Source organism: Pistacia vera, unplaced genomic scaffold, assembly GCF_008641045.1.
Source record: "Pistacia vera cultivar Batoury unplaced genomic scaffold, PisVer_v2 Contig317, whole genome shotgun sequence".
Classification (NCBI taxonomy): domain Eukaryota; kingdom Viridiplantae; phylum Streptophyta; class Magnoliopsida; order Sapindales; family Anacardiaceae; genus Pistacia; species Pistacia vera.
This window is the reverse complement of record NW_022196132.1, coordinates 1,591,149-1,735,327: the sequence shown is the minus strand read 5'-3', so window position 1 is coordinate 1,735,327 and position 144,179 is coordinate 1,591,149. Positions and strand designations below refer to the sequence as shown.

Here is a 144,179-nt window from a genome sequence, read left to right as displayed (position 1 = left end):
TATATGTTTGCAGAAACATAAATAAAGGATTAACAAGAGAGGTTTTTATAGTGGTTCGGATGCTTAAAGCAAATCCTACATCCACTGTTATTTTATTATTCTCTGACTATTTCCATGATATTGCCTGTAAGGCATACAAAGATGGAGAAATACTTTGTTTGCAGAGAGAAATAATGAAGCTCAAATGTTTGCCTAGCTCTCATCTGTCCAGTCTCCTCTTTTACGAAGAGGGGTGTCAATTTATACACCTTTGAGGTCAATGTAATGAGTGTTTTTGCAAGTTGTCTTGACACATGGAGAGCTCTCATTCATCCTTATCTTAAAATGAGACGGGGTTGGTATAAAAGATCTTTGAGGCGGGATGGGCTTGACAACTAGTACACTTTGTCTTCTAGGCACTTGTTGAGCTAACATCAGTGTGGCTTTTTAGGCACAACAAAACCCCCCAGTTTTTGGAGTGCGTAATTGCTCTTCAAAAACTCATGTCTTAGATCTGAATGGCTGTCGCACTAAGGCCGTAGTCTCGAACTGAAGAGCTGGAACTATGTCTGGCGCTATCGAGTGCTGAGAGTTAGGACTGCGATCTAAGAGCTTGGCGCGATCTGAAGCTAAGCGCGATCTGATAAGTAACATGAAATGTCCAGTAGATGAATTCCTGGAGGGAGCTAACGTTAGAAGCCCAAACGCACGACTTAAAGGCCTTAAACAAATTAGCCAACTTAAAACAGCATAATTTTTTATCCGGGAGGAGTTTTGGAGCCCGTAAGATATCCACGGAAATCTTGTTCCAAGCTCTACATCGTGGCAACAAGGGAACCTAGTTGGGGCCATTTTCAGGGCCAAAATCCACCGTTTCGGCATGTTTTCAAGGCTGTTTTGAGTTTTCTATGCTTTTTTCTGACGCTGCCAGATGGTCACGATCTGATCACCGAGAACTGATTGCAATCTCAGAGCTGAGAACACGACCTGAGGCTGTTCGCAATCTCAAAGCTAAGAGTTGATCGCGATTTGAGAGCTATGAGTTGATTGCGATCTGATAGGAGCTCAACATGAGAGTTTGAGGCGTCTGATCTAAACGATCTGATGCACCCGATCTCAAGCAAACGAGCAAGCTTATGAGCTGATCAGAGAACATAAGGAGCTCGATTTGAGAACATAAGGAGCTCGATCTGAGAGCATAAATCGCTCAATCTGAGATCATAAGGAGTTCGATCTGAGAGCATAAAAAGCTCGATCTAAGATCATAACAAGCTTAATCTAAGAGCATAAAGAGCTCGATCTGAGATCATAAGGAGCTCGATCTAAGATCATAAAGAGCTCGATCTCAGAGCATAAAGAGCTCGATCTGAGATCATAACGAGCTTGATCTGAGATCATAACGAGCTTGATCAGAGAGCATAAAGAGATCGATCTAAGAGCATAAAGAGCTCAAATTGAGATCATAAGGAGCTCGATCTAAGATCATGAGGAGCTTGATCTGAAAGTAGAGGTGGAAAATTTGGGCCGGGTTAGGCGGGTCAACCCTAAACCGGCCCGGGGAAATGAGGGTTAAGCCCGGACCGGTCCGAGTTGACCCTAACCCGGAAGCAACCCCCGGGCAGGTCGGGTTGCACAATGGCAACCCGCAACCCGCTAGGTTGGTTGTGTGCAACCCGGCGGGTTGGCCGAAAAAAATTAAAAAAATAAAAATTTTTATTTTATTTTTCAAATTACCCCTTTACCCTTGAAATATAGCCGTTTTATAGCCGTTGGAAGGGTCTTTTTCGTTATTTCTCTTTCCCATTTTTTCCTATAAATTGGCCCTAAGTTCTCACATTTTTCTCACAACTCAAATTCTCTCATTCTCTCATATTCTCTAATCTCTAATCTCTCAATTATTCATTTATTAGTTTTTGCAATTTGCTCATATTTTAATTTTTATTAGTTTTTGCAATTTTTAATTCATATTTCCAATTTTCCAAATTCCAATTTCCATACTCCAATAAGTCTAATTTTTCTTATATTATAATTTTATTGTATCAAAATTGAATTAATATTTGAAATGTTAACAAACAAAAAAATTGAATTGAATTATTGATATTTGAAAAGTTAATTAAAAACAATTATATTTATAATTGTTTATTTGAAAAGTTAAATAAAAAAACAAAAAAAATAGGAAAATCGGGCTAACCCGGCCCGGCCCGCCACCTAACCCGACGGGTTAGGGCTAGCGGGCCGGGCTGGGCCAGCCATTTTGGAGAAAATGGCGAGCCTAACCCAGCCTGCCTTTGTTGGCGGGCGAGTTAGGCCCGACCCGCCAAACAAAGTAACCCGCCGCGGGCCGGGTCAGGTCAGGCCAGGCGGGTTACTTTTCCACCTTTATCTAAAAGCATAAAGTGCTCGATCTGAGATCATAACGAGCTCGATCTGAGAGCACAAAGAGCTTGATCTCAGATCATAACGAGCTCGATCTGAGAGCATAAAGAGCTCGATCTCAGATCATAAGGAGCTCGATCTGAGAGCATAAAGAGCTCGATCTAAGATCATAAGGAGCTCGATCAGAAATCACGAAGCTTCATCTGAGAACAGAAGAAGTTCGATCAGAAAGCGCGAAGCTTGATCTGAGAACTCGAGATTAGTGATCTAAGCGGTCGGAAGTGTGTTTGGTCGCTCCAAAGCGCGATCTAAATTATCTAACACAAGCGTGTGATCTCAACAATCTTGAACGTGTAATCTGAGCATGCGATCTGTGATCTGGACACGTGATTTCAGAACTCTGATGTATGCGATCAGCAATCTGGCCACTCCATCTGAGAGCTCTGATGCGTGTGATCTACAATCTGACCATGCAATCTGAGAGCTATATTGCGTGCAATCTGCGATCTGACCACGCCATCTAAGAGCTCTGATGCGTGTGATCTGCGATTTGACCACGCCATCTGAGAGCTCTGATGCATGTGATCTGCGATCTGACCATGCCATCTGAGAGCTACGCTGCGTGCAATCTGCGATCTAACCATGCCATCTGAGAGCTAGAGATTTGAGCAATCTGAGCACGTGATCTCAGCGATCTTGAACGCGCGATTTGAGTGTGCGATCTGTGATCTAGACACACTATTTGAGAGCTCTGATGTATGCGATCTGATCACATCATCTGAGAGTTTTGATGCGTGTGATCAACAATCTGAACATGCCATCTGAGAGCTAGAGATTTGAGCAATTTGAGCAGGTGATCTCAGCGATCTTGAACGCGTGATCTGAGCGTGCGATCTGTGATCTGGACACACGATTTGAGAGATCTGATGCATGCGATCTGATCACGCCATCTGAGAGCTTGGACGTAGGTTCAAGACTTGCATGGGCCACCAAATTGTTAATGCTTGATTTTGACACCAACTATTCGCAGGTGCAAAGTGCTATGAGAGTCTTAGAAATTACACATGAGAGATTCATGAAATTTGAATATGGTGCTGAGATTATATATGTTTGCAGAAACATAAATAAAGGACTGACAAGAAAGGTTTTTATAGTGGTTCAGATGCTTAAAGCAAATCCTACATCCACTGTTATTTTATTATTCTCTGACTATTTCCATGATATTACCTATAAGGCGTACAAAGATGGAGAAATACTTTGTTTACAGAGAGAAATAATGAAGCTCAAATGTTTGCCTAGCTCTCATTTGTCCAGTCTCCTCTTTTACGAAGAGAGGTGTCAATTTATACACCTTTGAGGTCAATGTAATGAGTGTTTTTGCAAGTTATTTTGACACATGGAGAGCTCTCATTCATCATTATTTTAAAATGCGATAGGGTTGGTATGAAATATCTTTGAGGTGCTATGGACTTGATAGCTAGTACACTTTGTCTTTTAGGCACTTGTTGAGCTAACATAGTGTGACTTTTTAGGCACAACAGTATTAGTTAGTCAGTTAAGCCGAGTTGGTTAAATAGCTACATCTAAGTTGTAAAATAGCATTTTGTTTATTAGTTAGATTAGGATTAGCGGGCAGTAAGTAGCTATTTTTTCTTGTATAAAAGATGTACTCCATTTTTCTTCATTAATAAAATAAGAACTCACTTTACCAAATTGCATTTTACTCTGTTCACAACTGATCGTTAATTCTGTTCTAGGGGGATTTATTTCGCTGTCTAATAACAAATTGAACTATAAGCCCTTGCTACTGAGGATCCTACAAGACTTGAGTTCGATTCCGCCAAATTTAAAGTGCGCCATGAATTTGTTATAAGATCTCTTTACGAAAATCTCCAGAGATGGGAATGGCAATTCAGAAAGATGAGGAACCTGTTGGTCAAGAAGAAGGCCAAGCGAGCACTGGTGTCTCGAAAGTACTTTCCGAGCGTTGATGCGAATGGAAGATTTATGAACGGCAGCAAGGAAGAGAGGGGGATTGAGAAGGAAGTGTTGGGTGTTTTAGCAGATGAAGATCAGCGAGAGTGTCCAGTGTGCATGGAGGGTTTTGAGGAGTTCTTTTGTGAGAAGATGAATGATTGGGTGTATCGACTTGGATGCAACCAAGAGATCGAGGAGACCTCTATATAAGTCTTTGATCGGTGGGATTGTGCATGCTAAGTGTGTATATACAAAACAAGAAATCAAATCTTTGTTGGTTTCTAAGGGACAGAAAATCGTCTCAAATTGTTGACATTTTTTTAGGTTTTGTAGATTCCCATTTGAAGTTTTTGTATGACTTTACATATTAATTTGTTAATCAATGAGAAGTACAACAATTCATCATGTTTTTTTCTCTTTAATGTCTTATATTACTTGTACATCTTGTGAATGTGAATTGAGTGTATTCAATAAAGGACACACAACTCATTTAATTTGACAGTTTGTGAATTAATCCTGGACAGTCTTGATTCAAAATTTGAGTTCATGTATGCCATCTTTAATACATGAGTTTGCATGTTATAAATAGGCTGAACGACATACACCCACCCAAGGTTTGAAGTAATGACAATGTGGTACCCAAATACTTTGAAAAAGACAAACAAATATTTTCCGTCATTCTCTGTTAGAAATTTCAGTCTATTAAAGGGTAATATAGTTATTGTATGTAGAGCAGCCAAATTTGAAATTTTAATTAACTTTGTCGATTAATGGAAGAAGCTTCTCTTGGAAGATTCCTTCGGGGCTTGACATGTGTCCTTAACAATTGACATTGAGTGAAAAAAGAAGAATAAATGAAAGTCTATTGGCTTTTCGTGGCTGTTTGTTGTGGCTTTTTCTACAGGCACTTATGTAGTATTACAGCCTTCTTCAAGTCTTGCCATTGTCGCTTGTGTAGTTGGGTTGAGCTTCTTCTTCTTTCTTTTTGCCATTGTAGCGCAAGATAGGAAGTCTTGCCATTGTCGCTTGTGTAGTGTTTTGTCTAGAGTTTGATGCAAATGGGTGGTTTTTTTGTTTGCTGCAGCAGCAGGTTAACTTGTGGTATGAATACTTGGGCATAGTGTTTTTTGTGTAGCACTTGTTGTCTTTGGGTAGTATATGTTTTGGCAATATTTGATTTTGACTGTTGGGTATGTGTTTGATAATGATTTTCTTTGTCATTTTGATTTGGTTTTGGCTATAAGAAATGGTTGTTTGTTTATGGTGTAGCATCTCTTTGTCTATCTGCACTTTTCCAGTCATCAGATTCGTGAAGCCACAAATACCATGTTGTTCAAGATTTTCAAAAAGGATTATGCCACACTTCAAGACTTACGCAACTTTTTGGAGATGCTAATAGAAGCATCTTGTAAATTGCTTCAGCCACAAATTAAACATTTTAGTTGTGCTGCATTTTTTGTATACCTTCAGTTTGAACTTTTGCTATCAATACAAGGACAAATCTTTGCTGACTTAATTTTGAAAAATATTGTAGTACTTTTGTGTACACCAAGATGTTGGATAATCTATCATATAGTAAACCTATGTAATTAAGGGTGAGTAAACTTCATTTTGTAGTTGAAACAAAAGTTTTTCCAAGTTACAATTTTTTGCATCTCAATCCGTTACAGACAATGTTTGCTTTGAAGAAATTCATAGGCAATCTGTATTAATGAAAGACTTCATTTTTCTCATTACCCTTGAGCCAGTGAGTTTAACAATGAAAGAATGATGGCATGTAAATCCTTATTTTCACTATGGTGGTCAACAATGAGTTAAAGAATGATGGTCAAGTATCATGCCTAACCATAAACAAACCAACACCAACAGACCATTGTGAAACAGAGAAGGTTACATAAACTTCAGAACACATTTGAATTAAGCAACCGAGGGCATTGAATTTTACAAAAATTCCTACAAGAATTATGTTACTACTAGTAAAACTTCACTTGATAAAAGTTCATCTAGAAAAAACCGTTACAAAAGTCCATAATTAACAAACTTAAGAACAAGCTACATTCCAGGTAAAATCTAAAAAGCTCAGCTCTGCTCCTTATTTTCCAGGGCCTCCTCTGCAACAGCAGCCATCAACTCATCAAACTTTTGTGATTTCCCAGAGAACACACAATATTTAGATCACGTCCGATAGTTTGATTACACCAACCTAAGAATAAAATCTTCAGAATCCACAAAATCTTTTTTCTCCTCTTCTTCCTCAATTGCTTCCTCCTCGCTGTCACTGCAGATCAGTGCTTCACCACCATTTTGGTCATAATATATCCTCCTTCGACCCACCACTGACTGATCCTCTGTTATTTTCTACAGATATTGTTTGAACCCAGATTGATGAAAGCAAAAGACTCACTTGATAGCTACTCAGTCAGAAGGAAGTTATCTGCGGAAAATAATTTAGACAGGTAGATGATTAAACATAATTACTAAAACACTCTTTAAATTTAAATTATAGGATTTTTGGGGTTTCATACAGTTTTTCCATTAGTCAGAGCACACTTAAAGCTATATGACTGACTATGAGAGTGTTTCACATCACATCTGGTACCCGACTTTCCTCCTACAGTCCTCCATCCATTAGTTTTTCTTTTTCTTTACCTTCATCATGAAAGGAGAAACTTCCACTTCTTACTTTCTGTGATGCAGAGACTGGCAAGATGCTAGAAACAGCTTGTGAAGTATCCTTGCCCTGATTTGACCCAAGGGGAGACCTGAGATGGCACTAGCACAACAGAAACTACACTATGCTCCCCAACTCGGGTTTCATGGTCTGGATGAGCCATTGCTAGGAGTAACTAATGAAATAGAGCATCAGGAAAAGCCTGAAATAGAAATCAAAGAAATATCCTTGTGGTTTTCTTTGACGCCAATATGCAAAACCAACAGAAAGAGCAGCAAATAGTAAAGCAGGGTGGTTAGTTTTAGGGTTTGGTTTGTCGGCGTGTTAATGGATTTTGTAATGAAATCTTATCAATTAATGAAGATTTCAGAACGGAGAAGAAGAAGGAAAAAGAAAAAGAGCAATTTTGTCCATCTATTTCATCAAATAGAGACCAATGGAGAAGAAAAAAATAAGGAGCAAAAAAGAATGATGGAGAAGAAGAAATGGAAACCAGAATGACGGAGAAGAAAAAAAAATAACAAAGAAGAAAAAAATAAGAAGCAAAAAAGAATGATGGAGAAGAAGAAATTGAAACCAGAACGACAGAGAAGAAAAAAAAATTATTAATTGCCATGGAAAAATTTTAAAGGCATTTCAGTCTTTTAAGCAGTGTTACCTCTTAATAAACGGAAATCCTTAATAGAGAATGGCAAAAAATACTAGTTTGTCTTTTCCAAACTATCAGGGTACCACATTGTCTTTACTTCAAATCTTGGGTGGGTGGGTGTCGTTCACCCTTATAAATATAAGTTTTAATAATACTCTAGCCATGGACAGACTCCGTAAGTGACGAGTGGAGGCTGGTGACCTCATTCAAAAAAAGAAATTTCATTAATTATGCATAGTTTTCTACTTTGATTAGATTGTATTTTTGTTTTATATTAAATTATTTATAATCCCATTAATTTTGTTTTCCTAGAATCAATAGTAAATTACTTTATTTGCCCCCTCTAAAATTAATTCTTGTAATGTACTTGAAAAAATTATCTTTTACGTGTTCCATAGCATTTTGATTTTATGGACCTGGAATTAATTCGCCTTCTTCATCTTGATGCAAATTATTCATGCACAAATTCTCTTTTGATTTTGTTAGTCATCATGGCTTTCTAGTTATATAAATCACACATTGACCCAAGATGCGTTGTTATTTTGAAACTTTGAGGCCTGATATGAGTTTCAAGGGATACAAAGAGAGAGCAATGCCCTTTATAATAAAANAAAACTTTTTGAGCACCAATTTGTCTTAACAGCAAACTTTAGGTAGATGTAAGTTGTTCCTCCTATATTGCATAAGCATATGTAGCTTTAGGGGCAGGGTCTATGCTAGTTAGTAGAACCAACAAGACTTTGATATATAGAGCAATCGAAACCACGTGAATATTTAGGATGAAAATGAAATTGCATTCGATTTGAAGTGTTACAAATGTATATTGTTTTGAGTCAAGAATTTAATCAATTTCCATACTGTTGTGTGGTACACTTTTCAAGACTTAGATTTGTGCCACCTGTCCAGCTACCACTCCAAGATCCAATGACTAGGTTTGCTCCATGTGTCGCCTCCCTAACAAAAGGCTTCTCCAGCAAGATTGACTGTCTCAAGTATGGGGGTTGATTGTCTTAAGCATGGGAGCCTAGTGCAGATCCAGATTAAGGAGAATTATACATGTAAATCACCTCGTAAACACCAACTCTCAACCATTGTCAGACAGAAGTATAAAAGGGGGAGCAGTCTCCATTTCAAGGGATCGACACACATACACACAAGAACAGGCAGTCAACTTTGAGAGAGAAATGAGAGAATACAAAGGGAACGACTCCATTTCATGTTTATCTATCATCATTTCTCTTTGTAAATAGCTCGGTTGTAAAGCTAATACAAAGCAATAAAATAGCAGTGGACATAGGCTTAATTCTAACATGTCAAACCACTTTAAAAACTTTTCCTTGTTTTCCTCAATTTTGGTATGTTCATCCCACCATTGCTGGTTATTCATAGAGATGCACATATCTTATCCAATCCCATCAAGGTTGGCTGGGTATCCTAGTTGTTGCGGATTTACGTAACATATTTTGGTGCTAAAAGGAGGGCACGACTTAAACACTTTGTAACCATTTTGGTTAACAACCACAACCACCTCACAATAGCCATGACACATACCAGAAGCCAAGTCGCTGACAATTGAAGGGTGCAACGATGAAGGGATTTGATGGGTTTTGGTGTAGGGGTTACAAGGAAGAGGTTGGAGGTGATTTTGGTGAAAAATCAGTTGGAACAAGTCTAAAAACGCCGGTGGCTGGGTGGGGAATAAAAAGGGATGGGTAGGATAGTAATAGCACAAGTTAGAATTCAAAATTAACTAATGGTGTTAGTTTAAGGATGTGACTCTGAAATAAATGCAACCAGGGGTATAAACTTAAGATTTCGTTAACGCTCGGGTGGGAACATGTCATTTGCTCTTCTATTTATTTATAATACTTTCATTCCATTAATTTCCTTTCATCGTACTTTCATTCTATTAATTTTTAATCCATAAACCCAACATAGTATACTAGTTAATAAAGAATGCCACGACTTTAATTTACAAAATATAGTTACTGTAAACTTAAGGAAAATGCTACACCCACAACTTCTTCTCACAAACTACCTTTTATAACCTCGACGTGGTAACTCACAATTAATCAATTTGTAATAGGTCCCACCTAATAAATTGCGACTGACCAATTGCGAGTTACCACGTCGGGGTTGTGAAAAAAAATTTATGAGAAAAAGTTATGGGTGTAATATTAGTCGTAAACTTAATCTCCTTTTACCAGGTAAGAATCATGAAAAAAAAAAAAATTTCACCCTTGGTCAATGCGATTCAAGTCAAAGAATCAAAAATGAGGATACTGCCAAAATCTCAGAAATTTGCCAAGGGTAAGTTGGAGGAGGATAAAAAAATGAAAAAGGGCATTTCTGAAATACATTGAAAAATATAATTATATAATAAATTTAAGATAAAAATGAAAGAAAATTAAATTAAATTAAAAAAGAATTGTATCAGGACTGTATCAACTAAAAGTTTCCTTTTCCTAAACATAAGAGGAATCCCAGTTCCAGTTTCTGTTGAAACAACTCCTCATTCCTATTCAACTGGGTTTCCTTATTCTTCACCNTATAAGAAAGCTTGCTTTATACTATTCAAAAATAATTTTTTTTAAATAAATTACTCAAAAATAATTGTTTTTATTTCCCTTATTTTAAGAAGAAATTTTATTTAAAATTCATATAAACTATATTACAATATATATTTCTCTCAAAGTTTTCATATAATTAATTTTATTATTTTATTAAACTTTTAAACGAAAATCTTAATTAATTATATCTGTGATATAAATATCCAATAATGTTTCTATGTTACCAAGCATAATACTAGTAACATTACTTGAATTATTTGATGTTGTCAATACGGCAATATGTAAGGTTGCAATCTCATTTCGAGCAATATTACAGTTGTTGAAGAATGTGCATCAAATTCATGCACTGAATGATATGGTGTAATCCTGTTTTCTTAAAAAAGAAATTCAAAATTAATCGACAATCAGATTGATGTCACGTCATTCGGTGTATGAATTCGATGTACATTCTTCGATAATTATACTATTTTCCTTTCGTATTAGTGTTAACAAATAATTGGTAAATATTTCAATTTTGATGTCGTAATCAATAAAAAATTAATGATTGATTACGAGAAATAATTGGTAAATACCAAATCGATATTAATGATTGAGCAAGAGATAGTACTACTGTAATATTATTAGACTGCGCACGTAATTGTTATAGTTTAAAAAATAATCAATTAAGTTTTAAGATATAGTAATAAATATTTGAAATATTATTGTTAGGTAGAATTGAGGTAAATTTTGAAAATTAAAAATAGTTAAATAATTTATGATAGGATTTTGAGAATATGGAAAAAAAATATGTATTTTAATTTGAAATACGAATAGGATAGGGAAACAAACATGTATTTTAGTTATTTAGAGTAGTATTTTTAAAATATTATTGTTATGTAGAGTTTGGCAGTTATTACGAGATAGGATTTGAAAATAAAAAATTGTTGAATAATTTGGAGTAGTATTTTGAGAATAGGGAAACAAATGTGTATTTTGATTTAGAATACAAATGGAATATTTAAACAAGAGTAATGCTATGGACATCAATATTTTACACCGATTTTTTTTACCGAAGAATGTGGCAACCAATCAGATGTGACTACAATAGAGTCTTTGTGAATGAACGATCGTCCAACATTTATGAACACCCGCTCATATTTAATGGACTCCCTTTCATATTATATGGATGGGTGTCCATTTGCTATGGACAGGCGTCCATCCCATCCAAAAAAAAAAAAAATAATGGATGTCCATCCATCTTATATGGATGGGTGTTTATTTATATGGACGCCCGTGCAACAAAATTTTAAAAATTTTATTTTTTAAAAAACAAAAGTAGTGGGTGGGCGTCCCTCTTAGATGGACGCCCGTCCATTAGATAAGGAAGCAAAGCCAGCTCCTCGTCTTCTTCTTTCATCACCATCTCAATTGTTTCCTTCTATGACTTCTTCTTATTTTTTATTTTAACAAGTTTGCGGATGATATAAAAAACTGGAGACCAAGAAAAAGAGTGTAGTATTGTCATGAGTATCTCATGTTTCTCCCTTTCTGTGGGATATTGCAATTTTAATAAAATAGGCTCCGTTTGGATCAAAATTTAGGGGTTTTGGGAAAAGTTTTTTGAAAAAAGTTAAAAAAAAGTTGAATTGGGCGGGTATTACGATGTAGAATTTATAAATTAATAAAATACCCTATATATTTATTTTTTTACAAAATACCCCCTATAATAAAACATTAAAAGTTAACAAAAATACCCCTAACCCACCCTCAAACACCCCCAGTCGGCCACCACCACCGGAGGTGGCCGAAGTCACCTTATGGGCGCATGACCGGCTGGATCTTGCTGGTCATGCGCCGATATGGCCTTTTCCGGCCAGATCCAGGGTGGATCTGGCCGGCAAAGGCCAGATCTGGCCGTCAACCGCCAGTTCTGGCCGTATTTGCTCTCAACGACGACCAACAAACGGTCGTCGTTGACCATCAACGACCGTTTGTTGGCCGTCGTGACCGACTGTTACGGCCAAAGATCTGGCCATCAACGGCCAGATCTTTGGCCTTAGATCTGGCCTTTTCCGGCCAGATCCACCAGATCCATCGTGGATCTGGCCAGAAAAGGCTAGATCGGCGCACTACCGGCCAGATTCAGCTGGTAGTGCGCCATCCTACCAGATTCCGGCCATTTTCCGGTGGTGGTGGACGGAATCTGGTAAATATGGATTATTGGGGTGTTTTTGTAATTTTAAAAAAAATATTTAGGGGTATTTAATTAAATTATCAAATTTAAGGGGTTTAAAAAAAGTTGAATAATATTGGGAGTAGTATTCCTAAAAATCTGAGTTTTTGGGTATTTTACTGTTTAATTTTTTTGGGAATACTAAAAGTAGTATTCCCAAAACTGAAACAAACGCAGACATAATTTCTTCTATTTGGTTCATGTCAACTTCTGTCTGCTTGTATGTTTCCTTTTAAGCTTTGCTCCACCCTGATACAAGGTAATTATTAGTCTGTTGTTTGTGTTGCAGATCTGAGGATGAGGAGCATAAATCAGAACCTACAAAGGTTGATTCTCAAGAAAATGGGGTTGCCACCTCTTTAGAAGAGGTTTCTCGGAATCACTCCAATGGTAGACCTGAGATCTTGAGAGAAGGCTCTGAAGCTCCAAAAGAGAAATTTTTACCTGAGGGTTCACAAGGTAGCTTAGAAAATGGAAAAAATGTGAGTAATGGTAATGTTGACTTCAATGAGCATGGAGGAGAAACAACTATGGAGAAGGCACTAGAAAATCAAGTGCAACTGATTGGAAAATATGAAGAAATGGAAAAGGCTCAAAGAGAATGGGAAAATATGAAGAAACAGATGCTATTAAATAGGGAAATGGAGGGCGTCCATCTAAGACGACGCCCGTCTATTACTTTTTTTTTTTTTCAATTTAAATAATGAAATATGGACGTTCGTCCATTCAGTAGAGACGCTCATTCATAATATATGAATGGAAGTCCATGATTTTTGTTTTCAAATTTTTTAATTTAAATTATAAACGAGCGTCCATTATATGGACTCCAATATAATGGACGCTCGTTTATAATTTAAATTAAAAAATTTGAAAACAAAAATCATAGACTTCCGTTCATATGTTATGGACGAGAGTCCATTTAAAATGAACGGTCGTCCAATAACAATTGACGGTCGTCCATATTGGATGGATGACGTTTATTCGCGAAATATTTGTTAACAATGCGTTGCTCATCTGATTCAGTGGACACGTTGTTTGGTATAAAACGTTGATGTCCGTAGCATTTTTCTTTAAACAAACGCACCCAAAAGTATTTGATAAACAACTTTTAAAACTAATTAAGTTTAAAATTGATTATTCATAGTCCGTTTTATAAAATCAGCTTTTAAAATCATTTTATTTTCAAAGCTGATTTTGTATGTGTATATGATAAATATACCCATATAATTCCTTGAATTATAAAGTTAACTTAAATAAACATTTGATTTATTAAATAAATAATTTAATAATTTATCTATAAATAAATAAAAATTGAAATACCGGTGCCACCACCAATGGTAGTCAACCACCAGTCAACAATAACCAACAAGGGCACGTTGGTGCCACATTCGATCCTATCAAGATTGGAATCTTTCGATATGACGGAATTCGATTAAATAACCGGATTCCAACGTCTCTTTTGGCCACAGAAGGCGATCGAATATTCCTTTGCCTTCTACGGCCAAAATAGACATTAGAATCTAGCGATATAAAGAGGATGGCACAAATATATCATCTTTGATTAGAGGTGGGCAGGGACCAGTCGCTCATGGGTTTAGGACCGATCCCAGGCCTGTGAGAAAAATGAGGACCCAGACCGATCCTAAGGATCGGTCTATGGGCCCAGGATCGGTCCTAGGGGCCTGGACAATTTTTTTCCTCTGATCTTTTTTTATATTTTGGGGGCGAAACAAAATTTTGTAGGGGGTTTTTAGTATTTTTCAGGGGTAGATTAGTAAGTTTCTAAAAAAATAATTAATTTAAAAAAAATAATAAATTAATATTTAATTTTTAACATAAATTCACGTTTCACACATTCACGCTTCACAAATAAACAATTAAATAATTTTTTTAATTAAATTATTCATTTTCATCGTCAACAATATTTACATCATTCAAATCTCTATTCCTAAAGAGTTCGAGTAGTTCGAGATCTTCAAGGTGCTATTGTAGTCTTCTTTCTGCATGAGTCCAATCCCGTAAACACGTTATCACTTCAATCATCTCATCGGTTAAAGAATATCTTCTATCTTCAACAATCCGACCACTCGTTGAGAATGTTGACTCGGATGCAATTGTAAAAATCGGCACAGATAAAATGTCACGTGCCATTTGGGCTACAATGGAGAATCGACTTTCATGTTGGTTCCACCACTGAAGAATATCTATATCATGTTGCTCCTTCATCGTCATAAAGGACATGTCCACTTGTAGGTATCGATTCAGCTCATTTGGTCCATGTATGTATGAGCTGGAGTTGCTACTTTCCCCACGTTCCACATACGTCCACTTGCTTGATCCTTGACGGAGGGCTGCATTAAGGTTCGGATCCTCTCTCCTGAACGTTCCACTTCCATTGTACATGTTCTCATATAAAGAAAAAAGACTATACAATTTTTGTTTAAAGTCAGTCAAATAAGACGTATAATCATATCCTAAATGCTGGCCTATCTCAGTAATTATACAGTTAACTACGTGTAATTTAAACCTAGGATTTAGAACAAGGCTTAATCCATATAAGAATGGAATATCTAACCAATATCTCTTATATTTTTCTTTCATCTTTAAAACAATTTCACTTAAAATGTTATTATATCTATATTGAGCAAAAGTTTTAGCAATTTGAAGTAAAATATCTGACACTAAATTAGTAGTTGGATAATAAATATCACTTAATGTATTAGTAGCATCATAAAAATTTTGAAGAAATGAATAAAAAAGTTCACAAACCACCAATCATCATAGCTGACAACTTCCTCTAGACGGTTCTTCTGGTTGAAGAAATCTGTATTGGCAAAGCTTTTTCCAACATCAAGTAGGTGGAGTTCCAACGGATATGCATGTCTGCACATAAATTCAAAGGTTGAATTGGTGGGTCCTCTTGCTTACAATATTTGACGTACTCTTGCCATCTTTTATTGCTACCGCCGACGATAAATCCGATAGCTCTGCGTACCCTCTCCATCTTCGAATGTATAACATCTAAACCTGCTTTAATTATCAAATTGATGATATGGCAAGCACATCTCTGGTGAAAAAATTTGCCTTCACCACACGGATCCAATCTCTTTTCAAATAAGAGATTGTCGCGGTGTTAGCAGTTGCATTATCAAGCGTTAGCGCTACAACTCTATCAGTTAATAAATATTCTTGCGAAACTTCAAGAATTGTAAAATAAATAGTTTCAGCACTATGTTTTTCATATAATGGTTTAAAACTTATTAATTTTTGTTGTAAACCCCAATTATGATCTTAGAAATGTTATGTGACAGTTAAAAAATCGGTTTTTGATCTACAAGCCCATATGTCTGATGTAAGTGCAATAGATATATTCCTAAAATTTTGAAATTCGTTTTTAAGTTTATTTTTTATTTTGTTATAAAGTTTTAGTATATCTCTTCTACTTGTACTTTTACTAACAGGGGTATATGCTGGATAAAATACAGTTTTAACCATATGAATAAAAAAAAGATTTTCAGATAAACAAATAGGAGAGTTCGTAGCAACTATATATCTTGCTATTTCCTCTTGTGCAACATGTGTATTGTATTACCATATTGAGATAGTTGAGAATTGTGGATTAAAATTAAGTTGAGTTTGAATTTGTCTACCTGATCCGCTTGAAGATGCATCGGGCAACTACATTATTTGGGGGTGCTTTTTCTCCACGTGTTGTCGCATCATCGAAGTCCCCTGCTCAGTGCCAATAATGGTTCCCATAAATTACATATCCCACATGATTCTTTCCCCTCCCCATTTGTCTTTGGCCGTTTTGATTTGGTGAAGTATCGTCATACATCGAACACGATCCTTTTTGACAGTCGAGGGGGTTGGGCTATGCCCTAGCTTGCATGTGTTTGGCTACACCTCGTCCTCACCGAATGTGATTATGGAATTACAGCTGCTTCCTCTGGAGGAAATGGTGAAAATGGATTGAAGTCTTTCATTTCTTCGGTGAATGGAATGTAAAACTCATTTGGGGAAGTCATTATAAATTTATGATAAAATAATAAATAATTAAAATGAAAAGAAATTAAATGATAACATGAAATTATGATGATATTAAAAAATAGAAAAAAATTGAATAATATAAAATTATAAATAAATAATATGGATAAATTATAAATATAAATATAAATATAAATTGAATGAGAAATTGATTGGAGATTTGGAGTAGAGAGATTGAGAGAATGAGAAATTAATTGGTGTGAAAAAAGTGAAAAATTTTTGGGATATTTATAGTGTAGGTTTTTTTTTTAGTGGGGGGGAGCGGAGGAAGGAAAAAAAAAAAAAAAAGGTTCCAATGGTTAAAAAGAATATATATAACCGTTTGGCTGCTACATTTTTTTCTTTTTTTTTTTTTATAAATTTTCATTTTAACCTTCATAATTTATGTTTATTTTAAAATTGATATGAATTTTATGTAATAGTGTAGAAAACTACATTGAAAAAATCCAAAAAAATTTGACCCCAAGCTCGGGCCTTGGAGGAGGGCCCAATGGAGGGCCCAAACCCTCCTCCTTAGGCCTGGTCTTATTTTGAGAGTAGACCTTTTAAGACTAATCCTCTCAAGAATCGGTCTTAGGACCGACTTTTGGGGCTGGGCTTTTGGGCCAAGTCCCAAATGCCCACTTCTATCTTTGATCATTGGTCAATTGTTGTTGACCAATCGTTGATCAGCATCGACTGGTCAACAAATTTTTTATTGTTTTGTTGAATTTATAATATTTATTAAATGCTTATAAATAATAAAATACAAAATCAGAATAATGAATATATTTTAAAAAATAAAAATTTCTTTTTAATCATTTTATACATGACAATAATTTCAAAATTAATTCACCAAATACATAATCATAGATTTTGAAAATCAAAATAGCATTTATTTACCAACACTTTCCAAATTATTTTGAAAGTTGGGGAAAAATTGATTAAATTATAAATGTTTATCATCCATTCATATCATCAAATTGAATTTAAATAAATTTAATTTGGATCCAAACAAAACCAATATAAAAATTAAGAACAATCTTATTAAATTAAATTACCAACATTATTCCAAATGTACTTCTCCAAACAAACGCAAAATATTAGGACAGTCCCTTATAGTTCAACATCTTTACAATAACAACCCTAAACAAAAATTAAAGAACATCTTCATGACATCAAACCTGAGCCTTCAATGCCTTCTTCAACTCCTCGTTCACATCTCCCTCCATCGCCGCCGATCTTTTCTCGTTACTCCGGCGACCCGAATTCAAATCCCGGGTCGGATTCTGGTTCTTGTTTACGATTTCTTGTCGAAGATCTTCGACAGCTTTCTTTAAGAAACCATTCTCGGTTTGCAAAATCTCCAACTGTCGTTTAACGTTAAAACACAGCTCGGACATATTAGCGTTACCCGCCAGGCCCAGTTCCTGGCCCATTAGCAGTTGTTTTTTGTTATCTTTGTTTTTTTCTTTCGAATCTGCGCCGTCCACGTGTTCAATCCCGATCTTGTTCATAACCAGAAACGGAATCCTCTTAAAATTGATCCCAGCCGTTGGTTCGGCACTCGTATCCGCAGGAACCCTAACTCCCCATCGGATGTTCACGACGGCACGTGACTTCACCGGCAAAGCAGTCCTCGCCGCCATCTCGACACCGGATAAAATCCCGGCGAAATCAGCCGCGGATTTCGACGGCGAAAGGGTGAGCTTCTTCAACATCGGAGACTCCACGACCTCAATCGACGAATCATCCTCCCCTGAAACGGCGCCGTTCTGCGGCTTGAACACAGACGACTGAGACTTCTTAATCGAGAAGTCACCGAACTGCGGCTTGAAGTGAAGCATGAAGCTAGGGTTTCCACGGCCGAGCAAATTGAACTCGGCGCTCATCAACATAGAGCTCGAGATCGGCGAACCGAATGGTCCAGTTCCGGTTTTAACCACCAACGAGAAGGGGTTCCACGTGTCGTTAGGACGGTAAGCAATCTTGACGGACGGTCCAGATTCGAAGAAAGTGGAGAGATTGAGAGTGAGCTCCTTGGACTCGCCGGCGATGATGCCGGATTGAAACGGCAAGCCCAAGATTGAGAGAGGGACTTTGGCTCGCAGAAGGGGCTTCTGGTCTTCGCGAAATTTCAGAGAGGCTTTCATGTTGAGGAAATTTATGAAATTTTGATGGGGAAGATGAAGAAGGGGGAATTTCTTATATGGGGTTTTGCGGGATTTTGAAAATGGAGAAGGTGAAGAAGTGAAGCGGAGATTCCGCCATTTTTTGGATTGATTTTGGAGGCGTCGGGGGTTTCAGTTTTCGGTCAGTATGTGTCTTGATTGGGGATGCGATTGATATGACTTAACAGCCCGTGGGGGTGTGATTGTAATATTTAAAATTTTGAGTTTTCTAAATTTTCTCAAAATTTTATTTATTAAATGGGAGTATTTTTTTTAATAACGCAACTTTGTAATATAAAGCTTTGTATAATTGTATTTAACAGCCAATATGGGCCGTTTGTTTAATTATTTTTCTCTATCCTATTAATACTAGAGTAATACTACAGTCACCGACGGTAGTGCACCGAATGACGTAACAAAATCCTGACCGTTGATTAATATTAAGTTAAAATTAATTAACGGTTAGGATTTTACTACGTCATTCGGTGCACAAATTTGGTGCACTATCGTCGGTGGTTATATTATTTTCCTTAATACTATTTTCAAAATACACGTTTGTTTTCCTATTCTGAAAATACTAATATATTTTATTCAATTTGTAAACCTCTTAAGTTTAGTAATTTAACTAAATACCCCCTAACAAAGTTTAAAAATTGATAAAAACACCCTCACCCACCCACATTTACCAGATTCTGACCGCCACCGTCGGAAGGTGGTTAAAATCTGGTATAATGACGTACTATCGGTTGGATCTGGCTGGTAGTGCACCGATATATCATTTACGTACCAAATCTATTATGGATCTGGCCGGAAAAAGCCAGATCTATGGCCAAAGATCTGGCTGTTGACGGTCAGATCTTTGATCGTAGCTGGTCTTCAATGATGGCCAAGACATGGCCGTCGTTGACCATCAACCAATGCCATATTTTTTGCCGTCGTTGACTACCAAACATGGCCAGATCTGGCCTTTTCTAACCAGATCCACAATGGATTTGGCTGAAAAAGGTCATCTCGATACACAACTGGCCATATCCAATCAGTCGTGTATCATAAAGCTAAATTCCGGTTATGGTGGTCGGAATCTAGCAACTATATGTGGTGGGGGTATTTTTATTATTTTACAAAAATTTTATATATTGGGGTATTAAGTAAATTAGCAAATCTATGAGGTTTTTTGTTAATTTTTAAATTCTACCTTGTAATAATCACTCAACTGTACCTACCAATAATATTTAAAAAATACTACTCAAAATAATAAAATAAATACATTCATGAGATTTTTGAGATTATAATGTTAATTATAGTAATTTTTTTTATTTCAAAGTTTAAAAGACTTTATTAGAGTTGATATTACTATTTTCAGTTAATTAGTAATTTTTTTTTATGTAATTAGGTATAATACTTGTATAAATTTATGAAATCATGTTGACTTGGGATTATTTATATTTCATAAAATAAGGTTGGTTGAGCCTGGGTTTAAATGTAACTTTTGGGAAAATAAAGGGTAGAGTTTGAAAGAATGGACGAGCTGGTGAAAGGTGGCGAAATAAGAGCCATTTAAATAATTTCTGAAATTTGAAATTTAAAAAAGTTTGGAAATTTTATTGCTGACTCATCACTGGCGCGCTTGCTTTTTTGTCTCCACGTCATGCACAGTGCAGTTGGTTTGTTAGATTTCACTGTTTTGCTAGCTTCTCTTGACTTATTTGAGTCAAGTTCAGAATACACGTGTCATTAAAAGGAAATAATTTTTCCATAACGAATAGGCATGACAATGGGGCGGGGTAGGGCGAGTATCTCATTCACTGTATCCATCCCCACCCTCAAAATCACTCTCCACCCTTGCCCCATCCCCATTACGAAGATGACAAGAATTTCCTTTCCCTACCCTAAAGGAGAATGTTAGAGGTTTGTCTCTGTCCTATTATTTTATATAAACATAAATTAATTTGAGCATTATCAAACACAATAGTTAATTCTCGTTCACGTGATAAACACTTAAATTAATCGTTTAAACATAATTAATTATACATAAATATAGGTTAGGGTTTGTTCTTGTTCAATTGTTTAGGGTAAGGGAAATTGGAAAAATATGGATTTATATAGGTAGGATAATTGTATAATTAGATGAAATATAGGGGTATTAGTGAAATATATATATAATTTTTAATTTTATATATTATATATGGGGCAGGGCGGGGGAAAGGCATCACCCACCCCCGTCCCATCCCCGAGGACGGGGATTAAAACACCTCCCACCCCCGCACCTATCCCCAAAAAAACCGAGGCTTCCCTGCCCCATATGGGAAGGGACGGGTCCCCGAAATCACAAGAAACATTACAATGCCTAATAACGAACGCATGTATAATTGACCAATTATAATGTATTTGAATGTCACCGTAATAATATGATATATTGTAATTAATCAAATGTACATAGGAGAAAATATTAATGTGAGATGTATCATGTTACCAAATTATGGTAAGTGCATATATTACTAATTAACATTATACATTATAATTGATGAATGTGTATGCGAGACGTTTACATGAAACGGTTTACCAACTTATGATACGTTACATGTATTAGCGCGATAATTAGTAATTGGATATAATAGAAAAGTAAAAATTAGGCCCAGTATATTATATGAATTTTAAAACATTATAACTCTTATAAAATTATATATAATCCTCTAAAAACTGATCCAACCACCATCTGTCAAGAGAAATTAAAAAAAAAAAAATCTTGTGCGTGTTTGGCTAACTATTTTTATCAGTATTTTAGACCGGATTTTTGAAATGCTGTTTGTTTTATTATTTGAAGAATTCTACCCTGATAAATAGATTCCTGACACTATCCTGACATTCTGACCGTTACAGTTTATTTTTTCTTTTTTTTTTTTCACTGCATCCTCACTGTTTGACCATTCACTTTCTCAGTATCACTGCCTCCTCACTACCAGCTTCGTGCTTCAGTTCTCAATTCACATAACCGTTTTCAGTGCTTCACTTTCTCAATATCCATCACCACCATTTCAGTTTCTGATAAATACATTACTGGTTCGTGCTTCACTTCCAGTTTGCATTACCACCATCTCCCTTTCTAGTTTCCAGTACCAGCACCGTGAACCCCCAATGCCCTCTGTCACAAACCCACATTCTAACCCAACGTGAACCACCGTCAACCCGAAAACCACCCACCCGAGCCTCCACGCACCACCACGACACGAGCTCTACCCCAACCCAGCCCACCCGAGCCACCACGCACCTGATCTACCCACACAAGCCCACCGAGCCACCACGACCCGAGATCTACCCAACCCAGCCCACCCGAGCTACCACGCACCACCAAGACCCCAACCCAGCCCACCCGAGCCACACGCAACCACCCCGAGCCACATGCACCCGATCTACCCCACACAAGCCCACCCAAGCCCCCACGCACCACCACGACCCCAACCCAGCCCACCCGAGCCACCACGCAGCCACCCCGAGCCACCCCACCCGATCTACCCACACAAGCACCCGAGCCACCACGACCCGAGATCTACCCCAACCCAGCACACCGATCCACCACGCACCACCACGACCCCACCCAGCCCACCCGAGCCACCACGCACAACCACGACCCCCACCCAGCCACCCGAGCCACACGAGCACCTCGAGCCACCACGCACCCGATCTCCCCACACAAGCCCACCCGAGCCACACGACCCGAGATCTACCCCAACCCAGCCCACCCGATCCACCACGCACCAACACGACCCCAACCCAGCCCACCTGAGCCACCACGCACCACCACGACCCCAACCCAGCCCACCCGAGCCACCACGACACACCCGAGCCACCACGATCTCCATCAAACCCACCCAATCTCCATCAAACCCACCTCATATCTGCGTAAAGACACCCACCGTCACTGCATTTTGACACTGATTTTTTTTCTTGAAATGAACATTCTTTGTTTTGTGGAAAATGTGTCCACTAATAAAACAAACCCAAACCCACCTTATAGATTAAAGCAATTGGGTTTTTCGGCTTTTTTTTTTATGTTTTATTGGGTTTTTTTCGGCCATTCTTGTTTTATTTGGGATTTTGTTTTAATCAGTTTTTATTTTATTAGCAATTGGCATATAATTGTTTTAATTGGGTTTTTTTTATTCGGCAATTGGCACAGAATGTTTAATTGGGTTTTTGTTTTGTTTGACAGCTTTTTAATCTCGTGTACACATGGATCCATTTAATTGTATTTGGATGTTTATCTGACTCGAGAAGGGAAAGAGACCCACGACGTATCAAATCAAGTTTGTAAGTTTCCGTTACCTATTTGTTTTCAAGACACCGAGCCGCATTTTTTTCAATTTTTTTTTGGAATAATGTGATTAGTACTGTTTTTTTCTTTTCATTAATCTTTTAATTTGGACTTTATAATGCGTTTTGTATTTGGTTAACTGAAATATTTATTCCGGTTTCATAATTGATTTATTTGTTCTTAGATTTGACATCGTTCTTTAATCGTACCCAGAAATTACGCTCATATGCATAGATGTCAGCATAATTTATCTCGACGTGCAGGATTGATTATTACTTGCAACAGAGGCGAAAGTTTCGACGTTTTTCCCGAGGGGAGTGTCATACAACTGTTGGTCGACAGTGTCTGTATCTTCCCCTGCATTGACGTTTCAAGCAGTGTCGGATCGAACGAGGTATACTTTTATATGTGTTTAGTTGATTATGTAACAGTCAGTATTATATTGTAATGTGCTTGGTGATTCGTATGGTGCCCCAGTGTTGGTGTCCTGACCGTACTGTCCTTAGATAGGTGATTCTGTGGCTTGGTCTGCTGAGATGACCCACAGATTTCTGGTCCTGTTATCTGAGCGGGCCAAAACTTCACATGGTACTGCAATAAAAACAGCTGATTACCAAGAAAGTTGGACGACATATCATCATTGGCTGGCAGGAGAATAACGTGAGCAATTAGCCTCTAAGTTCTTTCGCCTGCGAAAACTTTATCAAGCATGGCGAAAATTGCTGCAACACACAGGTTCGGGTGGGATCAGAAGTCACAAAGTCCAATGTGTCCCGTTGAGGTTTGGCAAGAATATGTCAAGGTAAATATATTTTTTAACTATTATTATTCAACGTCATTGTAAATATACGCATTTTTTCGAACTGCTAAATATTAATATATTATTTGTTTAACTTATCAGCAAACCCACTGGCGCAACAATTACCACAAGGGACTTCCCCACAAGGAACTTTATGAAATAATATTTGAGAAGCAATTGCCACTGGAAGATAGCACACATCTACATCCCAACAGGTGGAGCCCTCCAGTTATTCCAATCCCGGCTCGGTTCCTATGGATGATAGCGACTTTGAACCTGATCCTGACGTGACAGGGGAAAAACCACAACACAAAACATCTGGTCATGGAGGAGCGAGAAATCGGAGGCATAGAAGGGGGCCCGGACATACAATTCGGATGCCATTTTTAGCTTGACGGATGAGCTTGCGGAAAAGCGGACAATGGGATCCAGGGCTTCGATCGTATTGGAGATGAGAGGGAAGAAGCGAACACCAGTGCTCCATCTGATCCTTTCTCCATGAGCAATTGTATGACATCATGACGGCCATGCAAGTACCGACACAGTTTTATCTGCCGGCTGTCACGTACTTATATGAAAATCCAGGGTGGCGGGAGATTTGTGAAACTCCCACTGGACGAAAAGGCTAACTGGATTCACAAAACTTTTTCAAATAATTAGTAGATGACACTAATTTCATAATTGTTGGCAACATTTTGTATGCGTCAGTGGGCAGTTGTCATTACAATTACAATTTATAACGCTACTGTATGAACTTATTTATGTGATATTGTAATGTGTAAACACTGTTTTAGATTGTCATTACAATTAAATATTGACTGTTATTTTTTCAAAGTACAAAAACTGCTAATTGTTGATAAATGTTTTGCAAATGGTAGGTTTAAATGGCGTCGTCTAGCCGTACAGGAAGAAGACAACGTGTACAGATGAGAGGGACGAAGAAGAAATACTGACAGATATAGCCATTGCACTATGCGGTGTTGCCGTTAGAAGCAAGTCGACCTCAACCACGACATACATCTGTATTAACTGGTCATCAGTACATGTTGGAAGTACTCAACGGTCATCCTGACAGGATCTATGACAAGTGCCTCATGGACAGAGACTGTTTACATTGTTATGGAATTTTTGTCCGATCAAGGCAAATTGCAACCAACCAGGAGGACGAGTTAGAAGAAACAGTTATGATATTTCTAACAATCGTTGGAAAAAATGAGACAATCAGAACGATGATGGAGGATTCCAACATTCGGTGAGACGATCTCTAGACATGTTAACGTAGTTTGCGATGCTATATGTGAGTTGAAGACAGAGTTTATCAGACCACTGACTTCAATGATGTTCTATGGGAAATATCAGCCAACAGAAAATATACCCTTTCTTTAAGGTACTGGTCATTATGTTGGTATTAGTAGATAGTTAAGTTCATTGGTTATTAATTTGTTTAGTAGGTAATATTAGTGAAATGACTCATTTTCATGATAGGACCGTATTGGAGCCATAGATGGCACACATGTATACGCTTCGGTTCCACGTGAATTTGCCATTAGGTACCGGAATCGCAAAGGATCGAGTCACAGAATACAATGGCTATATGCGACTTAACATGATGTTCACTTATGTCGTTACTGGATGGGAAGGATCAGCGCATGATTCAAGAGTTTTAAATTCAATTATTGATGATCCTAATTTTGGATTCCCATATCCTCCACCAGGTATAAGTATTTTCTTGACGTATACAGCGTATTACATCCACAGTTGAGGCCCTGTAATTCAAATAAAATGTCTGATATTATTACAGGGAAATACTATTTGGTTGATGCGGGTTATGCAAATGGGATGGGTTCCTCGCCCCTCATAGGCAAGTGGCTACCATATTTCTGATCACCGCCGTAACCGAAGGGGGCCACAAGAGTTGTTTAATTACAGACATGCTTCACTCTGCAATGTTATCGAGAGAACCTTTGGTGTTTTGAAAAAACGGTTCCGTATTCTAAATGGAATGAACAATTTCCGTTGGACAAACAAGGGAAGATTGTCATGGCATGTTGTGTACTTCATAATTTATAAGAATGTACAATATGGACGACCGTATTTCGAACAAACCAATAATAGTCAGGGATGAGCAAGCATATTGTGATCATCAAAACGGGGCAGAATATGGCCGAAATGGAGAAGGATCGAGTCAACCGCAACAAGGTATTTAGAAAACATGTGACTGTACGGGATAACATAACGAATGCACTGTGGGTAGCACAGTGGACCATGTCATAGTTGTTAATGGAGATACGTGTAATAATGATTGTAAGGGTTGATAATTAGTATTTTTGTCATAATGTATTAATGTGATGTTTTAAACAGTTGGATTACTACTTGAAATTAATATGGGTTTTTGTTTTTAAATATAGGGTAACAAAATTACCAAAAAATATTTAGTATTATTAAAATGTGAGGGATAAGTTATTATATATATATACATTATTTTAACAAAATACAATAAATAATTATATTAATAATCATTTATAACAAATTATTAATCAAATATTAACACAAATATCAAGGTCAAAATACTCTACCAAACACATATTTTGAAAATCATATTCTGTAATCATAACCTATCCAACTATCCAATACTATCCTCAAAATCCTACCCAAAATACTAAACCAAACGCACCCCTTATTATTTTCACCAAACCCATGGTTTAGGCCTCGATAAGTTTGGCTCATAGCTAGAGTATTAAAAACCTCGGGTTTTTACATACCTAAGTCGAATGTTAAATGAAATAGTCCACTAGATTATTATGGCAATATAGTCATATTGTGCCTTGCATCATGATACATCAGTTGTACTAACATAATATACATAATTAGCGAGTGTACATGCAGACATATATGAGACAGTCCACAAAATTGTCACGTTCATAGGGATTGTCTAATTAAAATTAATCACGTATTTACAAATATGTAATATTTTTTCTTTTGCATCAAATAACTACGCCGATATAAAGTTTGTAAATAACCATAACAATAGTGGGTGGATTTATAAAAATAACTACTTACGTGATTAATTTAATATGATGATTTTATCACGTCAACAAAATATCGTCTCATATAACGTGTTATTATTTTTATTAATGTGTCTTTAATTCAAAATTATGATATAACTGATGAAAAAAAAATGTGTTATTAATGTAAATTCAATATCCCTATCTTAACAAAATTTAATGTTTAATTTGAATTTTGAACGTAGAATCAAGCAAACCAACCAATTATTTTACTACTGTTGATGTATGATTTTGACACCAACGATCTCGCACATGCAAAGTACTAAGAGGGTCTTAGAAATTACACGCGATTAATATAAGATTTGGGTTAAGGTCACAATTGCATGCAAAGACTGAATAATAAATGAGACAATGAGAATTTTTATATTGGTTCGGATGCTTAAAGTGATTCCTACATCCATTGTTTTCTTTTATATGAGTGTTCTTGGTGATTAGCCAAGTTACAAGAGGTCGCAAATAACGAACATAATTACAATAGCTTAGTATTCAGAGAGAATATTAAGCCAGTCTCTTTCTCGTAGGTTGTCTTTGCTATTTGTTTTGTTGAATTTAGAGAGCCTGATCATTCATCCTAGTTTTGCGAGGGGAAGTCTTCTATTTATAGCCGTTGAGCTCAAGGTAATGATTACAAGTCTGCAAGTGGGTATGTGTCGTGCAAGTCCTTCCTTGCGTTCTATTGGTTGATAACTTAGGAAATATCTTTAAATTATATGGGACTTGGACAGGTTTGCGGATCACATTCATTCACAGACAAAACTTGAGTCTGCTGGGTTGGTGACAACCATATTCTCTCTGTCTTGGGCGACGTGGCAGATTCTAGGCTACGTAAAGCCATCCTGAACTATGATTGGTACTTGCTGATATAAGCTTACGCCAATCCTAATTTTTTTGGCATAAAAGAAGCTCCCAAATTCTTGAGATTCAAGAGATTGGATCTTGAAAACTTCATGATTATACCGTAACTTGACTTGACTTCAGAAATGTTTGCTTGAGTTGAGTGCTGAGGTGTAATCACATTATTGCAAACGATTTGAAGTCGATTGTTTGATCTAACTTTTGAAGTGTTGTCTTAATTTGATTTGCGAACTGGAGGCAGGTTGTGAGCTATGACTTGAGAGTAACACAGGTGACTTGACGTGATCGTTTACTGAGATCTATCGACCTGAGCTTGACTTGTCTTGAGTCATCGGGAGATGTTTTGAACTCTAACTATCATTCAAGACCTGAAAACACTTAGAATATTTCGTGGCTGAAAATTCTGGATCTTCTTGTTTGGTGTTCATGTTTGACATGTTGAATAATGTCTCTTTTGAATGACCTCTTCAAATGTTATTTGTTGCACTTGACAACTGACTCGGTCAATAAAGTAATCTTTATCTGACAGACGTGTCTCTACGTGCAATAAGTGTCAGCCATGAGCATTAAATGCAAGCCATGTTGAAATGACATTCCCTTTTGGTGCATTAAATGCAAATGAGGGCGCATTTTAATGCGAAAGAGATAATCACGCTGGCGATTCACGTTCTTGATAAAGGGTAACATTGGTTGGTTTTTGCGAGGCGTGGGAGTTACTCTTCCCATGGATCGATGACATGTGGTTGCGATCTACGACTAAGAATGAATTCCTGCCCAAACGTTGCTTATAAAGGAGCCGTAGCGTCGTCTTTCTCACTATAAATCCTAACTTTGCCCTAGCTTTTTAGAAAACTAAAATTTTTCAGAGAGAAAGTAACATTTTCTTACTCCAAAAAATTTGTTCTTCCTTCACCAGTTCATGCGAACCCAACGCTACAACAGAGCACCTATTTCAGGCAACCAAGAGGTAAAGAAACTTCTTCTCTTTTTTCATATTACTGCAAAAAAATTCTTTTTTACAGTCATGGTGGTTATGGGTATCTAGTAGGTCTAGAAAGGAGCACTTCTGGGTAATGTTCGAAAGAAACACTTGAAGGCTTAAAACTTAGGGTAAAGAGTCCTGAACGACTGTTTTTAGGAGTTTTAGGGTTTAGAAGCTTGACGGCCATGGTAGAAACCATAGAGATATCCTCCATTTTGTCTGAGTCATCATATGAGGTAGATTTTTCAGGGTTTGAGTCTCCCCTAAATGTTGTACCTTTATAGACTCTAGGACCAACGGAGATCCCTGAAATGAGAAGAGCTGGCGAAGAAAGCTCACACCCACCAGGTACCTTTGCAGGTCCCGAGAATGTGATAAGGTCCACTACCACTATGGACGAAATCAAAAAGGCATTAGAGCAATATGCGATTGAAGTGGACGTGTACTGAAAGAAGACATACATCGCCTATGATCCTTTCGAGGGAATGGCTATGATCTCGGAAGCTATTTTCAAACGCGGAGTGGGAATTGTAAGTAATCGATGAACGATGGCAGCGGAAAAAAAAAAAAAATATATATATATATATATATATATATTACATGCTTAAATTGAAATAATGAAAATCCATACAAGGATTTGATTACACTTGCGATTAGAGGCTATCGATTCGAGAATGAAATCGAACTCACGTCGTCCACACAAAGACAATACGACAATGACCAAGAATTAATTTTGCTAGAATTAATTCTTGGCTTTAAGGAAACAAGAATTCGGAAGATTGATGTAGAGAAGAGAAGAGAAAAATTTCTCTTCAAAAGGCTATCCCACGGCTCAAATGAATTAGGTTGAATAAAAACCTAATTTTGCTTCATTTATATAATGAGGCAAATGTCCCTTCCACCCCTCAAATTTAGCAACAACCCAAACTTAGGTAGAATTACTATTAACCCTTATTTAATTATTTAGTTAAATATTAATATTAACTCTAATAATTAAATTTATAATTTTGCTAAATTACTCCAATAATAAAATTGGACATAGGCTACAACCTCAGTGAATTTAATTACACAACAAAATTATCAATATACCCATTCATCTAAAAGACGAATATACCCTTCTAAAATTTACCATCCTTAAACTATCTTCTAAGTGTGTGATCCATAGGCTCCTTATCATATCGACAGTGGTAGTATCATGATTGGCACCAATCAATCGTCTCACTACACACAAACCAAGATTGGTCCCTAGCAAGACATCATGGCCACTCGATAGATTCGGATTCAGCGAAATAGCAACCTATCAACGATATGGTTATCATGCAATCAAATCCTTTCATCATCTGTTATCTCATCAAGGCTGAGGTACATAAATAGTGCCAACCTTAGTTATCCTCAATATCTTTGTATTCAATTACTAGACCAATGACCAGAATAATAAATTGAATTGAGCAACAATCAATCTCACTGTGGCCGCAACTTTAGTTATTGCCATTTACTGAATTGCACTGTGAGATAACTTATCTTGTACCTGAGAGTGATGAATCTTTTGTCGATCCATCATAGTCTTGATACACTCCTCAATGTAGCCAATCATTATCGTATTGATAGCTCTAAATAAAAACTACGTTGGGCTAGTGTCAAACTAAACCAATCGGTACACAAGATGCCCCAGTGATCTCAAGTCTAAGGATCACATGTACCACCATTCGTTAGAGGATTTATTCAATATACACTAGGGTTACCGTCCATATGGAATCCTCTGGTGGGTCTGTCCAATGAACTTGCCTACAGTAAGCACCCATGTATTGCACCAGGTTGTCGGCAAACAACCTTGACAAGTGAGATCAGTCACTGCCTTTTGACAAGGTCATTCAACACTATGATAGCCTTATCATGTTATCTGTGTCCTTGATAAGAATAATAACGGGGCTACAGACGTTTCTAGAATGGCCACCATGTGTGATCATATGGTTCTCACTATCAAGATTTGAAATACTTGATACCCTTGTCACGGTTCTACCATTCTAAGGACATATATCAATACATACAATTATGATTTACATGATCTAGTAGAAAACACATTTTATTGATTAATAAACATTATTACAAAGAGTCAATTCTACAATAATTGATTGGCTCTAGGACACCTACTCTAACAAAAATACCCCTCCACCCTACATCAAGTCGATTCTCGACCATTTCTAGGTCGCACCATTCCAGCTAATGCCAAACGCATATATGATAGCTGTTGCTATGTATATATTGTTCTGCGAACATGAGCTCGGGGAGCCAACGGCGCTGGAGCACGCTTGCGTCTATATCTTGAAGAAAAGTAAAAGTAAGGACTTGTATTACCTCTCTAAGCGACCAACAATCAAGGTGGAATATTTGGTTATTTTAGCAACGTGGGAACTTACAAAACCAAATATTTTTTCTTTAAGTATGATGATATCTGTAAATTTTAGGAACCGAGTAGGTTTTTCCCTTCAATTTTCATGTCGTTTATCCTTTTTTACTTAATTCTTTCTCAAAGTATAAGCTAACGAACTCTTTTCTATGCAGAAAACAAAATGACCAAATTGCAGCTGTTGACTGATCGTAGCCACATTCAAGCATTTGGCCAATTTCCCAACAGAGGTCACGACGTGAACTGCTTGTGACGACTGAAAATCTTCGGAAGTACGGATTCTTCCCTCTAGAAGCATACTTAGACGATTCAGCTCATAAGTTTTTCTCAAACTGAAAAACCCAAGTCTTTTGCATACTTAGACTCTTTTCGTTGATCATGTTTGCATGCCATGCAGTCGAAGAAATCGAAGCGATCTGGGGGAATAACCTTCCCAAGATTGAATCTAGATTTTCAGGTTGGACCAACTCCAAGCGATGTCCCTATAACGAGGGCCCAAACCAGTGTCAAAAGGCAACCAGCTATGGAGCAACATGAATAAGCTCTCTAGCCTGTTGTGGCACGTCCGACGAAAAAGACTGTGGGCTCGAACAAAAGGAAGACAATAACAGCCGAAGCGATTGAGTCTTAGTCAGACGACTTCAGGATATTGCTGGGTGCGCTACAGCCTACCCAACTTCCTACTTCGAAGGTCACTTCGAAAGATGTGTCAGAGGCATCCCAAAGGAAGGAATGTGATGCCACTCAAGGGAAAGAGGGGAGAGTAGGTCAAGAACAGACTGAGGAAGTTCCCGCTACGGGAGATTGGGATTAATCCATCTTGGACCTTCTTGGGCAACTTCCTGATCACCTAAGGCCAGAGATTTTTACTCTCCTTAAGTGTAAACTGGAGTCCACCTTTGAAGGGTATGTGGCCACTAGACCTTCCGACCTTCTGGTCATTGCGCTCAAGATGCAAAGCCAAGTAAAGCAAATCTTTTATCTTTATAAACTCTTTAACGATAATTGAGTTCCTTAGTTTTTTTTTAAAAAAAAAAAAAAAAAAAACTAACTCTTATCCATTTTCTTTTTGTAGTGTGTGCTTGCCATGAACATCATGCTTAACAAAATGAAGATGAACTCTAGGGGGCAACTTCATGGAACGAAGAAGGAGATCACCAAATTGAAGCAAGCTCTTACGGTTTCAAATGAAGTTGCAAGTGAGGTACAACTTTAGGTCAGCACGCTGCTGCTCTACGAGCAGTAGAGTTTCAGAAGCAGGAGCTTTAAAGAAAGGACGACCAGACCAAAAAGCTTCAGATGACAGTGACGAGGGTCACTAGAGATCTAAGCTCACGAGAGCAAGAGCTTCAACAAAGAAATAAAGAGCTTTAAAAGAGCCTAGATCGTGAGAAAGAGATCAAAAAGACTCGAGCTGCTTTGTGGGAGAACACAAAGAAGAAAATGAAAGCAAAAGACACAAAACTTGAGATGTCGCATAGGCGAATCACTTTACTGACTAAGCAGATGCGACAACTTAGCAATGAGGTGGAAAGGAAAGCCAACCATTGGTTACTGTAAATTATTCATAGTTTGCGAGCAGACAATCCAACTTAGACATTTCCAACCTCCCTGATGAAAAACCATGAAGAGGTAGCGGAAAAATGATGGAAAGCATGTAAACAATACATGCAAGCTAATATATGGATTATAGGATTCAAAACATTAAATAAAGCATAAATTAACATTATACCTTCTCCTTAAAGCTTAGGTTTGATGAAGCCAATATTCAAAGCTATGAACCCTTCACACTTTAACACCACCTTGAGAGAAAGAGAGGGTGGCCGAACCTGAGAGAGAGCTTGTGTTTTTCTTTTGAGTGAACAATGAACAACTTGACCTAAAATGCAACCATTTGCATTTATATACACATGGGTCATTTTGTAATTCCTTTTTTTCACTTGTATGCCCTAATAAAATCTTATTCTAAAAGGAGCCTAAGCATTTATTAATTTGGCCTTTGAATAATCAATATTATTCAAGGGCCCATGTAAAATACAGTAGTTTACATTAACAACCCATAAGTTTACCCTTTTGCCTTTTAACTATTAAAAGGTTATTTTAGTTCATCTCATTTATCTTAACACTTTAAGATATAATAATTAAATACAATTAATTATTGCTTGACCATTTTAACCTTTAAAATATCACGAATAATTTTCTATGTAACAAGTACCATAGAAATTTTGTCATTACCCTCGGAAGATGCTAGGCCTCTTCGGATAATCATTTATCTCTCTTATTCTTCTCTAACTTCTCAAGGCTATTGGTGTGACCATGTAGGTCCATTGTAGATTAGCCGTGAGTCGGTTTTAGATGAATCCAAAAATCTGTCTGAAGGCCCAACGACTATGGTAAACATCTAGCAATGTGGCATAGTCCCTAAACCACGATGAAGAAATACTTCATCGAAGCCTTTTCAGATCATATGTACCATATAGGTAAAGTCCCTCCATTGAAATGTCTTGATCGAGTACGGATTCATGGAACGTCAAAATCCTAAACTCAATCTTCTACCAAATCGTCGATCAATATGTCTGAAATTTGTAATCACGAACTTACTTTCGTATAACTAATAATAGATTCTGGTTAGAGATTTTGATTTCCGACATTTATCGATGTTCATTTAGGAACCCGGATCTGGATAGAGTCAGCAGTACTCTTGATCCTATATTTTGAGTCAATGGATCCCGTCTTGACCATCGTTTGTTTCCACATATGAACAACACATGACCAAATATGCTTTATCATAAGAAACATGATTAGTCTCGTATTTATACACCATATGAACCATATGCATCTGTATTGGATCCGACCACAATGTCTCAGGTCAAAGGACTACATCGTGCACTAATATAACCAAACGATAAATTATTGACTACAAGCTTTTCCAAGTGATTTGTCGTTATTCGATCACGTTTGAAAAACAGTTCACCAACCGCTAATCCATGTTAATGCCCCAGTGACATGACTATCATTGTCATCCGTACTTATATCAACTCATGATATCTTTCGGAAGCATCTAGTATGCCTACTATGCAATATAATTGCCCAAATTATATTGCTTCCGTAGGGAACTTTTTGATAAATTCATTTACTGATTGAATGAATGATCTGGACAATTCATATATATACTTTATTTTAAATGCATGACTGAATAAAGGAAGCAATTTATATATATGAATTAAAGAACTCTTTCTTCTATTATTTATGGATATATTGATACAAGACAAAATGTTTTGAAACCAACAACACGAATGGTTTCTAGGGCATACATTAACATTAACTAACACCTGAAGAATATCAGGTAATTTTGCATCGATGCAGTCAGCTGATGAATAAGATTATTGTTGTTTTCTTATTGATTTACTATTTTAGTGCACAATGGTTGGATACCTCCTCTATTGGTTTGTCTTCCTTTTTATCGTTTCCTTCCTTTTGCTTTTGCTAGTAGTTTTGCTAATACAGGAAGAGCATGTGACCTACTACCAGTGAAACACCTTCCAAAGCAGATATGACTGAAAATATTTTTAGTGAAACCCTGAAACAATGAAATTTCAAGGAGGGATACTGAAGGGAATGAAGCCAATGGTCCAAAGCTTTTTTTGTTATGAAAAAAGTACAAAAACATTTTTCAGTAATGTGTCTTTGTAGTCTTTTCTCTTTTATTTTTGTTGTAAAATACTCACGAATTCCCTTTTAGAAGAGAATGAAGCCAATGGTCTAGAGCTTTTTTTTGTTACGAAAAAATTACAACTACACTTTTCAATATTGTGTTTTTGTAGTCATTTCTTTTTATTTTTGCTGTAAAATACTCACGAATTCCCTTTTGGTTTTTGTTTATTTGTAGCTTTTGTTTTTGTTATTATTCATCCTATCTATGACTTTTTTGTTTTTACTGTTAGTGCAAATGGGTATTGGTTGGGCTTTTTACGCCGCAGTCTTGTTGATATTGTGTATGTTCATGTGGTTGGCACACCCATACAAAGAACCAGTTGCTGCAATACTACCTGTACAAGCCCATTCACCTACTCGAGTTCAATAGGTTCAACCGACCCCTTCACCTACTCGAGTTCAACAAGTTCAACCGGTTGAAGTTGCTGATAGATTTTTTTTTGATGAAAATTTGAAATTGGGAATATCATTTAGGTGAAGTTTAGTGTTTGTTAGGGAAAGCAAATGGTGCCTTTTTTTTATATGAAAAAAATTACAAAAACACTTTTAAATAATGTGTTTTTGTAGTTTTTTCTTTTTGAGTTTTGTGATGCGGAGTGTTGTTAAAGAAATGTAGTTGCTGTATCTCATAATCAAATTAACCTTCAACAATCATGGACTCAACCAGTAGAAATTAAAGAAACCCAAACACAAATCATTTACCTATTAATCTTATAATAAACAAAAAGGCCAAGTAAATCCATCAAAGCTTTAAGAATTTTAAGTAATGGCTAGTTGTGTTGAGCATTTTCTTGTGTGAAAGAGCCAAGAATTCTCTTGAGGTTCCTGTTGTAGACACATGGTCTCTCCAAGTTAATGTGACCTAACTTCTTCCACTTAGTTGGTATACTCCTTTGTTTCAAGGGCCGAGTTCAACCAACTTTTTTTTTTTTTTTTTTTGGTAATCCTGATAATTTTATTCAAAAGATTCAAAACATACATCCTAAGAGGGAGATGATTCCTCTTCAATTAACACCCTTGGACAGGCCCAAGGAAACAAAAACAAGCCTAAAAGAAAACTAAGGATTTACAATCTTATACAAAAATCCAAACAAAAGCCTAGAGAAAAACAAGGCTAAAAAAAAAAGGCTACACATAAGGAGCTCAGTGGGCCCAAGAAAGAAACTCCAATTCTGCACACCCCGCCAATTAAGCCCATACTAAAAAGGCTAAGCCAGCCAAGCTCTATGGTGCTATAACAAAAACCATGAGGCTACAGGCCCAACGCAGCTCCCATTACCCAGCCCACTACGATCCCCAACACAATAAAGGCCCAAGGAGACGCTCCAAACTCGGGCTCAATCTACCCAACCTTCTCTCAAACTCAGTCTCTTATCACTTACCCATCAAAACAGCCATAGATTTTACATCAACACTCTATTCTTCTTCGTCTTCTTGGTTCTCTAATGGCGGCCATTTCAACTCTACACTTACAAACCAACTTCCTGGAACCTTTTTTAGACTCTAATCTTTTACCCCAATTGAACTAAATCCCTAAAATTGAAAAAATAGAAATCACCCAAATTCCCAAATCTCAACCCACCACCACCCCGTCACCGTCACCCACTATTATTGCCATCTTACTGCCGTTGCCGTCGTTTGGCCAAGAGACTACCTAGGAGGAAGATCAACAAGAAACAGAGAACCTCGAAGACCAAGCAACCGATCTCAAGATCGTAGCAACTGAAGTTCAAGAGAAATGATCAACCTCCTTTCTGCCTACCTCGAAGAACCTCTTTTGTTTCTTTTCATTTTGATGTAGCTCGTTAATTGTCTATATACAAATAGACTTTTTATCATTTGTGATAACACTTTTTTCTGATCATAAAAAAACTTGTAAAGCATTGTAAATAATAAGATTTTAAAAACTTGAGATTACGACACAAATAATTCTTGAAGAAGAATGAAAATAATCTTATTGACAAAATTTACAAGCAAAAGTTACAAGTAAAATAGATCGCATAAGCTATACAGGAGTTTGGAATTACTGATAATAAGGACGCAAATGCTCAGCATTCCAAGCTCGCGATACTTTAGAACCATTAAGCATTTTGAGGTGATATGTCCTAGGTTGTATCACTTTAGTAACTCGATATGGACCTTCCCAGTTAGGCCCCAATACCCCTGCACTTAGTTCTTTTGTATTGAGGAGGACTTCTTTGAGGACCGGGTCGCCCACCTGGAAGTCTCTTCTCCTAACTTTTGAGTCAAAGAATCTTTTAGCCCTCTGCTGGTAAGAAGCTATCCTTAATCGAGCTTGTTGTGGTGTTCTTCAACCAAGTCTAGACTTGCATGCATAAGTGTTTCATTGTTTGCTTCATTTTAAAACTCTCTTCAAATGTGAATTAGTTCCTATTTCAACTAGAACCATTGCCTTGCAGCCATATGCTAGCAAGAAAGGTGTTTCTAAAGTAGGGGTCTTTGAAGTTGTTCTATATGCCCATAGAACTTCTAGGAGATCGTCTGCCTAATTGCCTTTTGCTACGCCAAGCTTAGCCTCCAAAGTGTGCTTAATGATTTTGTTGACAGCTTCAACTTGACCATTAGCTTTCAGTCTTGCTACTAAGGCGAATTTCTTATAAATCCCCAACTCTTCGCAAAACTTCTTGAACTCCTCATTGTCGAACTGTTTTCCATTATCTGAGATGAGTCTATAAGGAATTCCATAACGACAAGCTATATTCTTGAAGACAAAGTCTTTGAGTTTCTTTGTGGTGATTACAGCCAAAGGTTCTGTCTCGACGCATTTAGTGAAATAATCCACTGCGACCATAACATATTTGATGCCACTCTTACCAGTTGGCTTGGGACCAATGAGATCAATTCCCAACATAGCGAATGGCCAAAGACTGGTCATCATTGTCAATTGATGGGAAAGAGCTCACGGGATGTTCGCAAATCTCTGGCACTTATCACACTTCTTCACAAAGTTGTAGGTGTCTTCATGAAGCAAAGACCAATAATCCTTAGCGAATAATTTTATTGGCAAGAGATCGTGCAGCAGTGTGATTACCACATATCCTTTCATGTATCTCTCTCATGATGTAGTCTGCATCTTCATCTGTCACACATTGGAGGAGGGGAGTGCTAAACCCTCGTTTATATAACTAATCTCCGATTAAGATGTAATGAGCAGCTCTAATCTATAAAAGTCTTGCTGTTAGAAAGAACCCCTTCTTTGAGATACTGAATGATTGGAGTCATTCAAGACATAGATTTAATTGTAGCCACTGTCTGGTCGGGTGAGTTGATGCTGGGAACTTCGATGTACTTGATCGGGATATTATTCGGCACATCGAAGTCTAGCGATGAAGCTATCTTCGCCAAAGCATCTGTGATAGAGTTGTTGTAAGTAATTGATCTACCATACGCAGTGGAAAACAAAAATTCAATCGGTAAATCAATTACCTTTCTTTGCCTAGATTCGAGTATAGATTATGTCATTTACATGTTTATAAACAAAAATCTGTATAGAGTAAATCCATTCAAGGATTAGAATACTTATGTACGTTTGGAGGCTCCTTCGAATATCTCTGATTTTGGATAGGAATACTTATGCACTTTCCTGGATGAGTCTTCCGACATTTAGGACATAGGGGAAACTCTGTTGTTCTCGGCCATTTACTCTGCCACTCTTTTTATTCTTCTTAGGCGGAAACTTCTTCTTATTCTTCACTTCTCTATTTCTGGCAACCTCCAATCTTTCTCTCTGTGGAGCGGGAAATGGTTCACTTGGTCCCGCTAGGGTAAGCTTGTTCACAAAAATTTCTATCCTTAAAGCCCGCTCTAAAGCTTCACTATAGGTTCGAGGGTGCTCTGCTCTTGCCATTACATCCCGGGCTATCTTTGGCTTTAGCCCATGGACAAACTTGTCTTTTCTCAACTCTGGAGTACTCACTATCCCGGGAGCAAACCGTGCAAGAGAGTTAAATTTCACTAAATACTATTTCACTGTGCTAGTCTGTTGCTTCAAACTGATAAACTCTTGTATCTTTTCATGAACCCGATCAACTGTTCTATACTCAGCATCAAACAATCTTCTGAACTCTCCCTAAGTCATCACAAAAAAATCATGAGTATCTTCCATTAATTCCCACCAGATTCGAGCGTCACCCCGAAACAAAAAAATGGTGTACCGGATCTTCTCCCGGTCCGTCATGGAAAACAATGCTGTCGTGCACTCCACGGACATAACCCATTCTTCTGCCACTAAAGGGTCTGTTGTACCTTTAAGCTCCGACGGCTGATGTTGACTTGGGAGCCCATAAATCGGCTCAATCCGATTTTGTACTGTCGGCGGTACCGGCCTTTCTCTTTCTTCTCTATTGGTCGGTACTCGTACGGGGGCTTTCCACTCTTTTTGGTTCAACTCTCCCCTAACTTTCTACTAAGACTTGCTGTATAATATCCCGAATTCTAGCTTCATCAAGGGTAGGGGTAGTAGGTTCTGGCGGGTTGGAAGGTTCCCCCGCACTCGTTGACTTCTTACTACTTGCTCGAGTTCTACGTCTCATCTACAAGACAACCACATTTAATCAACTCAACTAACACTTTAAGTAAGGAAAGAATTAACTTACAACGATCGCGTACAGAACATCGTGGCGACGAGAGTGGCACACTGTCAAATCCAAAATCTTTGCTCTGATACCAAAAATCTAATAACTTCTTTTCTACTAGTATACTTAGAACATATACTATGAAAAATATATATAATAAATGAAAAGTAGTTGGGCCCAAAATTTTTCTTTACTTAACATATATTATACTGTACATAGCAAAACCACATATACAAAAACTTTTACAAAGGTGGACAGTCATGCCATTTCTCTCCGCTCATAGTCGTCCATCCGACCGCTTCTCACCTATTTCCTGAAAAACATGGAAAATAACGGGGTGAGCGCAAAAATGCTCAGTAAGTAAATCCCCTACTCCTCTATCCCCACGACTTATACTTTGGTTCTTTCCTCACTCTATTCTTTTCTTCTTCATTCTTTCTTTGTTCTTTCTCTGTTTGTAGTTCTTATTGTTCTTTCCTTCTATTCTTTCTTTCTTTCTATTCTTAGTCTCACTAATCATGATGGAAAATCATGGTAACATGCATGAAGGAAATGCATACGCAGTAATGCATAGACATGCGTTTTCTTTTCTTCTTTTTCTTTCTTATTTTGTTTCTTTTCTTTTCTTCTTTTTGTTTCTTATTTTGTTTCTTTTCTTGCTTGCTCAAGCTTTCTTATTCTTATTCTTATTCTTTTTCTGTGCCGATCGAACTCGGTTGATGCATGGATTTGGAATCCTGGCCGTGTGAGTGAGTACAGTCCTCATCTACATCCACTCTTGCGGACTGTACAAATTCTTTCTTCTTCTTAGGCCACCCAATTAAGGTGACGTGCATGTAGGAAATTCTTCTTGGTACAATCCTCATCCACATACACTCTTAAGGACCGTACAAATTCTTCTTCTTCTTATGCCACTCAATTAAGGTGGCGTGTATGTGAGAATTTCTTCTTCTTAGCACTCATGGGTTTCCCATCACAACAACCTATTCTTTTCTCTTCTTTAGCACTTTTCTTTCTTTAATTCTTTAGTGTTTTCCTTTCTTTTTCTTTACTCTTAAAGTTCTTTATTATTTCTTTAAGTTCTTATGCATATGCAAATATATGCATGTGGATGGCTCATGCTTATGCTTCTTTCTTAGGTGCACTTATGCAATGCAAATATGCAATGTTGCACAAAATTAAGTTTCTCTATTCATGCATATGCTTCTCTTAGGCATTTCATCAAACAACAAGCATGCATACTTAAATTCTACTTTAACTATACTTCTCATTCTTTCTTAAACCATCCATAATTAGAGTAAAACTCCCTTGAATCATCACAAATCCTAGCCAAGAAAATACACTTCATAAATGCTCTTAAACTCTTTCTAAATTCAACCCAACTTCTATCAAAATCTATCAACTCAACCAACCCTCTCATGTAGAAAACCCATTCATGGATCATCATCCAACTCAATAACAAGTTTCATACACAAATCTCAAGCTTATGAACCTCATATAAAATTCACATAAAACAATCTCTATGCTTTACTTGCTCAAACAAGGGTTAGGGTTGGATTTACTTACCTTTTTCTTGAGTAGTTTCACAAAAGTTCACTATCTTTGTTGGACTTGTTCTCTTTCTTAAACCCTAAGCATAAACTCTATAAGAATTCCATACCTCTTGATGCTTAGGATCAAATCCTTGTCAAAATCCAACCAAAAGCCCTCAATTTCCTTAGCAAAATGGATGAAGAATTGAGAGAAATGAAGAGTAGTAGAAATGTATGGGGTGTAAAGAATGGGAGGGTTTCTAAGGCTAAACCCTTGTTAGCTCATATAAATAAGCACTCTTTCCCATTTTGCCCTTGCACTTTCTTAGAAATTCCATCTTTACCCTTTAATTCTTTACACATCCACCCCCACTCCAATGCATTCTCCTTGAAATTTCATTGCATTTCACTCCTCACTTTTGCTGCTAATTAGGGGTAGAATGGTCACTTCACCCCTATGGAAAATTCTCTAGCAACTTCACGCGAAAAATCAGCCGACTTTTCGCCCCTGCAAAAAAATACAGAGCATACGTCGCTGCAGCAAAGCTTCTTCTTCGCCTTGGTGAAGTCTGCACTTCCATAATTCTCCAAGGCTTCACCAAATTCAGGGCATCCAAGCAACTTTAAACCTTACAAACTTACCCAAGGGCAACCGATCAACAATAACAATACCAAGACAAAAATAAGCATACAAAACTACGTACCTCAAAGTGGGCGTTATAGAGTTCCCTCAGGACTAATGAGCAAAAGACTAGCTCCGACTCTTCTTCTATAAGAAGACCCATCAACGTGGAGACTCCATGTTGACAAGTTCCAAACAGTTTCTTGGATGACTTCACTGGTTGACTATTCAGGTTCTCGATCTGGCTAATAAGAGAACTCCGATATAAAGTCAGCTACAACTTACCCTTTAATCACTGCTTTTGATCTATAATGTAGATCGAACTGACTTAATTCTATGACCCATTTAAGCAATTTACCCGAGGCCTATAGTTTCTGAAGCACTTGTCTGAGCAGATAATTAGTTAATTCATGGATGGTGTGGGCATGGAAGAAAGGTCATAGCTTCCTGGAAGCGATCAGCAAGGCAAAAGCTAATCGTTCTATCTCTAGATACCTTGACTTAGCATCTAATAACCGTTTGAACTGGCCATTAAATTCTGCCTTCTTCCTAAATGAGAGTTGCATTGACCGTATACTGACATATGAACAGGTAAAGAAACAATATTTCCTTGGGAAGTGACTTGGACAAAAGAGGTGGTTTTCCGAAATGCTCTTTTATGCTCTAGAAGGCTTGCTCACACTTTAGAGTCCATTCAAATTTCTTGTTGGCCCTGAGTATATTAAAGAACGGCGAACAATAATCTATTACTCTTGATATAAAGCGACTGGGAGCCACTATCCTCTCATTCAAGCTATGAACTTGCTTACGATTTGCGAGACTTTTCATATCTAGAAGAACATGGATCTTCTCGGGGTTGACTTCAATTCCCCGATGGTTAACCATATACCCTAGGAATTTTTCTAAGGATACTCCAAATGAACACTTAAAAAGATTAAGTTTCATTTTATATCTCTAGAGTATATCAAAATTTCTGCGAGGTGAACTATGTAATTTGAAGCGACATGCGACTTGACTAGCATGTCAACAACATAGACCTCCATTATTTTCCCGATCTACTCAAAAAACATACGGTTAACCAAACACTGGTAGGTTGCCCCAACATTTTTCAGATCAAAGGCATGACTTTGTAGCAGTACAGTCTTCAATCTAAGATAAACGAGGTATGCTCCTCGTTGGGCGTGAACATCAGAATCTAATCATATCCCCAATAGGCATCCATAAAGCTCAACGACTTGTACCCAAAAGCGGCGTCAACATGCTAATCTGTTCTTGGTGGAAGGAAATGTCCTTTAGGCAGGCTTTGTTGAGATCGGTGAAATCAATGTAGGTTTGCCACTTACCGTTGGGTTTTTTTTCACCAAAACAGGATTGGCGACCCAACTAGGGTAATGAGCTTCTCGAATGAATCTGATTGAGAAAAACTTATCCACTTCAACCTTAAGAATCGCATAGCGCTCTAGGTCCATAGCTCTTCTCTTTTGGTAAACTGGTTTGACTTCATTGTCGATGCTGAGTGCATGACATATAACCTCGAGACTGATCCCGATCAGGTTGGCACGAGTCCATGTAAAAACATCTATATTCTATCTGAGGAAGCTCGCTAAATTGGCCGCGAGCTGAGGGCTGAGGTTACTTCCGATTCTCAGCACACAAGTTGGCTCATTCTCGTTTACAGATACCTCAAACAAAGTCTCAACCGACCCACTATGGGAATACTCCTCTTGAACACAAGGATCAATGCTATCTTCCATTGGACTAGACTGTGGTTCAACCCTACTGATCGCCATTATATGTTCAGGAATACCTTCTAGCTTCCCTTTCCCTTTGCAGGCCATCTGCATTGCTCTATTGTAGTAGTCGCGAGATTCATGCTATGATCCCTTGACTTCCCCACACCCTGTTAGAGTGGAGAACTTCTTCTTCTGATGATAAATTGAGGTGATATCCTTAAAATTTCATAGTAGAGGTTGTCCAAGGATGCCATTAAATGCTGAGGGACAATCTACTACTAGAAATTCTGTCATTTTAATCACTTTGTAAGAATCTCCCAAAGTGACTAGAAGAGAAATCATTCCTTGAGGAGTTAGATGGTCCCCTGTAAAACCATAGAGAGAAGTGGTGTCAGACTTCAGGTCTGTCTCTTCCAATTTCATCTCCTCAAAGGCCCGCTAAAATAGGATATTAACGATGCTCCCATTGTCCACTAACATCCTGTGGACTTTGCACCTTCTTATCTTGGCCACGATAACCAGTGCATCCTCACGAGGGTGGTGCACTCGTTTCGCATCTTTCTCAGATAACGTAATCTCTTATTCTTTGCGTAGTTTGCTAGGTTGAGTTCTAGATTTAGAACATTAAAGGGCTCATGTCAGCTTTCTCGGGCATACTTTTCTTGTGCATTTTGAGAGTTCCCGACTATATGAGGTCCCCTAAAGATAGTCCCGACCAAGTAAAGACCTTTGCAACCTCTATGCCTTTCCCCGCCATTATCTTGATCCTTCTCCCTTATGGGAGTTTGACCATTGACTTACTCCTTGAAGTGGCCTTTTTGAATAAGGTCTTCAATTGCCTGCTTAAAAACTCGGCACTCATTGGTGTGGTGCTCATTATCCGAGTGGTAACGATAATATTTCTTGCCATTCGTTTTAGATGTGGGTTTTTTCATGGGCTCTGGCTCTTCGAGCATATTAGTTTTTGCTAATTTGTCCATAAAAATTGAAACTAATGCATTGAGTGGAGTGAAGTTATCATGATATCGCGATGGCGACAAGGAACTAGAGCACAAGATTTCTTGGGCTCAAACCGTTGTTTCTTTCCCTTTCTCTAATCGTCATTAGCCCAATTACGATCAGATCTTCTACTACTTTCTCCCCAGTATTCCTCCCTCTGACTGAAAGAGCAAGTCGAAGGCCTAGGGTCGTGGCGATTTAAAGCTGCCACTGAGTTTTCTATCCGTAAATACTTCTCAATCACATTGTAGAAACAAGTGAGGGAAATATCGTCCTCAGATTGCAGTTTCTTCCACAAGTCGGTTTGCGGGCAAACTCCAGCAATAATCAAAGTTTGAATTGAATCATCAGGTGTATTAGTCACCTTATTTAGTTCCTTGTGAAATCAGTCAATGTAAGACTTGAGAGACGCATTCTTCTCTTGCCATATATTGCTAAAGTAGCTTAACGACATTGAGAACTTCTGATTGGCCTGGAAGTGTCTCAAGAACAACGAGCTCATCTGCTACCACGAGTTGATAGACCCTGGTAAAAGCGATTTGAACCAACGTTTAGCCTGTGCAGTTAGAGTCATAGCTAAACAATGACACTTCGCCAAGTTTGAAACTTGGTAAAGCTTCAGAAGGTCCTTAAACTCATAAAGATGATCCTGTGGATTAGAATTCTCATCGAATGCCTTCATGTCAGGCATTATGAAGCTTGACGAGAGAGGAGCAGTCAGAACTGTCAGAGAAAAGGGAAATGCCTCAGCGACCTACCCCTGTTCATTTTGCTGAGCTCTAAGCTGATCCAGAGCTCGCAGTAACTCCTCTATTTGAAGAAGCAGAGCCCTCTGGGGATCACTTTCTGCAATGTAGGTATGCTCTCTATGATTACAGTTGAGGAAAGACTACAGGTCGGAACTTTCTCTACCTTGGCCAAAGCATTCGATAGGGCTGTAAACAAATTGAGCTATTCACGAACAGCTCAATATTTGTTCGATAATAGCTCGATTCGACTCGATAACAAACTGTTCGCAAACAGTTTGATGTTCGTTCGATAATGTGTTCGAACATGGGGTGTTCGTTTGATTATGTTCGCGAACATACTACATTCGAGTGATCCATCTGTTCGTGAACACCCTGTTTGCTTATTCGTTCATTTATGTTCGGAAACATGATATACATTATTACATATATTTATATGGTGCTAAGTTTATCAAAGATTTTCTATGGCTTAGTGTTAAAAATGCAATTCTTTTGACTTTAAGGTCCTTAGTTTGAGTTGCATTAATATCATATTTATATTTTTTCTTTTTTATATAATGTTTGGTTTAGTTTGGATGAATTTTCTTTAATGGTAATCAATAATAAAATATTATGATGCTTTTGTTTTTTTTATATATATAATATGTTTGGATTTTTTTTTTCAAATGTCATAAATAATTAAATATATAAGTATATAGTATTTTAATTAATAAATAATAAATTATTATGATACATAGCATGACAAATTTAATAATATAATAAATTGTATAATCAAGTAATATATAATATGACAAATCTAATAACATAATAGCTTCATATTTTTCCAAATGTAATCAATAATTAAATATTATGAGATAACATTTCAATTAATAATTAATAACTATAGTATGGTAAATTGATAAACATAACATATTGTATAATCAAGTGATAAATAACATAACAAATTTAATAACATAATAGCTTAATTAAATATAGTATGACAAATTTATGAACATAATATATTGTATAATCAAGTGATATATAACATAACAAATTTAATAACATAATAACTTAATTAAACTTAAGTTATATATACATATTTGTATTGATCATATATTACAATAGACTCTCATACCACTATGAATTTATGAGTGTTGATACAAAATATATATGTAGACATTTAAAATATTATGATAATTTATGTAATGATAATATATATATGATAACCTATAATTTTGATAATTTAATAACATATTAAACATATTTAATCTATGATTAATCTATGTATGAGAATAATTTTGTATATACACAATTATATATATAACAAAATTAATCACATATCTGTATTGATCATATATTACAATAGACTCTCATACCATTATGAATTTGTGGGTGTTGATACAAAATATATATGTTTTGATAACTTATAATTTTGATAATTTAATAACATATTAAACATATTTAATCTATGATTAATCTATGTATGATAATAATTTTATATATACACAATTATATATATATATAACAAAACTAATCACACATTTTTATTGATCATATATTACAGTAGACTCCCATACCATTATGAATTTGTGGGTGTTGATACAAAATATATATGTAGATATTTAAAATATTTATGATAATTTTTGTAATAATAATATATATATGATAACCTATAACTTTGATAATTTAATAACATATTAAACATAATTAATCTATGATTAATCTATGTAAGATAATAATTTTGTATATACACAATTACGCTTATATATATATAATAAAAAGCCAATAACCAACAAACTAACCTGGCCCAGCCCAAATTTGGTGTATATTTTTTATTCGAACGAGTTATGCGAACATGTACTTACAAGTTATTCGAACGATTAATCGAATAATCACGAATAACTTGTTTTGTTAATCGAACAAACTTGAACAACCATTCTATGTTTGTTCGAGTTCGAACACGATTTCGAACAACCCTTTGTGCTTATCGAACGATTTTCGAACAGGGGTGTTCAAAAAAATGCTAAAACCGAACCAAACCGATAACTGAACCAAAAAACGGTTAGGTTACAGTTCGAAAAATTCAAAAAACCAAATTTTCAGTTCGGGAAAAAATAAAAAACGTTTAACCGAAACTGGTTTTACAAATATATATATTATTATATATTAAATAAAAAATATATATATTATATATTAAATAAAAAAATAGTTTCATTGCGGACTTTTATTTGTATCAAGTTTTAATGTATTGTTAGTAGTGTTCAATAGATATGTATGAATGTTTAATTTTTATTTGGATATGTATTGTTTATATTTACAATTTAATTTAGGAAAAAATTAAAAAAAAAAAGTTTTATAAAAAAAAAAAAAAAGGGAAAACCGGTTAACCGCTTTTTTTTAAAGTGGTTAACTGGTTTTTTGGTTAATCGAAAAACCAGTTTTCCCTCTAAATCAGTTCGGTTTCGGTTCAAAAATTTTCCCGAACCGAAAAACCGGTTCGGTTTAGAAAAATAGTTAACCGCTTTTGAACACCCCTAGGTGTTCGTTTGTGTTCAGTTCATTTGTAGCCCTAGCCTTCGACATGCCTTGACGCTTGTTGGTCGGAGCCTTGTGAAGACACTGAATGGCTTGGGGAGTTTTTCTTACCTCTACGATGGTCAAAACCAACCCGTTGATGGTGTGTACTTCCCTCGCGGTGATGGTTGGGACCATCATTCCGACGATAGTGGGAACTCCCTATCGAGCACTCTTGTGGGGATGCCCTTATGATGTGGCATGGGTTGGCTCTTGGTGTGACATACTGTTGAGTCACTGAGACATAGGTTTCTTCCCTTTCTCGCGACCAATATTCGCTTGCCCTTTTGAGCATTTTTGCCTATGTTCAGCCACCTGTTTTCCCTTCTCTTTACACGCTGTAGTGCTCGTGGTATGAGCTTTTGCTCGTTTCCACACTTTAGCATGACCTACAAGATTATTTGGAGGTGGTACTGCCTTGTTAGAATTTGGCAACACAACCTGGTCCAAATGATCTAGCCTCTAGCTCATCGTTTGGAGGGTGTTGTCAAACTTCTCCAAGTAGCTGATCAAAGCAAGATCTACTTGGGAAGTCAAGGGAATATCTCCCATAGTACTCTAAGGAGGTGGGGCTACTTTGGGAGGAGTAGTCTCATGATTGCGGGGAGTCTCCTCGTTATTGGTGCTAGTACTCTCAGTTTCAAGACTATGAGCCATGAGTTTTGTGGTTAACCCTTGAAGGTGAAACTGAATTATCAGTTGAGAATACCGGATAGAGAGCTGGTGTGAAATCTAGCCCTTCTTCTAGCGCCAAAGTATTGATGCATGATTTTGACACCAACGACCTCGCACGTGCAAAATGCTAAGAGGGTCTTAGAAATTACATGTGACTAATTATGAGATTTGGGTTAAGGTCACAATTGTATGCAAATGCTGAATAATAAATGAGACAATGAGAATTTTTATAGTGGTTTGAATACTTAAAACAATTCCTACATCCACTGTTTTCTTTTGTATGAGAATTCTTGGTGATTAGCCAAGTTACAAGAGGTCACGAACACGAATAGCTTGATATTCAGAGAGAATATCAAGCCAGTCTCTTTCTTGTAGGTTGTCTTTGCTATTTGTGTGTTGAATTTAGAGACTCTGATCATTTCATTCATCCCAATTTTGTGAGGGGGAGTCCTCTATTTATAGCCGTTGAGCTCAAGATAATGATTATAAGTCTGCAAGTGTGTAAGTGTCGTGCAAGTTCTTCCTTGTGTTCCATTAGTTGATAACTTAGGAAATATCCTTAAATTATGTGGGACTTGGACAGGTGTGCATACCACATTCATTTACAGACAAAACTTGAGTCTGTTGGGTTGGTAACATTCATATTCTTTTTGTCTTGGGGTGACGTGGCTGATTCTGGGTGATGCAAAGCCTTCTTGAACTCTGATTGGTGCTCGCTGATGTATGCTTATGTCAACCCTGATTTTTTAAGTATAACAACTACATTATTGACCATACCATATAATTTTAAAGTGATTTATACTTTATGATTATATAATTCCTAAATTATTACCACAATATCGGATAAAACAATATTTTGGTACAATAATAATGAATTTTATGTGTAAAGTGTAATAATATTTTTATTACTATAAAATATTTTTATTATTTGCACATAATTATTTTGTATTGTACTTTAATAAAAAAAAATTGCATGGAACAAAATACTGGTTTTTAAAGTACCATTATTTTATCTAATTAAATAAAAAATTTAAAATAAATATGTGAATTTTTCATATATATATATATATATATATTTTTTTTTTTTTTTTTATAATTATTAAGAGTTGCATTTAGGGGTGTTAAAAAAAGTGCAAAAATCGAATCGAACAGCTAACCGAACCGAAAAAATGGTTCGGTTACGGTTCAAAAAATTTAAAAAACCGGATTTTAGGTTCGAGTAAAAATGAAAACCGGTTAACCGAAACCAGTTTTTTGAATCGGTTTATATATAGTAATAATAATAATAATATTAATATCTAAATTTGCACAATTTCTTTTGTTATTTTCCATTAGGACTTATTTAGTTACTTTGTTGTTTTATTATGGACGTTTCATCACGGACTTTCATTTTTGTTTAATTTTGGAATTTTATTTGTATCAATTTTTAATGTATTGTTAATTGTGGTCAATGGATATATATGAGTGTTTGATTTTTATTTGGATATGAATGTTTGATTTTTATTTGGATATGTATTGTTGGTGTTTACAATTTAATTTTGGAAAAATTAAAAAAAAAAAGCTTTATCTAATAAAAAGGGGAAAACTGGTTCAAGACCGATTAACCGGTTTTTTCAAAGCGATTAATCGGTTTTTCGATTAACCGAAAAACTGGTTTTCCCCCCAAACCGATTCGGTTCAAGAAAGCTGTTAATCGACTCGGTTAATCGCTTTTAAACACCCTAGTTGCAGTAATCCTATTAATTTTTGTTAAATAACAAATTTCGTTGAGGTTTTTGATATAACTGAATTTCCCAATATCGAAACTCACCCATGGACCTAGTTAGTAAATACGAGTACGGCAAAAAAACGGTACGGGAATTTTACGAGTATGATACGGCAAATGGTGAAAAATACGTTTGTAAAAATTCGGTCATAAAATTCAGATACGGAAAAAATACGATTCGGATATATACGGGTTTAATACGACACATTGTCAATAATACGTTTTGAAAAATACGGCAATAGCAATCTTGGTTTTAGCACTTTTCAAAACATCCCCATTTAAATAATCCATTGTGGTCGACCCTACAATTTATTTTTCTTTTAATTTAAAGTATATTTGNTTTTTTTTTTTTTTTTTTATAATTATTAAGAATTGCAGTTATGGTGTTCAAAAAAATGCAAAAATCAAATCAAACCGCTAACCGAACCGAAAAAATGGTTCGGTTACGGTTCAAAGAATTCAAAAAACCAGATTTTAGGTTTGAATAAAAATGAAAACCGATTAACTGAAACCGGTTTACATATAATAATAATAATAATCTTAATCCCTAAATTTGCACAATTTCTTTTGTTGTTTTTCATTGAGACTTATTTAGTTATTTAGTTGTTTTATTATGGATGTTTCATTACGAACTTTCATTTTTGTTTAATTTCGGAATTTTATTTGTATCAATTTTTAATGTATTATTAGTTGTGGTCAATTAATATGTATGAATGTTTAATTTTTATTTGGATATGTATTGTAGATGTTTACAATTTAATTTAGGAAAAAAAAAAAGTTTTATCCAATAGAAATGGGAAAACCGGTTCAAGACCGATTAACCGGTTTTTTCAAAGCGGTTAATCGGTTAACCGAAAAACTAATTTTCCCCTCAAATCGGTTCGGTTCAAGAAAGTTGTTAACCGATTCGGTTAACCGCTTTTAAACACCCCTAGTTGCAGTAATCCTATTTATTTTTGTTAAATAACAAATTTCTTTAAGGTTTTTGATATAACTGAATTTCCCAATATCGAAACTCACCCGTGGATAGCCTAATGGTTAAGATGAATTGAGGATAACGTGGACAAGTATACGGTCTCATGTTCGATTCCCCATTTGAGTATATCTAATTTAAGTGGCGGTGGGTTGTTGCTCTAAGTGGGGGCCATGGTGGTGGGTTGCTTTAGGGTTCCCTAACGGGAGGGGAATTGCTGTTATATCAGAAACATTAAGGGGATAATTGTCATAAAATCAAACCTCAGGGTCGGTTAATATTTTTTTATTTTAATATAAAGTCCGTACAAAAAAGATAATTAAATTGCGAAATGGAAGCGCGCAGATACACCCAGATTTGACGGAGAAATCTCAGCCGTCAAATCCTTCACACTCCATCACATCCGTTAGATCAAGTCATATCCAAACCCAAAACAGGTACAAGACAACCAAAGGAAGGGCCCCAAACACAAGAAACTTTAACTCACACTTGTTTCGTTCGTTCGCTCGTTCGTTTTTCGGATCTGAGTTTCGCTCGTCGGACCCTTACCCGTTTTCCAAAACCCGACCGAAAAACCCTTAAACCACCGTAAACTACGCCGTAGGTCTCCATCTTTGTCGCCGAGGCGGGGCGGCTGGTTCGTTTCGCATTTCCACGTCGACGATCGGACGGCCGTTCGAGGATTGAGAAGGGGAAGGCAGGAGTTGGTGTTTTTTCGGGTTAGTTTTCGGGTTTTTGTGGTTTTTTTTGTTTGGTTTGTCAGAAAGGGGGAGAAAGTGAGGGAAAATAGATGAAAAGTTGCATGTTGTGTTTGTTTATGTTGAGTGATGTTTGTTTTTGGTGCTTAAACGGCGCTGTTTTGGTTGGTGGAGTTGAGTCTAAGAAATGCTAGGTGAAATATTAGGTTTTAGGAGAAGAGAAAGGGATTATTTTATGTGTTTTTAATTTTATGAATGAATTTAGTTTGGTTTTGTTTTCATTTATTGTTATGGAAGTAGTTTTTTTGGTTTTGAGAGATGAAAATTAGGAGAGTTTCTGCTTTTAAAAGAAACGGAAGTGTTTTTGGCATGCAAGCAGAACAAACTTGACTGCTTTGGGTTTTCTCTTTTTCTAATGGTAAGTTGTTAGCTAATGATAAACCCTCAGGGGTTATTTTGAATTGTTAGAGACGTGTTGTCTTGATTCTTGAAGATTGTAGGGTTTGGTGAGGCTTTAGTTTTTAGGTTGAGTTTGCTAGGTGCTAAAGAAATTAGCAAGTGATATCTAAAGTGCAAGCTATTTTGCTATTGATTGGGTCGAAATAGCTTCAGAAACAACCAAACGTAGAATGTGGATTTTTATGCATGAAGCTACATTAAGCTTGCTAAAAATTTAGCTGATTTTGAATGTATTAGCTTCTATTTCATGACTTTTAGTATGTGGTTCCCTTTTCTAGTGGGTTTATGTTTAAAGATACATAGTAATCAATTTCTAGGCATTTTAGTACGGCATATAGAGGATTTACTGTATGCTAGTGGAATTATAACTAATTTTGGGTCATTTGATAAATTAAATTTAACAGCGATATTAACTTTGTTTAGGAAAGATGATAGTAAACCTTCTGGTGTAAGATCTCCGTATTTGGCTCCAACATTATGATATGGCCTGAAGATGGCAATTAAAGACAAAGTGCTCTAGCTGGATAGGTTGAGGACAAATTTGATATGAACATTACAAAATAAATGATTTTTCAGCAGAATGGTGGTAATTGGGGAAATGTTGATTTGTTACTTAATTCTAGGGGCAAAGTAAAGTGATAATGAGCGGACTGTGAAGGATGCAGTCATGCATAGAATCTAGATCTATTTCTTACTCTGTCTTTGCGAAGTAAAAATCTTGACTAGAAATCATCTCATACGTCTACACCTTAAGTTTTGCTTGTGATTTTTGTAGAACTGATATTAGAATAATTTTGACGGGTACTAGTTTAAGTGAGGGGCTCAAGCAGTGCCTCTAAAGCTGAAATGGTAAGTCCAGTGTGGAATAACATTAGGCCATATGCATCTCACCAAACAGTCTCAAAGTGCCCTAAAAGAAGGGTCTGTTTGAGGCAACAACAGCCAGTTGCTTTCCAAGTTTCCTTGGTTGAGGCATTGGGTGTTTAAAGCTAGCACCTGAGTGGCTAATTTAAGGGCTACTTATTTGCTGGCTGAAGCCATAGTAAGAACCCTACATATTGGGTTTTGAATGAGGTTTATTTAACTCTAAAAAGTATCCTTTCAAGTCTGTGCAGCGGCAAAAAGAGGGGGCCATCTGAGTTCCTTAAATCTCATTTGACATTTGGGGGCTTGTAAAGCTGAACTCTGCTCTCCAATTAAAAAAAAAAAAAAGACAGCAGACGGATCATAATTTTAACAAAAGATAACGTTTGATGTACTGATAGGCTGCGTGAAAAAAAAGGTCTAGTAGTTAGATAAAATATTTACAGAATTTCCAGTATATGTATTGAATGTTTTCTTAAATGAAGTCCTCTTCCAGGTTGAGCATGTTATGGGTTGGGAGCCAATTTTCTTGGTGCCTTCTTGCCTTCAATAAATTGAAATAAGTGCTGTTTTCTTCCCCCTGATAACAAACAAAACTGCACTAAGAAAATAGAGCTTGACAATAGGAAGTGAACTAGAGGTCCACAGAGAACATAATAAAGAGAAGCCTTTACAAAAAACTAGAAACAGTCTTTATTAAAAGAACGTTCTGTATAAATGAAAGTGAAGTGGCAGTACCCTCCCAATTAAGATGGATGAAAAACAAAGGAATCTCAATAAAATCTTAAGAAACCGATGCCCATGGTAATTTTAGAAAATGAGCTCTTTCTTATAAGATTCAATGTCTTCGCTAAATATCCTGAATTTTTTTTTTTCAGCGTTGAAACAAAAATAAAAAAATTTGTTTTGTTTTAATATATTTCAATAATAATTTCAAGAAAACTTATATAACTTTGTAAATTTGTCGTGATTTATAAATGGAAAACTGTATTTTGTGGTTATTGTCATGAAAAGTATTGTAAGAGGTGCTTACAGCTTATATTTTCAAGATGCTTCTATTGTGCTTTAGCAGTTTTCCTATAGGCAGAGTCTTCTCTGACATGAATTCTTCTAAATATGTTAAGTATTTATGCTAGGTATGTGTTCGACTCCAAGACCAGAGTTTTTATGAGACTAAAAACCTGCATATTGCAAATTTACATAATCCACCCACCATCATTGATGATTTTGTATAAAGATGACTAGAGTACCAGATAGGTTTTCTGCTGGTGCAACTGGTTGTATATTCTATGAATTTGCTGATGAATATGAAAACAAAGACTTCTAGTGTGCTGTAGGAAAGTCCAGTTTTTCTTTAGGCAGAGTGTTTTCTAGCATGAATTCTGCCAATTATGTAAAATATTTGTGCTAAGTGCGCTGTTGACTCCAAGGCCACAGCTTTTTATCAGACTAAAAAACCTGCATATGGCAAATTTACATGAACCACCCACCATCATTGATGATTTTATGTAAAGATGATGAGAGTACCTGATAGGTCTTCTGTAGGTGCAAGTGGTTGTATATTCAATGAATTTGCTGATGAATATGAAAACATGCGGCAACTTCTGACGTTTATTTCAGCTTTATGGGTTGTTATCTTCCATACTTTAGGTTCTCCAAAGTTCAGAGACAATTGGAACCCTAGGCTGTATTAATGTCAATGTTTTCTTCCTCTTTTGTTCTCTGTCCTTTTCATTGAAAAAAATCATTTGATTATGTGCAGATTCCTTTTTTCCATCATGATATAAGGATCACAAGAAAATAATGGCGTCAAAAGGTCCCAGGTCTAAGCTTGATCATGAGACAAGAGCTAGGCGCCAAAAGGTTAGTATCTTCAATTTTACTGCTTATGATCCATCTGTGCTTCCTTTGATGATTTTTATGTGAATAGAAAATAGTATTTTTGCCGGTATTTGTTGATCCTAGTGATGCCCTTACTTTATGTGTTCTGGGTATATATTTTATAGTCCATCATGGATGAGTATATCATGTGAAGGAATATGATTTCTATATCTTAGGGTGTATGTATTCACTTGTTGAAGGAGCTTTTTGAAGAACCTTTTTTTTTTTTTTTTTTTATATATATATAGGATTGACACTCTTTTTGGTTCAATCAGTAGGCATCTAATTTTAAGTTCCATATATCAACTGTTTCCTTGAGATAAGTTCCCCCCAAAAAAAAATTGTGATGATGCTTATGATGCTATACTGTTTTATCAATAAAAAGGAGAGTTACCATTTCATGCTCCTCAACAATTGATTCTTTCATGGTAACTCGGTTTTAGGCACTTGAAGCGCCCAGGGAACCTCGTCGCCCTAAAACTCACTGGGATCATGTTCTAGAAGAAATGGTCTGGTTATCCAAGGTGACTATTATACTTTTAAGATTGGTCTTTTTCGACATACAATATTTTTAATTTTGCTTTCTGATAATGTGCTCCATGTCATTTGATATGTGTATATATATATATATATTCTTTCAATGGTAAAATGAAATATTTATATGCAGGACTTTGAGTCTGAGAGAAAATGGAAATTGGCTCAGGCAAAGAAGGTGGCCTTGAAAGCAAGCAAGGGCATGGTGGATCAGGCCTCCAGAGGAGAAAAGAAATTGAAGGTTCTGCCTTTTTCCTTCTTGAATTTGAAATTTTTTTCCGTCAAATTACCAAATGGAGGACATGAATCTTTCTCATTGTAAGGAGTATTTTTTGTACTCCTAACAAAAAGAATGATGTTTTTACTCTTGAAAGAAAGATTGATGTTTAGTACTGGTAGATCAGGGAAAGCTAGATTTGTTTTCTTCAAGTTATTTTTGTTTAACTCTGAATGTTGTTAAATTTAGCTTTACTATTATGATTAGGAAGAAGAGCAACGGTTGCGGAAAGTTGCTCTCAACATTTCGAAGGATGTGAAGAAATTCTGGATAAAGATCGAGAAGCTGGTAAGTTCTCCTATATAAGATGATTTACTTTTAAATATATGATTTCTCTTTTCTGATCTCCCTGAGACCTTATAATTCTAGGTGCTTTACAAGCATCAGATGGAGCTTGATGAGATAAAGAAAAAAGCGCTTGATAAACAACTTGAGTTTCTTTTAGGGCAAACTGAGAGGTAGAACGTTTCCTCAAAAAAATTGGATATACGTATTTGTCTTGCATCCAGATTAGGTACATATTCTTGGAATAGGTAACGTCTGTTTAAGGAAACTGCACTGAGTTTTGTGTTCTTTTAGGTACTCAACAATGTTAGCAGAAAATCTAGTGGACTCGCACAAACCAGTGCAACAATCTGCTGTGCAGGAACATCTGAGTATTCAATATAAGGAAGCAGATGAAAACAATGCTGAAGAAATCTCAGAATTTAATGTTGGTAAGGATAATTCTGTAATTAATCAATATTAATTGGTTAACTTGCAAAAATTGCGTGTTATCTCTTTTACAATTTCTTCCTAACACATTTTTACAGAGCCTGTGTCTGATGTTGCAGACGTTGACGAAGATTTTGATGTGCAATCTGAAGATGAATCAGTGCGTTCTACTTTTCTTTCTCTCTTTGGTGTTACTTTTAAGTATTTTTCTGCTGTTGCATAAGTTATTGACCTTTACCTAGTAATCTAGGAATACAATATGCATAATTGGCGTAAAAAGTCTCTGCCTCTGCCATGGATTTTCCTTGTTTATTTCCATGAACCCAGATATTGAATTTGCAAGTTTGTTTTATTTTGCTTTTATGTCCACATAATTTGTCAGATATAGGTGGATGCTCTCTTGAATTTTTTTCTGCTTCTAAATTTTTAAAGAACTTCATAATACAATATGGAAATGTTGTTTTGAAAGAAAGATATGACTGAATTGACATGATGTAGCCTTTTTTCATGAGGATCTGAAGATGGGCATACTTTTTTCTGGGAAACAATTCCTTTTAATTGAGAAATGTCGATGGATTAAATAGTTGATGGGAAGATGTATGATCATTTAAGATTTCAAGAATGACACAACCATTTTGCTGATAGTTAGGCAGTTTTTTCCGAGATTGACTCAAACCCTTTAGACCTAAGGTTGCAAAGTTTAAAGCTACAATTTCAATCTCTTCTCCTAGCCAAAAAAAAAATTATGTTCTCTGATGTTGTTTTAGGAAGATGATGAGCACACTATTGAGGAAGACGAGGCTCTTATAACTAAAGAAGAAAGGAAAGAAGAGTTGGAAGCCTTACAAAATGAAACAGATATTCCGCTTGAGGAGTTGCTTAAACGTTATGCCATGGATAAAGGTGAATACTGTTACGATTCTACCTTTTTTTTTTTTTTTTGGCTTGGAATGGCTCGTTTGTCCCTCCCTTAAAGTTATGCTTATTTTGTTTTGATAGCAAGTTGGATTTCCTTTATCTCTTAGCCGTATCTTGTAAGTAATTTTATCAACATAATTGTTTTCAGTTAGCAGAGATAGTAGTTCTGAGATGTGTGTAGATGAAGCTAAGCCAACTACGGTGGAAGAAGATCATGACAAGGGTAAGAACCTGCTAAAGATTTAAATTATTTGGGTGAGGTACGTGTATGCACCTGAAATGTTGGAGGCTTACATCTTTTGCAGGCAGTGGAAATGATCCTTCTGAAAGTAAGACTGACTCAAGCAGCTATCTTGTTCGTCGTTGTGTAAGTTGTATGTGTTTATGGTTGCTGTTGTTGGCTTGCAAAGCAAGTTCAGGACTCAAGATGATATTTATTATCTGATTACAGGATGAAAGTAATGGTGGCTTGTCCATATCAGAAAACCATTTGTCAGATATTGAGACTTCTAAATTGAAAAATTCATCAGATAACTCTGGGGTCTCTGCCCAAAAGCATGTGATTTACGATTTTACTGATGAACAGGTGAATCTTTAAGTTTCTAAATATCTTATCTCTCTATTTTTGTATTATTTTCTTTTCCTAAGAAGATTTTACAAGGGAATATTGACCAACGTATCTGAAAGCAAATGGTCCTCGTTGCCTTAATACTTCGTGCTGCAGCTCTTTGTGCATCTGGCATGTGTTTAACTAATATGATGACAATGGCATTGAGAAGTTGTGATCTATGTGATAACACTTAGTGTTGTGTTTCATTTCTATTATTATTGTTGTTCTTATGTTATTATGATTACAGTGTAAAAAAATTGTTAGATACTCAGAATTAGTGTTGTGTTTCATTTCTATTATTATTGTTGTTCTTATGTATTATGATTACAGTGTAAAAAATTTGTTAGATACTCCGCTAACTTGTCTCAACTTATTTAGGAAGATGGTGATTTTGTTCTTGCTACTGGAGAAGACAAGGTATGTATTGCGGTGGTATGTTTGCTTTCTTATTGCCTTGTATTAGTGCCATTTTCAGTTACTCTGTTTTAGAGAAGGCAACTTCTTTAGATTTTTACGGTATATTATATTATTGTAAGTGGTTTTTCATTTACCTACTGACTTGCTTTGTGATGATTAATTTTTTGGATAAGAAACTCAAGAAACCTTATATAGAGTCAAGAAAGTTTTACAAAGAAGTGAACAAGCTATAGTACATCATTACGTGTTTGGGTCTTGTGAGGATTAATAAATTTCTGCGAGTATGTAAATTATATAACTAAAACCTCAACTCAACTGAGCCTTTTTACAGCTACATGAATTGCATGCCATTAAGCTCTGGTTGTAGCGGTATCAGTTAATGAGCTTCGCTGATGATATGCCTCCATTTTAATCAGACAATTAGGTTTTCTTAACTGAATACTCTTTCTTTGCTATTTATAGAAAGTATTCCTTATTGTCTTGTTTTTGAGGGTTACATTTAAACCTGTAAACTTTTTAGTAATTTATCAAATTAATGGTTCCAAGGTGAAATTCTAGGAATATTTATGTGAGGGCTCTTGATATTCACAATGTTACCAGGTGAGCCTCAATTTAGGTCATGTATCTCAATTAAAGTTCAGTATTTCTGTGACAGTGCTTTCAAGTTTGTTCTGAAGCATCTTCCTTCTGCTCCAGTAGCAGCTTATAATTCACCATGATGTAATATTTTGTGCTTACAAGTTACAATTACATGTTAGCAGAGTCTTTGCTAGGCAATTAGTCTGCATTTATTTTCTCCAACTAGAAATAGGCGGCAAAATGCTGAAGTGAAATGGTGCTTTATCATTGTTTATTACTAATTTCTTGTGGCTATGCTTATTACTGTTTTTGCTTAAATGTTTAGGATGATGAGACAACCTTATCAGAGGAGGAGGAATTGGCAAAAGCAGATTCAAACAATCACGTAGATGAGGTAATGTGTTCCTGGACATATCATGTTCTTTACAATCCATCTACAGACTCTTCCGTCAAATAGGTTTCTCTCTCTGTATATGCACTTGTAAATTCTTTCCCCTACTTTTGCTTTTATTTGTAGTTTAGTTCCTCTAAATGAGGTGGCTATTTGTCAGATTGCATTACTGCAAAAGGAGAGTGAGATTCCAGTGGAGGAATTGCTAGCAAGGTATAGAAAGGTATGTTACAGGATTGTTTCTGCTTTTAATTTGGGTGTGGTTCACATCAAATACTCATTTTTTGTTGTATCATTTACATCTTTTTATAGGAATTCAACAATGATGAAATTTCAGAGGATGAATCTGATTATGCCTCTGCTTTATCAGAGGACCTCACAGGTTCTCCAGCCCTTGAAAACATTGAATTAAATCAGCAGGATAATTCCATGGATGAAAATGTTGATCCTGGTGAAAGCCAAACGGTTCATCATCCCCTTACGGAAGAGCAAGAAGCAGGATCAAAGACAAAATCAGAAGAAGGAAGAGAGAATGAGGATAGAATTGCTGATGCTGCTGCGGCAGCAAGATCAGCTCAGCCAACAGGAATTACATTCTCTACTACCAAAGTGCGTACAAAGTTCCCTTTTCTTCTCAAGCATTCTCTTCGTGAGTATCAGCATATTGGCTTGGATTGGCTTGTTACCATGTATGAGAAAAGATTAAATGGAATTCTAGCTGATGAAATGGGACTGGGAAAGACAATCATGACTATTTCTCTGCTTGCACACCTGGCATGCGAAAAGGGCATATGGGGTCCACATCTGATTGTGGTTCCAACTAGTGTCATGCTTAACTGGGAAACTGAGTTTCTTAAATGGTGTCCTGCCTTTAAAATTCTGACATACTTTGGCAGTGCAAAAGAACGCAAATTTAAGAGGCAAGGTTGGATGAAACCTAACTCCTTTCATGTGTGCATCACAACTTACAGACTTGTTATACAGGATTCTAAAGCCTTCAAGCGGAAGAAGTGGAAATACTTGATTTTGGATGAAGCTCATTTGATAAAAAACTGGAAGTCTCAAAGATGGCAAACTCTTTTAAACTTCAATTCTAAAAGGCGTATTTTGTTAACTGGTACCCCCTTGCAGAATGATCTCATGGAACTCTGGTCATTAATGCATTTCTTAATGCCCCACATCTTTCAGTCTCATCAGGAATTCAAGGATTGGTTCAGTAATCCGATATCAGGGATGGTAGAGGGTCAAGAAAAAGTGAACAAAGAAGTTGTAGATCGCCTGCATAATGTTCTTCGGCCATTCATACTCCGTCGATTGAAAAGGGATGTTGAGAAGCAATTGCCTATGAAACATGAGCATGTCATATATTGTAGACTGTCAAGGCGGCAGCGTAATTTGTATGAAGACTTCATTGCTAGCTCAGAGACCCAGGCCACCCTTGCAAGCTCCAATTTTTTTGGGATGATTAGTGTCATAATGCAACTTCGAAAAGTCTGCAACCATCCTGACTTATTTGAGGGCCGACCAATTGTAAGTTCTTTTGATATGAATGGTATTGATATCCAGTTGAGTTCTTCTGTTTGTTCGATGCTTTCACCTGGTCTATTTTCTACTGTAGACCTGAAGGGTTTGGGACTTTTGTTTACTCATCATGATTTTAGCATGACTTCATGGGAGAGTGATGAAGTAAATGCTATTGCTACCCCACCGGCCTTGATTAAAGAGCGTGTTGACCTGCGTAGCCTAGAAGAAATTGGGCCATTCTCTAAACATAAGAAGTTAAATGGGACAAATATTTTGGAAGAGATTCGGAAGAAAATATTGGAGGAGAGATTGAGGGAAGCTAAGGACCGAGCAGCATCTATTGCTTGGTGGAATTCGTTGAGGTGCCAGAAAAAACCTGTATACTCAACAACTCTGAGGGAACTTCTAACTGTAAAATATCCTGTTTGTGATGCTCTTCATCAAAAGACTGATCGTATGTCCTACTTGTACTCCTCTAAACTTGCTGATATTGTCCTCTCACCAGTTGAACGGTTTCAGAACATGATTGATCTGGTTGAAAGTTTCATGTTTGCAATCCCATCAGCTCGCGCCCCTGCACCGGCTTGTTGGTGCAGTAAAAGTGGAGCTCCTGTGTTTCTGCACCCAACTTATAAGAAAAAATGTTCTGAAGTTTTGTTGCCTCTTCTTTCTCCTATTAGACCGGCAATTGTCAGGAAGCAGGTATATTTTCCAGACAGGCGACTGATACAATTTGACTGTGGTAAGTTGCAAGAGCTTGCAATTTTGCTCAGGAAATTAAAATCTGAAGGTCATCGAGCATTAATATTCACACAGATGACAAAGATGCTCGATATTTTGGAGGCTTTCATAAATTTATATGGTTACACGTACATGCGTTTGGATGGATCAACTCAACCAGAGGAGAGGCAAACATTAATGCAGCGGTTTAACACAAATCCTAAAATATTTCTTTTCATTTTGTCAACCCGTAGTGGAGGTGTTGGGATCAACCTTGTTGGGGCAGATACAGTTATCTTCTATGATAGTGACTGGAATCCTGCTATGGATCAGCAAGCTCAAGATCGCTGCCACCGGATAGGACAGACACGTGAAGTACATATCTACCGGTTAATTAGTCAGAGCACTATTGAAGAGAACATCTTGAAAAAAGCAAATCAGAAACGTGCTCTTGATGATCTAGTAATTCAGAGTGGAGGATACAACACTGAATTTTTCAAGAAGCTTGATCCTATGGAGTTGTTTTCTGGTCATAGAACGCTTCCCGTTAAAAATATGCAGAAGGAGAAACATAACAACAGTGGAATTGAGGTTTCTGTGTCTAATGCTGAAGTGGAAGCTGCTTTGAAATGTGTAGAAGATGAAGCAGATTACATGGCATTAAAGAGAGTTGAACAGGAAGAGGCTGTTGATAACCAAGAGTTCACGGAAGAAGCCATTGGGAGACTTGAAGATGATGAGCTTGTAAATGAAGACAATGTGAAATCTGAGGAGCCTGCTGATCAGAGTGGCTTGATGAATATTTCAAACAATGATAATGGGATGATGTTAAAAGGCACCAATCCAAATGAGGAGAGAGCTCTTGCTTTTGCCGAGAAAGAAGAAGATGTTGACATGCTGGCTGATGTCAAACAGATGGCGGCAGCAGCGGCAGCAAGTGGACAAGCTATTTCATCTTTCGAGAATCAGCTACGTCCAATTGATCGATATGCCATAAATTTTATGGAGCAGTGGGATCCTATAATCGACAAGACAGCTGTGGAATCTGAAGTTAGATTTGAGGAGACAGAATGGGAACTAGATCGTATAGAGAAGTATAAGGAGGAAATGGAAGCTGAGATTGATGATGATGAGGAGCCGTTTGTATATGAAAGTAAGTACTTTTGTGTGTTATTACCTTACATTTGTTATATCAGAGTGTTAAGAGTCAACAACCTCGGGTTCTACAGCACAAAACATATTATTTGACCTGATGACCAAATTGAATTTTTATTTTAGTTCCGGTCAAATATTTACTTCTTTTTTTTTTTTTTTTTTTTTTTTTTTTGAGCATTATAAATTTAAAATTGAATATAATAATTTAATATGTAGTTTTGCTTTTATTTCAATATTTCCCCTCCATATCACCATTTAGAGGTACCTTGCTAAAATGGTAATTCCGGTTTATGTTAGAATTTAGGGTGTGATGATTAATTTTTTGGATAAGAAACTCAAGAAACCTTATATATAGTCAAGAAAGTTCTACAAAGAAGTGAACAAGCTATAGTACATCATTACGTGTTTGGGTCTTGTGAGGATTAATAAATTTCTGCGAGTATGTAAATTTTATAACTAAAACCTCAACTCAACTTAGCCTTTTTAGAGCTATATGAATTGTATGCCATTAAGCTCTGGTTGTAGCGGTATCAGTTAATGAGCTTCGCTGATGATGTGCCTCCATTTTAATCAGACAATTAGGTTTTCTTAACTGAATACTCTTTCTTTGCTATTTATAGAAAGTATTCCTTATTGTCTTGTTTTTGAGGGTTACATTTAAACCTGTAAACTTTTTAGTAATTTATCAAATTAATGGTTCCAAGGTGAAATTCTAGGAATATTTATGTGAGGGCTCTTGATATTCACAATGTTACCAGGTGAGCCTCAATTTAGGTCATGTATCTCAATTAAAGTTCAGTATTTCTGTGACAGTGCTTTCAAGTTTGTTCTGAAGCATCTTCCTTCTGCTCCAGTAGCAGCTTATAATTCACCATGATGTAATATTTTGTGCTTACAAGTTACAATTACATGTTAGCAGAGTCTTTGCTAGGCAATTAGTCTGCATTTATTTTCTCCAACTTGAAATAGGCGGCAAAAGGCTGAAGTGAAATGGTGCTTTATCATTGTTTATTACTAATTTCTTGTGGCTATGCTTATTCCTGTTTTTGCTTAAATGTTTAGGATGATGAGACAACCTTATCAGAGGAGGAGGAATTGGCAAAAGCAGATTCAAACAATCACGTAGATGAGGTAATGTGTTCCTGGACATATCATGTTCTTTACAATCCATCTACAGACTCTTCCGTCAAATAGGTTTCTCTCTCTGTATATGCACTTGTAAATTCTTTCCCCTACTTTTGCTTTTATTTGTAGTTTAGTTCCTCTAAATGAGGTGGCTATTTGTCAGATTGCATTACTGCAAAAGGAGAGTGAGATTCCAGTGGAGGAATTGCTAGCAAGGTATAGAAAGGTATGTTACAGGATTGTTTCTGCTTTTAATTTGGGTGTGGTTCACATCAAATACTCATTTTTTGTTGTATCATTTACATCTTTTTATAGGAATTCAACAATGATGAAATTTCAGAGGATGAATCTGATTATGCCTCTGCTTTATCAGAGGACCTCACAGGTTCTCCAGCCCTTGAAAACATTGAATTAAATCAGCAGGATAATTCCATGGATGAAAATGTTGATCCTGGTGAAAGCCAAACGGTTCATCATCCCCTTACGGAAGAGCAAGAAGCAGGATCAAAGACAAAATCAGAAGAAGGAAGAGAGAATGAGGATAGAATTGCTGATGCTGCTGCGGCAGCAAGATCAGCTCAGCCAACAGGAATTACATTCTCTACTACCAAAGTGCGTACAAAGTTCCCTTTTCTTCTCAAGCATTCTCTTCGTGAGTATCAGCATATTGGCTTGGATTGGCTTGTTACCATGTATGAGAAAAGATTAAATGGAATTCTAGCTGATGAAATGGGACTGGGAAAGACAATCATGACTATTTCTCTGCTTGCACACCTGGCATGCGAAAAGGGCATATGGGGTCCACATCTGATTGTGGTTCCAACTAGTGTCATGCTTAACTGGGAAACTGAGTTTCTTAAATGGTGTCCTGCCTTTAAAATTCTGACATACTTTGGCAGTGCAAAAGAACGCAAATTTAAGAGGCAAGGTTGGATGAAACCTAACTCCTTTCATGTGTGCATCACAACTTACAGACTTGTTATACAGGATTCTAAAGCCTTCAAGCGGAAGAAGTGGAAATACTTGATTTTGGATGAAGCTCATTTGATAAAAAACTGGAAGTCTCAAAGATGGCAAACTCTTTTAAACTTCAATTCTAAAAGGCGTATTTTGTTAACTGGTACCCCCTTGCAGAATGATCTCATGGAACTCTGGTCATTAATGCATTTCTTAATGCCCCACATCTTTCAGTCTCATCAGGAATTCAAGGATTGGTTCAGTAATCCGATATCAGGGATGGTAGAGGGTCAAGAAAAAGTGAACAAAGAAGTTGTAGATCGCCTGCATAATGTTCTTCGGCCATTCATACTCCGTCGATTGAAAAGGGATGTTGAGAAGCAATTGCCTATGAAACATGAGCATGTCATATATTGTAGACTGTCAAGGCGGCAGCGTAATTTGTATGAAGACTTCATTGCTAGCTCAGAGACCCAGGCCACCCTTGCAAGCTCCAATTTTTTTGGGATGATTAGTGTCATAATGCAACTTCGAAAAGTCTGCAACCATCCTGACTTATTTGAGGGCCGACCAATTGTAAGTTCTTTTGATATGAATGGTATTGATATCCAGTTGAGTTCTTCTGTTTGTTCGATGCTTTCACCTGGTCTATTTTCTACTGTAGACCTGAAGGGTTTGGGACTTTTGTTTACTCATCATGATTTTAGCATGACTTCATGGGAGAGTGATGAAGTAAATGCTATTGCTACCCCACCGGCCTTGATTAAAGAGCGTGTTGACCTGCGTAGCCTAGAAGAAATTGGGCCATTCTCTAAACATAAGAAGTTAAATGGGACAAATATTTTGGAAGAGATTCGGAAGAAAATATTGGAGGAGAGATTGAGGGAAGCTAAGGACCGAGCAGCATCTATTGCTTGGTGGAATTCGTTGAGGTGCCAGAAAAAACCTGTATACTCAACAACTCTGAGGGAACTTCTAACTGTAAAATATCCTGTTTGTGATGCTCTTCATCAAAAGACTGATCGTATGTCCTACTTGTACTCCTCTAAACTTGCTGATATTGTCCTCTCACCAGTTGAACGGTTTCAGAACATGATTGATCTGGTTGAAAGTTTCATGTTTGCAATCCCATCAGCTCGCGCCCCTGCACCGGCTTGTTGGTGCAGTAAAAGTGGAGCTCCTGTGTTTCTGCACCCAACTTATAAGAAAAAATGTTCTGAAGTTTTGTTGCCTCTTCTTTCTCCTATTAGACCGGCAATTGTCAGGAAGCAGGTATATTTTCCAGACAGGCGACTGATACAATTTGACTGTGGTAAGTTGCAAGAGCTTGCAATTTTGCTCAGGAAATTAAAATCTGAAGGTCATCGAGCATTAATATTCACACAGATGACAAAGATGCTCGATATTTTGGAGGCTTTCATAAATTTATATGGTTACACGTACATGCGTTTGGATGGATCAACTCAACCAGAGGAGAGGCAAACATTAATGCAGCGGTTTAACACAAATCCTAAAATATTTCTTTTCATTTTGTCAACCCGTAGTGGAGGTGTTGGGATCAACCTAGTTGGGGCAGATACAGTTATCTTCTATGATAGTGACTGGAATCCTGCTATGGATCAGCAAGCTCAAGATCGCTGCCACCGGATAGGACAGACACGTGAAGTACATATCTACCGGTTAATTAGTCAGAGCACTATTGAAGAGAACATCTTGAAAAAAGCAAATCAGAAACGTGCTCTTGATGATCTAGTAATTCAGAGTGGAGGATACAACACTGAATTTTTCAAGAAGCTTGATCCTATGGAGTTGTTTTCTGGTCATAGAACGCTTCCCGTTAAAAATATGCAGAAGGAGAAACATAACAACAGTGGAATTGAGGTTTCTGTGTCTAATGCTGAAGTGGAAGCTGCTTTGAAATGTGTAGAAGATGAAGCAGATTACATGGCATTAAAGAGAGTTGAACAGGAAGAGGCTGTTGATAACCAAGAGTTCACGGAAGAAGCCATTGGGAGACTTGAAGATGATGAGCTTGTAAATGAAGACAATGTGAAATCTGAGGAGCCTGCTGATCAGAGTGGCTTGATGAGTACTTCAAACAATGATAATGGGATGATGTTAAAAGGCACCAATCCAAATGAGGAGGGAGCTCTTGCTTTTGCTGAGAAAGAAGATGATGTTGACATGCTGGCTGATGTCAAACAGATGGCGGCAGCAGCGGCAGCAAGTGGACAAGCTATTTCATCTTTCGAGAATCAGCTACGTCCAATTGATCGATATGCCATAAATTTTATGGAGCAGTGGGATCCTATAATCGACAAGACAGCTGTGGAATCTGAAGTTAGATTTGAGGAGACAGAATGGGAACTAGATCGTATAGAAAAGTATAAGGAGGAAATGGAAGCTGAGATTGATGATGATGAGGAGCCGTTTGTATATGAAAGTAAGTACTTTTGTGTGTTATTACCTTACATTTGTTATATCAGAGTGTTAAGAGTCAACAACCTCGGGTTCTACAGCACAAAACATATTATTTGACCTGATGACCAAATTGAATTTTTATTTTAGTTCCGGTCAAATATTTACTTCTTTTTTTTTTTTTTTTTTTTTTTTTTTTGAGCATTATAAATTTAAAATTGAATATAATAATTTAATATGTAGTTTTGCTTTTATTTCAATATTTCCCCTCCATATCACCATTTAGAGGTACCTTGCTAAAATGGTAATTCCGGTTTATGTTAGAATTTAGAATGGCATTGAAATAACATTATGTTGTGTAATATAATAGAAAGTGTGCATTGATATGATTATCTTGACATGCTGTTCACTTTTTTATTCATGATATTTTGGTGTGCATGATGCCACTGCCTTTTGAGGCCAAACTTATGAGTTGTCGTTTATTATCAGGATGGGATACTGATTTAGCAACTGAGGCATACCGACAAGAAGTTGAAGCTTTGGCTCAACATCAAGTTAGTAAATTAAACTCTATTTTACATATGTTGTGGATGTGGTTGACTCAGCTGATTAACTTTATGCTCTATGTTTAAAGTTGATGGAAGAATTGGAAGAATTGGAAGCTAAAGAGAAGGAAGATGCTGAAGATGGAAACTTTGAGTCTAAGTAAGATGTCTTTTCTACTTTTTATGCAGAAATTCTTAAGGGCAAATTTTCCTCTATTTTAGTGTAGGAATATGTATTGGTGAATTTATAACATGGATACTGACTGTGTTCTTTGACACGGAAATAAGGCATCTGACTGGACAACCTTTGAATTGTGTTGATTACATCCTGTATGTGGGTTTAGAATATTGTCAAGTTCAGTAAAATGCCAAACTGGTTCCCTCTACATCAATAATTAAGTTGGGTAGATAATTTCTGTATATTGTTTTATCTAAGGACACCAAAATGGAAACTGGTAGTGGGCAATAGTTTTTACTAAGTAAATGGAGTACAAGTTTGGGGACACCGAAGGACTTTCTTACATGGATAAACACAACATGGCTAAAAGTAGAAAGTTTTGTTTGTAAAGACATTTCTCTAGAATACTCAAGTGGTTTTTAATTTTGTAACTAATTTACTTTCTGTTTGCTAACATGAAAGGGCACATGATCGTAAACCGAAGAAGACCAAGAAGAAGCCGAAGAAAGCCAAGTTCAAGTCTCTCAAGAAAGGGGCCCTATCTTCTGAATTGAAACCTGTAAAAGAAGAGCCTATGGTGGAACCCATGTCCATAGATGATGATTTATATGATGAGGAGGGCAGTTATTCTGATGAGGTGTCACCGCCTTCAATAGCACAGAAAAAACGTAAGAAGGCTGAATTAGCTTTGTATGATGAAGAAGAGAAGGAGAAGAGCTCAAAGAAGAAGTCTAAGAAATTCAAAAAGGCTCATCCTGAAAGATATCATTTGCATGATAGTTCTATAGAAGTAAAACCATGTGAGAGTGCCGCTGTTGATCTTGAGCAGAAACCTGCAAGCAGGAGCAAAACAGGAGGAAAAATCTCCATTGCTGCCATGCCAGTAAAGCGGGTTTTGATGATAAAACCAGAGAAATTAAAAAAGGGTAATGTTTGGTCAAGAGATTGTGTTCCATCACCTGATTTTTGGTTGCCACAGGAGGATGCCATACTGTGTGCTGTTGTTCATGAATATGGCCCACACTGGAGCTTGGTGAGTGAAACACTCTATGGAATGACTGCTGGTGGGGTTTATAGGGGTCGATATCGCCACCCTGTTCATTGTTGTGAGCGGTTTAGAGAACTAATCCAAAGATACATTCTGTCTGCACCGGACACTTCTTTTAATGAAAAGATCTGCAACGTGGGCTCTGGCAAGGCTCTTCTCAAAGTAACAGAGGTATGTTGGTCTAGTTAATGGCTTATATCCTTCAATCATTCAGGGAAAGTTAAAAATAAAGAGTTGGAAAAAAGTGTTGCAGATTATGAAATGAGTGAGAGGAAAAGTCATTTAATTTTTTTGACATTGATAACTGAGATATTGTGCATGTTAACTCCATTATGTTGGAAAGCCCCTGATATCTCAATCACTCTGGAGTGGTACATGATGAATCTGAACTCTCTAGTTGTGCTTGAGATAAAAATATAAATTTGGACCTCTGTCAGTTCTTGGTCCAATATTTACGTTACAGGTGCTGAGGGAAACATGGCTTATTATGAAGGCATGCCCAGAGTACTTGTTCGCAAGAAAGTAGAGAGTATTTGAATTCATTGTTTTAGCCTCTCAATCAATCTCTTTGTTTCGGTTAACGTAAGCTATATTAAGATGTAAAAGAATTTTGCTGACTATTTCAAAGTTTTCTAGTGATTATACTGCTTTGAATATAGGCACACTGCTGTAGTAGCTCATAGATGTTGCCTGTTTGCTAATGAATGTTCCAATAAATGTTACTGAATATTATTACACAATGATAGATGAAGCTTGGGAAGAAAATTTGTAGGTCCTCAACAGTTAATTAATGAAATGGAAAACCTTGCTCATCAATTTTCCACTGTGGCAGGATAATATTAGAATGCTGTTAAATGTTGCTGCCGAACAGACTGATAATGAGTTACTCCTTCAAAAGCACTTCACTGCGCTTCTTTCGTCTGTCTGGAGGGTCAAGTCTCGCACTCAAGGTCGACAAAACCTCCCATTATCCCGTAATGGTTTTTACTTTGGTGGAAGGTTTTTTAGTCCTTTCAACCATACTAAGGAACCACCAGCACAAAGGATAAAATTCATTAATTTAGGACAGAATTGCAAGCTTTTATTTGCGGCTCTTAATGAGGCCAGCTGTAGCTCAAAGGAAGACAGAGTTTCCCTTTCTGGTCCAAGGGAAGATAGTCGAGTCATCACAGAACAGTTGGACGTTACGCTGGAATTCCCTAGGGAGTTGAATGACTCCATGACTCCATTCCCACCTGCTATAGATTTATCAGTATATGGCTCAGACTCTCAGTCATCGGTAAACAAGGTTGCTGGAGAAGATAACCATCTTAAAGTTACACAAGATGTGGCCGAAAGCAGATTCAGGTATGGGCAATCTGTTTCATATCTTAGCAGCATAATATCAGAAAGGCCTAGTGTTTAGAAACATATATAAGTAAAAATCCTCAAGTTCTGTTCAAACTTTGCTGAATCCTAAAATATCAAGTTCAAGGAAAAATACAAGAGTATTTAAGTCTGAGGATTGTCCTCGCATAGAAAGCAGAGACATACACGTGGATTTAAACATAAGCCGAAGTTAAGTTGCTGATATCATGTTAATATAATATTAAACTGAAAAGCTTAATGTGGAGAGAAATGGATATGAACACATAGAGTTAATTACTTTGATGCAAAATCGATGCTTGGATTATATTTATAGATTTTATTGACTCTTTTAGACTTTTTATTTATTTATTTATCAGGGATGCTGCGAGAGCTTGTTCTGAAGATAGCGTCAGTTGGGCTTCATCTGCTTTCCCAGCAAATGATGCCAGGTTGCGATCAGTCCCAAAGTTGCCATCCTTGGGAAAGCACAAACTCTCCTCCGATTCAACCAAGCCTCCAAAATCAAAACTCAAAAAGACCTCAATAGAGCATGGCGATATACGACAGTTCCTTCTTGAGCCAGGATTCCAGCCAACTCCACCTGTCACCACAAAAGATCCCAATTTAAGGTTTGATTTGACCCCAGCAATCATTCAAGAGAGCTGGTCAGATTATGCACCAGACGGTAATATCCTTTCCTGCATGGACAAGGAGTTTTCACTGGAAATGGAAAGTTTGGAAATGGTGTCTCATGACTATTACCCTGACCTTCTCTCGGGCCTCGAAGACTGTTCAATATTGCCGGAGTACACTGACATTGGCTAGACTAATCTGAGAACCTGAACTCTGTGCGATGTTCTGGGTTAATCCTCTAACAGTTGTTGTAGACCAAGGACGGAGATTCTCTCAGTGACTGAGTCGGGTTGATGAATTGCCTGACTTGGGCATTACAACCGTGCTCTCGGGGTACATATGGATGGATTGGATGCCAATTAAGACTCTGAGAGAGAGCATTGTTTGGCAGGTTTGCCTGTTTGCACCTAGCTGAGAGTCGACAGTTACTGTTATGCATGGAGGATGTGGTGGGTTAGCGGTTGCATTAGAATCTTAGCTTAGAGAATACAAATCTGTCACACCAAAATTTTGTATTTAATTCATTGTTGGGAAATTTGTGCTAATTTTTTTACTGGGTAGTCACTGAAAATAGGGATTTTGGCACATTTCCCTTAATAGAAAGGAGGTAGATTAGGCAAAATTAGTCATTAATTTATATTTCCTTTTTCATTTCCCTCTCTTAACGTTTAGTTTTCTTTTCATCTATTAAGCATCAATCTTCCAGTTTTGATGATATTATTACCTTGAAATTAAAATAAATAACACGAGATTAAGAAGTACACATGAACTACAACTCCCAAAGATATTGCTTGTAAACCAGTTCGAGTCCCACAAAGCATTTTTTAAAAATCCGACCCTTTGTGAGACCTGGCAAGGTGATCAGGTAATGGGTCAATCAGTCCAATTTGTCAACAATAAAAATAGTTTTAAAAAATTGTCAATTAATTCCTTAATTTTTAGTGTATTATGAAAATACCCTTGAAAAAAGCAAAGTAGGCCTTGAAATTTTAATTTATTTAAAAGTGCCCCAAATAATTTAGTGCCGAATGTTTTTGAAATATTGCAAAATCACCCCCTAAAAATTAAGTCCCTATAAATTTGAAAATTAGCAAAACCCCCTTAAAACTAGAACAATATTGGAGAAGCTATCATGTCCCAGTTCCACGAGTTGGTCCAGGTTTTAAAATAAAGCCACAAAATGGTTATTTACCTCATTTGTGACTTACCTTATTTATTGGATTTATAAAATGTTTAATAAATTTTAAGGATTAGTTGAGTACACTTCAATTATCAAAATAAAAACAATTACTTACTTAAATTACTCATTAGGCTTTAAAAAACAATCTAATGGAGTTTTTGAAATCTTACCCATTTACTTCAATTCTTCAATCCTTCAAGTATTATATATATATATATGTATTGTGAAATAGGTTTTATGAAAGAAGTGAAATACTTATTATAGAATTGCAAAGGGACATCCACATTAATAACAATGCTAGATTTATTGCATCATAACTATTAATTATTTTTAAATTTATTATCATATTAATTAATTAATTTTAAATAAAAAGGTTCATTTATTGTATCATAAATTAATTGATAAAATATTGATTAATTTAATATATATGTAAATCACTATTCAAATTTCGCCGCTAAACACACAGCGCAAAATCACAAATTCAAATAAAACCCTTTCTAGGGTTTTCCAATTTCAATTCAATTCAATTCTAGGGTTTTTCAAATTTCTTCCCCAATTGAAACAAACCCTTCAAGGGTTTTCCAATTCCACCTCTAAACGGACCACCCCATTCCCCAATTTTCCATCTTTCTTCAATTTTACCGAGAAAATTTGAAAGAAAACAATCAGTCATGGTTACAACTTTAAAGCGGGAAATGGGTAGTGGCAGAAATAGTGAAAGTAGCGTCTTTACCGAAGAAGAAGAAGTGGAATGTAGTGATGCTTATCATCATCATCACCAAGACGTGGCTGCTCGTAGAGCTCTTCGTTCTCGTTACCGCTCTGTAAAATCTCGCATTAATGGTACTCAATTATGGTTTTTTTTTTTTTTTTTAATCTTAAGTTTAATTGAGTCAAATAATTTTTATTTTGTTTTAAAGTTGTGTTTTTATTTGTTTATTTTGATTGTTTGGGGTTTTGTGAATTGGGTTTGCAGATGAAAGAGAGGAGATATCAATGCTAATTCTAATAAGTTTAACACGATCATTAATCTATTGGACAGCTTGCATCAGCAGGGTATGTTAGTTTTATTTTTACTCTGTGTTCATTGATTATAATTTATAATTGTTATTAAACTTGAAACTTGAATTACAAGTTAAGTTCTAAATATATTATTTACAGTTTATTTGTTATATTATAGTCGAAATTGTGCTTGTAATTAATTTTTAATCCTGTTTTGAATGTTGAGATTTTGAAGTTTGAAAGGTGAAATAATTTCATCGAGATTTCTCTTGTCAATGACTTTTTGAGTAATCATAATGCGTCAACGGGGTATATGATTATATATTACTGTATGATCATTGATTGGTAAAATTATGATCCTTAGGTTAAAGGTGAAAATTGTGACATTAAACTTGAATTACAAGTTCGGAACATACTATGTTACAACTTACAACTTATTCTGTTACAGGTCTTATGCTTAATCAAATGTATCCAGGACTGTAGACTGTTCTAATATTAGTTGTGGTTGAAATAGTATTGTGATTAATTTTATATTGTTTTGAATTGGAAATATGCAATCATATGATATTTTGTTATCTTCTGCAATATTTAAGATTTTGTACAAATAGAATAATTTCTTTGAGTAGTGTATTATTTGGTCTCTTCTATATTTTTTTTTTGGAAATTTAATTGGGTTGTAGTGTTTTTTACTTGGATGTCAATCTGGTGGTAGTGAATATTGTTGCTTACATAAACATTATATGCAGCACTAATTTCTTTTTAGTATTCCTTTCTATTTAATTGTATACTTCATCTTCTGGGTTAGAGTAATTTTTTTTTTTTTTTTTTTTTTTTGATTTTTTTGGGTTCTGTGGACTGTTTAGTTTGACCCATTTTTTGATATGATTTTCAGTACAGAAACCTAGAGAGCAGATTGCTGATGCAGAGGCCCTGTTGGACATTACAAGCACCATGGTAGCATGTGTCCAGGTAGAAAATAATGGTGGCATAATTATTTCGGATTTTGTCTCCTCTCTTCTTAGAGACTTTGGGCAACAAAGTGGACCAAGTAGTACAGCCAAAGCTGGCTGTGCATCTATAGCTTGGGCGGATGTTGGAGTTGTAGTGTCAGATGCTTTCAGGAACAGTTGTGGATGCTCCACCATGTAATGGCAACTGAATTATTTATTGTTTCTATATATTTTTTCAAGTTCATTTATAATATCATATCACTTTTGTTTTATTCATCCTTCAGGGTTGGGCCCATGAATATTGAGCCAAAGGAACGAAAAGCTGCTGTTCGCAGAAAACGTGTAAATCCAGCAGAAAATTCTCAGCCGAAAGAGGTAAAAATGGATTCGCTTTCCTTCGCAAATAATTGATTTTATTGAGTTGTTATCTCTATCTAATCCTGTTTGGAGATTGCTTTTCCTTGGATAATTATATGTAATATAATAAGCAGACTGTTCATACAAATTATTTTCAGTTAACATTAAATAAGTGTGCATTATGCATCTCAATTCTTATATAGTTTGTTTATCTATCACCTGAAACTGCTCCTCCTTGATTTATTGCGACAATTTATATGTATCTTCAATTGTTATTACCTGAACCGTTTTAGAGTACCTATTTGTAATATTTACATGGCTAGTAACTTCTTTCCCCTTATTACCTGAACCGTTTTAGAGTACCTATTTATAATATGGACATGGCTAGTAACTTCTTTCCCTTTTCCCCTGCTGTAACTTTGAGCAATCATCTTAACTTTTTGCAGCTTGATGATGCTGTTACAGAAGAGCAAATGGGTACCGACAAAAATATGTTAACCATGTTTAATATCTTGAAGAAAAACAGAAGAGTGAGACTTGAGAATCTAGTTTTAAATAGAAGCTCTTTTTCACAGACAGTGGAAAATTTATTTGCTCTGTCATTTTTAGTCAAAGATGGGCGGGCTCAAATAAAAGTGGACGGGAACAATCATCATCTAGTTTGTAAGCTCCTTCTCAATTGCTGTGCTTCTATTAAGTTATTTTCTTCACTTTTTATTACTATTTTAAATATTTATCTTTTCCTGTTATTCAGCGCCAAGAAATGCTCCCAGTGCCAATGCAGTTGCATCTTCAGAAGTCACTTACAGCCACTTTGTCTTCAGATTTGATTTCAGGGATTGGAAGGTATTGGGAGAAAAGCAATTCTATGCTTGATCTATATATTCTGCAAATCTTATGTATTTTCTGGTTCTATACAATTTAAAGGTTAATAAAATTCTGGAGTGTGAATCTTTCTTTCACTGGTTTCTGAACATTTCTGGAATTTACAGTTGATGACAAGCTCTGTCGGCAATGGGGAGGAGTTGATGCCACATAGAAACGAAGCACGCTTATCAAGCAGTTGTCAACCAGAATGCGTAAATGTAGAATCTCAAGAAGCAGCCCAAACACGACCAATTAGGAAGTTGTCCAGGAACCGTGGCTTAGTTTTACATGAACAGACGATATTGGAAGATTCGCCTGAGAATGACCCTGCAGAAGCAAGACTTGCTGCCATTCGTAAAGGAAAGCTTTTACATGAAAACTCGGTATTGGAAGATTCACCTGAGAAAGACCCTGCAGAAGCAAGATGTGCTGCCATTCGTAAAGGGAAGCGTAAGGTGTACAGTTGATGACAATCTCTTTTGGTTTTGTGGAGGAGCTGATGCCACATAGAAACGAAGTATGAATATTAAGTAATTGTCAACCATACCGCATAAAGTAGAATCTCAAGAAACAGCCCAAACAATACGGATTAAGAAGTCGTCCAGGAACTGTGGCTTCGCTTTACATGAACATTTTGGTATGCTAAGATTCGCCTAAGAATGACACTACGTAAGCAAGACATGCTGCCATTCGTAAAGGGAAGCGTAAGGTGAGACAAATCGGTGCAGGCATTATAAGCATATTAATATATTATAAGTTTTTTGTCTAAGTATATATTTAGGGTTTGTTTATAACTAGAGTAGTTTAGGACCGTACATATCTAGAATTGTACAGATTTTTTGGTTCAAGTATATAGGTCCTTGTGTTTTCAGCATTTTTCTNGTAAAGGGAAGCGTAAGGTGTACAGTTGATGACAATCTCTTTTGGTTTTGTGGAGGAGCTGATGCCACATAGAAACGAAGTATGAATATTAAGTAATTGTCAACCATACCGCATAAAGTAGAATCTCAAGAAACAGCGCAAACAATACAGATTAAGAAGTCGTCCAGGAACTGTGGCTTTCGCTTTACATGAACATTTTGGTATGCTAAGATTCACCTAAGAATGACACTACGGAAGCAAGACATGCTGCCATTCGTAAAGGGAAGCGTAAGGTGAGACAAATCGGTGCAGGCATTATAAGCATATTAATATATTATAAGTTTTTTGTCTAAGTATATATTTAGGGTTTGTTTATAACTAGAGTAGTTTAGGACCGTACATATCTAGAATTGTACAGATTTTTTGGTTCAAGTATATAGGTCCTTGTGTTTTCAGCATTTTTCTCAAGCAGCGATTTAAGATCACTCCAACTTCTTACTCGTTGCATTATGCAAAGTCCTCTATTTGGCCAGGTTTAATGCAAATGCATCCTCTTCTTGCTAAGGGTTGTCGTTGGCTTGTTGGTAAGGGAGACAAGATTCATTTTTGGCAAGATAAATGGTTGGCTAGCCCTACCACTCAAATTCTTAGCATTCAAGATAAAGAAACCTCCCATTGTCTACGAAGGTTGCTGATCTTATTCATAATATTTTTTCCTATTTATTTCCCCAACGGTATTCTTGTTCTCAAGGAAAGAATGATGAGAAATTGATGCAAGTTATTAGTGTTATTGATCTTATAGACCCTTCTTCATCACGTGGAGTTGAATTCACTTGTTGCCAATAACCTTTGATTTCAGTGATGATAAAAAAATCTACACTTTGCCAGACACTGTTATAATAGTTGTTGGATGCCATTTCAATGGTAGCTTCCTGATCATATATCCTGTGTTAGCATTGGGGTTACGGTTTCATAATTTCGTTTTAAAGACATTTAACAAGAAAAGCAATATGATTACATTACGTTTCATAATACAAGTTAAATGTTACAATAACATTGCAGGGTCTATTTTGTAACAGAACCCAGAAGCCAGAATGAATAACACAATTCATAATAAATACCCTCTATGAAACAAATTGGGGATTGGAATGGTGTAAAATAATAAGGTGGGAGCAATATTTATTTGTGCAAATTCAAAATTCAGTACAACTCCACTCAAACACAATGAGAATCATCTCAAGCTCTAGCTTTGCTTAACTTTTGGAATGTCAAGGTTTTCAAATATGGGACTGTCAACTCCCACTCCCATAGCATTTAGACCATTGTCGACATAGACAACGGCACCGGTGATCGCCGACGCCAAAGGTGAAGCCAGGAAGGCTGCAGCATTCCCTACCTCCTCTGTTCCATTAAAAGGATAAGGGCTTATCTATTAAAACACAATTACAGGCAGGATAGGAGGTGTAGTTAGTGATTACTCACCTGCAGTTAGTTCTTTTTGTAAGGGTGAATTTTCTAATGAGTAATCAATCATCATATCGATAAAGCCGATTGCTTTTGCAGCCCGACTTCTTAAAGGACCTGGTGTTTTTGGGCGAACAAGAATGTCAAAAATCATATTATGCTTAAATTAGTTTGATAACGTATAGCAAAATTGAAGCCTTTCTATCTAATGTGTAGACAATTTATATTACTGTGCAAGAAATGGAACAAAGATAAAGTTTTACAATGTGACCTAAAAGCATAAGTAGACAGGCAAGGACCTAATGCGCTAATGAATAGCACCAAAAGACAATTTTCCATTGGCTGCAAGATGTCTATGATTGTAATTTGGTGAAATAACAATGTTAATCCTATGAAGTAGCTATTATACCTGCAGATATTGTGTTAACTCTGATCTTGTGTTTTCTTCCAGCTTCAAAAGCCAGCACCTAATTAAGCAATGAAGTTTGAAAAATATTATACAATCATCACAAATTTCTGATGAAACTGAAACAGACGCTTAAATATGGTCAGCCAGTAATACTCACGCGTGTGTCACTCTCCAGAGCAGCCTTCGCAGAGCTCATGCCTCCACCATATCTGAACATATAACAGTTTAGAAGGGGGAATATCATTAATAAGAAAGTGATCCATGCAAATACTGTGTTCAAAGAAACATACCCAGGAATGATCCTTTCAGAGGCAATGTATGTCAGAGAGATTGAAGCACCCCCTGAAATATCAACATCCATTTTACAATCAAGCATCATTTTCTGTGCATATTTCAAGTATCAGTACTAAAATTGGAAGCGAAAATTAGGTGAGGAACATACCTGGATTCATTATAGGAACAAAATGCTTGAGTAAAGAAACATAGGAATAACTTGACGCAGAGATGGCAGCAAGATATCCGTTTCTCGAAGTCTCCAGAAGAGGCTTGCTAACCTGTGGATGATTTGTAAAGAGAAGTTAACTGCCATTACAATCCTGGAGAAACCACATAAAAGTAAAAATGTAAAAAATGCTACACCTCTGGCCCATTTGCGAGTGAGTGCACAAGGATGTCAATGCTACCAAAATCCTGCTTTACAGATTCAGCAACCTCCTGCAAAACCATTATTACCAATTGGTTAACTGATGAGACCCCTTTAGTGCACGTCTTCAGCAGAAAGAATAAGAGAGGGAATACAAGATAAATGGCACTTTACTGGCATTCAGCATTGGACAGGTGGCATCTTCAGATTGGGTTTGACATAATTCTGTTAGAGGGGGAATGGTGCATAAAAAGGGTGACACTGAATATTTGGGTATCAAAAAGTAAAAAGGGAATTTGGCTTGGGGAGGTACTGGCCCTCGATGCCAGCTGGTTGTCCTTTTTTATTTTCTTTCTTTATTTTTGTTCTCTTTTGCCGATTTTCCTATTGTCTATTACTGTTCATTCTCTGGATTGTACTTGGTATACTTGTTGAGTATTGAACTGGTGATTGTTGGAATATAATTAGTATTGCAGAAGTATTTCTGAAATTCTGGTTGAATTGTTTTGCGTTTGTTGTTGAGGTGACTGGGCATTCTGGGTATTTGTAGTGCATGAATGGTTTTGCAGGTTGAGATAGAAGGAGAGTTCTATCATTAACCATCATCCAGTTTCTTATATGATGCCCGGAACAGTGATTTCCAGTGCTAATGCAATTTACCATGAGAAGGAAAATGCAATTTTTAGATCAAATTAAAGGCATTGTTGACAAGTACTAAACTTAATGCCCGGGTTGCTTTGTTATTTAAATGACGTTAATTTCAGATGGGGTTCATGAATATCACTCATTTATCAACTTCTACAGAGTATCTACTCCAAAGAGCGTAACAAATAACGATACCTGAACAGTCCATTTTGAGGACCCTGAGTAGCGTTTGTTTGTTTTCACCTGAACAAGACAGCAAATATGAATATCAACAGAATATAATAGAAATTTATAAAGAATACACTGGAAACTATATAAGGAGTATTTACATCTTCAGGAACATCCTCAAGATTGTCAAAAACTGCATCCAAAGGATAAACTTTGGTAATTTCCATTAATGATCCATCTGGCAATCTGAAATATCAAAGTTCAATAAGCAAAGGCCAGAGAGTCAGGACTAGTTCAGTAAGTGTCATCGAAATTGTATGTAATTAAGGAAAAGAGAAATGTGCTCCTACACGCGTGATTCATCAAACTTTCCACGCCGTAGACTACTTTCAAAGATGTTCAGTGCCTACATAAAATGAAACCTGCTATCAGAAACTATAAAACTTTGAAAGAAATTGGGCATGTCTACAACTACAAAAGATTTAAGTTCGATAGTTCACATACAGGCACCCAGGTCCCGACAAGAATTTCAGCACCTGCAGCAGCAAGAGCTTTCGCTATTGCCCAACCATATCCATTGTCATCAGCCACACCAGCAATGAATGCTCTTTTACCTGGTCACAGATGTCTCATTGTTAGATGTGACACACGATTACCACGAAAACAATTAGGCAAACAAGGAGATGTTCAACCTCTCAAATCAACAGGCAATCCGGGTAGAGGCTTGTTCTCATTTTCTGCAGACATTGCTCTTGTTACAAACTTGACAGATTTACCAGGCCTCGCTGTCAGGCTCTGGACCGATGGCTTCGCAGACGCAAGCTGAGAAGAGCTTGCAAGCATCTTCCAAGATGCATTTTGATTATCAGTACTAAAACTTCCTCTACCAGGCATAAAACTTTTACGAGACGACGAAACACAAGGCTTAATCACTGCCATTTGTGCCCCAGAAGTTGCCGCAGCAGCCATTTCCAGAAACTTAAATCAACAAGAACCTGCAAATTCAATAGTAAAACACTCCAAACAATCACTTCAATGTAAACAAGGGTCAGTTTACTTTCACAAAAAACATTTCATGGCAACAAAACAACACATAAAACATGCTTCCCAAAAACAAATTCACCCAATTCCATGCTCATAAAATGAAATGAATGACAACCCAAATTCAAAGATCTCAAAAGGGATTGATTAAAACACCAATTCAATCACATTAAACAAAAAACAGAGAATCTAAAAGGCTATCAAACCTTAAACAACATCAAAATATTAACAGAAAAATGAGTTCAAATTCATAGAAAGAGTGAAAGAAAGATCCCAAAACTCACCTCTGCAATGCCGAGAATTGAGAGAGAACAAAAGGGATGAAAGTGCAATGAATTTAAAGTTGTAAATGTGAGAGTTGGTAGTGAAAGTTTAAGTATGGCTTAGTTTCGATGAAATCAAAGTTTGGTTAACGATCGTTGAAGTGTAGGGAACTTTGGAATTATCAAAGAAAGTTTTGTTGAGCTGTTGGTTTTGGCGCCCATGCTAAATGATCTTTATGCCCTTTGCAGGTTTTTATGGACATTAGGGTAATTTGGGTATTTCTCTTTTGAGCTAATAATGTATTTTAATATTTAAAAATTATCTTCGGATGAAAAATCATAAATTAAATATTTAAATTTTTTTAATTGTTTTATAACTTTACGCTAGTTTTTATGGACATTAGGGTACTTTGGGTATTTCCCTTTTATCGTCTATTTGAGCTAAAAAAATAATGTATTTTAATATTTAAAAATTATCTTGGGATTAAAAATGATAAAAAATTGTGAAAAACAATTTTTAATTGTTTTATAATTTTACACTAGTTTTTTTATTGTATCTGAAAATTGTTTTCGAAAACGTTTTAAATGATTACTATCAAATGCATTTTCATATAATCTTTTATATACCTTGTTTCAAAAAATTAAATATTGTATTTAAATTCTATATTAGAAGAATCTAAGTTTCTTAACGTAAATTGACGGTGGTTAAATTATTTTAGATTATGAATATAGAGAAATAAATTAATGTTAGTAAACATTAATTTTTGACCTCTTTAAGTCTTTCCATTTTTCAAGAAAAATGATTTATAGGATAAAAAAGGTTTAATTTTGGGTTAAAAATTATTTATTGCTTTAATATATTTTCAGGGTGATATCAATTATGCCCTTTGCAAGTTTTTATGGATACTAGGGTACTTTGGGTATTTCCTTGTTATCATCTCAGATGGTTAGAAAGACCAACAACAGTCGTATTATATTTAATATTTAAAAATGTGTTTAATATAATATTTAAAAGTTATCTAAAAATTATAGAAAAATGTAAAAAAAGATTTTTAATAGTTTTATTATTTTACACTAGTTTTTTTTTATCATATCTGAAAATTATTTTCAAAAACGTTTTGACTGATTACTACCAAATGCATTTTCATATAATTTTTTATATATCTTGTTTTAAAAATGAAATATTGTATTTAAATTCTATGTTAGACAAATCTAAGTTTCTTGAAGTAAATCGACGGTGGTTAAGTTATTTTTTATTATGAATATAGAGAAATAAATTATTGTTACTATACATTAATTTTTTACATATTTCCATTGTTTAAGAAAAATGATTTATAGGATAAAAAAGGTTTAATTTTGTGTAAAAAATTATTTATTGCTTTAATAAAATTTTTGGGTGATATCAATTATGCCCTTTGCAAGTTTTTATGGTTACTAGGATACTTTGGGTATTTCCTTGTTATCGTCTCGGATGGTTAGAAAGACCAACAACAGGCGAATTATATTTAATATTTAAAAATGTGTTTAATATAATATTTAAAAATTATAGAAAAATGTAAAAAATAATTTTTAATCATTTTATTATTTTATACTAGTTTTTTTTATCGTATCTGAAAATTGTTTTCAAAAACATTTTGACTGATTACTACCAAATGCATTTTCATATAATTTTTTATATATCTTGTTTTAAAAATGAAATATTTTATTTAAATTCTATGTTAGACAAATCTAAGTTTCTTGACGTAAATCGACGGTGGTTAAGTTATTTTTTATTATGAATATAGAGAAATAAATTATTGTTAGTATACATTAATTTTTTTCGTATTGCCATTGTTTAGGAAAATGATTTATAGGATAAAAAAGGTTTAATTTTGGGTGAAAAATCATTTACTTGCTTTAATATAATTTTGGGTGATATCAAATATGCATTTAATTAATAAAATAAAATATAAAATTTATAATTTATAATTTATTTTAAAAATATAAATACATGCAATACAAGTGTTTATTATTTATTATTTATTAAATAATAAATTATATTTTCCAAAGATTTGCGGATATGTGATGAAGATTTAAGATCTTAAAAGAACTTCAAAAAGGGCCCAACATGAATGGCCCACTAAGAAAGCCCAGGCCCAATTCTAGGCCTCATATTGCGGCCCATTAAATCCAAAACTGAAGCATCACGTAACCGACTTACCCAAAATTAAGCTAACGTCATCAACCGTGAGTACACGTGAGGTGACGCGCCGGAATCCAAATGAAACAATTAACTCCCATATAATTTAAAATCTTAATGAAAAATCAACACAGCGATGAGTTTTTTGACCTCCCCTAAGATTTTGGTTTTATCTAAAACGCCCTCTATAGTTTGGAAATCGCCCGTGTCCTCTATAAGTATCGATAACCTCTCCTTGTTATGAGACGTCACAATAATTAAATTAAACTTTAAAGGATGTCAACTAGTCGCGGTAATGAATTAGTTTGAAGCAATTTCATTTCGTGTTGTGTCATTTTGTATTCGTGTTATGCTAATTTTTTTTCACCCAATACTTAACATATCAACCTATCGGATTTAAATATGGTTTTTAAAACGTTATTGTAAAATCACTACATCAAGATACATGATTATTAAGGTTCTTATAATTGTTTACTATAAATTTACTAAAATACCCTTAATTAATTAGTGAAATGGATGCAACAATTTCTAAGACTAAACTTGTTTTAATGGATTGATTTGTTAACTATCCAATCCAATAAGGCTAGTTTCGTCTATCATTTTTATCGAATGGACGTATATAGTGTTATCAGGTTATATAGGATTTAACAATTTGTGAGTCTAATAAAACCTTCCTGGGAGGTTAGTATAAATTATCAAACTACATGAGTTCTGGTACTACACTAAAAGTTCAGGGAGTTGAACGATATTAACCCTAATATTTATATTAATACAAATATACTTCCTATTAATATCTTTTCACTCTCCCAGCTCACTTTCTCTCACGTCTCAGCACCATAAACCCTTAAGCTAGGGTTAGGGTTTCAGTTTCCTCTGTTTCTCTAGTGCTTAATTTCCCGGTTTTAGCACAGTTACTCCATCGGGGTATTCGTTAAACGGAATTTCTATTTGGGTTTTGTGTTGGTTTCCTTTCATTGAATCTGGATCTAATGGATACCCGAAAGAGAGCGAAGTCTGAAGCTTCTTTCTACGCTAATGGCGCCCTCAAGAAATCCAAGCATGGTACGTTTCTTTCTTTATTTATTTTGTTTTAATTTCGTTTAGTTGCTGTAGAAAAGAGGCTACTTTGAAGGGAAAGATTAGAACTTGGCTTGATTTAGGAGTTAAATATAACAAATTTTGTTATGTTTTGCTGGTGTTAGAGTGTGATATTGTATTCTTTTTACTGGTTATGTGAAATATTAGTTACAGTTATAGTTTAATTAGCTGAAAATTTCTTTGTTGCTTTGATTAGGATATGTCGATTATTTGGTGTTTGGGATGAAGTGAACTGATTCGTATCAATTATAGGTATCGTTGATTTATAGATTCGCTTGGGCTTTGAACTGTTTAATGATGTTGTAATGCATATACTAGAAATTATAAGCTACCCTTTTCGTAGAATAAGAAGACTTCCATTTTAGATTAGAGATTGGACAGCTAATGCATCGATTCTGCAGAAATGATCAAGTTTCTTTATAAATAATTATAAGTTTAGTTTTGGTTTTTTTAAATGGTGTTAAGAATTTAATTACGAGATGGTCTAGATAATTTTATCAATAATCTGGAGAAACTTTAACTAAGAACAAGTAATTAATGTTTTGCAACAGAAACGGACAACTTATCTGGTGTAGGAAGCAAATCGAAGCCATGCACCAAGTTTTACAGGTTCAAATCTTTGCTTGTCTAAATAAGTATTTTGAATTGCATATTATGTTTATAAATTCTTTTAATAATTGAATTCAAAAGATAAAATTCTTTTAATGCGCTAATGAAGTGGGAATTCATAGCTATTACACAGGTACAAAATGTGGTTCGTTCTAACAAGTTAAGATTGAATCTTACTGAGATATTGTTCTGTTCGCTGACTGAAAGATAACCATCATTGGCAAAGTATAATTGGCACTAAGAAGCTCAACAATATTTGTAATTCTTACAACTGGTTTATACTATAACTTCAAAACTCTTCAGTGATGTCCTAATTTTATCCACCTAGTTAATTAAGGTATAAGTTTATGGTAATTATATCAACTTTTAGTTTTTATTCTTACTGCCAATACTTTGACTGGTAAATGTTATAAGGAAGATAATCTGTTAGTTTATGAAACTAATATGCCATGCCAAACTTTATCGCATTTTCAGTTCTGTTGTTGCACTTTCCCATCTTCCAAATATGAGACTGCAGCAGGATTGAGTATTTTGGTTTTTTGTGTCTTTTACTTGCCATAACGACTCATATGAAAACTCGTATTGGAGTCTTGTTTTTTGTTTATCAAATCAGCTTCAGATTAGGCAGTTTAATTATTTTCTGGGTGTTAGGATTCCAGTTGTCTGTGTCTAATATTTTTGTACTTTGGTTTGCAGCACTGCTGGCTGTCCATTTGGTGATAGCTGCCATTTTCTGCACCACTTTTCAGGTGGATACAATGCGGTGGCCCAGATGATGAATCTAGCGCCGGCCGTACCCCTGCCGTCTAGAAACATGGCTGCACCACCACCTACATCCAATGGCTCAGCTTTTAAATCTCGCATGTGCAACAAGTTTAGTTCTGCTGAAGGTTGCAAGTTTGGTGACAAATGCCATTTTGCTCATGGTGAATGGGAACTTGGCAATAGGATTGCCCCATCACATGATGATCCCCGTGGGATGGGACCCATTCCAGGTCGTATGGGCAGCCGGATGGAGCCACCTGCACCAGGACCTGCCGCTACTTTTGGTGCCTCAGCTACTGCAAAAATCAGTGTAGATGCTTCCCTTGCGGGTGCCATTATTGGGAAGGGTGGTGTGAACTCTAAGCAGATATGTCGCCAAACAGGAGCCAAGCTTTCCATCCGAGATCACGAGACAGATCCCAATCTCAAGAACATTGAGCTCGAAGGCTCTTTTGAGCAGATTAAGCAAGCCAGTGCTATGGTAAGAGAGCTGATCCTAAGCATAGGTCCTGTCCATGCGAAAAATCCTGGAGGTCCAGGAGGCACGGCTCATACAAGTAGTAACAACTTTAAGACAAAGCTCTGTGACAACTTTGCCAAGGGATCTTGCACCTTTGGGGAAAGATGTCACTTTGCACATGGAGCTGCAGAGTTGCGCAAGTCAGTTCTGTGAGGATTCAGTTTCCAGATTTTGCCGGTCGACACACTGTGTTGTGCAGTCATGTATTAGCAAGAGAGACCTGTTTTTTATATGTTGGTTTTGCAATGCATCTTAGTTGTACTGTTGATAAAAGATCATTGTATCAGAATTTTTGACCTTCTCGAGTTTCAGTTTCAAGTTATTGTAGCCTCTGTAGTCTTGATTACATTCTTCAAAGTTGGCGAGCCAACAAATTGAGAGAATTTTGTTTTCATCCCTATGGTTTTGTTCTAAATAATTTAAAGCCTTAAAGGACACTCGTTTTGAATACCGTTAATTAATATAGAACTTACTAATAAAATGATGAAAATATGTGTCTACTCTTATTATAAAGTCAAACCATTTCCTTCAAATTAGCGGTGTAATATATTTTTAAGAAATATTTTTGCCATTTTAGTTTCATTTCTAAGTCAATTAACCATAGCGTAATACTATACTCACTAATACTTCTCACTAACATTCTCTTACTAACGTCACATGTTAGCTTACAATTCGTCAATTTACATGGGGTTCGTCTGTCTAATAATGGGTTCCACGTAACCAAGCCAAACACAAACTCCCATATGAGATCAGTAAGATGGGGTTAATGAGAGGGATTAATGAAGTTAGTATTATTGTTAACCATAATTATCAATATATTGAGTCATATGCTCAAAATACTCAAAAAAAAACAAGTATTCTTTAACTATTTATTAAAAAAAAAATACCATGACCGATATTAAGTAATATTATTTATTCTAAACACTTACTTTAAATTCGTATACTAAATTATGTATCGTCATATATGTATTATCTGTTATTTAATATATTAATAATATTATTATTTTATCTTATATTAACAAGCTTCAATAAAAGAAAACCCTGATATTGTCACAAACAAAACAACTTTTTTATTAAAGTACAAGTGTAGATACAACAAACCAAACAAAAATTGGATAAACATTAGACAAAAACAAATACCACTGACTTGCGGTCGGATGGAAAGAGGAACGCCTGGAGGGATGGAGGGACATCTAGGTAAGACCGTCCTCTAATCTTGAGTTCGAGTTATACCAAGGCCAATTACCATATAAAAACAAAAACACAAACACTCCCAAACCCTAAATATGTGAGAGGACAATAGAGAACAACCTTATCCTCCCTTACATATCAAACTCTTATATAAACCCCCCAAAACACACTTCACATTCATCACTTAACTGTAAGAGCCACCGGTACCGTGGTACGGACCGGGTGGATTCCCGCCGGCTTTAGTGTTATGAGCCATGGTCCGCCCCGTCCCACTGTTCATTCCTATTGGGTGAGACTCGACCACCCCTTCAACAACGTGGCCGCCTGCGGGTTGCCCGGTTCCATGTCCAGGCATTGCGGACATCTGGTGGCCCCCCGTGGACAAGCCGTGTTCACCTGTGGTTGAATATGAGGCGGTCCCAGTGGGATTAATAGTTGCACTGGGTGTTATGTAACTATTATCTACACCGGTACTGTCGTACGGACCCGATGGGTTAGCGCCGGCTCGAGTGTTATGAGCCATGGTCCGCCCTGTCCCGCTGTTCCATCCGATTGGGTGAGAATCGACCAGCCCTTCAACCACGTGGCCGCCCATGGGCTGCCCGGTTCCATGTCCGGGCATTGCGGACATCTGGTGGCCCCTGGTGGACCAGCCGTGCTCCCCGATGGTTGAATATGAGGCGGTCCCGGTGGGACTAGTAGTTGCACCGAGTGTTATGTAACTATTATCTACTCCGGTAGGGCTGGTTCCTGTGAAAACTGGATCGCTGGCACCACCTTTGGGAGAATGTCTTGCTGCTGCATTGTGCTTCATGGTCTCCAGCTTGTTGATTTCTGCTTGTGTTAGCCTCTCTTCTTTCTTCTCCGTCGCCATTGCTTTCTCCATTGGAGAATGAGCTTGCATCTTCTCCACCTGCACCACCATTAGTTTCTCTCGTTAAAACTCAAATTATATACATACCTATGTAAATCTCTGGTGCGGACGTTTTTTACATGCCAATCAAGAGTAATTTGTATAAATACAAAATTGAAATTTAAGTGGAAGAAGATGTTGGAATAGGTTCATTTTTCAACAGAAGAGGATGAACCTTTTCTTGTACAGTGGCCTTCGTCTTCTCCACTCCAGCTTTTGCAGAGGCTGCAATGTTGGCTGCTGTTTCCTTCATTGACTGCATTTTCACTTTCACTTTTTTCAAACTTCAAAATTCCTCTGAATTTCGATTTCTTTTGTGTGAATAAATTAGCAGTTTGGCATCATGGTTAAATAGGGGAAGAAGAGATCACGGGTTTGCGACACGTAACAGGGAAGATATAGCACGTGGAGAGTTCTCAGGAGATTGTTCGCTGCTTCTAGCAGGTTTATGCCACGTGATCCAATGGCGGAGGTTAAGGATTACGTGGCGGGTTGTCGGAACAAGAAGCCGATTCTGTCGACACGTGTTGCTTCCCTTTGATAACCTTTGACCCGATTATTACGAGAAGAGAATTATTCTTCAATTTAATTAAAGAATTTTGGAAAATAATTTGTGGTGTTGGTTTTATACGACTGATAATTTAAAAGATTAAATAGAATTATTAAAGGGATATCAATTATTTCATTCTAATCATAATTATATATTTTTATTATAATAATCCTAAATTCACCATTTACAATATTTTCTCATGATCTCTAACGTTACAATGTTCTCCTTTAACCTCTTTTCTTGTAACTTCTAACGGTATCTTCTCCTTTAACCTCTTTTCTTGTAACTTCTAACGGTTGGTTAATTCGCAAATAAATGGAATCCGTATAAATAGATAAGACTCATTTTATAAGTTATTATATCAAAAGTTGTAAGATACAAGTTATTATATCAAAAATTATGAGAGAATGTTATAAAATTAGAAATTGTGAAAAAAAGTTACGAGATTAGATTGTAGACTTAAAATTTCTCTTTTTATTAATGTTGATCAGATTTCAATTTTATTTATCAAATCTGGAGTTTATTCAGCAATTTTTGTTTTATTACTAAAGAGATTATTATAATCAAATTCAAAGAGAAGCAAATGAATATGGAGACGATGGAGATAATTTCCTGAATTATTTTACAATATATATTTTATTATTATTATTATTACTATTTTACAATTATATATACATTTTATTTTACACAATTTCCATTTTTTATTCAAAAGCTGACTCAAGTAAACCTGGCGCATCGGCCCTCACAGGTCCCCTCGGATGGACTCGGTCAGCGGTGGCCGGCCCGGTGGGGATGGTCGCATAGTCTCCAGTACTTCCAGTCAAAACCGGCGTTTCAGTGTCAGTGGTGGCGGCGGCCGTGGCGGCGCCAGCTACATCTGTTAATGTATAATCTTAACTGCCCCACGTTTTGTAACCGGGGTGTGGTCCACCGGACTCCGCTATCTGCCTGGCGTCCTCGTTGTGTGAATGCGCCTCCTCCTTGTTGAACTGCGCTTGAGTTTTCCTCTCTTCCTTCATCCGAGTCGCCGCTTCTTTCTCCGCCAGGTCGCTTGTCCTCATTCTCTCGCCCTGTAAGGGATTTTTATTCAAAATTTGATAAAAAGAAAGGGAGTAAATGTGAAAGTTTTTATGAATAATAACTAACCTTCTCTTCGGCGGCGGCCTAGGCCTTCTCTATGGCGGCTTTAGCGGAAGCAGCGGCGTTGGCCGCTGATTCTTTGACGGACTCGGCTGCACTCCTTCCTGACTGCATTTTGGATCAGATTTCGGTCACTACTTCGATTTTCTTTTGACTTTGGTCAAATTCTTTGCATGAAGATTTGACTTTAAATATATGTAGAAAGATGGTGGGGTTATGACACGTGTAAAAGACAAGTGACACGTGGATGATCTGTGTATTGCGGTTCCTGACCTGTTTAGCCACGTTTCTCAAGCTTAGATCAGTTACTGTGTCTTCATCACAATTATCCTCAGGTTTGGTTGTCCCAATAATACGATGTAGTTTTTCGTCATATTCCAGTTTTGAACATCGATGCAGGAGACTGATGCAGGTTTTGGTGCCGTTGTAAATATATAACAACAAACGTAATACGATATATTTACGGTATCGTCTGTGACGTCGTTTTATGGTTGAAGCGGCACTTTGTCCAAATTAATACTAGAAAGGTGAAACGTAATATGACATATTTATGGTACTATTTGATGTCGTTCTACGGTTGAAATGGTGCTTTGTCTAAATATAGACAAGGTCTGACGAGTAATTTAAGTATACAACAACAAATGCAATACAACATATTTACGATACTATCTGACGTCGTTTTATGGCTGAAGTTGTGCTTTGTCACATGACAAGTTAATTTAAGTAGACAACAATAAATGTAATACAACATATTTACAGCACTATCTGATGTTATTTAACGGTTGAAACGACACGACACTTTGTCCAAATACAAACAAGGTTGACGAGTTAAGTTGGATAATTTTTCTGTTGTGTTTGGAAAAATTATATGACCGGAGATTAAAGAAGATACGTAATTCTGTTCATTTTTGTTAATTCTTCAATCCAAAGACATCAAATAACAAGTAACCAATTATTTGATAAAGAAATTGCACATTCATAATAAGTACCTCAGATTAATTTGAATGATCACTAAAACTCTTATATACCCAATGATAAATAAGTATCTNGGCACTTTGTCCAAATTAATACTAGAAAGGTGAAACGTAATATGACATATTTATGGTACTATTTGATGTCGTTCTACGGTTGAAATGGTGCTTTGTCTAAATATAGACAAGGTCTAACGAGTAATTTAAGTATACAACAACAAATGTAATACAACATATTTACGATACTATCTGACGTCGTTTTATGGTTGAAGTTGTGCTTTGTCACATGACAAGTTAATTTAAGTAGACAACAATAAATGTAATACAACACATTTACAGCACTATCTGATGTTATTTAACGGTTGAAACGACACGACACTTTGTCCAAATACAGGTTGACGAGTTAAGTTGGATAATTTTTCTGTTGTGTTTGAAAAAATTATATGACCGGAGATTAAAGAAGATACGTAATTCTGTTCATTTTTGTTAATTCTTCAATCCAAAGACATCAAATAACAAGTAACCAATTATTTGATAAAGAAATTGCACATTCATAATAAGTACCTCAGATTAATTTGAATGATCACTAAAACTCTTATATACCCAATGATAAATAAGTATCTCGATTAATTTGAATGATCACTAAAACTCTTATATACCCAATGATAAATAAGTACCTCGATTAATTTGAATGATCACTAAAACTTTTATATGGTTAATAGTTCCAACCTCTAGGGTCTCAAAGGCTTAATCAGTTGGTAGTTCCAGCCTCTAGTGTCTCAAGGGATTAATTCCAAAGAAATTGCACATTCATACCCAATAATAAATAAATACCTTGGTCACTAAAACCCTTATCCGACCGGTAGTTCCAACCTCCAAGGTCTTAAGGGATTAATTCCCTGTTAGTCGGCCAATAGTTCTAGTCTCCACGGTCTCAAAGATTAATTTCAATCTTTAAAGTCTTAAGAGATTAGTTAAAATACGTGTAAACTGATTCAAACACTTTTAGAGTTTCAAAGAATTAATTGAGGTGCGCGTGAGCTAACCCGACACCTCCGATCATTAAAAATAAAAAATAAATAAGTAATAATATGTAACAAGTAAGTAAATAATTTAGGGACTTCTTGTTTGATGAATAATTCACATTCAATTCTAATTTTGTCTCACAACTTTTTATTTTCTTCTTTAAGAGATTACTCGGATTGATTGATGTGCTTACAATATGACAAAATTTAATTTTAACATTGCATCCAAATTATAATATATCAATTCTTAATTTATAAAAAAAAAAAAAAATGCAATCCTTTATATAAACCTCCCCACTTTATTTAATTCAAGCAGAAAAACGATGTCGTTTACAACCAAATTCAAAACAAAAGAGGAAAGTAAAAACTTCAGCGAGAAAATGTATACTACTGGCTAGAAACTTTAACTAAGCCCAGCTAGCTACTTCAGCGGTAAGCGCCTCCGGAGGTGGGTCCGGGGTGATAACGGGGATCAGCAGCAGGGGTGGTGTAATCATCGACGTAGTCTTCGGTGGCAGTGGTCGTTTCGGGAGGTTCAGTGCCCCGTGTCTTGTATCCAGGGCGAGGTCCATCGGACTCCACCAGGCACCTGGTCGCTTCGTTGTGTGCCTTGGCGGCGTCCGTGTTGAGCTCTGCATCGGAATTTCCCATCTCTTTCTCAAGAGTGGCGGCCTCTTTGTCCGCCGGGTCTCTCGTTGTCATTTTCTCGGCCTGCATGAAAATACCATAAATGACTATAAATAAATAAATAAATATTAATATATCAATTACTTGGATATGTCACCTTCTCCTTGGCGGTGGCCCTGGCCTTCTCCATGCCGGCCTTGGCAGAGGCGGAGGTGTTGGCAGCCGATTCTTTAACGGACTCCGCGGCTTTTCTTCCTGACTGCATTTTTTCAGTTTGATTATTGAACAATGATCAAGAAATTTGCACGAAGATTGAATTGATAGTAGTAGCTTGTGAGAAGTGTGGGTTAAATAGCTATTGAAAATTCTTGGAATTACGACACGTGTGCGATAAAATGACACCTGGTTGATTTATGTGTCGTCGTTTCTGACATGTTTAGCCACGTTGCTTATTGTCGGAATTATAAGGATGACCTCTCGCGGTTTCCCCAAAAAAAAAAAAAAAAAAAACCACAGACAGCCGGTTTATAAACAAAAATAATTAGATCAATGCCACCCCACTCTCTCATGGCTATTTTTCACTCCAAATCCAACTCCCTTCCTCTATGATTTCTCCTCTCCATTCTCCCCAGTTCAATCTTTCAAACTCAATCCCTCTCGTCCTACCAAACCGTCANACTATTGATTCAATTGGCCATCATTTTCACTTAATTCGTATTGGATTCCGCTTTGTCTAATAGACAGAGGAAAAGTTTCCATATCCCACTCTGAAAAAAAAAGCCTATTTATTGATAGGTCAGGCCTTCAGAAAGACTTGTACCATCTTAATCTTCTAGTTTTCACTCTTCTAGTTTGCCGCGGACTCTGCTCTTAGAGTCGATTCCTACTCTCGAACAGAAAGCAGGTAAGCCCGAAAAGCTTTGAAGCGGAGACTATTGGTAGTGAGAGAAATGTCATCTAAAGAAAGGCAGGTGCCATCCCCGCTGATTAAAGGAAAAACTCTTCGCTGGGAACTCTCCAAGCAAGTGATTTGAGGTACTTTAGTAACTCGACTGGAATGCTTGAAGCTACTAGAGAAAGTCCTACTCTTTCATTTAGAGCCGAAACAGCTTCAGATGGTTCTTTTCCTGTCTAATTCAACTGTCGACTTTGTAAATGATTCAGTAGACCCGGGAACTTCTATTATTATGTTAGAAGGCTTGCCCCAAGCGCTTTAGGTACCTAGTACGCACAACTAGCCGTTATCCCCTACCGTCATAGCTTCAGATTTCCAACAGCCCTTAGACACTCAAATGCCCCGGGATCGCATTTCCACTTCCACTGTCCCTGGTATCAACCACTTACATCATTAGAAGTAGATCTTCCTCAGAGAAGGAAAGTCTATAGATACCTAAAATGCTGAACAGAAAGTGAAAGCGGTCCAGAAATTCTCATAACCGCGGGGAAGCCCTTCACTTCTAAGGAGGATTTTTTATTCCCATATAACTCCATCAATTGATTCAGTAGCCGCCCTAGTAGCATAAAATACAATTGCTTCTACTCCCGCTTTTGAAGTATGCCATCTATCTTCTGCTGTAAATGCAACTACTGGTTCATTGATAGTGTACACCCTTACCAAGGCCAAGGATGAAATGCCAGATTGAACTGATACTGTTGGCCAATCAAGGCAATCATCAGCCTACGAGGTCTAGGGAATGAAAGTCTTATAGAGGAGACTGGCTTCGTAAGTAAAGTAAATGAATTTGAGATAGATAGCTCGGAGAAGCTGGAGAGGCACGGAGTGACTCGACTGAAAGGAGAGGTGAATGAGTTACCAGCTACAGAAACTATTCACTCTGATGTTACACCATTTCCTGCCGAGAAACGCCTTATCTTTGTGCCGATATTGGAACTATTTCATATGTAGATTCCTCAACTTATTCCCTTTATGGTATTGAACCAGTAACAAGATCGTCCCTTTCCGATTCCGATTCGTTGACTGCTAGAGCAAGAGGACCTTTCCTACCTTATGATAGACAGCTTTCACTGCTACGGCTATTGGCTTTAGCTCTACTATGGCATTCCCTGTAGTTCTTGGAGTAACTCAAACTCGAACTCCTGTTACAGCTTATGCCGGCTATAGACTACGCCTCTATTCATCCTTCGTTCGTGATCACTCCTAGCAATCACTTCACTGGCTAACAGTTAGTTAGAAAGTGTTCCGGCTAAGGCCTATAGAACTCATTTCACTCCGGTTATAGCTGAAAGTGGCTTTGTTCTTATCGTTCAGTGGTCACTCGCCTATAGGTAAGTAAAGAAGGGATTCTATTGTATTCCGATACTGTTACGAGCTGTCTTAACTCCACTTACTTCTAGGCCATTAGCTCAGTAAGCTCAGTAACTCCATTCTCTTATGCCAGCCTTACCTCAATTCCCTTCTTCGCCTCAACAGCTAAAGCATCCCTTTCTGCAGCTCCTGAAACAGCCGAAGAACCTGGAGTTTATGATTCCGGCAGGAGAGGTATTCTTTACTGCGCTCTAGCAACAAGACAGCTAGCCGATCAGTCGTAACTGCCCCCGACAGCCACTCCTTCTCTACAGCTTGCTCGCATAAGGACGCTTCGCTAGCAGCCTATTCTCATCAAGCTACTCCGAACAAAGAGAAGGAATACTCTTTAGAATGCGCTAGCAGCAACCCTNCCCACACGAGAGGCAATTTCCTCGTCTTCACCTGGTTCGATGCTTTAACTTTACGCAACAAAAACCAATTCGGTGGCCATCTTCATCTTCTGATAATGTTGACCGCACCTTTGGTGAGAGGGATTCTTATACAAAGAAATTGATGCATGCAAAGATGTAAAACAGCAATGTGACTCCTAAGTCTTGATAGGGTGAGGGCAGGGCGGGGAGGTTTTTAATTAATTCCTATCCCTAACGCCTATCATCTTAGATTTTGACTCTCATTCTTCCTTCCATTCCTCATAAATTGACGATTAAGAATAGAATCCCAACACGGAAGGTAATTTCAACTTCACCTTGTTTTCCATTTAAAAATGAGAAATCGATCTAAAAATAATAAAATTATCAAGATAATTTTGCTTAAATACAATAAAACTTTTATATAGTGATACTCTATATCGGAATAACCTCTATATAGTCATAAAAAATTTTAATCCTAACTTGGGATAATTATAAATGAGAATAAACTTTAGATCGTAATAAGTTATAATTTTTCTAAATCCCGTTTTACAAAAATTGCCTCCACATAGTAATAATTATATGTATATTGTAAAAAAAAAAATATGTTATGTTAGATTAAAGGTTTAAGATAAAATAAAAAATATTTATCCAAAGTGTTTGAGACAATGATTTATACTTTACGGTTATTATCACATCTTTTAACTTACGAGTATATAATAACTCACTAACATAGACATCTTCTTATTTAAGCTAAAATATTTCTAGCTTCTCAAGCATGTTTAGAGTTTCTTGGTACGAAACTTTTTGTAATTTCGTACTATCATCCTCAAGATTATTTCCTTTCTCTTCTTTTCTAATTGCAGCAATGACTACTAAAACAATGAATTGAAATCCTAATATATACTACTAAAAGGAGAATTATAAAATAAGAAATCAAAACAATAATTTTTGTAATTACACCTCTATTAAATTATAATCTTCTTATAATAATAAATTGATTTGATCCCACCATTATGATTATAGAAGAGTTTTACTGTATGTCAATTAGAATTCACTATCAGCAGCATGTAATATTAATGTTCTAAATAAAAATCACTATAATATTATTGAAATTATAACATAATAATGTGCTATAACATTATTTCTTTCCAAATATATGTATGATCAGGGGTGTTCAGGCCAGTTTACGCGTACTTCAACTAGTTTTTCGGGACCCTAGAACTACCACTGGGTAAAAGCTCTAGAATTTACCCCTATTAGCAACCGTGGGGACTTGGACTGGATAGAATATGTTAAATCCTGCTCTTTCTCTTTTACCGCAAAAAAGACTCGAACTTGAGAGATTATGTTAGATCCTTCTCTTGGGAGGCCATGTTAGATATCTTCTCGATATTTCATTTTAAAGAAGAAAAAAACTTCATTCCTATAAAACGTTAAACAGAAATATTTAGAATTTTCAATTTATTATCATTATCTTACATTAAAAGTGAATATTATACTGAAAAACCTAATCCATATCTTCAAAATATTTGCGCCGTGACTANCGCGGTTTCGCCTTGATTTAGCTGTAGTGTTCTACAGAAAATCCTTTGCCTGCTATAAGTTAAAGTCTCGTTCTGTTCTCAATAGAAGATCCGGGGAGACCTACTCTGCTAGTAGTCATAGGAAAAGCGAGTCGTCCCTCCTCCCCTGGTGTTGGATTGGTTTCCCCCCTGTCCTCTGAGTCCAAGACCCTTCCTTCTCTTTTGTAATTGTGAAGACTGAAACAGTGGCGTGTTACTTAAACCAATACAATGTCGTTTCAAGAATGAATCTAGACCATCAGTTTTTCAAGAGATCCAATAATTGAGTACAGTCTATCCTGGTCAACGATATATAAGCAAACTTTTCTCTTTAGTCTTTAGAATTCTATTCGATTGATACTGTGTTAGGTTTGCTCTGCTAGGGTTCATCGTTTGTTCTGAAATCTTGATTATGTGTAACGGGTTAAGTGATTGGTTTGTCATTCTGTTTAAGGGGTTTTGTCTCTCGGTGGGTAGGGATTCTGAGTGTTTAGTTTCCTAGGCTGTTAGTTACCAGATAGGGTGATTTCGGGTTTGATTGAATCTTTCGATCTTGTGTCTGTAATCTATAAACTGATCAACAAATTAGTGTAGTGGGCTTCGTTTGTTTCTGGAGCTCAACGTGGACGTAGCCTTCCCAATCTTGGAAAGGTGAACCACGGTAAAATTGTGGTGTTTTTGATCTTTTGTGAATGTCTGTTTTATTGGTTATAATCTGTGTTTGAGTGAGTGTTATTACAACAGTGGTATCAGAGCCTTTTACCTTAGAGCCTAGATTGAGTTTGAGATCAAAATTCTGAGTTCTAGGGTTCTTAGGAGACTATAGGTCATCATCAAACCAGAAATAATCACGAATCGACACCATTTTCTGAGTATGAGCACTGTGAGTTCAACTCGCAAGGAAATTGCGCAGTACGACCGGAAAATTGACTTCAATTCTTGGAAGAAGAAGATGAAGGCCCTACTTTCACATAATAAAGTAGGGATTGCACTGGAAAAGGATGCAGAAAAGTGGCCAGCGGACAATTTAAAAAGAAAGGCAGAAACAAACGAGGAGGCATACAACTTGATCGTGATGAACTTGGCAGACAACGTGCTGAGGAAAGTGGACGGATTGGAGGCTCCAATCGTACTCTGGGGTAAACTCGAAACTCTGTATGCCTTACAAACTGCACCAAATCTTGCTTTCTTAAAGGGTGCATTGTTTTCATATAGAATGGACAGTAGTAAATCAATAGAAGATAATATTGATGAATTCTTGAAAATGATTATAATACTAAAGGGCACTAACCAAGAATTAGGTGAAACGAGTTTAGCAATGATCTTGCTAAACTCACTGACAGAGGATTACCAGGTTGTTAAGAACGTTTTACAGTATTTTGGCACTGTCCCTAGTGTAGATCTCATAGTATCAGGACTAAAGGCTAGGGAGTTAGAGTTGAAGGTTTAGAAAATGAGTGGAAACAACCTGTTTGTTAAGGGTAAAATTGACCTAGGAAGCTCCTCTAATGGCATGCAAAGAAACACTTGGTCTAAGACTAAAAGGAAAGGGAAAGGGAAAGAGACTAATAAGAAAGGGGAGACTAAGAAGTGTTTTCACTGTAATAAATCAAGGTATTTAAAAAAGAATTGTTACGATTGGATTAGAAAACAAAAATCAGTAAACACTGAGAGTAATGTGGCCTGTGCTGATAATAATATTACTGATCCAGAAGTCCTCACTGTGTCTAGGACAGATCAAACACATGACTAGGTGTTAGACTCAGGATGCTCCTTCCATATGAGCCCTAACAGGGAGTGGTTCCAGGACTTTAGGGGTGGTGAATATGAAACTGTCTAAATGGGTAATAACAACACCTGCAGAGTGTTAGGATTAGGCAATATAACCCTAAGGTTGGATGATGGAAAACTTATTGTGTTATCTAATGTTAGATACATTCCTGAACTAAAGAGAAACCTAATATCCCTAGGTACTCTAGATGAATCAGGTTGTAGTTATAAGGCTGAAAGGGGTTGCATAAATGTGTTTAAGAATAACCATATTGTGTTGAGGGGGTTGAAGAAGAATGGGTTGTACCTTTTGTGTGGTAGTTATCACCCTGAGAAAGGGAATAGTGCACTGGTCTCCACCAATCTTAATACTACTGATAAGTGGCATCTTATTCTAGGGCATATGAGTGAAAAGGGCATGAGCATTCTTAGCCAACAAGGTTTATTTGGAAAGGATAAAATAACAACCCTAGACTTTTGTGAAACCTGTGTCTTAGGAAAACAACATAGAGGTAGTTTCACCAAAGGCATACACTTATCCAAAAACTGTTTAGATTACCTCCATGCTGACCTTTGGGGACCTGAAAGGATTAGATCTTATGGAGGGAATTCCTACTTCCTTTCAATTGTTGATGACTTCAGTAGGAAGGTTTGGGTATACCTACTGAAGTCCAAGGATGAGGCACTGTCTAAGTTTAAAACCTAGAAAACACTTGTGGAAAATCAAACTGACAGAAGAGTAAAAGCCTTAAGAACAGACAATGGTCTGGAGTTCTGCAATATAGAGTTTGATAATTACTGTAGGGATCAAGGTATATTAACGCATAGAACAGTTAGAAAAACCCCTCAGCAAAATGGAGTTGCTGAGAGAATGAACCAAACTTTGTTAGAGAAAGTCAGATGACTTTTGTTCACTTCAGGACTCCCAAAAACTTTTTGGGGAGATTCTTTGACCACTGCTGCCTACCTAATTAACAGAAGCCCCAATAGCTCCATAGGATTCAACTGTCCTGAGTCTAAATGGTCAGGAAGAGAGTTAAAACTTAGTCACCTAAGAGTGTTTGGATGTGCTACATATGCGCAAACTAGTGATGGCAAATTAGAGCCCAAGTAAATAAAGTGTATACTGTTAAGGTATCAAGAGGGCACTAAAGGTTACAGGTTATGGGATAAGACTGCACCAGGGGTTAAGATCATTATTAGCAGAGATGTAATTTTTAATGAAGGGGATTTCCCCTGCAAGTTTGCTAACATTGATGCAGGTCCTCCAAGAAACAATGTAGCACAGCCAAATCATCCAGACACTACACCAATTGAGGTGGAGGCAAACATTAGGCAACCAGAGGATTCCCAGACTGAAGATGATCCTGCATCAGAAGAAGGAACAACACCTGATGGACTTGACCAGAATGAGGATGAGACTGAGGAGGCCCAAGGTCCCTTGCTGGATGATTTGCAGGATTACCAACTGGCAAGGGATAGGACTAGAAGAGATATAAGGCCCCCACTAAGATACTCATATGCAGAGCTAATCTACACGACCCTCCTGGCAGGAACTGAAGTACTGAGGACAGAACCAGAGTCATACTCAAAAGCAATTACTTCAAAGGACAAGCACAAATGGTAGCAAGCAATGACAAAGGAAATGAATTCTCTACAGGTAAATGGGACCTGGTCTCTGGTTCCTAAACCTAAAAATCAGAAAATTATTTAGTGTAAATGGCTGTATAAGATTAAGGAAGGTGTAACAACTAATGAACCACCTAGATACAAAGCTAGATTGGTGGCAGAGGGGTTCACTCAAAGGGAGGGCATAGACTTCAATGAAGTCTTCTCTCCCGTATTAAAATATAAAACCATTAGAATGATGTTGTCTGTTCTAGGTCACCAAGACCTAGAGTTAGAGTAACTTGATTTAAAAATAGCATTCCTTCATGGGGATTTAGAAAAACAGATTTACATGGCCCAACCAGTAGGTTTTGTAGATAATCTTAGACCAGACCATGTATGCAGACTGCATAAGTCCTTGTATGGACTTAAACAGTCACCCAGACAGTGGTATAAAAGGTTTGATACCTTTATACTTAACCTAGGATTCACTAGGAGCAAATATGATAACTGTTTTTACTTTGCTTTGAAAGATGTCATGCCTATTTACTTGCTACTTTATGTAGATGATATGCTCCTGATTAGTAAATCAAAATAAAAAAATAACTAAACTAAAATCTAGACTCAGTTCTGAATTTGATATGAAAGACCTAGGAGTAGCTAAGAAAATACTTGGAATGATGATAGACAGAGACAGAAGTAGGAGTACCCTAAAGGTTCATCAAACACCATATCTGCAGAAATTAGTTGCCAAATTTGGAATGTCTGATTGTAAGCATGTAACAATGCCTCTGGCTAACCATTTTATTCTGTCTAAGTCTCAACATCCCAAGAGTCCTACTGAAACCATAAAAATGGAGACTGCCCCTTATTCAAATGTGATAGGTTTAGTAATGTATGCAATGATTAGCACCATACCAGATTTAGCTTTTGCAATTTCTTTATTGAGTAGGTTCATGTCAAATCCAGGAAGTGATCACTGGACTCCATTGAAATGGGTACTCAGATATATAAACTGCACTGCATGTATAGGTTTAGAGTATTGCAAAAGAACATCTACACTTGATCTTGTGGGGTTTGTGGATTCAGACTTTGCAGGTAATAGGGATAGCAGGAAGTCAACCACTGCATACTGCTTTACCCTTGGAGGGAACTGCATCAGCTAGAAGTCTCAACTCCAGCCTCTAGTTGCCCTATCAACGACTGAAGCAGAATATGTGGCCCTGGCAGATGGTTTCAAGGAAGCTATATGGATGCAAGGATTATTAACAGAAACTGAACTGACTGACAGCAAAGTGACTATCTTCTCAGATAGTCAAAGTGCTATACTGTTAAGTAAAAATCCTATCTACCATGAGAGAACAAAATATGTGGATGTGAGATTTCACTTCATCAGAGACCTGATCACCAGAGGGCAAATTGATTTAAAGAAGGTTCCCACTAAAGAAAATCCAGCAGACATGGGAACCAAGATTGTCAGTACAGCTAAGTTCAAGCATTGCATGAACTTGCTATTCCTGAAATAATCAGAGCATCACTAGAGCTATGAGGGAATCAGTTGAGGCACATTGCACTAAAAGGGGAGTCAGTAAGAGAGTTGGTTTCATGTCTTCAAGGTGGAGATTGTAAGTGTGAAGACTGAAATGGTGTCGTGTTACTTAAACCAATACGATGTCATTTCAAGAATGAATCTGGACCATCAGTTTTTCAAGAGATCTAACGGCTGAGTACAGTCCATCCTGGTCAACGATATATAAGCAAACTTTTCTTTTTAGTCTTTAGAATTCTATTCGATTGATAATGTGTTAGGTTTGCTCTGCTAGGGTTCATCATTTGTTTTGAAATCTTGATTCTGTGTAACGGGTTGAGTGATTGGTTTGTCATTCTGTTTGAGGGGTTTTGTCTCTCGATGGGCTGGGATTCTGGGTGTTTAGTTTCCTAGGCTGTTAGTTACCAGATAGGGTGATTTCAGGTTTGATTGAATCTTTCGATCTTGTGTCTGTAATCTGTAAACTGATCAACAAATTAGTGCAGTGGGCTTCGTTTGTTTCTGGAGCTCAACGTGAACGTAGCCTTCCCAATTTGGGAAAGGTGAACTACGATAAAATTGTGGTGTTCTTGATCTTTAGTGAATGTCTATTTTATTGGTTATAATCTGTGTTTGAGTGAGTGTTATTACAACAACAATAAGTAAAATCCCCCCCCCCCCCCCCCCCCCCCCCCCCCAAAAAAAAAAAACTAAAAACGTCGAAGCCTTTACACAGTAATATCAACCAGGATGCTTTATTTAATTTAAACAGAAATACTCTGCATTATTACAAATTTACAACCAAATTGCACAAAACCCTGGCTAGCTACTTCAGCGGTAAGTCCCACGGGTAGGTCCAGGCGGGTAGTGGGGATCCGTGGCGGCGGTGGTAGGTCCGGGTGGATAACGAGGATCAGTGGTTGCGGTGGTGTAGTGTCCCGTGGCAGTGGTGGTGGTGTCCGGAGGTGGGTCAGTTGCTTTTGCTGCTGTTGTGTAACCTTCAGTACTGCCCCACGTCTTGTGACCGGGGTGAGGTCCTCCGGCCTCCGCCAGACTCTGGGTTGCCTCGTTGTGTGCCTTCGCCTCCGCCTTGTTGAGCTCCACCTCGGCTCTCCTCTGCTCCTTCTCTATGGTGGCCGCTTCTTTATCTGTCGAGTCACTGCTCATCAGCCTATCCGCCTGCATGCATAATAAATGATTTTTAGTTTCTATTAATTAGAAAGAAAAAAAATAGTAATAACAGTTGTAAATTACTAAATTAACCTTCTCTTTGGTGGTGGCCTTGGCCTTCTCCATACCGGCCTTGGCAGAAGCGGCAGCTTTGGCCGCCGTTTCTTTAACGGTCTCCGCCACTTTCCTTCCTGACTGCATTTTGATTTCCAACTAATTTAATAGAAAAGAATTTTATTTTATTTTCTGGTAACAATTTGCTTTAAATAGATGGAAAAGCCCTCTGGGTTTATGACACGTGGATAATTAAGATATATAGATTTCGACACAGGTTGCTCATTTTGAAAGTTAGTAATACACGTAGCAGCTTGCTTTCTATAAGTGGCGACACGTGGCCTATTAGCGGTTGTGATTTGTCGTTTACCTATTTCATTGATATTTTTTCTTTTAACATATTTTTAATTTTTAATTTTTTATGCAACTTTCGCCTCCTATATATAGTCATGAGTACATTTTTTTTTATGTAACTTTTATTAAAATAAAAATAATTAATTAAGGGTACTTTTGTCATTATCTTCATTTCATAGTATAGAGTTTGGTATAAAAATTTTGTATCATTAAATGGTTATTTGGTTATTACACTTTTCTCCTATATAATCTTTTAGGGAATATTAAATACCTCCGTATTAAGGGAATTTTAATAAATTCCCTTAATACCTTATAAAAAAAATTAATAATTTATAAATAAAACGAATAAATTTAATACTAATTAATCTCAATACCTTTTATATTTTCTATAGGAAGCTTTTTTTCCTTTTTTATTGACCTTTAATTGTAATTCTTGAATTTTGCAAAGCAGTCACCGGGATTGCTTGTGGCAGCAGGCAAATAGCTTCTGTTTCTGCCAAAATCAAATCAAAATTATCAATTTCAGTAGAGGATTATTACAAAAAAATATATATTTTTTTGATAAATAATCAAATAAACTAAGTACAAATATTATTACATATCTCGGTAACATTTTAAATCTCTTCTCGTCCTAGATGATGTGTTATCGTTCACCAATGATGGAGTCTTTTAAATAGATGCAGAATTTAATCTTTAAAGGAAAAAATAATTTTGAAATTATAAAATATAGTGGTTGTTTTATTGATAAACTCTATATTCAATCATAAAAGAGGAAAGAAAAATCGAAGCTTAAAATATATTTAGAAGGTTGACGAAAAAGAATAAAAAATACAGAGAAAAATTGATGACACAAAGACTTAATAACTAAAAGGGGGCCTTTTGTTAAAAGTATAAAATGAAGGGAAATTAATGAGCTTTCCAACTGCAGTGGGGGCATGAACATTTATGGAGTTGACATTTTGTAAAAACGCATCCATTCAATTTGTGATACATTAGTTTGTACGGAAGACGGAAGAATCATAAATCTCTCCAAAATAATAGATAGGAATATTGCAAATAGGGCCAATTGCAAATAGAGCCACTGCGACACCCATCAAAGGAGCAGTCCCATTCAGGAGCTACTTTATCATATTTCGAATTTAATGGTTTCAATAAATTTCCTACAACAGTTGGTCTTTGATCATATCTAGAACTATTCTCAATAATAATTGAAAACTGAACCGAACCAGAAAATAAGACCAAAATCGGTTTTTTAATTAATCGATTCGGTTTCGATTTAAAGCCAATATCAAACCAGTTAACCCGATCCAGTTTTGGAAAAAAAAAAGAAAAAAAATCATCCCTACTTTTCCCCCACTTTTTGTTGGATATTGGGTCTGCAGAGTGCAATCTGCTTCTACTCCACTTTTTCTTGAGTCTGCTTCTCCAATTTTTATTTTTATTTTTCCGTCTTCTTCTCCTTTCACAACTTTTCTCTTCCTCTCCTTCGCTTTTCTTTTATCATCTTCGTCTTCCTCTCTTCCTCTCCTTCTCCACATTTCGTTTTCTTTTTCTTTTTCGTCTTCTTGTCCTTTCACTTTTTCTCTTTCTTTTTCTTTTTCGTCTTCTCCATTTCTTCTCCTTCACCACCTTTCTACAAGGTTTTAAAACCCAACCAGGAACAACCCAACCAAGCCACCAGGTCACAGGTTTGACAGGTCGAACAGTCTGACTGGTGGGTTGGACTGTAACATCATCATGTTGGCGTAAGTATACTGACATTAGCAAAAAAAAAAAAAAAAATTGCATATTTTAATTTTTAACAATGATAATAAAAAAATTTCAATTATTTTTTTATATTTTACTGTAGCAGACCCGGTTTATGTTGGTTTGTCGCAAAAAAAATTGGTCCAACCACAGGCGGAAGCGGGTCAAATGCTAATTCTAATTCTTTATATTAACCAACTCGGTCTAACCATCGGTTCCCGGTCAAACCGGTTCAACCGACCGGGCCAAGCCAGGTTTTAGAACCATGCTTTTCTGTTTGGATTTGGATAAGAGGCGAGAAGCGCCTTGATCGAACTTCAACCTTCTTCTTCTTCGATGGTTTGGTAGATTTTTAGCATTAGGGTTTGTTTGGAAGCTCTGCGTTTTTGTTTATGAGATGTCTCAATCTGAGATTAAGTGAGATTGATTATGTGCATCTCGGTGTTGGTTTGCTTGTTATGTAAGACATGATTTAGGGTTATGTAAGCCCATTTGGTGTCCTTACTATTCTAAATAGTCAAACTTCAAATTTTATTAAAGGAATTTTAAAACCAGTTAACCGGTAATCGAATTGATAATTTGATTCGGTTAATAACCAGTTCAAAGGATAATTCAATCCGGTTTCGGTTCAGATTATCCTTTGAACCCAAAAACTGGTTCGATTTGAAAAGTGGGCAATTCGGTTAACTAGATTTCCACACCCTTAGTTTTTGCAGCAATAAATCCTATTTTTTGTATTCATTTAGATTTGTTGACTTTGTATACCATTCGTTGTAAATAAACAATCTTATTATAGATCTATTGTGGTCTTGAAATTATATAAGAAATGGAAACAACAACGCTAGTCACCATTTTATATCCGATTTACTTGTAAGTTTTATTGGGTATGCCTTACATATATGTAAATTTAGTTTTTTTTTTTTATTTTTTTTATTTTTTTTAAATACAAATCTCTTGAACAAATAATTAATGTCATTTTAACTACCATTCAAGGTCAATTTTGGTGCTTTTTCAAAATTCTAGTACTAGAAACAGTTTCAATGTTTAATTAATAATAATTAATAATTCTTTATTGATTAAATTTTTGGATATTCTCCTTAATTAGTATTGGATGGATTTCCAAAAGAATTAAAATTAAAAAAAAAAAAAAATGGGACAATCCAATACTTGAATGATAAAGAAAATAATGGCTTTAATAAGAGTTTACCAATCCTATGTCAAACGTGTTTTTGCTTCCAATATTACTTTCAAATTAACTTGGTTTTCTTTCAAAATAGTTTTATTTGGTGAAAATAATAATATTATTCTTATAAACGTTAAAATTGATAGGAAAAGAAAAATTAAACTCAATAAATTAGAATGAATGATTAACGGTTAACTAACTAGTCTAGTGCACCAAACAAAATTTTGTTAATTAAGTCAAATAATTCTTCATTAAAATAAGAAAATAAGCTAGAAATTGTCAAATTTACTAATCAAAGAAGATTTTCTCTTCTACCCTACTATAATATTAATTTAGTTGAAAATGTCAATTTTGGTTATATTAAAATATGTTACATGTAGGTCCATTACAATTCAAATTGCCTCCCCAAATTCATATTATATAATTTTTTTTTTTTTAAAGAAACCCCATTTGAGTTTACATCTTCAAGCTATGATGGGATCATTATATTTATATTTACTTTGCTATTAGATTATTATAAATATTAAATGTTAATTCCAAATGAGTAATGCTACAGTTACTGAAGGATGCGCACTGAATTCGTACACTGAATGACGTGACAAAATCCTGACCATCGATTAATTATGAATTAATATTAATCGACGGTTAAGATTACGTTGCATCATTTGGTGCACGAATTCGGTGCGCATCCTTCGGTAACTGTATTATTTTCTATTCCAAATATACTATAAAGTCTACACACTCTCTTTTTACATAAACAAATTTATCTCTTCTCTTGTGGTCGGATGACAAATCCTTTAACCACTAGGGTTTTGTATTCAAGTCGACAGGAGAGACAACTACCACAATTGTTCAATTACTTTGATCCATTAGACTTGTAGGAGGTATTGTATTCAAGTCACAATAAAGATACTTACCACAATTATGTAATTACTTTGGTTCATTAGGCTCGTAGGGTGTTTCATGGTTACGAGGGTTAGGTGGGCTCGGCTAGCAATTGTGCTTGATACCTTAGTTATTAAAAAAAGAAATCTTAAATTTTATATTATACTCTATTCACACACTTAAAATTGTGAATATTACCCTCAATTTGTTTAATTTAACCCAAGAGACCTTAATTTTATATTTAACGCATACAGGTCAACCTCATAATTTAATTTAATCTTCTATTTAAAAGAGGGTATTTAAAGTATATTTTGGGGTTTGTTTTATTTTACTCGAAAATTAAAATAAAATCCAGATCCTGCTTAAAATTCTTTCCTCATTTATTATTGTTTCCATAGTTATATACAGGGCGGATCTAGCCCCATTAAGGGTAGGCCTTAGATTTAAAAAAATATTATTAATATATACATGCTTTAACATTAAGGCGTAGTCAGGATTTTTAATAAATAGATTCAAAACATCAAAGTTGATAAATTTATAATAAAATATATATTAAAGTAATAAGCATAAAAAATATACTTCTAAAAGTTTTACATACCAAATTATCAATTTTAAAATTGTCCTCGACGATTTTTCATATTCTGAAAATGTTGCATGATTGCTTTATTGACAATTCTTAGAGTTCCATCAATTCTAAATATCAAGTAATTAACTATTTAAGCAAGATATCAAACAATTAACCAATATATCAAAATTAAACAAAATCCTCAAATCTCTATAATTTAGGGTTTCATCAATTCTGTAAACCATTCAAAATTAACTCAATAACTAACCAAAATTTATTAAACTCAACTCAAAACAACAACTAATTAACCCATACCTCAACACAAACAACATTAAATCAAAACCCACATCAAAATCTATGAATTTAATCTTCCAATTTCAAACCTATTTGTTAAACTCAACAAAAAATCATAACTCATGATATTTCATCAATTAAGAAAACTAAAAGAAAAGAATTTTAAGTAAAAATAATAAAATAAAATGAACATCATCTTACCTTGTAATTCAAATGAGTAACTTTTTTTTGAGTATACAACTAAAAGAAAAAGATAATATGAGAGTAAATGAAGAGGAGAGAAAAATTAAAAAAAAAAATGTTAATTATTTATTCATTTTTGTCGAGTCAACATGAAGTTAAATGAGAACAAAATTGTAAAATCCATAAAATTTTAAGACTTTTTTAAATTTTTAAAAAAGTTGAGTGGGTTCAATTATGTGGCTATGTGCCTATTTAGCGTGATTCATTATTAAGGTTTTCACATATTATTAAAAAAAATTAAGATATATTGTACATAGTATATACTATGTTATTTGTATATTCATTTAATAAAAAAAATATGTTATACATGAAAAATATTATCAATATTTTTTTAAAAGTAATATGCACATATTGACAGTAGTTATAATGTTGAACCTCACGGGGTCAAAAACAATTACATGAACTTCAAAGGAGGTTAGAATATTTTAAAATGTGTAAGGGTCATAAGTAATTATAACAAATATAAGGGGCAGTCAGGGAATTTTTTTACAGTAAAGTAGTAATAAAATAAATAAAAGCCCACAATCTGCCACTCACGTGATACACCGCGAGATATTTTCCAACTGATAGTAAGATCTTAACCGTCAGAAATTAAAAAAAAAAACAAGAGATCTAAAAACTGACGGACAGGATCCAAAGATAACACCAATAAAAAAAAACCATGAACATATTCCATCAGGGGAAAAAATCGAAATAAAGATGTTAAAGGAGCCATCGATCTGACGCCACGTCATTGCCCAGAAAAATCCAACGAACATGTTGAGGGAAGGTGGTCCCCACCGGAGGTGGGAAATATGTTGTTAAATAGCGAAGCCTTCGCGCATTCAGAGTTGCAAGGGCCGGCCACTCTACAGAACGGCCACCACTACAACCACCACCGACTCCGCCACCGGAGACAGAGAGAGCGTTTTGTACTCACTCGTCGTAATCATCTTCTTCAGGTATTTGTTTCACAACCTCCTCATCGTTAGATCTGTGCGTCAAGATCGTCTTTCAGTTTAAATTTCGGTTCCGAAACGTTTCGGAAGCTGCGTGTTTTGAGCTACTGAGTTTGTTTCCGATGCAATGTAGCTGATATATTTTGTTTTTCTGGTTTGTTGTACGTTCGAGACGGCCGATCTGAGTGTCTTTTCGGAATCTTTAGTTTCATTTCAGATTTCCACTGTGACAATTTTTCTTGTTTCTTTTTGAAGATTTGGATCCGTAGGACTGTTTTGTTGATTTTTTTTGAATTTTTTTTTTTGAATTATTGAAATGGAATGAAGTCTTTATCAAGCTATTTAAGTCAACAGTAATACGGCCTTTGTTTGTGTCTCTGTGACTGTGAAATCTATTTTGTCTTGTTGAAATTATTATTATCAATTTATTTTACATAATTTTACAGATTTCGATGTACGTTTTTGAAGTTCAATCTATATTAAGTGTTTCGATTTGTTTCGTTATTTTTTCTATTATAGAAAATTTTGAATCTCAACTTTCAAGATTCATAACTTCATGATTTTGAAACTGTATGTTTAGGTATAATTTAAAATTTTGGTTAGTATAATTTTCTCTTTTGTGTGAACAAAGTTTGGAGGTTAGTGGTCTTATCAAAGTTGTTCAAATCAAATGATTACTATACAAATTGTTCCTCGTTGGAGCCTCAGCCGCCAGGCCAAGGTCAAGATTGTGGGGTTTGAAGGTGATTAATATTAGTCAGAATGGTATTCGAAGAAAGATGTGTTGCACGTAAACTATAATCATAATTACAAACTTAGATCTTGGCTTACTTTTTGTTCTAATGTCAATTAAAAAGTCATTAAGTCTTAGTTAGACGTCTCTCATGTATGTAATATCTTAGTCAAAATTTAATTAATTAATCCTGTTTGTTAGGTAGAATGAATAATGTATTGCCATTTTCATGTATTTCCCTTAATATTTCATGATTGATAAGTTTCTGATAAAATAAATTTTTATATCTGTTTTACTGGAAACTTTGTCGTGTGAATTTGAAGTCCCGAGGATCCATCTTATTGGAAATTGTGTAGGAAAAAATTTGTGTGTTGGCTATGTGCATGTCTGACAAGCCAATTATATCAGTACAAGTGACGGGTATGATTGGCGTGTGAGATATGCACATGGGCATCTCCAATCTTTTCTCAAAGAGGAGGCGCCGAAAGCTTGATTAAATACGTTAATAAATTTTATTGGTATTTTCGTGGAACTTAGGAAGTTTAGTTTATTATGCAGCCGGCCAGGTCCGTCAATTACGTTTATAAATTTGAATTTACTTGTCTTGATTCATTGCATATAGTTTTAGAATGGAGCCAAGATTTTAACATCACAACGTCAAATGTTAAATCTTTTGTAAACCCTAGTGGGCAAGTGCATGTGCACCTTGCAGTTGTCCTTATTGATTTATGATATTTTTTATATGATTTTTGTTTATGTATGGTTAAGATTTATCAATCTGAGTCGTAATCAAAAGTTGATCTCAAGTTGGAACTTTTATATTGTTTTGTCGGTAGAAGACATACCGTTGAATGTGCTTAAACATGAATGGCCAAACCATACAAATATCTTAAAGAAAAGGTCACCACCTCACACTACACACTATTTGTATGAGTGCACTTTACACGCTTTATCTCACCTAATTTCGGGTTGATTTCAGCCTCACATGACATCATTAGTGATTATACACACCTTTTACCTAGAATAGGTCCCCCGTAATCTTAGATTATATGTACTTTTCGTCAGCAGCGTGAGGTTTGATATATTAATTTTTTTTTTTTTAAATTCTAAAAGTAATTGTTTGATTCTAAAAGTAATTGTTTGATTCTAAAAGTAACCATATACTAAAAAATAAAATTTCAATCCGTATTCCCAAATATAGGATGATGAAGAATTTCACAACTCCTAATCTAGAGAAAGAATTACAAAAATTTTGGTTAAACAGTTGTAAACCATTAGGACAAGAGACAGGAAGTTTTGACTTTATGTACAACTCAAAGATTGTAACCTTATATTTAGGAGTCTCAGTTTCCAACTAAAATTTCCTAATTTGCTTGTAACAATTGGGAGAATTCTCAGCTTTCAACTTGAATTTGTGAAGCAGGTAGTTGTTTTCTAAACTTAATCCAATTAGGCCTAAATGTTTCAGCATCTTTTTAAGTAGGTGTTTGTTTTCATAAAGTTGTATTCTATCAACCTTTCCTTCTCTATTCATACCTATGGTTTCACTGACAAAATTGCTTCCAGGTTGCAGAACAATGGGTGCAGGTGGTAGAGCGGTTCAATCCGCCACCAAGAGGGTGGAAACTGACCCCCTGAAGCGAGTTCCGGTTTCGAAGCCACCATTCACTCTCAGCCAGGTCAAGAAAGCAATCCCACCTCACTGTTTCCAGCGTTCTGTTATCCGGTCATTCTCATATGTTGTTTATGACCTCACTATCGCCGCTTTCTTGTTTTATGCTGCAACATCTTACATTCCAATGCTTCCGCCCACTCTCTCTTATCTGGCCTGGCCGGTTTACTGGGCCGTTCAAGGTTGCATCTTAACTGGTGTTTGGGTCATAGCTCATGAATGTGGCCACCATGCCTTCAGTGACTATCAATGGCTTGATGACACTGTTGGTCTTATCCTTCACTCTGGCTTGCTTGTACCTTACTTCTCCTGGAAGTATAGCCATCGCCGCCATCATTCCAACACGGGCTCTCTCGAAAGGGATGAAGTCTTCGTCCCAAAACAGAAAACTGGTATCAGATGGTATTCCAAGTACCTTAACAACCCACCTGGTCGAATCTTCACTCTGATCACAACGCTCACGCTTGGATGGCCGCTGTACTTAGCATTCAATGTTTCAGGCAGGCACTATGATCGCTTCGCTTGTCACTTCGATCCTAAAAGTCCTATATATTCAGATCGTGAGAGGCTCCAAATTTTCATTTCTGATGCGGGCATTTTAGCTATTACATATGGTCTTTACCGTCTTGTACTAGCAAAAGGCCTTGGTTGGGTGCTGTGTGTTTACGGAGGGCCATTGTTGGTGGTAAATGGATTTCTTGTTCTAATTACCTTCTTGCAGCATACTCACCCTTCATTGCCTCATTATGACTCATCCGAATGGGACTGGTTTAGAGGAGCACTAGCAACAGTCGATAGAGATTACGGAATCCTTAACAAGGTCTTCCATCACATAACAGATACTCATGTAACACACCATCTGTTCTCTACTATGCCACATTATCACGCCGAGGAGGCGACCAAGGCAGTCAAGCCAATTTTAGGAGAATATTACCAATACGATGGGACCTCAGTCTTCAAGGCAATGTATAGGGAGACAAAGGAGTGTATGTATGTCGAGCCAGAGGAAGGCGAAGACCAAAACAAAGGTGTGTACTGGTATAAAAACAAGATATGATGATGATGAAGAAATAGTTAAAATTTGCATTGTGACTTTCCTTTTCCTGGTAAAACGTAGGATGTGCTTCAATTTCTGCTTCCAATTGAACTAATTTTAGTTTGTGTTTCATCCAATAATTTCAAATTATGCCCCCAATTTTTGTTCTCTTATTATGAGCCAAGTAGTTTTATTTGATTTCAAGTTTCTTAACACCATTTCAAAGGCGTCATTTTGATTTTGCTTGAAAGTGAAATTAATATGTTGTATAAATAGGAGAAGAAAATTTTGAACTCTGACAAGTTTTAGAAGTGGTCGATTTCCTCTGTTCAAACTTCTTCTTGGGCTTGTACTGTTAAAGTAAGGTTCAATTTAGCCCACAAACTTATATGAGTAATTTTGTGTTGATAAGTTGTTTAAGTTTGATGATATAAAAATTTCTAAAATTACTCGTTCTCTAATTTGTTTAAATTTTTAACTTTTACATTAATCTAAATCTAAATTTTCACAATAATGTATATATATATGAAGAAAAAATAAAAGTAAGTTTCAAATTTGAAATTAAGGGGTATAAAAAAACAAAATCCTGGTTAGTAATTGGGAGTTTACACGTACATAATTGAAACAAGTGGTTCTGAAGAAAATATTGGGCAGGTGCAAGTGAAGACAAGAGGGTGTTGAGAGTTTTGTCTTGTGATTACTCAGATGGGTGCACTTCCCCATCTTCTATCATAATCTGCCACTTGCATTCCCCATCCGTTTATCCATTGTTGGGTTTGATATCAAATTTTCAATCCAATTGTTGAGTCGTACGAAAATAGTATATGTGGATGCAAGTAGATGAACCCAGTAAAGAAGAGACTTTCTGCTTCTCAAACTCTGTTTCTGATGCACTTCATTTTATTACAGTAACCAAGAAAAGATACTGGCTTTAAATGCTATCAGCTTGGACTTTAATGCCATTCTGGAAGTTGAAAAGTTTAACATTAAAACTAACATGAAGACAGCAAATATCCACTAATCCAAATTACAGTTTTTTATTTTTTTGGCATGATATTTCGAGTTAATAATGTGGTTGTTTAAAACTCAAACCAAACTCATTTATAGAGTTATACAATATATTTGAAATGGGAAGGCTCAGTTCTAGTTCCAAGTTCCAACACCCTCCATTTAATGCCTAGGTTTTTTCTAGAGTAAACTTTTTTCACACCCAAGGTTTCCCTTAATGACCCTTTCCACCCCAACAGTTTCAAATTACTACTTTCTCACCCGAAGTTTATATTTCGTTAATACTCAAAACCGATTTTGGTGGCAAAAATTCTCTCCGTCACCACCATTTTAACCTCCGGTCTCTTCGCACCTAATTTAAGTAATCATTTGTTTATAATGTAATATTATAATTAATTAAGTAATTATACTATAAATCTATAATGTAAGATTATAATTAATTACATTTCTAATTATTTAATTAAATAATGTACTAAATCACTAATGTAATGTTATAAACTTATAATTTATTAAGTAATCATTTAACTATAATATAATGTTATAATTGATTAAATAATCATTTAACTAGTAAAATATTAATGTTTATCAATTTATTTTATATAATTAATTAATTACTAATTTACTATAGATATACTTAGAACTTGATAATTGAAGTAAATAACTAAATAATATATTATTATTCAATCAAATATACTCTTCTATTCAAAAATAATTTTTTTAATTGGTCTTAATTCCAATTATACACTTAATTAATCAAAACTTTAATATATTAATATATTATAATATATTAAAGTTTAGTATATGGTGTAGTTTATATGTAATAAGTATAATTGTATATTTATTTAATTAGGTTACTGTAAAAATTTAACTTTTTCCATTTTAATTTTTTTATATGTAAAATTACAATAGACCCCTTATTCTTCATAGGTATTTTATTTTAGTCTAGGTTCCAAAACAAGGTGGGTACCCGTTACAGGTTCCAAGCTGGGTACCCGCTGTAGGTTCTTTTTTATAGGTTCTATTTTCGGTTCCGGTTCCTCCACATGTAGGAACCGAAACCGAAACCGAAACCACACAATGTCAGTTCTAAAAAATGGAACCGGAACCTAACCGCACGGTGTCGGTTTTGGGTAGGTTTCGGTTTCAATTCTATCCACAGGTTCTGGTTCTACACGCAACCCGTGCTCACCCCTACTTCTTATTGATCTCCACATTCTTTTGGTAAATATAGATGCACCATGCTAACTAGGGGTGTGCAAATTTTTAGGGTAGAACCAGAATTGATGGGTAGCTAGATTGTCAGTTTTAGTTCCTACCTGGAATAGACCTTCACAGGATCAGTTCCAATCCTAAATTTTGTGGAACTAGCACTTTATAAGTCCAAGTTAGGTTCCACCACTTTACAAACCTAACCCAGACCAAAGATCTGGAATCAAAACCAAGGTATATTTGTAATTTATATAAAAAATTAGGGGTTATTTGTAATTTCTATAGAATATGTCATTTTTGTGAACAAAGGAAATGTATTTGTAATTTTTCGCGAACAGTGTCAAGTACCTAAGCTCGAAACCTGTGTTTCAGTTCCAGGCATTTAGGAACCTAAATCGTTGGGTCCGTTTCCTAAATTCTAGGAACCACGAAGTCTAAGTCTGGGTCCAACTCCATGGGATTGAGCCAGGTACCCAAACCTGCTCAACCCTAATGCTAACATTTTGTATGATTGGCTTTGTTTAGTTTTCTTTGATATTTGATATTTCACCCAATTAGATTATTATTATTATTTTTTTCTTTCACCTTTTTACTTATAAATAAAGAAAAAAGTGATGAATGCATAAAAATAGCTAATGTTCATTCTAATAATAGCCATGATTCACGAGTAGCCATAGCAATAATATTATAACCATTACAAAATAACATGCAAATATAAGCTTCTTAAGTTGTATTTATTTATGTGACAAGATCGTATATGTGTAGAGCATGATTTTTTTTATCTAAAATGATTAAGAATACATCTGTACTAATTTCAACCAGTGAATTCTCACGAGATAAGAGTAATATTTTACTTTCAATGTCCAACTTAGTGCCTTCACTGGGGAAGCAGTTTTGACTTGCAATGGAAATCCTCCATGTTAAGAGTTGTCCAAGCGAAAATTCTCCTGGAATTTCGTTTAGAAAGGAGCAGGCGATGAGCTGACAAGGTTGAGACCTGCCAAAAAGTAACTCCCATATGGGTAGCTGCGGTTGTTGTAACATCTTGGGACGGTTTCAAGCTGTCGAGCACTTTAAATAGTCATCGAATTCGAATCCATCTCAGAGCCCTGAGGTATCTTTCCAACTTAAATTGTCACAAGGGAGACCATGTTGAAAGGAGATCCTAGAAAAGGATTGGAACAAAAACAGAGTCTAAAAAATCTTCCCTTGAAAGAAATCATTACTAAATAGAGCATGATTAGATGGCATCTTTTTAAGCAACTGGTACTGATTCATAGCAGGTTCTTCAGCAGAAATACCAGGGTCCTAAAGCCAAGAGATAATTCTTTTTGCAGAAGGCTTAGTCCCAGAGACAGGGAAGAGTTTCAGACTCAAGGCTAAGTTAGTGAGACAAGTAATTGAAATGGCTCTGACATGCTCAACAATGCTTCCATATATAACTCAGGACACTAATTCTATTGAGAATGCACATACTTCACATGTTCAAATTCAAACCCACAGTGTCCATCCTTCATACATGTTGCAAAGATTATCCACACTTGATGCTTGCTTGATTAGATAATCTACCTGGTCCGCAATACTGATCTCCCTGTAAGAAGTATGAAGAAGGTTTACTGTTACTAAATAGTTCATCCAAGACCTGTTTCAAGTTTACCGCAAAAAAAAAGCAGGTGCCTGTTCTCAGCAATATCTCTACCATCAATAATTATAAATCTCAACTTAATATAACAACAATTGTGATTCTGATAGGCCACTCATTACTAAAAGATATCAGAGGCAAGGGAGAAGGACCAAGAGCATGACTAGAGGACATAGGAAGAGCGTGACTAGAGGCCGCGAGAATTAGTTAGGATTCTGTACACGTGTCTTAGTGGGGTAGGTTGCCTTGGGAAAACTCATGTGTATATAAAAAGGGGGGATTTGCTCATAAAAGGCAGATTGTATTTTGTGTAAAAGGGAATCCTAAGGGAGTCCGCTGACTCCTCGAATTGTTAGCAATTCTATCTTCAATTTTTGTCTTTCATTTCTGCATTATTGACATTATATTCAAGTAAGTGAATCAATATGTTCTTAAATTGAATGTTTCATGTTGAATCTGTGTGTTGAGATTGCTGGATTGCTTGCATTGTGTTGTTGAATTATTACTGGAGTTGAGGTTTGTATCAAATTGGTATCAGAGCCAGTGTTTTGGGGAATGGTTAAATCGAAAATGGAGAATAAAATGGAAGGAATGGAGAAAGAAATGGGAACGGTGAAGGGAGATCTGGTGAGTTTGAAGGAAGACATGGGTAACCTTAAGGACTACCTCCTGAAGCTTAGGGAGTGGATGAGGACCAAAGATGAAAAAGAGGCTAGCCATAGTAGTGAGAAGAGTAAGGTGACGGGGACGAAAAACTCTAATGGAAAAAGTAACAGAGATGATAGGAAAATTAAGAAGTTGGACTTACCAGTCTTTAATGGAGAAGATCCATACGGCTAGACTTTTAGGGCTGATAGGTATTTCGTTATTAATCGATATGCTGAAGAGGAGAAAGTGAAGGCTGCTGCCGTATGTATGGAGGGTCGGGCTTTGAATTGGTACTAGTGGATAGATGCTCGGACACCTGTGAGAAGTTAGGCAAACTTCAAATCCATTTTGATTGAGCGATTTCAACCATCATTCAAGGGAACCGCTTGTGAGGCCTTAATCACATTAAAACAATAGGGAACTGTGACTGAATATTGTGAACAATTTGAAGCTTACTCAGTGCCACTTACAGAGGTAGGAGAAGAAGTACTAGTGGGCAGTTTTGTAAATGGACTTAAAGAGAAAATCAAGGTTGAGTTACGTTTGAGTAAGCCCAAAACTTTGAATGAAGTAATAGTTATAGCCCATAGAGTGGAGGAAAAAAATTGGGTCTTGGAGAAGGCCTGGGGAAAAATTAGTAAAAGTTAGAATACAAGGCTGGATACTTACTCTCGGGTTAGCCTAAGTCCAGACTCCCAAACCAATAATTTTTTTCGACCCATATGGGGAACCAATTTGAATCGAAATCCAGATTTGGGGCAAAACTCATCCAGTCGTGATTTCGATCGTAGGGAGAGATCAACAGAATCTCCGACGACCAACTTTCGAGGGGACAGCTTCCGGCAGCTAATGAAGGCAGAAATTCAAGTAAAAAGGGAGAGAGGGCTGTGTTTTAGGTGCGATGAAAAATTTGGACCTAACCATCACTGTAAAAGTAAGGCTCTATAGATTTTGCTTGCATGGGAGGATGATGTAGTTGATGATGGAGAACCCACACCAGTTACCGAAGAAGATCCCATCACGGAAGGTAATCCCTTAGCTCTCTCAATGCATTCCATTGTAGGTATCATTTTGGTTAAAACATTGAAAATTCAAGGTCATATTGGTAAGGAAGAGGTAATTGTGTTGGTTGATAGCGGAGCACCGCATAATTTTATCTCTCACAAGTTGGTGCAAAAATTGGGAATACCAGTGGAAGGAAGGAAAATTTTCGAAGTAATGGTAGGTAACAGGGTTACAGTGAGAGGGGAAGGAATATGTAGAGGAGTGTACATGCAGATACAGGGGGTGAGGGTTGTACAGGATTACTTTCCTTTTGATTTGGGTGGAGCTGATGTGGTGTTAGGGGTATCATGGTTGAGTTCTCTAGGTGATGTTTGTGCGAATTAGAGGAACTTGACCATGGTGTTTGAGTTGGATGGGAAACGGGTGATGTTGCAAGGAGATCCCTTTTTGGTAAAAACAGTAGTCTCCCTAAAATCCATGCTTCGGTTGTTACAAACAACAGGGGCTGGTTATTTGATAGAGTTCTGTTTGATTGAAAATAAACCAAAATTGAGAGAGGAACCATTGGATCCCAGGGTAGCCATGGTTTTGAAAGAGTTTGCAAATTTGTTTGACCAACCAACTGGGTTACCTCCTAAAAGGAGGACTGATCATGCCATAGTGCTTAAGGAAGGATCTCAACCCGCCAACATTAGGCCCTGTAGGTATCCTTATTACCAAAAGAATGAGATTGAGAAGCTGGTAGGAGAAATGCTAGTGGCTGGAATCATTCAACCCAGCACCAGCCCCTTTGCTAGTCCTGTGTTATTGGTTAAAAAAAAAAAAATGGTAGCTGGAGGTTTTGTGTCGACTATAGAGCCCTTAATAGCATCACCATTCCCCACAAATTCCCCATCCCTACCATTGATGAGTTACTAGATGAATTAACCAGGGCAACAACCTTCTCTAAACTTGATCTAAAGTCGAGGTACCACCAGATTAGAGTTAATGATGAGGATATACCCAAAACAACCTTTAGGACACATGAGGGCCACTATGCATTCTTAGTTATGCCTTTCGGCCTAACCAATGCCCCATCCACCTTCCAAGCACTTATGAACACCATTTTCAAACCCTTTCTTAGAAAATTTGTCTTGGTCTTCTTTGATGACATCTTATTTTACAGTCCATACCTGAACACCTATATACTTCACCTTTCCCAAGCCTTTAAAATTCTGCAGGAACATAAGTTGGTTGTTAATCACAAGAAGTGCCTTTTTGGTCTGGAGAAACTGGAGTATTTGGGCCATTTAGTGTCAGCCAAAAGAGTAGAGGCGGACCCTCAAAAGATCGAGGCAATGGTGGGCTGGCCAATTCCGACTAGTGTGAAAAGCTTAAGAGGATTTTTGGGTCTCACTCGTTACTATAGGAGATTCATAAAAGGGTATGGCACCATCGCCCAACCATTAACTCAGCTTCTTAAAAAAGGCTCTTTTTGTTGGAATGAAAAGGCCCAACAAGCCTTCGAACAGTTGAAAACTGCCATGATTACTGTCCCAATTCTAGCCACTCCTAATTTTGCTATTCCATTTGAGATCCAGATAGATGCATCAGGGCAAGGACTTGGGGCAGTGCTGGTCCAACAGTCTCGGCCAATCGCATATTTGAGCAAAGCTTTTTCTCCCCTATCCAAGCAAAAGTTAGTTTATGAGAGGGAGCTCATGGCCATAGTCTTTTTCGTGCATAAATGGAGCCATTATCTCTTGGGTAACAAGTTTATAATTAAAACTGACCAGAGGAGCCTTCAGTTTCTAATGGACCAGCGTATGAAGACACCTGAACAACAAAAATGGCTCTCCAAACTCATAGGATTTACCTTCGAAATCCAGTATTACCCAGGGCATACTAATAGGGTGGTTGATGCCTTATCTCACTGGGAAGAAGAGGTGGATTATCAGGCCATTACAATGGTACAGTTCACAGATTATGAAGACCTTACCTCCGAGGCACAACTTAACCTTAAGTTGCAAACCATCATCCAAGACTTGCTATTTGATCCAAGTTGCAGACCTCATTATCAACTCCGCAAAGGCTACCTGCTATACAAAAACAAGTTAGTTTTGCCCAAATCTTCCAAATTTGTTCCAAAGTTACTAGAGGAGTTTCATTCTAGTCCTGGTGGTGGTCATTCGTGGTTCTTTAGGACCTATAAGAAAGTGGCGTGTATTGCTTATTGGAAAGGCATAAAAAGGGATGTCCAGAATTATGTAAAGGCCTGTACTATTTACCAAACACACAAGCACTCATCCTTGAGACCTGGCGATCTGCTCCAGCCCTTACCTATTCCCAACCAGGTCTTTGAAGAGATTTCCATGGATTTTATAAGGGGATTGTCGAGATCCAAAGGTTTTGCTATAATTTTTGTGGTCGTCGACAGGCTAACTAAATATGGGCACTTTATTTTGTTGTCTCAACCCTATAATGCTAAGGAAGTGGCTGACATTTTAGTAAAAGAGGTCGTAAAACTGCATGGGTTTCCGCACTCAATAGTTTCAGATCGTGACAAGGCGTTTATGAGTCAGTTTTGGCAAGAATTATTCAAGGCCGCCGGCACAACTCTAAAGTTCAATTCTGCTTACCATCCTCAGACGGATGGACAGACCGAGGTAGTCAACTGATGTGTTGAAACTTATCTCATGTGTTTTTGCAATTCACAACCGCGACAGTGGCGTAAATGATTGTCTTGGGCAAAATTCTGGTATAACACAACATACCACAGCTCCACCATGATGACTCCCTTCAAAGCTCTCTATGGTAGGGACCCACCCATCCTACTCAAGTACACTGACAATCCTTCCTTAGTGGAAGATGTTAACAGGCAACTGATGGAGAGGAATGTCATCCTTAATGATCTTAAGAGTAATTTATCGGTAGCCCAAGGACACATGAAGCAGGCTGCTGATGCCCACAGAAGAGACATCACATTTCAGGTTGGGGACTTTGTTTACCTAAAGTTACAGCCATACAAATTTCGGTCCTTGGCCAAGAAGCTGAGTCCTAGATTCTATGGCCCTTTTGAGGTGGTAGCCAAAATTGGCCAAGTGGCCTACAAATTAGCATTGCTAGCTACTGCACACATACACCTAGTATCCACGTTTCCCAACTCAAAAAGAGTCTACACAGTTTCGGTCCTACTCAACCGTTACCCCCTTTTCTTATTCAAGATTTGGAACTGGTAGTGCAGCCAAAAACAGTGCTCTCTTCTCGCACTTTACTCGACGGGTCCAAGGAGGTCCTGATTCAATGGAAAGGCCTTCCTCATTTTGAAGCCACTTAGGAGCCTTATGATGATATTGTCCACCAATTTCCTCAATTCCACCTTGAGGACAAGGTGACACTTCAAGGGGGGGTATTGATAGGCCACCCATTACTAAAAGATATCAGAGGCAAGGGAGAATGACCAAGAGCATGACTAGAGGACATGGGAAGAACGTGACTAGAGGCCATGAGAATTAGTTAGGATTCTGTAAACGTGTCTTAGTGGGGTAGGTTGCCTTGGGAAAACTCACGTGTATATAAAAAGGGGGGATTTGCTCATAAAGGGCAGATTGTATTTTGTGTAAAAGGGAATCCTGAGGGAGGCCGCTAACTCCCCGAATTGTTAGCAATTCTATCTTCAATTTTTGTCTTTCATTTCTGCATTATTGACATTATATTCAAGTAAGTGAATCAATATGTTCTTAAATTGCATGTTTCATGCTGAATCTGTGTGTTGAGATTGCTGGATTGCTTGCATTGTGTTGTTAAATTATTATTGGAGTTGAGGTTTGTATCAGATTCGAATAAAAACAACCTCGGTACATGCAATCACTCATGATAAAACGTCTACGAGTAATTTGAATATTAACTTTTGGAACACCATATACCAAAACTTTGCCTGTAGGTTGCCTGTATTGGTATTGGCAACCAGACTGTCCTCGTGTTTCTTTTGCTAGTAATTTTCTATTAAATTATGTTGGATTATTTTTATTTTTTTTAATTAGCCTGTAAGTTTCTCAGCTTCACTTTTATAAATAATGGTAATCTCTTATCAACATCTCAAGATGTTTGATGGTGTCCCATGGCCACCTCCATATTTTCTCCCTTGGAGGGGAAAAAAAGAAATAAAAAGATTCAATCTCAGTGACTGTTTCCACAGTTTTTACTAAGCACAGGTAACTGAGAATCTTCATAATCTCCGGAGCAGATATTCTGGAGACATCTTGCGGGTTATACAGCACATGGCATTGGCTTTGTGTAAGTCTCATGATTCAGAGGCTTTATTTGGCCTACAAAAGTGGGTTTCAATGACTTTCTCATCCTTGCTTGTGGATGAACACCAGTCTCTAAATCACAGTGGAGCAGTTGGGCCCTTTTCATGGATCACTGGGCTCATATATCAGGCCGAGGGCCGGTATGAAAAGGCTGCTGCTCACTTTGCTCACTTGTTACAGACTGAGGAGTCGCTCAGTTCTATGGGTTCTGATGGTGTACAGTTTGCTATTGCACGTATCATTGAGAGTTACACTGCTGTATCTGATTGGAAATCTCCAGAATTCTGGCTATCAGAGTTGCAAACACTTCGTGCCAAGCATGCTGGGAAGAGTTATTCTGGTGCTTTAACAACAGCGGGCAATGAAATCAACGCAATTCATGCCTTGGCCCATTTTGATGAGGGTGATTTTCAGGCATCTTGGACATGCCTGGATCTGACACCGAAAAGTAGCAGCGACCTCACTCTTGATCCCAAACTAGCCTTGCAAAGGAGTGATCAAATGCTTTTACAGGCATTGCTTCTTCTATCTGAGGGGAAGGTAGACAAAGTGCCACATGAATTGCAGAAGGCCAAGACAATGCTGGATGAAATATTGTCTGTTCTGCCACTTGATGGATTATCAGAGGCAGCAGTGCATGCCACCCAGTTGCACTGCATCTTTGCATTCGAAGAAGGCCAGAAGTTTATAGGGAATCAAGCGAAATCCAAACAACACCAGTCAATTTTAAGTTCATATGTCCTCTCAATGAAAACTGTAATTAATAGTGTTCATCAAGATTGTAGTCCGTCGTTAAAGGTTCTCCATGTTTATCAAACTATTTTACCATCCTCATTGGTTACTTTGAACCTCCGTATGAATTTGTAAAGTTTGGCTTGTAAACAAAAAAACAGTGTTGGCAAATCGTCTAAACAACTATCTCAGAGATCAGTTATTGAGTTGCTCTGAGGAGAGATACCATGAGTTCTTGATCTCAAATTTGCAATATAAGGAAATCCTGCTACTGTATTCTCAAAATAAGTATGAAGATGCTTTTGTGAAACTCTGGTCCTTTGTGTGCCCTTTGATGCTTTCTTCTGTATCAGTGGTTTCTGGTTCTAGTGATGTTATTTGAAAGCCAAAGCATGCTTGAAACTCTCAAATTGGCTGAGACGGGATTATCCTGACTTGAGTTTAGAAAATATTGTTCTGAAAATGTGTGCAGATTTTAATATGACAGACATCTCTCCGTTTGCCGGAGGTGGAACCTCCTCTGTTGATGAGAAGCTAAGCTTCAAACCAAGTGTAGGGATATTACATTCAGAAATATATTTTTTTTCTTTCTTTCTTTCGTTCTTTCTCAAGGAATTAAAAGTTCAAGAAAACGAATATTAATACTCCAAATATAACTTGTCCTTCAAAGCTGAAGCCACAAGATTTCTAAGCTCCTGCAGACGCAAAGTACAACACTGAATTGTTGCATCATGACACTGTAGTGCCAATCCGGCATTCATCATCGGTTCACACATGCGAGAAAACCACTCCTCACAGACTTTCTTGTTTGCTCGAAAAAACAATGAACTTTGGCGAGTAGCGGGTGGTAAAACAGCAGATCCCTCATAGGCATTATACACATCTTTCTTGAGGGCCTCAACAAAATCTAAAAGCAATCTCATTGGTAACAAATGAGTACCAGAAGAACCTATTATACTTAAGTTTCCATCAATTTGTTCAGTATCAAGTTGTAGCACATGTGCAATGTCCAAAAGCATTCGCTCTAATGCTGCAAAAGTTTGGGTTGGCCCACCCAGATTAGTCCTAAGGCGCTTAGCAATACAATATCTGGCCGCATCCTGTATAGCCCACCAAGCACCAGCCAGGTTATTAACTGAGAAAATTCTTTCCAGAATATCCTCACCCACTTTTATATCCAACCATATGTCATTGACACCAATGTTTCCTGTTTCCTCATACTGACCCGAAGTGTAGTCTTTTGAACTCTTACAGCTATGAATGAGCCGCTGGATCCAAGAAGAAAGAGGCACTTTCCATCTTTGCGAAATGTAGCTCAAAATGGAAACAAGTTGTTGTGAGTGAAGTTGCCAGTGTAGTGGCTTCAAGGCAAATACTTGCTTCCAGTGCAAGTTGGAACCATTGCTTAATGTAAGAAAACCAGGCCTACATGTGCCACATACTCCAGAATCATTTAGACCACAAGCGTACATCATTGTTGGCAAGACATGGGAAAACAGCCTAACAAATGCACTCCTTATGTCAATATCAGGATCACCAACTCTTTCCAGGAGCACTTCAGCTATGGAGGAAAAATACATGGGATGTATGAGTCTTGCTTGCAGAAGTAGCTCCAAGACTGATGCAACATGTGACCTCACTTTTGGTTCCTTGTCAGATGCAGCTTCCAAGACTGAGAAAACCATATTCCCAGAAATACCAACATATCCAAATGCTTCATAGAAATAAGTCTTAAGATTTGGTTTCTCATTAATAGAAACAAGATTCTCAGAAAATTTTTTAACCCATTCAAGGGCTGCTACTTTAACTCCAAGGGGAGAAGAAAAATTGAGAGCTTTCACCATGAGCTCTTTGTTCTTCTTCATATGATCAACAATCGCAGCTGAAAACCTATCCCTGAAACCGCTACCATTTAGGACCTTCTTGGAAGCACCATCCACTGAAGCGTTATCACTACTCTGGTTTAATAAGGAAATATTGCTCAAGAATTCAGCTGCAGTTAGCTTTTCCAATGTTTTGATAACACTGATTTGCAATTCCACAGATTCCTGAATAGTTGATTCAAAAGGATTTAGTTCCTCTATAATAAAGGACACCAATTTTTCTGACCGTTTTAGATATATGGCAGCAACATCTGGTTGACCAATCAAACTGATACCCCCACCAACGAAAACACAGGTTAACAGAACTTTCAAATCAAATTTAATAAATGCAAACAACTCAAGTTTTGAATAGGATTTAAAATTTGTGGCACTATCAACCTCATCTCCACGACCAAAAGTTTTTCCAAGCATACCCTTCAACAACTGCAGCTCTTCAATCAATGAGCTTACTGCCTGTTGAACAACTTCATTATTGCCATGTTGAAGCAAGAAAATATAAGTAGCAGCAGAACTCCCTGTTATTAAGTGATTTGGATGCAAACGCAGCTGAGATATAGGTGCAGCAAATTGAAGTAATTTTTGCACAGATGATGGAAGAAGACCAAACTTCTGCAGAGATAATAGCTGAAGATTAGTTTTCAAAACCCCATGAACTTGAAAGGAGGTAATCTTCCCAGCTCCAAGAGGTTGCAAACTTTCAAACAAAACGTCAACCGCAAGTGGATAAAAGGTGGAAAACCTTTTCGCGTAATATTTCTGCCAAAGAGTCAAGCACTTCCATGAATCCCCAATCCTTTGACCAACCAAACTTCCGTCCAACCATTGAATATATCCCAACAACCGAAGGACCATTTTGCTAATTCGTTCACATATTTTTTCGAGTAGATTCATTTCGAGCAACCCAAGCAGTGGACTGCAGTACCGTTGAAAAGCAAGAAAGCAGAGCAAGCAATCGTCGAAATTGTTGTGGGGTCCCATGACCCCATCCTGAAGCAGCACATCCATGTCATCCAAGAACTTAGACAGAAGTCCAAGCGAAAATTGCTAACTATCCACCCAGTGCTTTTGAATTGCAAGAAACTATCCATAATAACACACCTATCTGATTCAGCAAGGTCTGGTACCAATGCCCATCCAAGAAAGGTCAACAATGTCCAGAAAATGAGGTTGGAAGAATCTAAAACTTAACGAAATCAAAGTTAAAACCCCCAGAGTCGGTGTAATAAACTCAAGGAGTTCTCTCATCCTCAAGAAGTTCTTGGCATGCTTTGAGGATTGGTAAAGCATATCTCTCAATCCCACCAACATCCCCAATACTAAGAAACTCACGTAATCCTCCAAGCCAACAGTGTTCCCATCTCCACACTGACATGCTAAGCAATGGCAAAGCCCAACCATAAACCGATCCACCATACTCGCCAAGCATAACATAGTTCTGCCAACCATTTGATCCTATGGGATTGAACACACCACAGCACAGAGTGCACATAAGCAACTGCTGCAGACTGCCTCACTGCATATGACCTTCAAAAAAAAACAAAAAAAACAAAAAATAATACATAAAAAATTAATCCCCAAAAACTACACATGATCTTAAGTACGTTCATAACCACAATATCATTTAACCATTTCAAAATTCTTTCCTTGAGGACCAGTCATCCATTGTCATAAACTTGCATTAACTAAGCCACACATTTCACTGCATTCAAAATCAAATACCATACTTGGTTTGCAAACAATTAAGTGTCAAATGTCAAATTCCATCCAAACATATAATCTTACAATCTCCATAGGCCAAGAACAGCATTAACTAAGCCACTTGTTTCATTATATTCACAATCAGATAATAAACTCAGTTTCCACAAAATTAAAAAATTCAAGCCTCCAAAATTTCAACAGCATACACATCAAGCATCTAATGTCAAATTCCATCAAACTAACAAACAACTAAAACTTCAAAAAAAAAATTTTTTTCATCTACGTCTGCATTACATTCAAAACCAGAAAATAAACTAAACTTTCATAAAATTGCACCACAGATGTCAAATTCCATCATAATGCTCAATCATTCCATCATTTACACAACAACTTAAAATAAAAGAACAGAGCGAGAACGATAGAGATATTACTTGTCGGTTAGAAGCTGAGAGAAGACTTGGGAGAGGAAGGAAGCGGAGTGAGTGATGACAACAGAGTTAGGAGGATAGATAATCAAGCGGTGGAGTGAGGTGATGGCGCCAAGCCGAGCTGAGTCCTCGTCTTCTGAGTTGGAGGCGCCACTGGCTGTGGTGGTTGTTGTTGTTGTTGCTATCGAAGTTGCCGCTGCTGTTGTTGAGGCTGTTACCGTTGCTGTCGCAAAAATTGTCGAAGAAGAAGAAGAAGTGGAGTCGTCTTTGGAAAGAGCGACGGACAGTAGCGCTGCTAGTTGCTGTTGCCGGTGGTGGAGTCCTTGCATCAGTGTCTCGGTTTCGCATCTCTTGCTTTCAAATTCTCTCCTCTAATCTTGTTGATTCACCACTTCTCTTTCTTTCTCTCTCTCTCTCGCATAACACTTCTTCTTTGTGCTTGAAATCTGTTGCCGGAAAGAAAGCTCGACGAATCAGGTCCTTCTTCGTATATTCGGGTTTTTTATTTTTAGAGTAGCTGACTTTTTCCCACCCAGTGGTTTAATTATTTTTCCAATTGCAGTAATTTTAAAATAATATTTTACTATTTAAATTTATATTCTAATATTGAACAAAGAACTAGCATAATCCAAACTATAAAAATTTGAAAAGAGAAGAAACTGATGAATCTTTTAATATTAAAATATTAGATTTTAATAATTAAAATTAATCAAAATTTAACTTAAAAAGGAGATGACAAATAAGACGAATTGCCCCAACTGTACCCTTTTCATAACGTTAATTTACAACATCAAAGATTTCCTCGACAAGAAACAGAAGGATAAGCTCGAACCCTCCAAACAACAGCCAGTTGACGCCGTGTAATTTGATGAAACGCTTCCAGGTGATTAGTTGACTAATTCATTCATTTCTTTTTATGCTCTGCAAATATCGTTTGTGTTTAGTATACATTCATACATACATATATGCATAAATACATGTGTGTATATGTGTCAAGGACTAAAGTCTGGGTACTTGTCTTCTATGTTGCATGAAATTTTCTCTTACTAGAAGATATTGTTATACTGGAAGCTCTCTATTATAATGTGAAATATACAATTTTTGTGAAGAAACTGTGTTACATACTCTTTATCATATCCTATACTGTTATAAGAGTGCATGTAAATTATTAGGTACGTATAATGGACATGCATGCTTGAGCATTTACGTATATTTATGTTCTGAAATCTTTTTGATAATCTTCCCTGCACTAGCAATTCCTTGTCCAAATATAACAATCTGACGTCTTTTTCCATGCTTGGGGCATGTCAGTGTAAAAATGGGCATATGGCTTGCTCTTCCTGCTGCACCAAAATTATGAACAAATGTCCCTCCAGTTGTTTGCCTATTGGATATTAACTGTTGTCGAGCAATTGAGAAAGTTTTAGAAGCTATCAAAATAAAATGTCAAAACACAAAGTACGGGTGCAAAGAAACGACGAGTTTTAGCAAGAAACTTGATCATGCGAAGACATGCCACCATGCACCATGCTCATGCCCCATGTCACACTACAATTTTGTTGGTTCTTGTACCCAGTTATACAAACACTTCAGGGATGAACATAATGTTGAAGAGGAGGAGGAGGAAACGGAAGAAGAAGCACCAGAAGGAACAGCTACATTGAATCAGAGAGGCAAAACGATTTGTGAAAATGATGGTAAACATCAAGTATTTTTTTTTCATTTCAAAATAATTATATGTGCATGTGTGAATGCCCTAGAAATATGTAATAGGATTTGTTTGAAATAAATGAAACTCATTGTTAATTTGATTCAGGAGAAGGATCCAAGAAAAGTGCCGGTGTCAAGGCAAGAACGTCTTAAGAACTTGACAATGTCTTGACCAGAGAGAAAGTGAGAAAATATGTTCATCCTCGAAATCCCTACTTTGTGTCAAAGCTAAAACAAACTAAAAACCGGCACTTTTCCAGTTTGTTTTAACTTTGACACAAAGTAGAGATTTCGAGGATGAACATATTTTCTCACTTCCTCTCTAGTCAAGATATTGTCAAGTTCTTGAGACGTTCTTGCCTTGACACCGACACTTTTCTTGGATCCTTCTCCTAAATCAAATTAACAATGGGTTTCATTTATCTCGCACAAATCCTATTAAATATTTCTAGGGCATTCACACATAAACATAGAATTATTTTGAATTGAAAAAAAAAAAAAAAAATACTTGATGTTTACCATCATTTTCACAAATCCTTTTGCCTCTCTGCTTCAATGTAGCTGTTCCTTCTGGTGCTTCTTCTTCCTCCTCCTCCTCCTGTTCTTCTTCAACATTATATTCACTGTCACTACCATGATCATCATCAAAATCAGTACCTACATCAGTAATTTCGTGTTCCTCCACTTCTTCCTCCTCCTCTATATCAATGCCCACATAAGGACCAGTTTCATTCTTCTCACAGCCAGATTTCCCAAATATTTTAACATTAAATCCATTGTCACCATTGTATTGAAAAACTAAAAAATCTCCAAACACTAAAGAATTGTCTTTCACAAACTGTTGCCCACCATTTGCAAAATATACCCTATTGTCAGCATATTCCATTTTCATATGCCAAATTTTTCCGATTCGATTCTGAAGAACAACATTCTTTGGCAATGCATTCAAGTGTTGTACCCAAGCATCCGGGATTTTCTACAGAAGAAATCAATTGCATCATTAAATTTCAATCATAACATGTAAAAGACGATTGAAAACTGTTAAAATCTGTTTCTTCAGTAATTTTACTCTTTCACATACTTAATTGTGCATATATGTAAATGAAACAATTAATTAACATCAAATAATGTTGTAGAATGAAAATTTAACGAATCCCAAATCATAAAAGAATATTAAATGAGTTATATATACTATTTTATGAACCGAACAAATTCTGCCCAAAGTGAACAAACATCAAACTAGCTTCAAACCCAAATAATTTTCTAGAAAATCACAACAAAGAGAAAAAGAAACGAAACTTATGTACAGGACTCACATGGATATGGAAAACCAAATATATTCTGTTTGTTTGCTAAAAACAACAGTACATGAAGCTCTCTCAAAAGCAAGCTCTGAGAAAGGTTTAAGCTTTCTCCCTCTCTCTCAAAGTTTCTCCCATTAATCGACCAAGAAATGCAGAGAGAGGATTTCATCGTGCCAACCAAAAGAAATTAAAGAAAAAAAAAAGGAAAAACACAGATTATAAGAGCAGAAAGGAAGATGAAAGTACCAAACTGGCAGAGCTGAGCCTTGGGATGAAGAACTTGAAGAATTTAGGCAACCTCTTGTTGGTTCTGTGGGGCGCCATTTTCTCTGTGTTTCAGAATGAGAAAAACCAAAATGTTCTGCAGTATCACAAGCCTACAGTATTAACAAAAAAAAGAAACATTTCTATTAATGACATAAAATAATGAATTATCATAATCCTTCTGCAATGAAAAAGTTCTAACTCTAAAATCAACTTCAGTCCCAAAACGAAACAATACAACAATATATAATGGTACTCCGTAAAACACATAACTTGGATGTATATTTATATATAGGTCAAGGCAGCTCGTAACCAAACTATGTCCAAATGCCCAAGCAAATGAAACATAATCATTTTAATCCTTGAAGGTTCAAATTCTAATGTGGTGTGAGTGAGATTAAATAGAAGATATATTCATAATGGAAGAGTATGTAAGTGGTTCAACATACCAAATTAGTGTACCAAACTCTAAAATGATTGCTATAAGTGTCAATAGTTTGTTATGAACCTGCTCAATGAAATCAAAGAAAGATCGCATTAAATGCATCACCTAAGGTTATTGCTTCTAAAGAAAAATGCATATATTAAAATTTCAAACTAAAGAAGGTTATTGCTTCTACAATGTAAACTATGAAAAAAGTATAAAAATCTCAGCCACTTCTGTACATACTCTACTCCTAATCACCATAAACTTACACATGCACGCCTACACATACTGTGGTGACGTGGCTCCTGATTTGCCACGGAGGAAGTCAGCATAAGTGTCCAAGTCAAACTTCCATTATGCGACGTCGTTTTGGCCAACCTAAAAGACTTATCTAATTAGGTCTTCGGATTATCGAGCAACCCTCATTTCTCTTTCTTTTCTGTTTGGCTCGACAGCCTGTTTGGAGGACAGCTCTTCATCTTGGAGAATCTTCCAGAATCGATCCAGCAAGATTTCTGTTATGGAGAATCAAGGACAGATGGCTGATGATCCAGGAGGAAAACCTGCTTATTTAACACATGCTTTTCCAGAGAAAACAGATGAGAGTTTTGGGCTGAGCAATTAGGGTTTTCTCTAATCGGTGTGTTCTTTCCTTGTTTAATGGTTTACCTTATGTTCTAATCACTGTACATTCTTGATTGATAATAAAATCCCTAGTGTGAGCCTTGGAGAGTGGATGTAGGTTGTAAAGCCGAACCACTATAATCTTGCTGTGTCTTGTTCTCTACTTGTCTTTATTTTGTCTGTCATGAGTTTAATTGTTGATCTATCACTAAGTTTTCATCACTGAATCAGTTATTCATTAACCCTAGAATCATAACACATACATTGATACAAGACTTCAATATTTAGTTCGTTAAACCACCACGGAGAATATAAGCTAAAAATCCAAAAAACAACAATACTGCTGAACTATATTTCTAAATATTAAATAAATTACCACACCCCAACATATAAAAAAATAAAAGAAGATAAATACAAACCTCCCAAGTGAAAGTAAATTCCCAACTATGAATGTGATCCCGAACTTGATTGGATTAAAGAAAACAAGCATTGATTGTGATATGAAGAAAGATAACAGTGAAAAAGAATATTAACATTAAAAGCCACAAAAAAAATTGTGATAATTTAAACGAAGTACTCACCAGTAGTGTACAGAATAAACCTTATGATAAGTATATGGCAAAACCATACAACCTCTGTTTAATGAGAGAGAAATTGGTTAAAAACTAGTAACATGTAAAAATTCCTGATCTTAATACGTATAACAAAAAGTTAAGCATAGTATCTTTTCTCTTGAACTCATTATTAAAATGAAAATGTTATGCAAGAAGTTGTTGGCTTTATCAATTTCAAGTTTCAACCAAGCAGCAAACTGATTTTAATTCTTAAAATCACCCACAAAGACAGAGTATATAGGTTATTTTGAAAAATAATGAAAACGTGAATGGGAAATTATGTACTCTACAAAAACTTACCTGTTACAGTCGTTGAAAACAAAGATGATCGACGATTGGAAGATGAACGATTGTTGACGATGATCGATTGGTCGAAGATGAAAGATTCAAAGAGGATCGAAGTCAAACAACGAAGGTCCACGATGATCAATCGGTCGAAGATGAATGAGGATCGAAGAAAAGACTAAAGAGATCGAAGAACGAAGATTCAAGTTCGAGAATGAAGAAGTCTGCGCCATCAGTGAGAAGAGAACGAACAAAGAAGAGAATGAGATGAGTTAGCGAATAAGTTTTAGGTTTTTACCTTTCCGACATTTTTGAGCGAATAAGTTTTAGGTTTTTACCTTTCCAACATTTTTGACCCGCTTTTTGGGCCCTATACGAATGAAAAGTGACAAAGTAAACCCCAAATAATATCAATTTGACCCCTAAACAAAAAAAATGAGACAAAATCAACCTCATTTCATGTTGATAGGAAATAATATTTTGTTTCCCGGTAAATAATTGGGTTTATGGTAGCACTTATAAAATGTTACTGTATTTTTATTATATGATAACATTATAAAAAAGATACTATATTATTATGTACATTGTAACATTTTAAAAATGCTACTATAATTCCTATACTATTACATTTTACAAAAAAGAGTTACCATTGATATAAAATGTGTTACAAAAAGTTAAAGTGTTACATATAAAAAATGTTATCATAACATTTTAACATCAAGTGTTATCATATACAGTCTACAATAACAATTTAAGGAAAAGTGCTACTGTCCAGTGTTATCGTAGGCCATTTTTGTTGTAGTGGAACTTTCTTTATTATAACAATTCCGCCAACAAAGGGAGTCAACTTTAGAATTAATGAAAAGTCAAACATTTGTCTCTCACCCATTCTTTCCAGTTCCACCCAACAAAAATTTCACCCACAAGCAGAATTAATGACAACCACACCAGAGTGCAGACCAACGCCCAAAAATTTCACCCAACAAGCAAGCTTTCCATTATTTAATTAACCGACTCTTATTTCCCTTCTCAAAACAAATACAACTAACAAAACTTCCAAGCATTTTTGAAATAACAAAACTCAACTCTGTCGAAACATGCAGAATTTAGAAAAAGGGAGTTGTCGTCGATTCCCAGATCACACTAAGCATTTTTTACGATGGAAATACCTTTACAAAGCTTAAGCGAGGGAGAAAGGTGTCGTTGTCATCGATTTCGAGCAAGGGAGGCGTCTTCGTCGTCGATTTCCAACGAGGAGGTGTTCTCGTCGTCGATTTCCAGCGAGGGAGGGAGATGTCGTCGTCGTCGTCGAGTAAGGGAGGTGTCTTCGTCGATTGAGATTGAGACAGTGGTTGCGATTTCAAACTTGAGAGAGTGGAGTTGATTGAGATCGGGTTGCGATTTTTGAGAGGGCTCAGAGTGGCTGCAATTTAGAGAGTGGTTGTGTGTGATTGCCTTTGCTGTTTTGCATAGAAAAACTTAAAAAGTATAGAGTGAGGGTTTCTTTTTCATTTGAAACAGTGAACCGGTTTACCTGGCGGGCCGGTTGGACCGGGCGGGTGGCATTGTTCATCCGGTTCAATGGCGGGTGAACACGGTTTTTTGATTGTAACCAGGTTTTATATTGGCCCAGATCGGACATAAGACCTGTTGAACCGGCCAGTCCGGTCCGAGTTTTAAAATAGAGGTTTGTTGTTGGGGGTGTATAACACTGATTTTAAAACCCGACCCATTGGACAACCCGCTTTGCTGCCCATGTCCCGGGTTGACCGGCCCAACCGTGATATCATCATACTGAGCATAATGACGTCAGCAATGCAAAAAATTCCAGATTTTTTAATTTTTATAAATTCAGCTACATTCAAATTTTCAATAACAATTTACTTACTATCCCAAAATGATTCAATAACAATCCGAAGTTCCCAACATGATGTTCTGCTCATTCGATTACAAATTAAATGACAAAATTTAAAAAGATAGTCACATATTAAAAGGAAAATCCATGAACAAGTTAAAAATACACTAAAAGATTGCTGGGAATACAGCAACCACCTTCAAAGGTTACTTTAAGATGTCAAACTAAGGATCACAGGATTGCTGTGCTGTTGACCAATTCAGAACACACCACAACATTTTTTAATTCCCCATTGTATTTGTCCAGTTCTATATGGCAGAGCCCAAAACCAGGAAAAAAAAATTAGTATACAAATAAAAAAACAAAAGGAAATTGGAATCGAAAAAAAAAAAAATTACATGTGCTTATCCAGTACAAACATGCTACATCTTTATTAATTTTCTTTTTAATCAATAATAACAAGTATAATCATCAATAACCACTGTCATAATTTTCATATAAATATCGTATCTCCATTCTCTAGGTCTCAACCTTCAAAGATTGCAATTACAAATTATGGGATATGAGGCATCTAGGTCCAAAACAAGCGAATACCTAGTTGAGAGAACATAAGATCCTGAGACAACTGTAGAGGGAACGAAACCGAATATAAAGAAGAAACCACTAAAAACATGCATATTGTAAACAGGAAGAAGAAGATGAAGCAGATGGGATTGATTTCGATTCGATTAAGCTTATGGTTTTCGATATAGTGATGGGAGAAATTTTTTAATGTGGGGACGTCTGCTCGGATGGTTGTTTGGGTACCCTGCTTTAGTGGGCCAGCCCACGTGTCACATAAGCTTTTCTCAAAATATTTAAAATATTTATTTTTTTTAAATTTGTGGGTTGCGCCGTGCCAATCCACATGTCAAATCCTAAGCTCGTGGCATGGCCCACATAGCCCACAGACCATGGCACGCATGAAATTTTTGTGCCTGCCCGTGCCATGCCAAAAAAATTGTCTAGCTGGGTGGTTATGGTGTTTGTGCTTGGCTTGGGCTAAAGAAGGAACAGTTGGGTTTTTTTTGCTAGGTGGGCTTTTTTAGTTAATGGGGTTTGGGCCTGGAGTTTCTTCGTTAAGGTTTACAAGATGGTGGACTGGGTTTATAAGGGGAGTGGATTGGGGTTCTGTTTGGGCTGAATGCAGTAGGCGATCTTGTGGGCTGCTGCAAAGGAAGAGCCTGGATTACACATTCGGGCTTCCACATGATAAAGGGCCCGGCTGCGAGTTGGGCAGGGAGAATTTTGGGCTGCTGCTGTCTTCGGACTTATGTGGACTGGGCTGGTGAGAGGATTTTTGGCCCTGGTTTTTCTTTCTAAGTTGTACAGCTTATTGTTAGGCTGGACAAGGCCTGGTTTTTTATGGGCCTCGCGGTGGGTTCAGCAAAAATTGTCAACTTGGAAATTACAAACACAATGCCTTCGTCAACTCGGAAATTAATAACAATACTCCAATTTTTTAAACCATGCACATCAAGATTGTTTTTGGATATTGGGTTTGCTCAATTCTTCACAAATGCCATAAATTATCAACAACAAACTTTTTTCTATATATGATAGGCAGAATCAATACAATGTTGCTATCTAATGCATTATTTTGAAAGGTTACGAGCCTTTTTTAGCATTAACCTTAATCGGATAATATTACACTTATAACTCAATCTCACAAATTTTCTCTCACAATCCTGCAATTGGTTAGCATGCAAATGGATCTCGTTTGCTCGCTATAAGTTTCGGTCGTGGTATAGGCCGTCGTGACAGATTTCGGCTACCACCGATAGTGGTTGCTAGAATCTGACAAGTATGGGTCGGTGGAGGTATTTTTGTTAATTTTTAAACTTTTTTCTAGAGATATTTAATGAAATTAATAAACTTAAGGGGTCTAAAAGTAATTAAAAAATATATAGTAATATTTCTCAAATAATGCGCTAAACAATATTTAGAGAATAAGATTGGGAATATGAGTAAAAATATGAAACCAAACACATCCTAAAATGTCCACATCAGAAATGAAAATTTGGAGCCTCTCGCAATCTGAATATATATGAAAATATATATATACAAAACTCTCAAAAGTGCTTCTGTTTCTTATTGTACACATAATAAAGTACATTTATCATAATTTAATATCTTTATATTAATGTGTTTTAAAGGAAGGCACTATTACCTTCTATGTTATTCTATTTTTTTCATTCACAAAAATAATGGATTATTACGAACTTATTTGATATAGAATTTAAATGTAATTTTTTGTTCCTGAAAACGAGGGATACAATCCTAAAAGCTTGTATAAAATCATAAAATTATTCAAAATCATTTTCTCAATTTTTATAGTCTTTAATTTGATTTTTTTTGAATATTACAGTAAACACATTTATAAATATTTAAAATATTAAGGTACAACTCAAATATTCAAATAGTATTTTAGGGTCCGTTTGTTTAAATATTTCTGATCCTATTTCCAATTATATCTTCAAAATAACTGTTAGTTTAATTATTAAGAAAATACTATTATATTTTCTTCAATTATTTTTAAATCCCTTAAGTTTATTAATTTCACTAAACACTCTCAGAAAAAAAAAATTAAAAATTAACAAAAACACCCTCACTCACTCACATTTGTCAGATTTCGGCCACCACCTCCGAAAGGTGGCCGAAATATAGTATAATGGCACACTACCGGCTGGATCCAGCCGGTAGTGTGACGATCTATCATTTTTCAGCCAGATCTTTGGTCGTCAATGACGGCAAAAAATGGTCGTAGATCTAGACTTTTTTGGCCAGATCCGTGGTGGATATGGCCGGAAAAGGCCATATCGGCACACGAATAGCTAGATCCGACCGGTCACGCGCTGTAACGCCAAATTCCGGTGGTGGTGGCTCCGTTTGTTTCGCTAATAGTATTTTCAAAAAAGTTAAACAGTAAAATGTCATTATTCCCAAAATATTATTTTATATTTTTTAATTTATTTTAAACCTCCTAAATTTGTTAATTTAACTAAACACCCTCAAATATTTTTTTTAGAAATTGTAAAAACACTCTGGCCACTCTGCGGCGGTGGTGGCCGGCTATCCGTATTTAATGAGTGGATTGGGGGTATTTTTGTTAATTTTTAATATTTTACTATAGGGTTGTTTAGTAAATAAACAAACATATGAGATATTTTTATTAATTTTTAAATCTTATATCGTAATATCCGCCCAATTTAACTTTTTTCAAAAGATTATTCTAAAAACTATCATAATAATGAACCAAACGGAGCGACCTAGTTTTTGAAAATTATTTTCGGATCACAAGTGAAACGGGCATTTTTCTTTATTCTTTCTTTTTTGCATAAGCCATCAAATTTAAGGAGTTTTTATACCAAATTTTACAATTTAAATTAATTAAAATATTTTATTATTATATTTTATCAAACCTTGAAAAGTATTTGACTACTTTTCAAAATTTGTGCACTTTCTTGATTTCAAAAAACTACAAAAAGTACCAACCACTAAAACTGGAGGTGTTTAAATGTTGCGCACGTTAGCAAAACACGATAGGTTCCAGCTAAGATATGCTACTACTGAGTCGTGCACCCCAACTGCCCCAAACTTGGAACCACGTCAACGAATTGACCCCACCAAAATTAGTTGGTTCCCGCTAAGGAGACTCGACTCTAACTCAACTCTGCGCCGGGGTGTGCAGTGCGCGCACGCACGGTTTGCCACGTGGCAAGTGTAGACGTCGTGGTATTTTATTAAATTTTTTTTTTTTTTTTTTTTTGAAGCGGAATTATGGGCCGGCCCAAGACGGCACGAGGTTCGTGTCGTTGTGATTCGGTTTTTCTAATGACGTAAAATTACGACCAAATCCCTGAATCAGTGATCCAATATCACGCTCAGTTCACGTGCACATCAAACGGTTATGATTCTCTCCAGCTTTTTTGATCTCATATTTTCAGTACTGTACTGTACATGTTTTGTTTTCTTGTCTGCAACCTTGCCGGCTAGCTCTATCTTTTAACTGACATTTGTTCTTTATAATATCGGTTCGATAATTTTATTAATATGTTTTAAGAAGTCATTATAACTATTTACATACCATTTAATATATATGATATTTTGTACGAAATTTATAACAGTTTAATATCATAATTATTTTCATATTAATACGATATAATTAGCGTTATGATAATATCATACAAAATGATAATATTTACGACGATTTTTTCAACACTATTTGATTTTATAGATATATTACTCATACAAAATCTTTTTTATTTAAATTCAAAATTTAAAAAATACGAACGTTTACATCTGAAGAATATATATATATAAAGGGAAATTGATATAAAATCCCGATGTTGTCTTATTTTCTTGAATTATATATGAACATAACCCATAAGAACAAGAACTTAAATAAAAATGATGAGGTGTAATTTGCATTTAATTAATTAATATTTTAAAATTAATTAACAAAGTGTTTAGAGAGATTTGAAAGGTGTATTAGTAAATAATGACAATTAATTAAGCGGCAATTAATTAATTAATTAATGTGGGTGGCAATAGAAGTTTCTTAATAACTACAAGATGAAAGCAAAGAGACAAATCATGAATTAATTAAACCTTAATTAATTGAATAATTAAATGAAGCCAGTGAGATACCATACTATAGTCTATATATACAAAATATAATCCGTACTATCAATATCTTCTTCTTTTTTTTTTTTTTATCTTTATTAATTAATTAATTTAATTTTGAAGAAATTGTACTACAGCTTGCTTGAGTTGACAAAGTAAACTCACAAAAATACAAAAATAAAACAAAAAAGTTGAGTACTCTTTTGTTTGATATTCAGAAACCATATTTGTCTTTTACTTTAAGGTATAATTCATAGTAGTTGGAACGGTTAGGATTATGATTTAGAGTTTGAGGTTTAGGGTTTGAATCTATTCATAAACATTGGTATAATCAAAGACCATTATTTATTCACTTTTTGAAGTTTATACAGTTCAACCAGAGTATTAATTTCTTAATCGAGTTGGCAAAGTGAGTTCGAGAGATTTTTATTAATTGATGCAAAATTTCAGTTAAGATTTTTACCATCGGAGATTACAGGATTTCGTCTTTTAACATTAAGATTTTAGCTGTTAGTATTAATCGTCACCAATAAATGAAAATCGTGATTTAAAGTTTTGCTTTTTTAGGAATTAAAGGGATATATATATATAAATTGTTGTTCATATAAGATTAGTATAAATTAAACATAAATATAGAGACAGCTAACAAATTGAAAATAGAAATTGATTGTCCTTTTAGGTAATTTCATCTTTTAAATGGGAAACGGGTTTATGGATGCCATGACATTTGATTTTCTGATACCAACTACGCGGATTACTACCTACTATTTCTATACAAGCAGTAGTGGAATCACATATAGCCTGGAAATGGGTATTCCTTTTAATGACCAAAATACCCTTTTTGTTTTCTCAAAACACTTTCAATTAAATTACTTTGTAATTAAGAGACTAGTGACAACTAATCACTTTTCTTTAAGCCTTTAGTGAATTTGTTTAATAATTTTAATCTCAATGTTTTACAAGTATTTTGTGAAATAATCAAAACAATTCACTTTCAACGAAAAATGTATTTACACTTGTAAATCATCAAATTCCGTTTTGTTAGCTTAAAACGCTTTTGTATAATCACAATCACTTGAAATAAGAAGGCAAGTTATAACTAATTACTCATCCTAAGCTTCAAACGAATTTGTTTAATGATTTTACTGTTGATGTTTTACTCGTATTAGGTAGAATCAATAAACGAGCGTATACAGACTATAAACCTCACTTTCTTGTGTAGAATAATCAAAACCATTCTCTTTTAACAAGAAATTTTGTGTTGTATAAATGTATGTATGTTTGCAAATGAAAATTGAAAACTTATATTTTAGGTGTACTCAAGATTATTAGGTTTCTAATATCGGACTGTTATTTCATCTAAACTAAAATTTAACAGATGCCTTATAAAAGAGATCAAAACCTTCTCTAATGTTTGATATCGTGTTCTTAAAATATATGTTGTCCATAAAACCAATTATTAATATATGAATTTGGAGGGCATGGTTAGTTTCAAATATTAACAAAAAGGGTATTATGGTCATTTCAAGATGTACATACAGTATGACTAAAACACAAGCAGACATTATGTTATATAAAGTTTTGCTTTTTTAGAAATTAAAGGGATATATATATATAAATTGTTGTTCATATAAGATTAGTATAAATTAAACAAAAATATAGAGACAGCTAACAAATTGAAAATAGAAATTGATTGTCCTTTTAGGTAATTTCATCTTACAAATGGGAACCGGGTTTATGCATGCCATGACATTTGATTTTCTGTTACGAAATTCCAATTCCAACTGCCCGGATTCCTACCTACTATTTTTAGACGAGCAGTAGTGGAATCACATATAGCCTTAAAATGGGTATTCTTTTTAATGACCAAAATACCCTTTTTGTTTTCTCAAAACACTTTCGATTAAATCACTTTGTCATTAAGAGGTTAGTGATAACTAATCACTTATCTTTAAGCCTCTAATGAATTTGTTTAGTAATTTTAATCTTAATATTTTACAAGTAATATGTGAAAGAAAAGAGTGTATACGGACTACCGACTTTTGTTTTAATCTGTAAAATAATCAAAACCATTCACTTTTAAATAGGCATGGCAATGGGGCGGGGCGGGGCGGGGATCTCATTCACCGTACCCATCCCCACCTTAAAACCATTCCCCACCCCATCCCCGTTACGGGAATGATAGGAATTCCCCTTTCTCACCCCAAAGGGGAATATTGGAGGCCCGTCCCTACTCCGTTAATTTTATATAAACATAAATTAATTTGAGCATTACCAAACACAATAGTTAATTCTCGTCCACATGACAAACACTTAAATTAATCGTTTAAACATAATTAATTATACATAAATATGGGTCAGGGTTTGTTCTTGTTCAATTGTTTAGGGTGAGGGAAATTAGGAAAATATGGGTTTATATAGTTAGGATAATTGTGTAATTAGATGAAATATAGGGATATTAGTGAAAAGTAAATATATATATATAATTTTTTAATTTTATATATTATATACGAGGCGGGCCGAGGGAAAGGCATTACCCACCCCCGCCCCATCCCTGAGGACGGGGATTAAAACACCCCCCACCCCCGCTCCTATCCCCGAAAAAACTGGGGCTTCCCCACCCCATATGGGGCGGGACGGGACGGGTCCCCGAAATCCTGGAGAACAGTGCCATGCCTCCTTTTAAGTTTAAAGAAAAAATTTACGTTGTATAAATATATTTACACATGTAAACCATCAAATTACGCTCTGTTAGCTTAAAACACTTTCATATAATCACAATCATTTGAAATAAGAAGATAAGCTATAACTAATTACTCATCCTCCGCTTGTAATGAATTTGCTTAACGATTTTACTATTGATGTTTTACTCGTATTAGGTAGATTAAACGAGTGTATACAGAGTACAGACAAAAATTTTATTTTAACCGAAAATTTTGTGTTGTATAAATAAATGTGTGCTTGTAGACGAAAACTTATATTTTTGGTGTACTCAAGATTATTAAGTTTCTAATATCGGACTGTTATTTCATCAAAATTAAAATCTAACCGAGTCTGATAAAAGATATTAAAACCTTCTCTAACGTTTGATATTGTATTATCAAAATATATATTCTCCATAAATCCAATTATTAATATATGAATTTGGAGGGCACCATTAGTTTCAAATATTAACAAAAAGGGTATTATGGTCATTTCAAGAAGGAAGATGAGAATACATAATGTGAATTCGAGATGTACATACAATATGACTAAAACACAAACAAACATTATGTTATATAATCTAATAATCCAATTTGGGAATCGAGGAACCACCCTTTCTATTACTTTATTTACTCTTGCCTTTTGTCATACCAGGATTCATTTATTTAATATTTCTAGAATATCTTTCTAATTATTTGCTCTTGTCCAAATTTCCTCTCAAAATCTCTCCTTTTTCTCCCCTAAGGTTCTACAAAACTGACAATTTACCCAATTCAGGTATCTGAAAAGACAATTTATTCTCTATTGTAGATGTTNCATTATTTGGGTGGGAAAAAGTTGTTACTCTTTATTTTTATTAAAATTATGTTTTCCTCAAATAAAAGTAATTAATTTGTAACCTTCTTTATAGTTTCTAAATGTAATAGCTTCTTCCTACTAGTATACTTAGAAAATATATTATGAAAACATGCATACATAAAATATAAAAGTAGATGGGCCCAAAAAATTTCTTTTTACTTAATATATAATTCTACAAAATGGCATATACAAAAGCTTTAACAACGGTGAACAGTAGTGCCATTTCTCTCCGCTTTTTTATGTCCATCCGACCACTTCTCACTTATTTCCTGCAAAACATGGAAAAATAATGGGGTAAGCACAAAATGTTCAATAAGTAAATCCTCTACTCTTCTATCCCCGTAACTTCCTTTTTGGTTCTTTCCTTACTCTATTATTTTCTTCTTTATTCTCTATTGTTCTTTCTTTTTTCTTTCACTGTTTCTAGTTCTCACTATTCTTTTCTTTCTTTCTAATTCTCTATGTTTTTTCTTTTTCTTTGTTCTTTCTTTCTTTCTTTTTCTCCCTGTTCTTTCTTTCTTTCTTCTTATTCTCACAAACCATGATGGAAATCATGATAGCATGCATGAATGAAATGCACATGCAGTAATGCATAGAAATACATTTTCTTTCTTCTTTTCTATTTCTTATTCTGTTTCTTTTCTTTTCTTTCTATTCTATTCTTTTCTTTCTTTTTCTTTCTTTCTTTTTCTTTTCTTGCTTGCTCAAGCTCTTCTTTTCTTTTCTTATTCTTTATTATTCTTATTCTTATTCTTTGCCGATCATATTCGGTTGATGCATGGATTCGAACCTTGGCCATGTGAGTGAGTACAGTTCTCATCTACATGCATTCTTGCGGACTGTACAAATTCTTTCTTCTTCTTAGGCCGCTCACTTAAGGCAGTGTGCATATAGGAAATTCTTCTTGGTACAGCCCTCATCCACATACACTCTTACGGGCCGTACAATTTCTTCTTCTTCTTAGGTCATTCAATTAAAGTGGCGTGTATGTGAGAATTTCTTCTTCTTATCACCCATGGGTTCCCCATCGCAACAACTTATTCTTTTATCTTCTTTAGCACTTTTCTTTCTTTATTCTTTAGTCTTTCTTTCTTTCTCTTTATTCTTAAAGTTCTTTATTCTTTCTTTAAGTTCTTATGCATATGCAAATATATGCATGTGGATGACTCATGCTTATAATTCTTTCTTGAATGCAAACATGGAATGCAAATATGCAATGTTGCACAAAATTAAGTGTTCTCTACTCATGCATATGCTTTTATTAGGCATTTCATCAAACAACAAATATGCATACTGAAATTCTATTTTAACTAGAATTCTACTTCTTTCTTAGACCATCCATAATTGGAGTAAAACTCTCTTGAATCATCACAAATCCTGGCCAGGAAAATACACTTCAAATATTCTACTTAAATTCTTTCTAAATGCAACCAAACTTTACTTGGTCACCACAATATCAACTTCGCTTCTCATGGCTCAAATCTACTCATCACGAGCCATCTACTCATCAATAACATCATTCTCAACCATCAATCTCAAACTCATAAGCATATACATGCATATCACATCATTTAATTACTTAACTCTTAGCTTAGGTTGGATTTACTTACCTTATGCTTGAGTAATTCCACAAAAGCTTTCTAGCTTTGGTAAACTTGTTCTTTCTCTCAAACCCTAAGCATAAACTTAATAAGAATTCAACACTTACACCAATTAATCTCATAATTAGAGCAAGAATCCTTATCTTTTGATGCTTAGGATGTAACGCACCACTTGAGCTATGTAGCTAATTTATGTTGCATTGCTTGAATCTTTATTGTTTTGTTCTTAATTGAGTTGATATATTATTAATATTGTTTGGTTGGCCCTTGGTTAAAGTGATGTGTTGGTTTGGTTGAGTGTTTGCCCTGAAATTGG

General features: G+C 36.1%; 9 protein-coding genes and 2 pseudogenes across 11 annotated transcripts; 5 read left to right on the top strand and 6 right to left on the bottom strand.

The window, feature by feature from the left end:
* Positions 1-17,486: 17,486 nt before the first annotated feature.
* On the bottom strand, positions 17,487-18,801 carry LOC116136613. The gene has a single exon (XM_031422285.1). The coding sequence runs from the start codon at positions 18,611-18,613 to the stop codon at positions 17,639-17,641; it is 975 nt and encodes a 324-aa protein (XP_031278145.1). The 5' UTR covers positions 18,614-18,801; the 3' UTR covers positions 17,487-17,638.
* Positions 18,802-51,440: 32,639 nt separating this feature from the next.
* Positions 51,441-64,239, top strand: LOC116136593 (protein PHOTOPERIOD-INDEPENDENT EARLY FLOWERING 1-like). The gene is made up of 20 exons (XM_031422265.1): positions 51,441-51,677; positions 54,742-54,842; positions 55,304-55,384; positions 55,528-55,635; positions 55,879-55,959; positions 56,041-56,129; positions 56,251-56,387; positions 56,484-56,545; positions 57,153-57,288; positions 57,452-57,526; positions 57,609-57,670; positions 57,755-57,889; positions 58,292-58,330; positions 59,235-59,303; positions 59,461-59,523; positions 59,613-62,697; positions 63,458-63,552; positions 63,762-63,830; positions 63,988-64,040; positions 64,140-64,239. The coding sequence occupies exons 2-20, from the start codon at positions 54,783-54,785 to the stop codon at positions 64,237-64,239; spliced, it is 4,599 nt and encodes a 1,532-aa protein (XP_031278125.1). The 5' UTR covers positions 51,441-51,677; positions 54,742-54,782.
* On the top strand, positions 63,766-71,605 carry LOC116136597 (protein PHOTOPERIOD-INDEPENDENT EARLY FLOWERING 1-like). Its single transcript, XM_031422269.1, has 8 exons — positions 63,766-63,830; positions 63,988-64,050; positions 64,140-67,224; positions 67,689-67,753; positions 67,834-67,904; positions 68,385-69,141; positions 69,803-70,317; positions 70,695-71,605. The coding sequence occupies exons 3-8, from the start codon at positions 64,257-64,259 to the stop codon at positions 71,140-71,142; spliced, it is 4,824 nt and encodes a 1,607-aa protein (XP_031278129.1). The 5' UTR covers positions 63,766-63,830; positions 63,988-64,050; positions 64,140-64,256; the 3' UTR covers positions 71,143-71,605.
* Positions 71,606-72,598: 993 nt separating this feature from the next.
* On the top strand, positions 72,599-75,875 carry LOC116136646 (annotated as a pseudogene).
* Positions 75,876-77,143: 1,268 nt separating this feature from the next.
* On the bottom strand, positions 77,144-80,987 carry LOC116136622 (enoyl-[acyl-carrier-protein] reductase [NADH], chloroplastic-like). The gene is made up of 13 exons (XM_031422293.1): positions 80,822-80,987; positions 80,189-80,491; positions 80,001-80,110; positions 79,847-79,902; positions 79,658-79,742; positions 79,524-79,571; positions 78,680-78,754; positions 78,483-78,594; positions 78,331-78,382; positions 78,198-78,249; positions 78,041-78,098; positions 77,650-77,748; positions 77,144-77,568 (listed from the first exon to the last, which is right to left on the bottom strand). The coding sequence occupies exons 2-13, from the start codon at positions 80,463-80,465 to the stop codon at positions 77,411-77,413; spliced, it is 1,182 nt and encodes a 393-aa protein (XP_031278153.1). The 5' UTR covers positions 80,466-80,491; positions 80,822-80,987; the 3' UTR covers positions 77,144-77,410.
* A 2,810-nt stretch (positions 80,988-83,797) lies between these two features.
* LOC116136664 (zinc finger CCCH domain-containing protein 14-like) lies at positions 83,798-86,371 on the top strand. Its single transcript, XM_031422339.1, has 3 exons — positions 83,798-84,041; positions 84,629-84,686; positions 85,383-86,371. The coding sequence occupies exons 1-3, from the start codon at positions 83,969-83,971 to the stop codon at positions 86,122-86,124; spliced, it is 873 nt and encodes a 290-aa protein (XP_031278199.1). The 5' UTR covers positions 83,798-83,968; the 3' UTR covers positions 86,125-86,371.
* Positions 86,372-87,346: 975 nt separating this feature from the next.
* LOC116136667 (18 kDa seed maturation protein-like) lies at positions 87,347-88,379 on the bottom strand. Its single transcript, XM_031422341.1, has 2 exons — positions 88,251-88,379; positions 87,347-88,075 (listed from the first exon to the last, which is right to left on the bottom strand). Exons 1-2 carry the CDS (start codon positions 88,335-88,337, stop codon positions 87,347-87,349), a joined length of 816 nt encoding a protein of 271 aa, XP_031278201.1. The 5' UTR covers positions 88,338-88,379.
* Positions 88,380-92,103: 3,724 nt separating this feature from the next.
* Positions 92,104-92,681, bottom strand: LOC116136521 (11 kDa late embryogenesis abundant protein-like). Its single transcript, XM_031422214.1, has 2 exons — positions 92,546-92,681; positions 92,104-92,472 (listed from the first exon to the last, which is right to left on the bottom strand). Exons 1-2 carry the CDS (start codon positions 92,651-92,653, stop codon positions 92,188-92,190), a joined length of 393 nt encoding a protein of 130 aa, XP_031278074.1. The 5' UTR covers positions 92,654-92,681; the 3' UTR covers positions 92,104-92,187.
* Positions 92,682-108,839: 16,158 nt separating this feature from the next.
* LOC116136611 (delta(12)-fatty-acid desaturase FAD2-like) lies at positions 108,840-112,606 on the top strand. Of its 3 annotated transcripts, XM_031422282.1 has the most exons (3): positions 108,852-108,970; positions 110,024-110,266; positions 111,267-112,606. In XM_031422282.1, exon 3 carries the CDS (start codon positions 111,278-111,280, stop codon positions 112,427-112,429), a length of 1,152 nt encoding a protein of 383 aa, XP_031278142.1. In that variant the 5' UTR covers positions 108,852-108,970; positions 110,024-110,266; positions 111,267-111,277; the 3' UTR covers positions 112,430-112,606. The 3 variants fall into 3 exon arrangements, with proteins under 3 accessions (XP_031278141.1, XP_031278142.1, XP_031278143.1); XM_031422281.1 differs by lacking the exon at positions 110,024-110,266 and having other exon boundaries at positions 108,840-108,970; XM_031422283.1 differs by lacking the exons at positions 108,852-108,970; positions 110,024-110,266 and adding an exon at positions 111,027-111,123.
* A 10,976-nt stretch (positions 112,607-123,582) lies between these two features.
* On the bottom strand, positions 123,583-127,443 carry LOC116136591 (annotated as a pseudogene).
* A 1,546-nt stretch (positions 127,444-128,989) lies between these two features.
* Positions 128,990-129,549, bottom strand: LOC116136590 (putative B3 domain-containing protein At5g66980). The gene is made up of 2 exons (XM_031422264.1): positions 129,172-129,549; positions 128,990-129,055 (listed from the first exon to the last, which is right to left on the bottom strand). The coding sequence occupies exons 1-2, from the start codon at positions 129,547-129,549 to the stop codon at positions 128,990-128,992; spliced, it is 444 nt and encodes a 147-aa protein (XP_031278124.1).
* Positions 129,550-144,179: the final 14,630 nt, after the last annotated feature.

Excerpts from the sequence above, each read along its gene's own strand:
- LOC116136593 (XM_031422265.1), top strand. The coding sequence starts at position 54,783 with ATGGCGTCAAAAGGTCCCAGGTCTAAGCTTGATCATGAGACAAGAGCT. Across the intron at positions 55,960-56,040 it reads GGATAAAGATCGAGAAGCTG|GTGCTTTACAAGCATCAGAT; the intron begins GTAAGTTCTCCT and ends TTATAATTCTAG. Across the intron at positions 56,130-56,250 it reads CTTTTAGGGCAAACTGAGAG|GTACTCAACAATGTTAGCAG; the intron begins GTAGAACGTTTC and ends GTGTTCTTTTAG.
- LOC116136597 (XM_031422269.1), top strand. The coding sequence starts at position 64,257 with ATGGATGAAAATGTTGATCCTGGTGAAAGCCAAACGGTTCATCATCCC. Across the intron at positions 67,754-67,833 it reads AAGCTTTGGCTCAACATCAA|TTGATGGAAGAATTGGAAGA; the intron begins GTTAGTAAATTA and ends CTATGTTTAAAG. Across the intron at positions 69,142-69,802 it reads CTCTTCTCAAAGTAACAGAG|GATAATATTAGAATGCTGTT; the intron begins GTATGTTGGTCT and ends CCACTGTGGCAG.
- LOC116136590 (XM_031422264.1), bottom strand. The coding sequence starts at position 129,549 with ATGGAATATGCTGACAATAGGGTATATTTTGCAAATGGTGGGCAACAG. Across the intron at positions 129,056-129,171 it reads AAAATGATGGTAAACATCAA|GAGAAGGATCCAAGAAAAGT; the intron begins GTATTTTTTTTT and ends AATTTGATTTAG.
- LOC116136613 (XM_031422285.1), bottom strand. The coding sequence starts at position 18,613 with ATGAAAGCCTCTCTGAAATTTCGCGAAGACCAGAAGCCCCTTCTGCGA.
- LOC116136664 (XM_031422339.1), top strand. The coding sequence starts at position 83,969 with ATGGATACCCGAAAGAGAGCGAAGTCTGAAGCTTCTTTCTACGCTAAT. Across the intron at positions 84,042-84,628 it reads CCTCAAGAAATCCAAGCATG|AAACGGACAACTTATCTGGT; the intron begins GTACGTTTCTTT and ends GTTTTGCAACAG. Across the intron at positions 84,687-85,382 it reads CCATGCACCAAGTTTTACAG|CACTGCTGGCTGTCCATTTG; the intron begins GTTCAAATCTTT and ends TTTGGTTTGCAG.
- LOC116136521 (XM_031422214.1), bottom strand. The coding sequence starts at position 92,653 with ATGCAGTCAGGAAGAAAAGCCGCGGAGTCCGTTAAAGAATCGGCTGCC. Across the intron at positions 92,473-92,545 it reads GGGCCACCGCCAAGGAGAAG|GCCGAGAAAATGACAACGAG; the intron begins GTGACATATCCA and ends ATTTTCATGCAG.
- LOC116136622 (XM_031422293.1), bottom strand. The coding sequence starts at position 80,465 with ATGGCTGCTGCGGCAACTTCTGGGGCACAAATGGCAGTGATTAAGCCT. Across the intron at positions 79,743-79,846 it reads AAGTTTGATGAATCACGCGT|ATTGCCAGATGGATCATTAA; the intron begins GTAGGAGCACAT and ends TTGATATTTCAG. Across the intron at positions 78,250-78,330 it reads TCTGAAAGGATCATTCCTGG|ATATGGTGGAGGCATGAGCT; the intron begins GTATGTTTCTTT and ends TTATATGTTCAG.
- LOC116136667 (XM_031422341.1), bottom strand. The coding sequence starts at position 88,337 with ATGCAGTCAATGAAGGAAACAGCAGCCAACATTGCAGCCTCTGCAAAA. Across the intron at positions 88,076-88,250 it reads AGGCCACTGTACAAGAAAAG|GTGGAGAAGATGCAAGCTCA; the intron begins GTTCATCCTCTT and ends ATGGTGGTGCAG.
- LOC116136611 (XM_031422281.1), top strand. The coding sequence starts at position 111,278 with ATGGGTGCAGGTGGTAGAGCGGTTCAATCCGCCACCAAGAGGGTGGAA.